This window comes from Orcinus orca, chromosome 10 (assembly GCF_937001465.1).
Source record: "Orcinus orca chromosome 10, mOrcOrc1.1, whole genome shotgun sequence".
In the NCBI taxonomy this organism is placed as follows: Eukaryota; Metazoa; Chordata; class Mammalia; order Artiodactyla; family Delphinidae; genus Orcinus; species Orcinus orca.
The window spans coordinates 68828280-68970714 of record NC_064568.1 but is presented as its reverse complement, the minus strand read 5'-3'; the positions used below and the strand labels follow the sequence as shown (position 1 = coordinate 68970714).

Below are 142435 nucleotides of genomic sequence, written 5' to 3'. Positions count from 1 at the left end.
CAGATTTCCTCCCAGCTTGCCCACTCACTTGCTTTGTGAGTTTGAACAAGTCACTTCTCCCTTTTGTAAAATGAGGCAATTGGAAGGATACCTGACTTTGGAGTAAGGGGAGCCTACGCTGTTCCACCTCCTCCCCCATACGCTTTCTCAGCTTGCTTCATTGACTGTGTTTTGTTAAGAAAAGCAACGTAGCCACATTATCAATAACTGAAAGTCAACTACTCTCTGTCTACCAAAATCCCTGGCCCAAAACCTTGATACAAGAATGATTGCCTTTTGGGTGGATTTCCCTGTGATCTTATTTCTAATATATACATATATATACACGCACACATACATCTCTGTAGTACCCCTGTAATTTTGCATCATGGTTTTTTTCCCCCAGTAAATTCGTGGTGCTGGATATCTTCTGTTTGCCCCTGCAGATTTTCTCACCAACTGCCTTCACCTTGCTCTGTGCCCCAGGAGGCTGCTGTGTGCTCCTTTGCCCTCCTTTGGCTTCTGGTTGGGTTTGAGGGATGTTTGCTCCCTGCCTCTCTCCCTTCCAGATCCCTGCAGACTAGCTGTGTCCCTCCATCAAAGGCAGAGCTCTTGTCTGGGGACCCTCTTTATGTTCCATTGGGCCCCACTTACCCCTTCACGCCTAGCCTGGAAGTAGAAACAGCTCCCCTCTGCTTTTCCAGTGCTGCCCACAACTTTGTAAATACCCCTTTATTCAACTCTCTTCAAATTTCCCAATTTTGGGTGTGTCATGTTTGCTTCTGGGGCTGACTGTCAGAGAATATATATCATTAGTATCTTCCAGATTCCTACACATAATCTATGCAGACTATAGCTGCATAGCATTGTGTTGAGTATATATATACATATACCAGAATTCACTTAACCATTCCCTTACTTAATTTGCTTCCCATTTCTTCAGTATCAAAACCTCAGTAAAATACTCCCCAGACGAGAAACCGTGGTTTCTTTTATCTTTTAATTTTTAAAATAAATTTATTTATTTTATTTATTTTTGACTGTGTTGGGTCTTCGTTGCGGTGCACGGGCTTCTCATTGCAGTGGCTTCTTTTGTTACGGAGCACAGGCTCTAGGCACGCGGGCTTCAGTAGTTGTGGCCCACGGGCTTAGCTGCTCCACGGCATGTGGTATCTTCCTGGACCAGGGATTGAACCTGTGTCCCCTGCATTGTCAGGCGGATTCTTAACCACTGCACCACCAGGGAAGCCTCGCCTCATAATTTTTTTTTTTAATTTTAATTTAATTTTATTTTATTTTTCGCCTCATAATTTTTAATGAAGAGTTGAATAGAATAGGATTGGGGAATTAATCTGAAGTATATTACTAACACTGCTTTACATTTTAAAAATACCTGACAGTTTCCAAATCATTTGAATATCCACAATCCGTTTGATCCTTTCAACCACCCTGGAAGGTAGAGCAGGCATTATTATCCCTTTTTTAACCTCCATTTTCTAGATAAAACAGCCTCAGAGAGGTCAAATGACATATCCAGGTTCACCCAGTTACTCAGTGGTAAAGCTTAGGTCCAAAGCTTTTTTTTTTTTGGCTGCACCTCTTGGCTTGCGGGATCTTAGTTCCCTGACCAATCCCTGGCCCAGGCAGTGAAAGCACTAAGTCCTAATCATTGGACTTCCAGGGAATTCCCCAAAGCTTTAATTTTATTTTTTAATTGAAGTATAATTGACTTACATTAGTTTCAGGTGTACAACATAGTGATTCAATATTTTTATACATTACAAAATGATCACCATGATAAGTCTAGTTACCATCTGTCACCGTTCAAAGTTATTACAGTACTATTGACTATATTTCCCATGCTGTACATTACATTCCTGTGACTTATTTATTTTATAACTGGAAGTTTGTACCTCTTAATCTCTCTCACCTATTTAACTCATCCCTCTGTCCACCTCCCCTCTGGCAACCATCAGTTGGTTTTCTGTATCTATGAGTCTGGATTCAAAGCTTTTAAATGCTCAGCAGGCATTCACAACTGTTACCTGGTATACTATCTGCCCCCATCCCTGACATGCATACCACGTTTGCCACAAAATGATTAAAAGTTACCCAAGGACCTGGAGCTGGGTGCAGACTTGGGACTCAGACCTGTATTGTCCTTCTTAGCCTAGGTCATTGTCTTCTTGACTTTTACCTAAAAAGAATTCCAACAGTTGCTGCTTCTCCCTCCAGGTGGCCTATGATTTGACTCTGCCCATCCTCACTGCCGCTATCCCCGCCTGGGCTTTCCTCACCATACACTTGAATTGGTGCCACAGCATCACTCTAGGTTATTCAGACTAGAACAAACACTGATGGAGCCCTACTATGTGCCAGGCCTTGTGTCAAGTTCTGAGGGTAGGAATGACTGCATCCTGGTCCCTGCCCTCAAAGACCTTCCGGGAGATGGGAGACCTGAAACGGGTCACTGCAACAGTGCAAGGAAAGCGCAGCGATGGGGAGATGTATGGGGACCTGAGGAGGGGCTGGGGGATGGCAGGCTGTTCCTTCCCGTTGGTCTTCTGGCCGTAGGGTTCTCTTGCCTCACAGGCACTCAGTGTTCTGTGTGTTCCCGGTCAAGATCCTTTACTAACGTCACAGTGCCAAGTGTAGATGAGAAAACCAAGGTTCAGAGAGGCTAAGTAACTTGCCCAAGTCGCACAGCTAGAGCATGGCTGAATGGAACTCACCCTACCACCCAGATCAAACCCAAAGTCATCCTACTCTTGCCATCTACTCTACTGAGATGAGGAACAGAACATGGTGTATGTAAGGGGTTAGTAATTCTGTCTCCTCACTCTTGCTGCTCCCGCACCTGAAATGCTGTCTCCTTCAGGGATCTCAGGGTTGCACTTCCCTCAGTATAGCCCAGAGACCTTCCCTCACCTTGAATTCCCGCAGTTGTTGCTTGCTTCCTTTATACCATGTGATCATAAATTACCTAATCTTCCATTGCCTTGGAACTGTACTCTAGTGATTTCACAGAGGTGCGTCTGAGCCTGACTACAAACTACTATTCCGACTTGATAGATGGCCAACATTCATAGTAACAACTAACAATTAATGTTGCTGAGAATGGAGAGAGTCATTCAGAACACCAGCAGAGGCATCAAGAAGGCCTCACAGGGCTTCCTTGGTGGCGCAGTGGTTAAGAGTCCGCCTGCCGATGCAGGGGACACGGGTTCGTGCCCCGGTCCAGGAAGATCCCACGTGCCGCGGAGCGGCTGGGCCCGTGAGTCATGTCTGCTGAGCCTGCACGTCCGGAGCCTGTGCTCCGCAACGGGAGAGGCCACAACAGTGAGAGGCCCGTGTACCACAAAAAAAAAGAAGGCCTCACGGTGTAATTAATTAGTACAGTCATAACTCTGGGCTACAGTTTCCTCATCTGAAAAGTGCCAGGGCTCGATCTAGACGCTCTTCAGTCAAAAAATATTCACTGTACTCCCCCCATGCACCAGGCATGCCTCTAGGCACCGGGGATAAAACAGACAAAAATTCTTGCTTTCATTCTAGTAGAAGGAGACAGCAGACAATGTAAATAACGTGAAGTGTATATTATGTCAGATGGTGATAAGTATGGTGGAGAAATAAAAAGCAGGGAAGGGGGAAAGGAAATGCCAAGGAGTGACATTATCTGACTTAACATTTTAAAAGCCTCACTAGCTGCTGGTGGAGAATAGACTGTAATAGGATAAGTGAGTGAGCAGGAGACCAATGAGGAGCTAATTGCAGGAATCCAGATGAGGGCGTTGGTGTGGCTTGGACAGGGAGTTGTGGTTAGAACTGTCACATTTTGGATATATTTTGAAGGTAAAACCAGCATAATTTACTGAAGGATTATATGTGTTGCCGATTCAAGGATGTCTCTAAGGGCTTTGTCTTGGGAGGAAGGAACACCTGAAGGATGGAGTGGCCATTAGCGATGAGAGGGAAGACTATGAGAGAAGCGGGTTTTGAGGAGACCGCCAAGAGGAAATAAGGAAATATGGAGTAAGGAGTGGCTATGTGAGTCTGGAGCTTAAGGGGGAGGCCCAGGCTGGAGATATGAATGTGAGAGAGTCATCAGGGATAGATGATGTATCAGACACCACTTAGGCATGCCTTTATTATTATTTTTTATTATTAAAAAAATTTTTTTTTGCGGTACGCGGGCCTCTCACTGTTGTGGTCTCTCCTGTTGTGGAGCACAGGCTCCGGACGCGCAGGCTCAGCAGCCATGGCTCACGGGCCCAGCCGCTCCGCGGCATGTGGGATCTTCCCGGACTGGGACATGAATCCGCGTCCCCTGCATCGGCAGGCGGACTCTTAACCACTGCGCCACCAGGGAAGCCCTATTATTATTTTTTAAAGTGAGGTTTTTTTAAAATATATATATTATTTATTTTTGGCTGCGTCAGGTCTTAGTTGCAGCACACGGGCTCTTCATTGCGGTGCGCAGACTTCTCTCTAGTTGCAGCGTGCGGGCCTTGTTGCAGCATGTGGGATCTTAGTTCCCCTATCAGGGCTCGAACCCGTGTCCCCTGCATTGGAAGGCAGATTCTCAACCACTGGGCCACCGGGGAAGTCCCAGGCATGCCTGTAAATACTCTTGGCCTCACCTCTTTCTCCAGCTGATGTCGGCCAGATTTGCAATGTGTAGGAACTGACAGTGCCTCACCCCTGCCTGCTTTGTGTACCTCTTGCTTCCTGCCCAAGGGTAGCTGTAGAACAGTGTGGGAACTCACTAAGCACTGCCACATGTACAACGCAGAATTATGGGAAAGGTGATGCTCCTGGGGCCACCCTTAACCAATGGTGCATGGGAGCTGGTGGATAAATGAAGAGCCCTCTTCATCCTTGATAGACAGTTCTGAATCTCCTTATATGGTTCTATGGAGTCAAACATTAGTCTCCCACAGTGCTGCTCAGCTCAGTAATGCAACCTTGAATTGGTTTCCCTTTCTTCTCTGTTTCTCTTACCCTGTCCCTCATTTCTGCTCTCTGGAATTTAATTCCCATATAAACTACCTGCATGCAAACCTTTTATTAAGGTTCTGCTTCTAGGACAATCTGGGCTAAGACAAGTGGCACCTAGCACCATGAGACTGAATGAGATCACCAATGGATTAATGAAGATCGGGAACAGATTTAGGGACTGAGCCCTAGGACCCTCCAACATTTCGAGGTGAAGGAGGTAAGAGGTCCTAGCAAAGGGGACCCTGAGGAATAATCAAGAGAATGTAGTGTCATGGAAGCCAAGGGAAAAAAGTGTTTCAAGGAAGAACGAAAGATCAGCTGATTCTTGCTAAGTGGTCAAGTAAGATGAAGACGGAGTGATGACCACTGGGTTTAACCACAATGGAGGGAGCTGGTGACTTTAACAAGGTACAGTTTGGGTGGAGTTGTGATCAAAACGGGTTTGAGACAGAAGCTGGAAGGGAAGTAAAGTCAAGAGAGACTTCCTTTTTCGATGGGAGAAATTATAGCATATTTATATATATTTATATACTGATGGCAAATGATTCAGCAAAGAGGGAAAAAACAGATGATGCAGGAGAGAGGAGGGAGCATTGCTCGAGGGAGGAGGGGATGGGATCAGTGGCCAGTGCAGGTGTTTGCCTTAGATAGGAGCAAACGACAGCTTATCCCCAAACTGCAGGAGGGAAAGCGGGGGCTGTGGGCAAATGCTCACAACCCATGACTCACCGAATGCTTGAATTGCAAGAGGTCATTAAGACTTTGGGTCTGTGCCTTCCACCATCCCCTTGTACAGAGGAGACCTAGAGAGTAGAGCCCAGACACACCATTGATTAGAGGCCAAGGCTCCTCTGCCGCACCCAGCACCATAGGGTTCTCCCCTTGGATAGAATCCTGGCCATACTCAGTCACTCACCCCACCTGTGCTCTGGGGGGTGGACATTAGTCCAGTGGACTCCAGGAAGGACATTAGTTAGGGAAATGGAGAAATGGCAAGCTTCAGAATAGGACCAACAAGCCACAGGGTGAATTAATCTGAAGGTCTATTGATGAGTTCATGGGATTTCTCTAGATGTATTTTGGAGTCAATGCAATCATTGCAAGGAAAGCTGTAAACTGGGAAACTGGGTTGAGAAAAATCTGCCAAAATGCAGGCGGATATTACCAATCCCAGTGCAAACAGAAGGACATACATCCTTCTGGAATAGAGATGACTAGTTTCAAATATTCTGTCCAGCCTTGTTTCCTAATTTGGGGTTTGGAAATATGGTCCCTCTCAACTTAGAGTTAAGTGCAGCCTGAGGAGGGGGCAGTGAGGTTACAGGAGGGGGAAGCAGAACAAAGAGGCACAAACATGCTGGTCTCCTGGAAGAGCCACACCAGCCTTTGCCTTGACTTCCGGGAAACCTGTAAAACCACTGCACTCTCTTTCCCCTAATTCCATTCATTTCACCAACATTCTCTGCACTTTTGTGCTAAGTGCTACAGGTATGTGGGGTAAGGGGGGAGGGGGGATATACAGAGCAGATGCATTGAAAGAAGTCCTACCTTCAAATGTTTACAGTCTTATAAGAATAAACTCTTCACACTTTTGGCTGTGATTTGAGTCTGGTCAGTCTCCTGTTTCCCAGTTATCTCAGTCCTGGGCAGAAGGGGTATACAGTATGGGGAGACTGTGTCTTTAGTCACTGAAAGATAGCTCCCTGACTGTGGACTCAAAAATATAAATTATGAACTACTCTTGGGTACAAATTACTCCCATGTAAGCTTGCTGAATGTGATCCACTTATCTCTAGGGCTGATCGCTAGTTAAATCCTGCCCAAGTAGCTGAAAGCCTGTTTGTTTAACAACCAACAGGAGAAAGGGGCCCTGCTGAAATTGGGGCCTAGGATAGAACCTTAAGCCAATGCTCGAATGTGTTTGTTCAGGGAATCCTTAAGCTGGCACAGTCTGATGCTTCTCTTCCCCCTTCCCACCAAAGCAATATCTGAGGACACCCACAGGCCCCGGTTCGGACTTCCATCACGCGGGTGTGGAGGGCAAGCCGAGGGGACGAGGAGCTGGAGGTCACCACGTAATAACCCGGGACTGCCTCTCCACAGAAACGATCAGGAGCTCTTCATTTCTGTCCCCCTTTGCAGCTGTTTCAAAGCACCTGCAGTATCGGTGATTTCATGGAATCCTCACGGGCTCCCCGTGAGGGGGGTGGGGCAGGTTTTTTTTTATCACCGTGGTGCAGCCGAAGAGACTGAGGCTCCAAGAGGCGACAGGACTCAGCCCAGGTCACACGGTTAATAAGCAGCTGAGCTGGGACTCGAGTCCAGGTCTTCTGATGGTGACTCGGACACCCTGGTGACAGGGAGCCTCCTCAGCTCCTCCCCCTGCCTTGGCGGGAGGGGTGGCCTTCCCTCCCAGGACAGGATGACCTCTTTGAGCACCAGCTCTGCCCTCAGCAGCTGTATGACCTTGGGCAAGTTGTTCAAGGGTCTCTGTGCCTCCTTCCCCATGTGTCAGATGAGCAGAACAATAATACCGGAGTCCCCATATGGTGTTTCGAAGGGGGAAATGAGATGGTACAGCGAGAGCAAAACACACCGCCTGGCCTAGTGCAAGCATCAAGGAGTGTTATAGCCCCACCCCCAAAAGTCTTTTTCTCTAAGGCACAATCTAAAGACCATATTTCAGAATCCTGCAGAAGGCTTCCTGCTTTCCTTCCCTCTCTCTCTCTCTCTCTCTCTCTCTCTCTGATAATGTTTCCTCCCATTTGTTCAGCTCTTTTTAACTTTTCAAAGTGCTTTTCCCTACCAGCACCTCTTAAGATCCTCCTGACAACCCCGTAAGATTATAGAACCCGAAATCTTCACTCGCTTCTTACAGATAAGGGGGAGCCAAGGTAAGAGAGGCGAATCGGCTGCCCTGAGGCAACGCCTCTGTTAGCTCCAGAGCTGGGACTTCCCCGCTGTAGTTATCACTCTGGGTTACTGGAAATCTTTAATTGTGTGGGTTTCCTTTTCTGCTTTTGGAAGTGGCGGGAGGGAACCTAACTGAATCTCTGTGAGCTCAGGATTACCTTTCAGAAGGAAAACAGTGGAGGGGAAAGTGGTTTGCAGCCTGGAACTCCCCACCCCCAAGCCACTCATCCTCTCTGAACTTCAACACCTGGGCCTGGGGGTTGGAAGGGCAACCCAGGCTAAAGAGCAAATTCCAGCTGACTCCCCACAAATGGGTGAGAGTTGAAAAGGTCAAAGGGCGCTGCTTCCTCCTGAGATTCCAGGGTCAGCTCTGCCATGGGGTTTCTGAGAACACCCTGCATGAGTCAAGGTGCGGCTCCATTTCCTCATCTATAACAGGAACACTGGGTTTAGATAATGTCTCAGCTGCCTTTCTAAGAACCTGAAAGGGACTTGCTTGAGGACGGCAGTGAGCAATTTTTTTTTTGAATTGTATTTTTTTTTTATACAGCAGATTCTTAATTAGTTATCTATTTTATGCGTATTAATGTATATATGTCAATCCCAATCTCCCAATTCATCCCACCACCACCACCCTCACCACCACTTTCCCCCCTTGGTGTCCATATGTTTATTCTCTACATCTGTGTCTCTATTTCTGCCCTGCAAACAGGTTCATCTGTACCATTTTTCTAGGTTCCACATATATGCGTTAATATACGGTATTTGTTTTTCTCTTTCTGACTTACTTCACTCTGTATGACAGTCTCTAGATCCGTCCACGTCTCTACAAATGACCCAATTTCGTTCCTTTTTATGGCTGAGTAATATTCCATTGTATATATGTACCCCATCTTCCTTATCCATTCATCTGTCGATGGGCATTTAGGTGGCTTCCATGACCTGGCTATTGTAAATATTCTGCAATAAACGTTGGGGTACATGTGTCTTTTTGAATTATGGGTATATGCCCAGTAGTGGGATTGCTGGATCATATGGTAATTCTATTTTTAGTTTTGTAAGGAACCTCCACCGTGGCTGTATCAATTTACATTCCCACCAACAGTGCAAGAGGGTTCCCTTCTCTCTACACCGTATCCAGCATTTGTTGTTTGTAGATTTTCTGATGATGCCCATTCTGATTGGTGTGAGGTGATACCTCATTGTAGTTTTGATTTGCATTTCTCTAATAATTAGTGATGTTGAGCAGCTTTTCATGTGCTTCTTGGCCATCTGTATGTCTTCTTTGGAGAAATGTCTATTTAGGTCTTCTGCCCATTTTTTGATTGGGTTGTTTGTTTTTGTAATATTGAGCTGCATGAGCTGTTTATATATTTTGGAGATGAATCCTTTGTCCGTTGATTCATTTGCAAATATTTTCTCCCATTCTGAGGGTTGTCTTTTCGTCTTGTTTGTAGTTTCCTTTGCTCTGCAAAAGCTTTTAAGTTTCATTAGGTTCCATTATTGAGCAATTTTTTTTAAACTTTTTTTATATATAAAAAAAATTTTTTAAAAAACTTTTTTATTAGGAAAGTTTTAAAACAAATTCAACATCATCAAAACCTTATTGTGAACCCCCAGGGATCCTCTGCCAAGCTTCCACAATCATCAGTGTTCTGTCTTTCTTGTTGCCTCTCTACCTTCCACTCTTGCCCACTTGATGGTTACTTTGTAGAGTTCTTTTTTTCAGGTGAAACTTACAAACATGGAAATGCAGAAATCTTAACTGTGTAACATTGACAAATAGATCTGCCCACGTAAGCTATACCTAGAAAGTTCTCTCATGTCCATGCTGGGCAAACATCACATAAACGTGAGTTTAGCACACAGCAAACGCTCTCTTTTCGGGGCTGGCTAGGTCAGAACCAGACCTGCTGTCTTAAACTGTTATTCTGCTTTCTGCTTCTGTCCACTCCTGTCAGCTTTGTGTCCCTGGAGGTCACGGGTTTCTTCTGCACGCACTCGGTATCCAGTTTTCCTGTTACGAGGACTTTACCACCCTGGCTACAAATTCTTAGAAGCTCTCTTTTCTTTTTCCTACGTACTTATTCTTCTCTGGGTTTTTTTCTTTTGTTCTCTTCCATTTTTCATTCCTATAACTGCTTTCTCATACCAGCTGCTGTTTCTCTCCTTTAAGACATTCTCACTTTTTTGTGTTCAGTCCATCTTCTCTGAGCTCACTGTCCTTTGTCCTTTTGGTCTGTTTGTACCCTGGACACTTGATACTCAGCCATAATTTCAGGGTCCAGCCCAAGGCACTTAGTCAACAGTGAGTGAGTCAGTGACTATGCAAAGGGCCACGTGCTCCAGAAACACCTGAGTCTGGTAACTGTAACGTGGTCCACTAAGCAACCCAACCTGTCAGCCTTACCATCTCTGGATCACATCTATCTCTCTGCATTGAGCACAACGCTATTTATCTGCCCTTTATCTGCCCCTTGGGAAGCCCCAGCATTTGAAAGGAAGGAGGCTGATTTCCTGGCAAAATGTGACCCAAAGGACCATCCTCCTCCCACCCCCCATCATTTAAAAAAAACCAACAACAACAACAAAAAAAAACAGAGCAAGCTGGGCTATCAGGGATACTTCCTGTTTTCCTCTGTTGAAAGCATCCTGGATAGATGAAACTGAGGGATCAAAGGGACTGTCTGCCTCTGGGGTTTGGGGACTGGCAGAATGGCTTTTAACCCTCTGCTGTCTCCTACTGTGAGTGGCATAGGCAGTTTATGTCTTCTATTTCCTGGGAAGATTCAATTTCTTGAGGGCAAGGACCTTGTTAGTCATTCATTCATCAAACATTACTCTACCCTACCAAATGTCAAGTTTTGTTTGAGGATCTGGAAATACAGGGATGAATATGACACAATCCCTGGCCTCTTTCATCGAACAGCAAGGACCACAAGTGCTAACATGATTAAGCACTTTCTCCATGTCAGGCACTCACTACATGCTTTCCATACATTAGTCCTCACAAGCTTATGGGCTATTATTATGACCATTTTACAGATAAGGAAAACAAGGCTTTCGGAGGTTAAATAACCTGTCATGGGCACACGACTAGCAGACGTCAGGGCTGGGGTGAGAGTCCAGTGGTCTGACAGTTGAACCTACTTTCTTAGCCGCTACACTATGTCTCCCCGTGGAGAACCTCCCTCCCTCTCTGAAACATGGTACTCATCGCTAGTAATTTCTGCTAATGCAGTTTATCTCTGGGCTTGGTCAGGTGGCTTCTGATGACCAGGTTTCTTTGCATCCCACTTACTGTACTGTACTAGAGCGAAGGTGAGTCGGCCTGCAGCCCCTGAAGCCTGGGAACAAGGCTGAGAAACCAGAGGCCACGTTTGACCCTGTTTGGGGGACAAAGAGCATGTCAGGCTCTTGTTTGCTCCCCCTCTCCCATTTCTGGAACAGATCAATTCCCCCAGGTCTTTTTTGGCAGGGGGCGGGGGGAGGGTGCATTTTCTCCAAAGCCTTGAAAGAAACCCGAGATGATTTTAACAGGTAATAATAGTGACCAAGTGAACGTTTACAGAGCAATTATTCTAGGTCTTTGCTTATATCATCTGTTGCATCCTTGCAACAATAGATAGTACTATTTTATTTATTTATTTTTTCTATTTCTGGGGAGGATCAGAGGCTCAGAGTGATTAGTTAACACATCCCAAACCACGCAGCTAGATAGAGCCAAGATTTGATTCTAGGTTTGACTAACTCCAAAACCTACACTTTAATCATTCTGTTTCCCTGATGCTGAAACTTGGCAGAGGGAGGAAGGAACTGCCTTCCTGCTGAGATCCCTGACAAACCATAAGAGGCAGGTGAGGATACCAAGTAACCTTGAGATCTATTGGTTTGGGATGCCTGGCACAAAAGGATCTTAAAGTGCTTCCGACTCTGCAATTCTATCTCTTTAAGACCCAGAGCTCCCCTGCCAAGCCTACACCATGATCCTCAGAGATTTCAGGGGTGGGGAAACTGGATTGAACGTGCTGACATACAACAAGCAAAGAAAGACCTCAGCATTTTTGCCTTGCCTGGGTGGCTCCGGCCTTTTTTTCTTTTTTTCCCTCTTGCTCTCATTTATTTATTACTGTGCTATTCCCTGGCCCTGCTGCTGTGTCAATACTGATAAAAGCAAATCGCCCCACAAACAGGTGCAGCCGGAGCTGCCCCTTGGACAGCTGCCAGGGAATGTGATCGCTCAGCTGGGGTGACCTACCCCTGCCCAACCCCCTTCTCGGGTTCCAGCCCAGGGCATGTGTCCTTGGGCAGTTAATGCCGGTTCAGAGCCTGGTATCTCAGCTGGCATCATGGACTCACGCTGGCAGGTGTGGTGGGGTGGGCGTGTGCGGGACAGAGGGAGTCTCCAAGAGTTATCAATCTATTTCCTCTTTCGGTTTCTTCTAACAAATTCATCCTATGTCACCAAGTCCCTCCTGCAACTATTTGAAAATATTTGCCTGAGAATATAACTGCCTGGTTTTTCTAGGTAAGATATTTTTTTCCCCAGACCTACCCGTTTCCAAATTCACACATCAACTTGCAAAAAGACATTTTCTCAGTACCTCCTAGGGCTGAGCTGAGAGTTCACCTAAATAAACATTTTGTGAGCCAACCGTGTTATCCAGAATACATTTTGATGCTACCCAGCCATGTGACTTTGACTCGTTTGAAAAAGATTATATTTCATTCCCCCCTCCCCCATTCCCGTGTTTTGTCCTTAAGCATCCTTTCCCCACTTCCCTAGGGCACCCGCCTTTTCCGGAAATGCCCTAGCCCGGCGGGCAGCCTCCACATCCCGGGGAGGTAGCACTGGGACAATAAGGCAGTGGCAGCGCAGGCGGGCCTGGGGCGGGGGTTGGCGCTGCTGGAGGGCAGGAGCTGGAGCCGCCAGGCCGCCGGGCCGCCGCAGAGCAGCGCAGCTCTGGGAAGGGAGGAGGTTGCCATGCAAATGAGGCGGCGGCGTGCGGGCACCGCCCCCTTACCCAGGGGCCCTCTGGTTGCCAAAACAGACCATTCCCCAGAACAGTCGCCTAGAAACGGGCGCTGTCCTAGCAGCCTCTCTAGCGGCGAGACGGCCTCGCTGCCAGGAGGAGCTGGGTCAGGGTGTTCAGATCTCCTCAGCACCCCCTCCCCACCGAATCTCTACCTCAGGGAAGGGAGCTGTGGCTTGGGCCTCTCCTTGGAGCAGGGGAGGGCGCTAATTGGATTGGAACCCTCCAGAAACACATCAGCTGCTCCTCCCTGGAGGAAGGGGGTGGGGTTGGGGGGGAGGCTGCAGACTGTCTTTGTGATGACGGGTCTCAGCCTCAGCCTCCCTGTAGCCATGCCCTGACCTGGTCCTCACCAGCCTCTGCCCACCCAGAGCCTTCCTAGGGCACAATGGCAAGCTCTTTGTGGAGTGGAGGAGGTAGATATGGATCAGATAATTGCCAAAATGAAATTCAGCCATGATAAGGAGGGGTACATGATGCTATAGGAATTCAAGATACGGGATCTGACCTGCTTTGGAGAAGTCAGCGAGAATGCAGGTTTGCTGCTGCTCCCAAGCTGGTACCTTAGCTACTTTTTTCCTCGACACACCCTTTCTCAGTGGGCTTCCCTCATCCGGCCCAGCCTATGCTGACCGGGCTGTTCTGAACCCTGGGAGCAGTGACTTTTTCCTACCTCATTTGGCACCAAGAGACTTACCTCCTTGTCATTTAAGTGTTTCTTGCCTCTTATCGATTAAACTACAGTATAAGCTTCTAAAACGCAGAACCCATGTAATTCTGTGATGCCACACCTTGACGGTGAAGAACAAGACAGATTTCAACAGATCTCTTTGAATTTAAGTGCCAGTGATCTTTATCACCCTGAGAGGCCTCTAAGGTTGCCTTTGCAGTAACTGTTTTAGATTGCTTTCAGACAATACTAAACCCTCACAAAACTCTGAGATTACAGAGGGGAGTAGATCCAGTGACAGCCTGAGTAACAGTAAGCCAACAGGTGGGCTGTACAGAAAGTGAGTGACTGCTTAGGACACAGCATTCCACATGGTCCAGATGCTTGCAAGCCATGGAGAGAGGTGTTATGTGAGCACATGTCTCTGATGGGGGTGGGAGGAAGTCCCCTCCCTTCATAATCCACAAGAGGCCTTGGGAGTCTTATGGACTAAACATCAAGTCTTCATTCAGCCTGGCTTAGGAAGGCAGCATGTAATTGTGTAATCTCTCCCTCCTTCTTTTTTCTCCCTTTCCTTCCTCATGTATTGAGTGCCTACTGTGTGCCAGGCACCAGAGATTCAGAGAATGATTAAATTGGTATCATTCTATATTTGTAAGGAGAAAAAAAATGCAGTGTCTGAGACATTTGCATGTCTTATGGTCACTAGTATCTTTTGATCCTCTTTCCTATGTTTGTGGGTTTTCCCCACATCATAAATCCCACTTCTCAACATAAAGGGCAGAAATGTGCTTTCTTAGACTTCTTTGCAGCTAAGATATAGGTGTGTGACCTAGGTTCCACCAATCAGATGCAACAACATGAGACTGATTTGGAAGACAGGCAACTGAGAAAGCGGGCATCCCAGAAAAGGGGGCTGGCGAGGTACCTGGCCTTTAGAGCAACAGAGGAGATGTTTGGGGATCCAGTTTTCACTACTGTTGAAGGAGATGAGGTGAGGCAAGTTGTAGAATTTGTGCTGATTGATAGCTGCCATGGTGGCTTTGCTGGAAAAGTATCAATACCTCTGGATGGTTTGGGTGTCGTCCCTGAATACTGGACCTTTGTAACGATCATCCCTTCTGGATTCTGTGAGCCTCTTAATATTTTTAAATAAGTTCTTTTTCTGTTAAAGTAGATTCTGTTGTTTGCAGCTAAGAACTCTGATACAGATGGATGGACGGATGGATGAGTAGGTGGGTAGGAGTGTGGGTGAAAGGTGGGTGGATGCGTGGGTAGGCACCAAAATATTGAGTGATTTTTTTGGGAGATGGGATTATAGGCTATTTTTTCTCTCTGGTTCTCTTATTTTCTTCTTTTTCTTTCTTTTTTCTTCTTATGCTTTTTTTTTTTAATGAAAGAATGTTACTTGTACAATAATAAAAAAGCTATCAGAAACCCAGATCTAGAATCACAGTCCAGAGGCAGATCAGCACAGGGAAGGGAGAAGCCAACTCTGAACACTGGGGGTTCCAAGCCAGTATCAGCTCTGGAGAGGCCATGACTCCAGACTCAGATCCCGCTGTCTCAGACAACCTGCCCTGGCCACCAGCAAAAAGCCTGTCTTCTCTTTCTCTCCTTCCTCTGAACCTACACCCAAGGCTGTGCCCACCATCCGAGGCATGCACTTGGCTCATCCTGCCTTGTGACATCGTTCCTATTGTTACCCAACGATACTATTTTACCGTGAGCGAGGATGACACGCACATTTGTGACTCATCCCATATTGTTCTGCCCTCTCCCAGCTTTGAAATTCCAGTGGCACTATATGTCCTTTGGCTGGCAAGTACCACAACCTTGCTCTGCAGCTCTTTTTCACCTGGGCATGTCCCATCACCCAGCGTAGACTCAGCTCCCTGGAGGCTGAGATTGCAATTTATGTGATTTTTGCAATCCCCATCCCCCATGGGTTTGCAGGATGTAGGATTTTATGATATGTCTATAGACGATGAGGATCATATGGTTTCTTTTCACTCTGATGACTTCACCATAGCAAAATTATAAGCTTTTGCGGACAGAGCCCTTTTCCTTCCTTCCTTCCTTCCTTCCTTTGTTCATTCATTCGGCACATAATGAATAACTATAATGTGCCAGGCACTGTGCTGAGTGCTGGAAATAAATAAGGCATAAAACCTCTTCTTAAGGTCTCACAGTTTAATAGCAAGAAACATATATTGGCAAATAAGCGGGAAAAAAGTGGTAGAAGAGCTCGGGCAGGCAAATGTACAAAGTAGAGAAGAGAGTGGCTGCTTGGGGGCAGAAAGGGCTTTTCCATAGGAATAATATCAAGTGCTCATTCTAGGACAGCTCCATCCTCAGTACTTGACATATGCTCATTCACTTAATCCTTGCAACAGCAACAAGGCAAGTGCTATTATTACCCCCATTTTACAGGTGAGGAAACTAAAACTCTGAGAGGTTTAACGTCATAGAAGTTTGCATGCTGGTAAGCTGTAGGGCTGGGACGTGCACCCAGGCCTTTCTAACATCAGTAAATGTAACTGTTGTGTCGTACTGCCCTGAGTGGATTCTGGAAAGGTGAGTAAGTGATTGCCAAGCATGGAGGCCTTCTACACAGGCCAGGGCACGGAGTGGCTCATGCCTCTTCTGCTCAGCTGGGACATACGTGCATAGGAGAACGGTGTGATGCGGGGGTGACCACTCAATGACAGGTGAGAAATTACTACCACAGCCTTGGACTTCAGTTGTTCCCTTTGTCCCTTGATGCGTAATTGCAGTGCTGAAGAGTGGTGACCTAAACAAAATGGTGAGATTGGCAGAATGGGCTTCTCCTCCCTGGAAGGGGGTCGGGGGGACCCCTGGCTTTGGAGTCACAGGGACTTGGGATCCAGTCCCAGCCCTGCTGCAGACTGGCTGAGTGACCTTGGGCAAGTCACTCAACATCTCTGAACCTCACTATTCTTAACTGTTAATTGAGGATAATAACTTCAGTGTTGACATAAGGTTAAATGAGATAACGCATGTAGATCAGTTTAGAACTACTGCCTGGCATGTAGCAAGCTGGCCAAAAATGGCATCTATTCAAGTTCCAGTCCCTAATCTACAGCTCCAAAACCTAAAAGCTCTGAAAAGAAAACACATTTGGCAGAAAAACCTGTCCTGAACGAATGCAAAGTCATTTAAGTCTTTCTTTAGTCGCACCTGGTATGACGATCCATGATCCATACACTTCATTGCAGAAATATCAACATATCTGAATATAGTATGCTGCCCACATCCTGCTAGAGGCATTACAAAATATACAGTACAGGGGACTTCCCTGGCGGTCCGGTGATTAAGACTCCATGCTTCCACTGCAGGGGGTGCGGGTTTGATCTCTGGTTGGGGAACTAAGATCCCGTGTGTCTTGTAGCGTGGCAAAAAAAAAAAAAGTACAAAATGTATTGTATAGGCACTGCGTTGCTTTTCTAAAATTAAAAAACAAACAAAAAAAACCAAACCCTGAATTACAAAGCACATCTGATGCCAAAGGCATCAGATAAGGCGTTTTGACTTGCATTAGTTCCCCTCTAGACCACTCTCTCTACTTCTGATCTACTTCTTAATCCCAACTGCTCAAATGGCCCTCAGCATCTAGAATCAACCTTTCCCTCCAACAGAAATACATACCCATCCACACACCCTTTGGGCTTCCCACAGACTTGCCTCCTGTGACCAAGTTCCTTTGCTCCCAACGATTCCTCCCTTCTACTTTCCGCCAATCCAATAGAATTTAGGTGCTCTTTTCTCCTGTAAGGGTACAGGAGAGAAGAGAAGATGGACTTTGGAAATGTGTCCTTCTCTGAACTGCTCTGGCAGTATGGTCTCAGCAGGTTGTTATCTGCCCATGAGCTGCAGTTATTGCAAGAAGTCCCTATTTGTACTCCAAATATCGTCTGCCGACTGTATAAGTGACGTCTGGGATATAACTGTGCTGATCCTTTTGAACTGTGCTGAAGCTTTGGTTGTTTTTCCACTATGAATTTCCCCAGTTGACTAAAGCCCAAAATAACAAGTCCCCTCATTTGCAGGATTGCAACAATTTCTGAAGGGAAAAAGGAGTCCTCGTGTTGGAGCAGGTTGGAAACCACTGAGCTGGGTTGTCAGGGCAGCGTGTCATTTCCCCTTTAGCAGAGTGGGAGTCATGAGACCTGAGGTCAGGTTCCAGCCCCTCCCTTGGGTGGCTGGATGATCTTGGGGGCAGCCCCGTGTGACTCGGAGAGCTTCAGTTTCCTCATCCTAAGCAGAGATCATGGAAATTATTTGGCAGGAGTGTCAAGAAGATTAAATGAGATAATGAAGGGGCTCTGAAAGCTGATGTGCTGCACAAATGTAAGGACTGTTGTTGTCATCTCACACATACTGTCAGCTTCTTAAGAGCAGGGACAGTGTCTTCTGTTTTTTATCTTCGGTTCCCTCAGTGACAACCCGCCCCCCCACCTCCTGCACTCAATGCAGGACTGTGGAGATGACCTCGTAAAAGCACTGTGAAGTGACTAACACGGTGGATTAACACCCAGAAGTTGCTTAACACACACAGTAGCTGATCCCTATGCATGTGCTGTTGTACAGACAGGCGGTATAGTGCAGAGGTTCAGAGCATGGACCCTGGTTTGAATCCTCTCTCTGACGTGTGCTAAGTTTGGGCAAGATTAGCACTAACCTGCCCTAGTGTCCTTGTCTATCACACAGGGCTGATGAGAATAGTAGCTAGCTCGTGAGGTGGTCGTGAGAGCTGAAGGAGTTTAGTCTAGGTAGAGCCAGGCACAAATCAAGCCCTCGGTAGGCATCAGCTGGTGTTACTGTCTTACTAATTATATCCTGAGGTGGTGTGAGAAGATCATGAGACAGGAAAGTAAGAAACTTAGCTCCTGGATTTTGTTCAGAGTCGAAAAGGCCTTCGAAGATGGTCAGGTGCTCAGGCCAGGCTCTCAGGGTCAGCACACATAACGGAGCCGTGAATATGGCTGAGCGTCATTTCCCCCAGGTGTGGGCTAGACCCCTAGACCAGACATCGTCGGGTAAAAAGTGTGTGTATTTAACATTTGGGCAAATATCACAACTGTCCAACATGCAGATGTTTTTGTTTGTGTTCTGTCCCGTCAGAACAAGTGAGCCTGTTTCCTCGTACCCCCAACCCACCCACAATTTTTTAATAAATTTATTTTATTTATTTTTGGCTGTGTTGGGTCTTCGTTACTGTGCGCGGGCTTTCTCTAGTGGCGGCGATCGGGGGCTACTCTTCGTTTTGGTGTGTGGCCTTCTCATTGCGGTGGCTTCTCTTGTTGTGGAGCTCAGGCTCTAGGCGCATGGGCTTCAGTAGTTGCAGCATGCAGGCTCAGTAGTTGTGGTTTGCGGGCTCAGTAGTTGTGGCTTGCAGGCTCTAGAGCGCAGGCTCAGTAGTTGTGGTGCACAGGTTTACTTGCTCCACGGCACATGGGATCCTCCCAGACCAGGGCTCGAACCCGTGTCCCCTGCATTGGCAGGTTGATTCTTAACCACTGTGCCACCAGGGAAGCCCCCACCCACATTTTTACGTGTAAATTTTATTAATTTTTGGCTAGATAATATTGCAGATGGCACAAAATTCAAAGAGGTACAAAGGAGCATACAGGGGAATTCCCTGGCAGTCCAGTGGTTAGGACTTGGTGCGTTCACTGCCGAAGGCATGGGTTTGATCCCTGGTCGGAGAACTAAGATCCCGCAAGCCATGGGGCAAGGCCAAAAAAAAGGCAGGGAGGGGCATACAGTGCAAAGCCTCTTTACCTCTGTCCCAACCACCTGAGTCCCCTCCCCAGAAACACAAACTTTGATCACAGCCTATCTGGTAAGTGGAAAATGGTGTCTCACTAAATAAATCTCACTATTGTTTTTATGTGAAAACAAACCAGAATATATTTTGGAGTAGAATGTAGCATTTGAATGAACTTTAAAACAGGAGACTTCGGGCTTCCCTGGTGAGGCAGTGGTTAAGAATCTGCCTGCCAATGCAGGGGACATGGGCTCGAGCCCTGATCCAGGAAGATCCCACATGCCTCAGAGCAACTAAGCCCGCAAGCCACAACTACTGAGCCCGCGGGCCACAACTACTGAGCCCGCGTGCCACAACTACTGAGCCCGCGTGTCGCAACTACTGAAGCCCACGTGCCTAGAGCCCGTGCTCCGCAGCAAGACAAGCCACCACAATGAGAAGCCTGTGCACCGCAAAGAAGAGTAGCCCCTGCTCACCGCAACTAGAGAAAGCCTGCGCGCAGCAACGAAGACCCAACGCAGCCAAAAATAAAATAAATAAATAAATTTAAAAATAAAACCAACCAAACAAACAATAAAACCAGGAGACTTAAAAGACATTTTATGCTCAAGGGTGGGGCGGGGTGGGGAGCTGCTTCTAGCTGTGCCTCCCACCTGTTCTTGAGGGAAAAACGGTACAACTCTGAGTTAGTCTATAAACTGCAAGCTTGAGGATGCCCCCTGCTCCCCTTGACTGTATTGGGGTTTTCTGCATCGCCCCAGTCACCTGTTTACAATCCATCCCTATGCCTCTTCCTGCCACTTGGCCACCACCTTGTTGCCTGACCTTGAGCCAGTTGCCTCTGCTCTGGGCTTCCATTTTCCTCACTTGTAAAAAGAAGGGTTGGACTAGGCCCATTCCAGGTGTAACATTCCAGGGCTCTTCAACTAATTCACATTAAAGTGTAGATGACTGATAACAGCTTAATGTATTGCCTCTCCTGTGGGTGGGAGCATTTTAAGAGATGCAATTTCTCAGGGCTTCCCTGGTGGCCCAGTGGTTGAGAGTCTGCCTGCCGATGCAGGGGACATGGGTTCGTGCCCTGGTCTGGGAAGATCCCACATGCCGTGGAGCGGCTGGGCCCGTGAGCCATGGCCGCTGAGCCTGTGCGTCCGGAGCCTGTGCTCCGCAACGGGAGAGGCCACAACAGTGAGAGGCCTGCTTACCGCAAAAAAAAAAAAAAGAGATGCAATTTCTCATCCCCGAAGAATGAAGGTGCCTGGTGCAGTTTCAGGCATGGTCACAGGTGAGCGGGGATACTGTGGGGGAGGGCGCCTTTCCTGGCACTCCTCCAGTGGTCACTGGTGGTGTTGGCCAGGGGGGCAGCTGCTCCAGCCAGGGCCGGTGTCAGCCTTGAGGGGATGTGCCCGTTGATCTCCTTCCAGAACTCACACCACACTTGTTTCTTTCTGACACTGGCCAAGAGCAGGGTTTTGTCAGGACAGAAAATGCTTCATCAGGGAAACCCACGTGTGTGGCCTGGAAAACTACTCTGTCCCCCGGGGCAAGGGGTGTGGTAAGGGCATTTAGCAGCTTGACTTCCAGGTTCACAGGTCAGTTCCCATCCCGGGTGAGTGAGGAGACCTCCACTGGGTGGCCGTCAGCATTCTGCCAGAGCAGGTGGTCCCACCACACCTGGATCCAAGACATCTGCTTTTCACCCAGGGAGGAAGATGGTGCCAAACGCTGTCTGGTTTCATTTTCTGTAGGAGGTTTGGTTTGGCTTCTGAATTTTCAGGGAGAGCGTGAGAGAGGGGGTGGCCCGTAGCCACCATAAGCCCATCAGAAATAAGAGAAGCGTTTCTCTGGCTGGTGGAGTCTAGGCCAGCTGGCCTCGTACAGTGCACAGTGCTGTAATCCAGCCTGTCTGCCTTCCAGCTCCCTCTGGGGTACCACTTTGTCCCACCCGCTGTCTGGGTCTCCATTCAGTGGAGGCAGCTGGGGTAGTCAGTCTGTGCTCCAGCCAAAGCTGTGGGAGGTGGGAATGGAAACCAGGGACACTGGTCAGTGGCCCCGCTCTGCTGGTGTTAGGGAACTCTTGACCACAACTGCACGCCTTAACCAGGCCCACTTGCCTGAGCTGTCTCACCACAGGAGATCCTGATAAGAAACATGGTACTGCCACCAAAACTAACCTGGAGAATTCGGGAGGGGCCGAAAGAGGGAGGGGACAACCAGACTCCCAGAGTCCTTCTAACTGGAATCCATCTTGGCTGAGGGATGCGTGCATCACCAAGCAAGATGATTGGCCAGAGACAACCCGGAAACTAACCCTATATCCATAAAACCTGAGACTGTGAGCTACGTGGCAGAGCAGTCCTCCTGGGTTCCTTTACCCTGCTGTTCTCCGCCCGGGCGCCCAGTCCCAATAAAGTCTTTTGCTTTGTCAGTACGTTTGTTTCCTTGGACAATTCATTTCCGAGTGTTAGACAAGAGCTCACTCTCGGGCCCTGAAAGGGGTCCCCCTTCCTGCAACATTGCAAGTGCTGAGAGGCTCAGACCAGGACCGGGTTGGACGTGCCTTGCTCTCTGTCAGAATCTCCACCATAGCATCCCCTCCTCTTCTCTGGAGCAGGGCAGTTTCTCAAGACCTGTAGATGCTTAACCCATGAGCCGCATCGTGGAAACAGGTCCAGACCCTCCCTACTCAACATGGGGTCTGTGACTAGCAGCACTGGCCTCATTCGGGAGCTGGTTGGAAATGCAGCATCTCAGGACTCACCCTAGGCTACTGAATCAGAATCTGAATTTTTACAAGATACCAAGTTGGCCAGTATGCATGTACATGTTTGGGAAGCATTGGTCTAGATGCTGCATGCCTTGAGGAGGTAGCAAGGAAAGAAGGAAGTAGAAGCTCCCTCGGGAGGCCTCCTCTGAGGGAAGACACCCCATAGACCTGTTCAATGGAGGCAGGTGGACACAGAAGAAAAGGCTAAGGAAGGCATTCTTGGAAATTATGCTGAAATAGGTAGGTGCCTTTAATGATTCTGGTTTTATGTTAACTTCATTTTTAATAGGCAGTTCACTTACACAGTTAAAATTCTAAGGTACAGAAGGGTATGTCAGACACAGTTTCTTTCCCACACCTATGTGCCAGCCACTTCCCCTCAAATGCAACCTCTGTTATGAGGCTAGAGATATGACATAACATGCGATAAAAGCGCATGAGCGCGTTTGTGCACTTGTGTGTGTTCTTAATAACCAGATCCTTTTTTTAAAAGTTCAAACAGTAGACCACCATACACAGTGCCTAGACCTTGCTTTTTCTTTTAATTTAATATATATTTTTAAATTAAAAACTTTTTTTTATTTTGGCCACGCCACGCAGCTTGCGCGATCTCAGATCCCTGACCAGGGATTGAATCCAAGCCACGGCAGTGAAAGAACTAAATCCTAACAACTAGACCACCAGGGAATTCCCATACTTAATATATCTTGGAGATCCTTCTATATCAATGTTTAAGAACATCCTAGATTATATTTCAGCTGAATATTTTTCTACTCTAAGGATGGACCTTGGACTTCCCTGGTGGTGCAGTGGTTGAGAATCTGCCTGCCAGTGCAGGGGACACGGGTTCAAGCGCTGGCCCCGGAAGATCCCACATGCCTCGGAGCAACTAAGCCCGGGCACCATAACTACTGAGCCTGCGCTCTAGAGCCCACGAGCCACAACTACTGAGCCTGCGTGCCACAACTACTGAAGCCCACGCACCTAGAGCCCATGCTCCTCAACAAGAAGCCAACACAATGAGAAGCCCGTGCACCGCAACAAAGAGTAGCCCCCACTCACCACAACTAGAGAAAGCCTGTGCGCAGCAATGAAGACCCAATGCAGCCAAAAATAAATAAATAAAATTTAACAACAACAACAAAAAAAGGATGGACTTTAATTTATATTGCCAGGCTCCACTGATGGACTTTGAGCGTTGTTTTTTTTTTTTTTTTTTTTTTTTTTTTTAATGTAGCTTAATCTTAGAATCTTAGAACCTGGAAGGTCATTTAGTCCTAGCTTAGAAATTCTTTCAGAGAATCCTACTGCACTTCTGAGACCCAGGTCAATGTCACCTCCTCTGGGAACCCTAATCACATGTTATTATTAAGGGAAAGGCATGATAACATTTGCTTTTGTATCCTCTCGCCTGGTGTTCCATCACAGTACAGAGTAAGTGATGTGAGTGAAATTGAACTGACCATCCCTGATAGGGAAATCCTCCATGTTCTGCTCCTTGGACACCTCTAATAACAGTGATCTCACTGCCTCGAAAGCCCATTCTGCCTTTGAGAGACTGTATCAGAAGCAAAGTCTGTTTCTCACTGGCTTTTCCCTCTGGCTCTAGTGCATTTTCTAATACAACACAGAAATTGAATTCCTCTCCGAGATATATTTAAGATCTTTCTCCAAACCAAATACCTCCCAGTTCTCTGTGGGTCCTGGTTCCACACACTTCCCCTACCAGCGATTTCTTCCATACGGTTTTTAGCTTATGACCCTTTAAAAAAGTAATGTGGGGGGACTTCCCTGGTGGTACAATGGTTAAGAATCCACCTGCCAATGCAGGGGACACGGGTTCGATCCCTGGTCCGGGAAGATCCCACATGCTGCAGAGCAACTAAGCCTGTGCGCCACAACTACTGAGCCTGCGCTCTAGAGCCCGTGAGCCACAACTACTGAGCCCACGTGCTACAGTTACTGAAGCCCGCACGCCTAGAGCCCATGGTCTGCAACAAGAGAAGCCACCACAATGAGAGAAGCCTGCACACCTCAACGAAGAGTAGCCCCGCTCACCACAACTAGAGAAAGCCTGCGCGCAGCAACAAAGACTCAACGCAGCCAAAAATAAATTTTATAAATAAATAAATTAGTAAAAAAAAAAAAAAAAGCCTAGGGAATTCCCTGGTGGTCCAGTGGTTGGGACTCCAAGCTTTCATTGCCATGGCCCGGGGTTCAATCCCTGGTCGGGAAACTAAGATCCCACAAGCCTCTTGGTGTGGCTAAAAAAAAAAAAAAAAAAAAGCCTAATGTCTGGAATTGGCCACATCCTCTCGTTGACATTGACTGGTGTGGTGTACAGTAGGAAGGCTAGCCCCTCTGATTTTGTCACTATATCCTACTGATGAAGCCTAAGTTTATGTGAGCTATTTTCGGAGCGATATCACTGTCCTTTAAGTTCAGCAAAACTTACAAGATGTTGATGTCATCAATGCTGACAAGCCAGCTCTCCTCCGATTTTAATGTGAATTATGTCATTTACCCCTTTGGTGTTCATTTCATTTTTTATAACAGAGCAAGTGATGGCGTGGCATGGTGGAAAGTATGAAATTTGGGGTCAGATTCCTTCAGCTAGAAGCTCAGGCTGGATAAGTTACTGAGCTTCTCTGAGACTCAGTGTCCTTATCTGTAAAGTGAAGTGATCTCATAGAGGTGTGACAATCAAATGATATCTAAAGGAAATGAATTTAGTGCTTGGTCCATCAAGGTACTCAGTGAAGAGAAGCTAGTTTTATAGCTTTGAGATAGGAGGGAAGGGGGCAGGGTACAACTTTTAAAAGAATGACATGGCCATTGAGGATAGGACAAAAACTGGTTAGAACCAACTAGGTCCAAGATGGTGGAAGATTTGACTTCCTTGAGCCTCATTATACGCTCATTGTAATACATTAGCTAAATGACACACCCACAGGTGCCATGACAGTTCCAAAGCCAATTATAAAAGGCCCCAAAGGGCTTCCCTGGTGGCGCAGTGGTTGAGATTCCGCCTGCCGATGCAGGGGACGCGGGTTCATGCCCTGGTCCGGGAAGATCCCACGTGCCGCGGAGCAGCTGGGCCCGTGAGCCATGGCCGCTGATCCTGCGCGTCCGGAGCCTGTGCTCCGTAGCAGGAGAGGCCGCAACAGTGAGAGGCCCGCGTACCGCAAAAAAAACCCAAAAAACTGAAAGGCTCCAAAGTGGGCAGTGGTGCAATTCCTGGAAATCCCTGCCCCTTCCCCGAAATATTTGGAATAATCCTCCCACTCATTAGCCTATGAAATTACCCAGCCCATAAAAACTAACCATCCCATATTTTGGGGCCTCTCACCTTCTGAGATGGCCCACACTCTGTCTGTGGACTGTGTATCTCCTAGGGCCACTCTCGCCTTTCGAGACAGACTGCGTTCTGCCTATGTAATGTGTATCTCTCTAAACAAATCTACTGAATTCCTTCTGCACTGAATTTTTTTTTTTTTTTTTGCCCACACCTCATGGCATGTGGGATCCTAATTCCCTGATTGGGAACTGGACCCGCGCCCCCTGCATTGGAAGCGTGGAGTCTTAACCACTGGACCTCTTTCTGCACTGAGACATAAAGAACCTGAGCTTCATTAAGCCCTGAGACCATGTGTGCAGTTTCAGCTGGGTTTGAGTCTCAAATGAGGTGTGAGGTTTCAGCTCCATCACGCTGCCTGTCACAATATTTTAAAATCTTCATTCTAGGGACTTCCCTGGTGGTCCAGTGGGTAAGACTCTGCACTCCCAATGCAGGGGGCCTGGGTTCGATCCCTGTTCGGGGAACTAGATCCCGCATGCATGCTGCAACTAGGAGTCTGCATGCCGCAACTAAAAAAAAGATCCCACAGGCCACAACAAAGACCTGGCGCAGCCTAAATAAATATTTTTTTAAAAGAACAAACTTCGTTCTATGTATGTCAGACTTCTCATCTTTTAACATCTGTATGTCAGTCAGACTTACACACCTTTACTGGAATTTCTAACATGAACCTTGAAATGGGTCAGATCAAAACCAGCTTCATGACATACCACCAATGAGTTTCTCCAGACTGATCTGCACTCTTTGGGTTGGAAGTGATGAGTGTAGCCCTACATTTTTAAACATGATGGATAATATGCTGGCTAATGTAGAAGATGTCAGAGGAGTATGGCATGAGAGTAAAAGTAGAGCAGTAGCTGTGGAAAATAGAATGGCAGCTCCTCAAAGATTAGAGGTAGAATTATCATAAGGTCTAATAATCCCACTTCTGCACATATACCTAAAAGAATTCAAAGTAGGGAATCAAACAGATGTGTGTACATACAAGTTCATAGCAATATTATTCACAGTAGCCAAAAGGTGGGAGCAACCCAAGTATCTATTGACAGATGAATGGATAAGGAAAATATTATATATATATATATATACACATATATATATATATACTGGAATATTATTCAGTCATGAAAAGAATGAAGTTCTGACACATGCTGCAACATGGATGAACCTTGAAGACATGCTAAGCCAGACACAAAAGGACAGATATGGTATGATTCTACTTATATGGAATAATAGAGCAGTCAAATTCATGGAGATAGAAAGTAAAATGGTTGGTTTTTAGGGGCTGGGAAGAGAGGAATAAGGAGTTAATTGTTTAATGGGTACAGTTTCAGTTGAGAAGATGAGAGAGTTCTGGAGATGGATGGTGGTAATAGTCGCACAACAATGTGAATGTACTTAATGCCGCAGAACTGTACACCTGGAAGTGGTTAAAATGGTAAATTTTATATTATGTATATTTTACCACAATTTTTTAAAAAAGTGGAGCAGCAGGCTGTTCAGCAGTGGGGAAGGACTGGCCCGTGGGCTGGATGGACAGCGGAGTCATGATGAGCTGGAGTGCAGGTTGGCCTTGTCAGAACTAGGACGAGCCTGGAGAGGAGGTCAGCATGCCCTAGCCAGCCCCGAAGTCCAGCTGAGAAACTGAGACTTGAGATCCTGAGTCACTCCTTGGAGTCAAGCCTGTGTCTCCTGGTTAAAATGAGCAATTTCCTGGGGGTGGGATAACCTAGGGACTCTACAGCTAGCATATTAAGTTAATGCAGATGGGTTTGCTAGTCAGCCACTAGTGGTGGGTTTATGGTCAGAGGAGGGACAGATGGTGCAGCCCTCTGGATGTGTAAGTCTTGAGCAGAAAGACCTCCTCATCATCTAGGACTCTCACAACTCTGGGTTGGTATTGCAATTCCTCCATTCAGGGTCAGTGTGCCCTTAACTGTTCTGTGCCTCACTTTCCACATCTGTAAACTCTGTAAACTGGGGACAATGTAACCTTGTGTATCAGGGATAAAAGAAAAAATGTCCATGGAATTCCCTGGCAGTCCAGTGGTTAGGACTCTGTGCTTCCACTGCAGGGGGCACGGGTTTGATCCCTGGTCAGGGAACTAAGATCCTGCATGCCACACACACACACAAAAAAAGTCCATGCGAAGTGTTTGCCACTTTTGTCTTCTCCTGCCAAGGAAGAAGCCTGGCCTGTTGGGATGCTGTTTCAGAGGAGTGAGACAGGGCAAAGCCCAGAGTGGGTCAAATTTCTTTAAATAAGTAAGAACGAAGGTGGAGGGAGGAAGAAGAGACCCGCAGAACCATTCTTTGTTTGGGGCTGTGGAGGAGACAGGCAGAGCTGCTGGGCAAAGGAGTGGGACTTGGGGAGATAAGAAGTCCCTGTGTTTTGTTGACATACATTCCCCCTGGTGCTTCCTCAGGAGGTTTTCAGAAAAGACCTATTGTGTTACTTTTCAAGCTGTCTTAGAATTCTGAGCTTCTTTTGCATGTTGTCCTAGGACTTGAGGTGACCCAGTATATCTGGTTTACATTTGTGAAACATCCAGCACAGTGTAGGGGTTCAACAAATGCTCCCAGTGATTCTGGAAGAAGACAGATCTGGGAGCTGGGGAGACAAGGGCTGGGTATCTTCAAAGAGCAGGCAGAGATTCCAGGCCAGATTCCAGGCCACTGGGCGAGGTTAAAGGAATGTTAGGCCCCCAACCCTCCCTCTCTCTAGAGATGCACTGACCAATATGGTAGCTACCAGCCACATAGAGTATTTAAATTTAAACTTTAAAAAAGTTAAAAACTTAGTTCCTAAGTCAAACTTACCACACATGAGGCATTCAATAGCCACATGCAGCTAGTGGCTACCACATTGGACAACACAGCAGAGAATACTTCCATCAGCATGGACTCTTCTATCGGACAGTGTGCTCTAGAAAGATGAGGAAAAAGCCCAAGTAGGTTGGTTTGTTTGTTTATACCCTGACTGGTTCCTAAAAGGATTTGAAGCAGCTGAGGACAGCCCGAGGCCATGAGTTCAGTGCCCTCTGGCTGAAGATGGGAAGGTTGGCATGTGGGCTGAACTGGGTCACAGAGTAGAGTGGCAGAGAAGCAGCAGCCCCACTGGGCTGAGCTCCCGGAGCCCAGATAGGAAGTGGGAGGGAAGGCGGAGGTGGGGATGCTGGGGGAGTGAGTGTCAAAGGACAAGGCCGTGAGCAGTCAGATGCTGAGCAGTGAGAGAGATATGGGAAAGAAGATCTCTGTTCCTCTTAGCAATATATGGTTATCTGACTTGTTTAATCAAGGAGTCCCCTATGCCCTTCTGTTCACAAATACAAGTTCCAAGTTCCAGCTAATCAGATGCAATTAAAGGATACTGTTGGCTGTGTGCAAGTTCTGACTCGCAGCCCCATGGGTAGGGACGCCTGGATCTGTGCTCACCGCCCAGGCTGGTGTGTTTTGAGCAGCAGTCCCGGGGGCAGCATCCTTCTCAGAGGTTGATGTGAGTGGAAGGCTTTTGCTGAAGGGAGCCAGGCCCCGAGTGCTTTCCTGCAGTACTTTCAAAGCGAAGATAGCCTTTAAGGGGATGGATTTTTTTTTTTTAATTTATTTTTGGCTGCATTGGGTCTTCGTTGCTGCGAGCAGGCTTTCTCTAGTTGCGGCGAGCGGGGGCTACTCTTCGTTGCAGTGCGAGGGCTTCTCATTGTGCGGGCTTCTCTTGTTGTGGAGCATGGGCTCTAGGCGTGTGGGCTTCAGTTGTAGCACGCAGGCTCAGTAGTTGTGGCTCGCGGGCTCTAGAGCGCAGGCTCAGTAGTTGTGGCACACGGGCTCAGCTGCTCCGCGGCACGTGGGATCTTCCCGGACCAGGCTTGAACCCACGTCCCCTGCATTGGCAGACGGATTCTTAACCACTGCATCACCAGGGAAGCCCGGGGATGGATTTTTTTTGAGGGCAAATCAGAGTTTAAAATAATGTTCACTCAATTTGACTTTTGTGTTAAACTCATTTCTTGGGATTAAGACAAGCCAAACATATATTAAGATGATTTTAATTTAAGCTTTGTTGGAAAGTTCAAAGACATCTCAGGGTGGGATGGGGTGCCAAGGCAAGCAGCTTCTTATGGCTTAATTTGAGAGAATATATTCCGTACATTTTATTTTTACTTTTATTTTGAGGTTTAACAGGCTTACAGCAAACTGCACTAATCTTTAATGTATAGCTTGGTGAATTTCTTTCTTTCTTTTTTTTTTTTTGGCCACGCTGCGCAGCAGGATCTTAGCTCCCCGACCAGGGATCGAACCCACGCTCCCTGCAGTGGAAGTGCGGAGTCTTAACCACTGGACCACCAGGGAAGTCCCAGCTTGGTGAATTTCTATGTATGTATGTACCCGTGTAACCTCCACCCAGATCAGGATTCAGAACATTTCCAGTGCCCTAGAAGGTTCCCTCATGCTCCCTCTTGGTCAATTCCCCTCCCCAGAGGTAACTGCTATTCTGATTTCTACGGCTGTCAGCTAGTTTAGCCTGTTCTTGAACTTCATATAAATGGGATCATACAGTACATGTGCTCTGTGTCTGGCTCCTTTCACTCATAAGTCCATGAACTTCTTTAGGAAAATTTTATAAATACAGGTCCACAATCCTTTGCCTAAGACCATTGGGGCCAGAGAGGTTTCAGAACCCAGGATTTTTCCTAGTTTAGAAAAAGGTGACATGATGAGTTCACTTACACTGTATATATTATAAAATACCCCCAGCAGGGTCCGGGACAGCACCTGGTAAACATATAAACATTTCTGAGCAAAGTCTATGAATATTCACACACTAAGTGGTGTAAATAAAGGCTGTAAATAGCCCCACTTAGTTGAGGTTGGTTTTGCAGCCAAATAGTTCACATCAGGTCAGGCTTTGCAGTCAAATGCCTAATGACAAAAAGTTTTCAGAAGTTTGGGGTTTTTGAAACAGAAAAAGGGATAGTGGACCTGTTAGTTGCCGACAAGCCATCGGCTCTGTGGGAGGCAAGCATACTGGGTAGCATCTGGTCCCAGGGCTGATAGAAGGTTACAGAAAGCAGCCCCCCCACCCCCCGCCCAGCCCATGGAAGTGTGCGCCAAGCTGGGTTCACCAGGAACAGGCTTTCTTGGCTAGGGCTGTCCGAGGGTCCATGCATGAGCTCCTGACACTGAAGGTGTATGTGCATTGGGCATTTTTCTGGGATCCCTGTCTTTGCTTAGATTTTCAAAAGAAGTCTACACAAATAAGGCTAAGAGCTCAGTTAGAAGGTGCCCTTGAGGATCAAAGCAGTGCTTAGTTAGAGCTCCTCAGGTGTGGACCTGGGTGTCTAAGGGACTGAGTCTCTGATGACAAACTCAGTGAGTATCAGGGGAGGGGGCGAGAGGGGGCAAACACACAGAGAGGTTAAGGCGCGGAGAAGGAGGGGGAAGGAGGAGAAGTTAAGGTTGGAATTAGGCTAAGTGTGAGGGGAACCAAGAAGACAATACACACAGGACCCCCTGACCCCCGTGTGTATTGTGTGGGGCTAAGCCCAGGAGAGTTTCTCCCCAGGGCTGGGGGCTGTCTTGAATTTAGGAACCTGTGTGCAACACTCACTTTGTGTCCAGCACTGAGGATGCAAAGATGAGTAAGACCTTCTCCCTGCTTGGGGGCCTGTGGGAGCCATACTGCACCTCTCTGAGCGGTTCCCCCCTCCCTCCCCACCATCAAAGGAAACACACACACACACCTGCCCCCAGGAGTGGCCTTGTAGCGCAGTCCTTAGGCTCTAGAAATTCTGGGCGTTTTCCCCCACCCTCCCATCAGAACGCCCAGGTCCTTGGCCCCATGTTGATAAAGCCCAGTGTAAAGGAAGGAAGGCTTCCTTTGCTGACAACTGCATGCAACTACTAAGGTGATGCGTTGCTCAGAGGCGTGGAGTGGTATTGCTGGGGTTTAGCTCCTCTCCACCACTTAGCTGTGCAACCTTGGGCCAGTGCCCTGCCCCGAGTCTCAGTTTCCTCATTTGTAGAATGACTTAGTAAGTCCACTACTCTCTATTTCACAGGGTGTTGTGAGGATCAAAGGAAATAATATGGAGGAAGACGTCAGTGGCAAGGCTTACACAGGTCTGGACTATGCTTACGATGTGCCTATTGTGTTCCCAATCTCACAGGCAGCCATCCCTCGGCACCTTAAGTAGCAGCACGTTAGGGGTTATACAGTGTCATTCTACCTGGTAGGCACCCAGGGGTGCTATGGGGCTGTATGGCTTCATAGGTGACCCTTCATAGTAAAGGGTTCTCTGCACCCCAGGTGTGGTTTTACTCTCTGGTTGCAACAGTTCTTTGGAAAATAGTTGTTAACAGATGTTTGTTACAGTGCTGCTGATAATAGCCCAAGAAAAGTTATTTTTCACTACAGTCCCCAAGGCTCAATGCCTAGGAGTGCTGGAGAAATGGTTAAGCTAAAGACTTGCAGACCCCACCTGCATCCTCAGGTGCCCGCTGTTGTGGGAGTGGGGTAAACCCCTTTTCCGCCGTATAAGGTCTGGATGAGGAGTTGGGGCAAGAGTCACCAGGTCCCCCGAACCTGAGAGTTAAAAGTGGTCTTTCACACGGACAACAGTCCTACTTCTGGGAACGTTTCTATACAACAAAGGGGGAAGTACGAGGATGGTCATCGCAGAGTTATTTGTAATAGCAATAAGTTGACAGCAACCATAATGTCCACCCAGTGATGGATACTAGAATAAATGATGGTGTCCACATGCAGTTGGTTTCTATGCAGCCATGACGAAGAATGTCACAGAACAGCATTTCGTACCCGATGCTCCACAGACCCAAGCCCCAAGAGGATCCCTCAAGGGATTTCATAGTGAAATATGTTTAGGAAATGCCAGTCTCCTCCTGATGATTCAGAACACACACTAGTAAATTGAAGACTCTGAGACGTTCTCTAGGACAGAAGCCCATTTAAGTTGGCGTGAGCCAGTGCTCACAGTGCTCAGTCCCAAACAGCTGGGGAAAGAGACCCCTATGAACAGCAAGCAAAATGGCCCTGGTGCTCTGTGGGATCATTTTGGGAAACACTGGTTATAGTAGACTCATAGGGGAAGAGCTGAGTGGAAAATGCAGGTTCTGGACTTCCCTGGTGGCACAGTGGTTAAGAATCCGTCTGCTAATGCAGGGGACACGGGTTCAAGCCCTGGTCCGGGACGATCCCACATGCCACGGAACAACTAAGCCCGTGCGCCACAACTACTGAGCCTGCACTCTAGAGCCTGCGAGCCACAACTACCGATCCCACGAGCCACAACTACTGAGCCCGCGCGCCTAGAGCCTGTGCTCCACAAGAGAAGCCACCGCAATGAGAAGCCCGTGCACCGCAATGAAGAGTATCCCTTGCTTGTCGCAACTAGAGAAAGCCCGCATGTAGCAACGAAGATCCAACGCAGACAAAAAAATTAATTAATTTTTAAAAAAATGCAGGTTCTGAGAGTCTCTGTGGGACGATTCAAACTCACAAACCAACCTATGCGTATACCTGTATTTGGAAAAATTCTAGCAAGATGCATCCCAGAACTTTAGCAGTGGCTGGGTGGTGAGATTATAGGTGATTTTTATTTTCTTTTCTTTGTTTTCATCTGTTAGCTTATTTGGGTTTTCTAAACTGCCTTTCATTGCTATGTATAGTTTTTATAACTGTAAAAAAGAAAAAATTGTTAAGACGACGGAGGGATGGCTGAAGGCGCATGCAGGCGCTGCTGCACCTGGAGGAGCTGGGTCTCTGGCTCGGCTCGCAGAGAGGCCAGGCCCTTATTTAGGCAGAGTCACCCCAGCTCGCATTCCTGCAGGAATCCTTCCTAGTGCATTCCTCCTCCAGCACCGGGCGTCCAGCTGCAGCCGGGCTCCTCCCTCCCAGGGCCTCCCTCTCCTTTGGTAGCCGCCGCCACCGGCCCAGGCCAGGCTGCACATCTGGACCTCGTTAGGGCCCGACAGCACCAAAGCCGGCACATCTGGCCGCCGCGCAGCGGAGTGCGCGGCAGGGCAGCGGAGGGGAAGGGGCACGTCAGGACAGGGGCGCCCGGCGCACAGCTGGACGTGGGAAGGTGGCGGGCGGCTGGCCGCAGACAGTGCACTGCCGGCTGGGCTGGCCCTGTCCGCTCCGGAGCGCAGCAGAGTAGCACCTTCGCTGGTAGGAGAGCCAGGGCCCCCTGTGGCCTCCCAGACTGAGGGGGGCAGGCCCGAAGGAGAAGCAGGAGCTCTGGACTCTAGGCATGGTGCTCTTTCCCTCGAGAGGCCTGAGGCTGGGTCTGGGGGGGCCTGCCAGGATGTGGAGCAGAGGGCAGCTTCAGGCCCCCTTGCAAGGCAGAAAGGACAGGAAAGGGGATTGCCTAGGCTCGCGGTGGCTGAGCCTTGGGCCTGCAGGTCAGGAGGCGGGGTCTTCTACATCAGAACAAGCATACTTCCGTTTGAGATGAGAAAGGAGGGAGGTGCAAAGAGACAAGATGGAAACAGCATCCCCACTGCATTTTCCTTACACCAGGACATGCCCAGGTACCCGGCTCTACCCCCGTGTGCCATGATTTGTCCCCTTTGGGGCCTGTTCATCCAAGTCATTAGCAGCCTTGCCAGTTTTCCTTGAGACAGCAGCAGATGCTCCTGACATCCTTTCCAAAGCAAGGCAGAGATCAAAGAAAACAGCCCGTCAGTAAAACGGAAAGCCTAGCAGCGCAGCCGTCGCTCCGCCCCTTTGTCCTAGGGTTTCAAGACCTTGCCTGGCTCTCACCTGGACAGTCCTCTCATCCCAGGAACCCCCACACTCCCCTACTTCTGCTCTTAATCTCCCCACCTCTTCCCACCCACCAGCCCCTGCCCACCACAGCAAGTGGCTTATCCGTGGGCCCACATGCCCACACTAGTACCCTCGGAGGAATTCTCACAAGGCTCCAGTGGGCGCCAGTTGTTGGAGGAGAAGCCAAGGAGTACAGCAGAAAGTTCAAGGGCTTCGAACCCAACACACAGCGTCCCAAATCCTGCTGATTAGCCCCTCTGAGCACCGTTTGTTTTCACCCATGAGATGACGATAATACCTCTTAGAGAACTGTTTTAAGCTCTGTGCTAGGAATATAATTCTATTATATGTTTCTCCAATAGAAATATAGTGTGATCACACATGTAATAGGAGGGGGTATTTTTACACTTTTCATTTTGGAAACATTTTAGATTTTTTTTAAAAATAAATTTATTTATATTTATTTTTGGCTCCATTGGGTCTTCATTGCTGTACACGGGCTTTCTCTAGCTGTGGCTCGCGGGGGCTACTCTTCCTTGTGGTGCGCAGGCTTCTCATTGCGGTGGCTTCTCTTGTTGCGGAGCACAGGCTCTAGGCGCGCAGGCTTCAGTAGTTGCAGCATGCAGGCTCAGTAGTTGTGGCTCGGGGGCTCTAGAGCGCAGGCTCAGTAGTTGTGGCGCACAGGCTTAGCTGCTCCGCGGCATGTGGGATCTTCCCAGACTAGGGCTCAAACCCGTGTCCCCTGCATTGGCAGGCAGATTCTTAACCACTGTGCCACCAGCGAAGTCCGGAAACATTTTAGATTTATAGGAGAGTTGCAAAGATTGTACAGAGAGTTCCAGTAAACTCTTCACCCAGCTTCCCCTAAGGTTAACATCTTACATAACTATGGTATATTTGCCCCCAAATAAGAAATTAACAATGGCACAACACTATCAACTTTATTCAGATTTCAGCAGTTTTCCCAAAACAAATGTTAACTTTAAACTTCCTACTAGCTACATTAAAAAAGAACAGGTAAGGGAATTCCCTGGTGGTCCAGTGGTTAGGGCTCGGCACCTCCACTGCTGAGGCAGGGCACATTTGGCCTACCCTTACTTCTCAAAATTCACCCAATGCTAATTTGTAAATAAGTAAATAGATAAGAGAGAGAAAGAGGACTTATTTTTTGATTCACAGTGGGGGTGGGGACCGACCATGTAGTTTGTAATATTTGTGTCCACAGGTTGGGACACCCTCTCCCAGTCTTAAGGTGCTTAGGAAACCTAATTAATTACGGAATTATGGAGCACCACTTGTGCTAATATAGAATCAGGGCCGAGGGAGTTAAGTGTCTCAAGATATTTATAACAAGCCGTGGTAGTCTGGTGAGTCACTGCTCTCCTCTACAAGAGGACACACCTGCCTCCCAGGAGGAGAAGCTGCTGCTTACCGGTCAGCCCCCCTTCTTCGCCCAGATTAGAGACACACACACTGTTGGGGAGCCCTCCTCCCTTCCCTGATTAGCCCCTCTGGGACACTGATCAATGCTACCCACCTCCCTCCCCCATTTTAGCAGAATTTCCCAACAGCCTCCCACTTCCCAGACTAAGGCTGTGCTGTCCACTGATGATGCTGCAGACTGGCTGCACCCTGGGAACATCTTATTCCAAAGGGATTCCTTCTGGGAAGGTTTTCTACGGTAAAGCCCTGCTATGCAACCAGGCTCTTGAGCAGCCTCCATCTGGGGCCAATTCTTGCAGGATGCAGAGAGGCAAAGACCAGAGAGGAGAGAGAAACATTGAGCCCTTTCTCTGTGCCAAGCCCTGGGCAGGGCACTCGGCACCCCTCAGCTCACTAAAGTAACCCAATAAGCTGGGTGATGAGTTCCATCAACCCGTCTTTTACAAACTGAGACTTAGAGGAAAGCAGCTGGAAAGGAGCACACAGCTAAAAAGTTCTAAAGCCAGGGTTCCAAGCCAGGCCTGTCGAACTCCAAAGCTCTTGTTTGTGTAAGATCATCTCAAGCTATTGGACTAGTGGTACAAAACATACATATATCACATAACCCTTGAAATATTGAGAGCAGGGCCAAACAGAGAAAGAGGAATAACCTCCAAATTAATAGAGGGAAGCATTCAATGGAAAAAAAAAAAAAAAGATTAAATCCAAAAGAGGAGAGAAAAAAGAATACAGGACAGATAGAACCAATAGAAAGCAGAGAGTAGATTTAATCCTAAATATATTCACAATTACATTAAATATAAATGGATGAAATGTTCCTGTTAAAAGATAAAGGTTGTCAGAGTGGATAGAGGACAAATCCTAACTCTGGGGTTTGTAAGAGATACATCCAAGACATAAGTAAGGATTCAGAAAGGTGGAGGGCAGAACCCAAGTCTGAATCAAAATTCTCCGAGGCTGCAGGCCTTGCTCTCTCTCCCAATCTCAGCCCCCCAGCTTGTCCCTTTCTTGCCTTGGCCTCAGTCATCCCCTGAGCATGTGGTTTATTGGAAGGCACTCAGGCACTGGCATTAGATGAACCAGTGTGACCCTGGACTTTCTTAGGCCACCTGGGCCTCAGTGTCCTCCTCTGTAAAAGGAAAAATAATACCTCAGAGCGGTGCTGTAAGAGCTGGAGACAACAGGTTCATGGCAAGCGGCACACGGTGGAACTCGTATTATGTTTATTTTTTGTTCATGTTGTGATCATTTTACTCGTGCCTATGTAATCGATAAGACCCCGTGGGCTGCCCTGACAGTGTGATAGAATATGAAAACCTTTCCTCTGCGTGTCTTTGGGTAGTTGGGGGAGCGGGGTGGGTGGGGAGTAGGGGTGAGCCTACTCTTGATTCTGTGCTGGGAAATTCGAGTGGGTCCAGGATGCCCTGTTCCTGTTTGTTTGCAAGACTGACCAACCTGTCGTTCTGTCTTTGATTAGGTCACACTCCTGCTCAGGCCCTAACCGTGGCAACTTCCTACAGTCCATGTGTCAGGGTCCCTCCTGTCTACAAGGCCTCCAAGTCTTGCTTTCTGCCCTCTCCTTCTGCCTGTGGACTCACCCCTGCAGGCAAGCTATCAGCCCTTCCCCAGCACACCCCTCCAAGCCTGGTCGGCTCTCCCCCCAGGGCTGCCCCTCCTCCTCTGTCATTCAGGCTCACACTCCCTTGTCTACAATTCTGAAAGCCAAAAGCTCTAAAGATCAGGCTTTTTAAAAAAATAGGTTTGATATAAACTGATTTGGCCACAAATCTGGTCGGCCGTGATGTGAGACTATTTAAAGTCTTTAATATGTCTCTTACCGTTCATACATTTCACTGCGAAAGCTTTGCTGTGTTTAATGAAGGGTGCTGCCCAGACCCTGCTGGGTGTTCTGTAGTGTCAGCACCGCATCATGTGAGCTTTCTGAAATCTGAAAGCCCTGAAAACCCACAGGCGTCTGACCCCAGGGCTTCGGGTGAGGGGTTGTGAGCCTGCAGTAATGACAGCCTGAGGGCCCGCCCCTTGCAGGCACGTTATGTATTTATCTCTCATCCTGGTTACAGCCCTGTAAGGTGGGCATTCCTCCATCTCACACATGAGGGTACTGAGGCCCAAGGTCATACAGCTGGGAAAGTGGCTGAACCAAGTCCCTCTGAGTTTCCAGCTGCCCACACTTTCTCCTTTGCACCCACTTCCTTAGTTTCCTCAGGAGCTAGCCCCCCTGCTCCCTGTTTCTGTCTTTCTGATGCTCCTGGGACTTCCATATACAATAATGCCTAATTTCATTCATCTGACAGTATTCATTGAGGGCTTCTACATTCTGATGTGCACACAAAATCTTAAGATGCTGAATCTGATTTAATAGGTTTGGATGTATTATTCTGCATTCTTAACCAGCTCTCAGTTGCTGGTGGATCCCACTTTGAGGAGTAAGGGGCTAAGGGAGAGGTGGGGACAGAGTTGAATAAGATTCAATCCCTGCTGTTATCACTCTCATGTATAAGAGCTCTCTATGTACCTGATCCAGATGTGGGTGCTATTATTATCCTCATTTGATAGATGAGGAAACAAGCACAGAGAGATTAGGTAACTTGCCTAAGGTCACACAGCTCAGAAGTGGCAGAGACAGGATTTGAACTTGGTGAGCCTGTCTCCAGAGTTCACGCAGTTAGCTACTACACAACACACAAGTTGGAGAGCTGGACACTGTCAGTGCAGTGTGATGAGACAATCATTGCAGGCAGGACTGGCAATGCCAGAGAGGAGGCCTGGGCTCCTTTTTAGCACATGGTCAGTTTTCAGGGTAACTGAAACCCTGCCCTTTAAACACCTAAACCAATTTTCTTTAGAAGATCTTTCTAAAATGGATTGTACATCTTCCTGCTGTATTTGACCTTTTCTTTTTTTTTTTTTTTTTTGCGGTATGCGGGCCTCTCACTGTTGTGGCCTCTCCCGTTGCGGAGCACAGGCTCCGGACGCGCAGGCTCAGTGGCCATGGCTCACGGGCCCAGCCGCTCCGCGGCATGTGGGATCTTCCCAGACCGGAGCACGAACCTGTGTCCCCTGCATCGGCAGGCGGACTCTCAACCACTGCGCCACCAGGGAAGCCCTTGACCTTTTCTTGATAACTCAAGACCACTGTTACGATTACCAATGTTTGTAACAGCTTTCAGTTTCTCATAGCTATTTCTATGCATGCTTCCAATAAACCGTGGGCTGAGAAACCAAGTGACCAACCTCATTAGAATAATGTGTAAAGTAAGGGTATGGAGGTGCAGAGTGAGGCTAGAGCAGTTTGTTGTTTTGTTGTATTTTTAATTTATTTTTTTATTATTTATTTATTTATTTTTGGCTGCATTGGGTCTTTGTTGCTGTGCGTGGGCTTTCTCTAGTTGTGGTGAACTGGGGGCTACTCCTTGTTGTGGTGCGCGGGCTCATTAGTTGTGGCTTGCGGGCTCTAGAGCGCAGGCTCAGTAGTTGTGGCACATGGGCTTAGTTGCTCCGCCGCATGTGGGATCTTCCCGGACCAGGGCTCGAACCTGTGTCCCCTGCACTGGCAGGCGGATTCTTAACCATTGTGCCACGAGGGAAGTCCGAGCAGTTTGTTTTAAGACAAGCATGTTTCATCTTTTGTGCATAAAATTTATGAGATTCAGTTTGGTTGCTCATTTACATATTTTTGGTTATTTCCTGGGTCATGGCTGTTTTTTCTGAGAGTTGAAGGGGCTGATTAAGCATTCTCTATATCTGATTTTCAACCTGGAATGTGATCAGACTCCTAGGGAAATTTTCAGAACTGCCTAGAGTCCTGTTTTGTACTCCGAGGTGGGATGTGGGCCTCTGCATTTTGAAAAACTGCATTTGGAACCATCAGAACTTATTGAACCCCAACTGCATCCTCACAAGTACTGAGCACTATGAACAAGAAAACCTGCAAACCCAGTCCTCAGGCATTACGCAAGTTGAGTAGACAAGTTGAAACACACAAAATCAACTAAGGCTAGTTCACCTTCAGAGAGGGCTAGTGACAGCAGTACTGCAGCGTAGTGATAACATCTGTGGGGACGGGACAGGAGGCCACTTGGTGTGGCGAGACCAGCTTGGATGTGGGGTCAGCAAACGTGGCTCTGAGTTTCTGCTCCCTGACCTGCCAGCAGACTCAGATCCTCTCTGAACATCAGTTTCCTCACCTGTAAAATGGGGATAAACTACTCTCCCTCCCACAGTTGTTATGACAAGAGAAGTCCTAGGAATGCATCACATAAGCTGTAGAGTACTGTCCACATGTGTGGGGTAAGACTCCTACAGGCTGCAGGGGACACAGACCAACTCTGGTTACTTCCAGGGCTAAGCCTTTATTGTAAGGCTGTTTAGGAAGACCAGGAGGGATCTCACCAGACAAAGAGCAGCCCTCTGGAACAACTGGGTCCTCATTCTGGAGTCACTGGATGCTTGCAACAAACCCAATTATGGACTCTCTTCACCTAATGTCTTCTGCTGCCTCCTGGTTTCTACATCCTGACTCCTGCCCACTACCTTCTCCCCATATAAACCTCACTTTTTTTTTTTTAATAAATTACTTCAGTGACTGTAAAAAGAACAATTAGAAAGTGGTTGTAGTGGCACCTGTGGTTGTATCTATATATATTTTTTAAATTAATTAATTAATTAATTTGGTTGCACTGGGTCTTAGTTGTGGCAGGCAGGCTCCTTAGTTGTGGCATGCAAACTCTTAGTTGCGGCATGAATATGGGATCTAGTTCCCTGACCAGGGATTGAACCTGGGCCCCCTGCATTGGGAACTCAGAGTCTTGTCCACTGTGTCACCAGGGAAGTCCCCAACCCTCACTTTCTGACCACTTAATGGTCCTCTGGTTTTCAAGCATCCTGGTGAGAGACAGCTGGCTTGGTGAGCCACTGTCCAATAGAGAAGGTCCCCACTGGGCAGAGTTTTTTTTTTTTTTTTTTTTTTTTTTTTTTTTTAGGGCAGAGTTTTAATGCTGGGCTGCCCCTCCTGCACATCTAGCCTATAAATGGCTGCCTTTGTGTCAGGCTGAACCTTGGCCCGGGCAGTTGTGGCCAGGGTGTGGGCTCCTATGCCCCAGCAGTGCCAGATTGTGCCTGTGGGTGCGGCCTGCCCTAAGAGAGAGTAGCGCGGACTGTCCATTGTAGAATGTGAGCTATTTTTATAGAGGGAGGACAGCACTAAGGCTGCTAATCTGGCCAGCAAGCAGCACCTTCCTGCCATGTCTCACGGGCCACTCAGGGTGGGCTAGCTGCAGGCCACGCCATGAGTCCGTGAAGGCTGTGGTGCCCTCAGTCTCCACGTTCCACAGGTTTTTGGTAGACAACACTCTTTTCAATGGCCTCCTGCCCCCAGACACTGGCATGTAAGTGTGTGCTCCCTAATCCCGTGATTAAAACTTGCTTGCAGCATTTCTACACAAGAATGTTCATTGCAGCATTGGATATCGTGGAGAAAAATTAGCACCAGCTTATTGTCCAGCAGTGGGGGGACTAGTTCCCTATTTGGGTATATTTATATGACAGTGTACATGTATGTGTTAAGAGTTATGATATCAAAGACTATTTAGTGACATGGTATAATAATAAAAGAAAGTGCCAATTTGGCATTATTTATACGTGTGTATGCGAATGCGTTTGTGTACGTTTATCTACACATATATAATTCACATAGAAAAAAGACCAGAAGGGAATTCCCTGGCGGTCCAGTGGTTGGGGCTCTATGCTTCCACTGCAGAGGGAACAGGTTCAATCCTTGGGTTGGGGAACTAAGATCCCACAAGCCGTGTGGTGCAGCCAAAAATAAAATAAAATTTAAAAGACCAGAAGATTTTTACATAAAAATGTTAGTTTTGTTATCTCTGGGCAATATTCTGTGAGCAAATTTGGTTTTATTTTCTCATTTATGCTTTTCTCTTTTTCTACATTTTTCACAACAAATGTGTTACTTTTATAATGAGGAGAAAAAAAAAGGAACATTAATATCTTTAAAAATAAAAAAAACAAACCTTGTCCTCAGGAAAGAAATTTAAAACTCATTTTGTATTCCATACTCTTAAAGGATTCACAGTTCCCTTGAGGGAGTTGTATTTTCAGGGAAAATGAAGTTTTCTGTTAAAGGTATGACATCTCAACAGTGGAATTTCAGGCATCAGTGACATAATAGAGAAGTGTTTGGACTTCCCTGGTGGCACAGTGGTTAAGAATCCGCCTGCCAATGCAGGGGACACGATCCCTGGTCCAGGAAGATCCCACATGCTGCAGAGCAACTAAGCCCGTGTGCCACAACTACTGAGCCTGTGTGCCACAACTACCGAAGCCCGTGCACTCTAGGGCCTGCGTGCTGCAACTAGTGAGACCGCATGCTGCAACTACTGAAGCCTGTGGGCCTAGAGCCCATGTTCCGCAACAAGAGAAGCCACCGCAATGAGAAGCCTGCGTGTTGCAACGAAGAGTAGCCTCCACTAGCCACAACTAGAGGAAGCCTGTGCGCAGCAACGAAGACCCAACGCAGCCAAAAATAAATAAATAAACAAAGTGTGTCTTGAAAAAAAGAGAAGTGTTTGGAAGCAGAAAGCCTCCTAATTGCCTTGAAATCAACCCCCAGAGGCCTCCTTCCCTGGTCTTCCTCACAGGGAGGTGATAAGGGCAGCCAGAGGTGGGGGAGGTACAAGTGTCCAAAGTAGATGGAGCCAGGACACTTCTCAAACAGAGCACTTTGTCACCAACGTAGTTAAAAGGAATTAAAACCAAATGTTTACATTGTCAGTCAAAACAGTGACTGAGTTTTTGTTTCACTTCTTGGGAAATCACTGCCCTCTTCCCTCCAACAGGAAGAGAGAAGAAGAGAGGAGCCGTAACAAACATTATCAAACTGCCATCGGTGATGACCCCTGGGTGTGTGGGGGAGGGGAGAGTGAGGAGTGGGGAGATGAGGGTGTTTACTTTTTACCTTTTGTCCTTTATACAGTTAAAAAAGAGAGAGCATTATGGGTGCTTTTTATCTTGTGCTTTTGTGGGTTTTTTGGTAGCCCTCAATTTTTTTTATTGTGAACACAAGATACTTTTGTAATCAGAGGAAAAAATGTCATAATGAAAGGACCAAACAGATGTGGTTGGCCACTGGGTGGCCATCCTGCTGCCCCCACCTGCAGGCCACGACCACCCTCACTCTAGGGCCAGCATCCTCGGGCTTGCAGCTGTCTGCACTTGGCAGGGGGTGGTGGGATGGGGGTGCGGGAGATAGGGCAGAGAGCAAGAAACCTCGGTCCTCTCCTCTGCCCCCTCTGGCCCCTCTGGGCAAAGCTCCAACCCCTGGGCAGCAGACCAGGTTGGCTCATATTGACACCACGGCCTTAGCTATGTCCCCAAGCTTGACCCCATCTGTGCCTCCCTGCCCTGTGCCAGTTGCCAGGCCTCCCTGCTTAGCTGGACTCCAGCCTGACCCCTTTTGACCAACCCTTTCCTGGGCCTGGGAATGCCCCAGCATTTCACTCACTGGCACATGGTAGTTGGCTGGGTATTCGATGCTAAAACTGCAATCTCAAGAAAAGCGTCTCCAGCCTTCATGCGGACTGTCCAGAATTTATTTGGCCTTGGAGATCAAGGCTCACCCTCTTGGTCAGCAGGTGAGCATAGCACAAGATCAACAGAGAAGGCTGAGTGAGAGAGAGAGCCTGGCCATAATTTATGAGGCCACCTGTGAAAGCATCACAGACTTCGGGGTCCTGAGACACCTGTCCAGTCATGCCTCCAGTGATTGTAATCCCAGCTGGGGGACCTTGAACATGTCCCTCTGGGCTGTGCTTCCCTCATCTGTAAAATGCAGATGATGATGATCTCTTTTATCCAAGGATACCATCAGGAGCAAACAGGTTAACGTATGTGAAAATGCTTTGTGAGCCGAAAGTACTTAAATGGTACTTTCCATGAAGATGTTACCTCACCACACTCCCTGCTGCAAGGACCACTGTGAGGTTGGCTGTTGATGGAGTGGGACTTCTAACCACCTTGCTGATGGTCGAGAACTATGGGTCTTGCACTAACGGTCCAATGTTAACAGCTGCACACCCACCCTGCCCCTATTTCAATTCCCCCCTTTTCTTTGATATTCCTCAATCTTGCGGAGAACACATGAGTATAATGGTTTGGATAGAGAGGTTAATCATAAACTCAGCAGAGGAACTCAGTTTTAGGGGGACTCAGTTTCAGCCTCCAACCCTGTTTTATCCTTCCCCAAGTCTTTCAAGGAATGGGGCAATGACCACTCTGGCTACTTCCTGCTAAAATGGGCTGTAGTCCTACCTTTATTTGGAGAATGGATACCAAGTTGGAAATAGTCCTGAGTTCCAAGTCCTGGATCCAAGTCTTGTATAATAGCTTTATTTAAGTAGGTTTTAACCTCTAATGTGGTATTAACATATATGTAGCTGGAGTTATTGGCCACTACATGTCTCCTTTTTCTGCTAATAGTTACCAGAGGAGACCTTGAGGTTATAAGGTTGAAGCTGCCATCTGCCAGCAGACACTGCTTTGAGAATGGCTGGGGGAATCCCGAGTATGACACAGCTCAGAAAATTCAAGTCCTCAACAATACAGGAATGTGTCTGAAATCACATCCACAATGGCCACCTAGTTTTACCTTGAATATCTGAAGCACAGCTATTCCATTTTTGACTTTCAAAGGTATCCCCCTCCTGAATGCCCAAGACTGATGTACAATGCATGTTCAAAAGACCACAAAACAGACTGCTCTGGTCAGTAAAGTTTAAGTTAAATCATGTATCAGCCAGAACTTCCCCATACCTCAAAATATGTGCATCATCTCCTTTTTTATTTATTTATTTTTTCTTTGGTGGCACCACATGGCTTGTGGGATCTTAGTTTCCCAACCAGGGACTGAACCTTTCCCGCAGTGAAAGCACCAAGTCCTAACCACTGGACCACCAGGGAATCCCTTGTCATCTCCCTTTTCAATTGCAAATCCTTCAACGAACCAAACCATGTCCCTTGATGCTGGAGTTATTTAGCTGCTTGCCCTGGGTCTAGATCGTGCCCCTCAGTGCTAGGCCTTCTTTATATTTGCCTAGATATTCACATTGGGGAAAAGTGATCAGATATTGTGAACAGGCTCTGAAGTATGTTAATGGAGAAACACTTTATAGGCCATAATTTTGTCACTTATACCCAGTTGTCACACAAGCATTGTACATGTGCTTTCAGCAACAGACTCAAAGCAAGCAGTGTTTTTCACAAACATGCCAAATCAAGACTAATTTGTTTGTAAAATAAATCCGGTCAATTGACTACTAGGCTCCTCCGAACTGGCTTTGGTGGAACTCCTCAGGAGTCTTAGAATGAATTCCCAAAAGGCCTCTCAAGGCCAGGAAATGCTAAAAGCCTGCCATCAGATTTTGCCTTAGTGGAATTCTCGGTCCCCAAAATATCAAGATTCCTGTACATGCTAGGAGATAGTTTTTCCCTTTCACCTGATAAGGCTGCCCAGAACCCAAGAATCTCCAGTTTCTGGAGGGACCAGCCAGAGAGAAAAGAAAAATATTTCAATTTTACTCAAAGAGGTAAAATTTACCAAATTGTTGTTAAGTCAGGAGTAACGTGAGGGGAAGGGCTTCCCTGTATCTGGAGAACACAGATCAAAATCAGTAATACTCCAGACAAAACCCATAAACATTGTAACCATATTCACCAGTTTACACGGTACCCAATCCTTTTGTTAACTTTTTATGAAGCCATCACGTTTTCCATTAGGATTTTAAATTTCTTACCCAGTTCAGCAGTATAATCTGAGATTTATTAGAGACCTGTACTTGTCAGAAAGCCCTTCCTATGAATCTTCTTGAAGATGAAGCACTTTTGCAAAGTATCAGATTAACTGTCTATTAAAGACTTAAAAAGGCAAGGTTAAAGATCTGATCACAATGTGTTGACAAAAAAGCTTAATCAAGTTGTTCTGATATAACCAGAATTATGGCTGATAGATTATTCCAGGACATATCTATATTTCAGAAACTTTATATAATTTCTAGAATATCTATAGTAGTAACATTTATCCATACCGTATAATCTGAGAAGATTTATCACTCATTTGACAATGCTTCCCATGTAATTCAATATACCAAATAATACTAGTTAAATATTCCTCTCTGAGATGCCTCAGGGGCCCTCTTAAGCATCCCGAAGTTAGCTGGAGGTCAAAAGAACTTTAATTAAAATTTGATATTTGGGAAGTTTTTCAAAAAGTTTCAAAACATTTCATTAAATAAGATCATAGGTCACTATAAGACATTACTTATTTCTTATCCAAAGTGAGAAGAGATCTCAAAAGCCAATACAGATCACTTAAAGGCAAGGAAGTTCATATAATCTGTTATCAAAATCAGCATTCTAAGTAAACTTGTTCTCTTAGCAGAGAGGAACCAAATCTAGTCTTGCACTACCCTACTTTTAATAACAAATTCCATTTACCTAACTAAGTTTAATCTAATCTTAGCCTGACCATGCATAAAACTCCTTTTTTGCTCAAAACATATAATAACTGTTTGTCATACCAGCATTTTTTTTAACATCTTTATTGGAGTATACTTGCTTTACCATGGTGTGTTAGTTTCTGCTTTATAACAAAGTGAATCAGCTATACATATACATATATCCCCACATCTCCTCCCTCTTGCATCTCCCCCCACCTCATCCCACCCCTCTAGGTGGACACAAAGCACCGAGCTGATCTCCCTGTGCTATGCGGCTGCTTCCCACTAGCTATCTATTTTACATTTGGTAGTATATATAAGTCCATGCCACTCTCTCACTTTGTCCCAGCTTACCCTTCCCCCTCTCCGTGTCCTCAAGTCCATTCTCTACGTCTGTGTCTTTATTCCTGTCCTGCCCCTAGGTTCTTCAGAACCTTTTTTTTTTTTTAGATTCTATATATATGTGTTAGCATACGGTATTTGCTTTTCTCTTTCTGACTTACTTCACTCTGTATGACAGACTCTAGGTCCACCTCACTACAAATAACTCGATTTCGTTTCTTTTTATGGCTGAGCAATATTCCATTGTATATATGCACCATATTTTCCTATCCATTCATCTGTCGATGGACACCCAGGTTGCTTCCATGTCCTGGCTATCGCAAATAGAGCTGCAATGAGCATTGTGGTACATGACTCTTTTTGAATTATGGTTTTCTCAGGGTATATGCACAGTAGTGGGATTGCTGGGTCATATGGTAGTTCTATTTTTAGTTTTTTAAGGAACCTCCATACTGTTCTCCATAGTGGCTGTATCAATTTACATTCCCACCAACAGAGCAAGAGGACTCCCCTTTCTCCACACCCTCTCCAGCATTTATTGTTTGTAGATTTTTTTTTTTTTTTTTTTTTGCAGTACGCGGGCCTCTCACTGTTGTGGCCTCTCCCGTTGTGCAGCACAGGCTCCGGACGCGCAGGCTCAGCGGCCATGGCTCACGGGCCCAGCCGCTCTGCGGCATGTGGGATCCTCCCGGACCGGGGCACGAACCCATGTCCCCTGCATCGGCAGGTGGACTCTCAACCACTGCGCGACCAGGGAAGCCCGTTTGTAGATTTTTTGATGATGGCCATTCTGACTGGTGTGAGGTGATACCTCACTGTAGTTTTGATCTGCATTTCTCTAATGATTAGTGATGTTGAGCATTCTTTCATGTGTTTGTTGGCAATCTCATACCAGCATTTTCTGATTGGAAACTTATGCTTTAGTTTTCCTCTCCTCAGAATGCAAAGGCAGGTAAACTTAGATTTGCCCAGCAACCAATGTTCCAATATTTTATCCTATTTGATTTTTGCTTTTTGGGTGTTTTTTTTTGGCCGCACTGCGCACCATGCAGGATCTTATTTCCCCGACCAAGGACTGACCCCGTGCTCCCTGCAGTGGAAGCTCGGAGTCCTAACCACTGGACTGCCAGGGAATTCCCTTATTCTATTTGAAATGACCCAGATAGTCAATAAATTCTTGCCATTTAACTTAGATCAGTTTCAAGATACCAAAATCTGGAACGGTTATTTTATTTTATTTTATTTTATTTATTTATTTATTTATTTGGAAAGGCTATTTTAGATAGACTTAAAGTTTCGTCATATCAAAGTTATTTTCCTTGCTGACAAATTTGCAACAGATATAAGGTCTTATTTGATCTCTAGTATACCTAGATACAACAGAAATATTACACTTAACAAACCAATAAGCTTAAGCTCGCTTCAGTACCGGATATCAATTCAGTACTGCATATTTCCAAAATTATGAGGACCTGAAATTCATTTTGGCCAATTTTCTTTCTTTCTTTTAAAATTAATTTTTATTGGCGTGTAGTTGCTTTACAATGTTGTGTTAGTTTCTGCTGTACAGCAAAGTAAATCAGCTACACGTATACATATATCCCCTCTTTTTTGGATTTCCTTCCCATTTAGGTCACCACAGAGCACTGAGTAGAGTTCCCTGTGCTATACAGTATGTTCTCATTAGTTACCTATTTTACACATAGATATAATCTGTGAATCTCAATCTCCCAATTCACCCCCACCCTTGGACAATTTTCTAAATATTAGGAAGTATTTAATTTGTAAGTGCTTACTTTTAAGTCTATGAAATATAGCTCATTTACAAGTTAATTCAGCAATATTATAACTGAAAGCGGTCCAGTTCTGGAGAATGCACCTCAAGGGGCTGCATTTGGGAAACAAATTTGAGTTTCCCATAGCCGGCACACTTAACGCACAAGAAAAATGCAAACATACACACAAAGAACAAAATCTAATTCCTGCAGGACAGAAACAAAAGGGTGAAGCCCAACAATTTCCTTAACTTTTTCAAACAAGGATCCCTCTTTTTAACAACAAACAACATGCAAATGGAAAGACAGGGAATCATGACTGTGTGTGTCATGGCAATTCACCTGGCAAATGCAAAACCAAAAATAACAGTTGAAATAAGTTAAATTTACTTAGTTAACTTCCAGATTTCTCCTAAAAATATTTTTATTTTCTCAGGGTCAGGATTCTGAAAAAAGTATTCCATCAAGCCAGCTTTCTCTAACTGCATATGCAAAAAGAACCAGTTTTGGAATTTCATAGGAGTTTCATCATAACCAATTTTCCTCTTAAGTCTAAAGAATATAGTGGCCACGCAGTGTTAAAACAAACAAACGAACTACTTTCTCTCTCTTTCTAGGAGCACACTAAAAATCTCCCAGTTTTGCAAAATACACTCTAGGGGGCCTATAAAATGGAAAGAGCTCTGATTATCACAGCAGGCATTATCAAATATCAACCAAACAAATGCAATGCCAAACGGTCTTGCAGGATCACAGTTCCCTAGCACCAAAAAGGGAGCTTCCCAATCACTGCAAAGGGAAAATCCCAAACAACGCTTCACCACAGGCGAATCCCAACACAATAGGGAAGGATACCTGGTGTCATCACACTCAGCTCCATTATTCACCAAAGACGTCTCAACTAGCCAGTGCAAGTACTGATTCACACACATACAACGTAACGAACACGGTCCCACAAACAAAAGTCCCACAAAAAAAAGCAAACCAGAGTGGCCCACCCCAAAATGATACACACAAAAACATAACAGATAAATTACCATCACACAGACAGAAAATCAGAGGAGTTGTAGTCTAAATTCCACTTCCGTAAGTCAGAAAGAGAAAGACAAATACTGTATGATATCATTTATATGTGGAATTTAAAATATGGCACAAATGAATCTACATAACAGAAACTGACTCATAGACATGGAGAACAGACTTGTGGTTGCCAAGGGAGAGGAGGGAAGGAGAGGGATGGACTGGGAGTTTGGGGTTGGTAGATGCAAACTATTACATTTAGAATGGATAGGGACTTCCCTGGTGGCGCAGTGGCTAAGAATCTGCCTGCCAATGCAGGGGACACGCATTTTATCCTTGGTCCAACTAGAGAAAGCCCGTGCACAGCAATGAAGACCCAACGCAGCCAAAAATAAATAAATAATTAAATAAATAAAATAAAAAATTATAAAAAAAAATAACGGATAAACAACAAGGTCCTAATGTATAGCACAGGGAACTATATTCAATACCTTGTGACAAACTATAATGGATGGAACAGAATATTGAAAAAGAATGTCTATATGTGTGTAACTCAGTCACTTTTCTGTACCACAGAGATTGACACAACATTGTAAATCAACTTTACTTCAATTAAAAAAAAAAAAAATTCCACTTCCACTCCCAAACAGAGGCCTCCAAACAGAGTTGACCAAGGGACTTCCCTCGTGGTCCAAGAGTCCGCCTTCCAATGCAGGGGACGCGGGTTCGATCCCTGGTCCAGGAACTAAGATCTCACATGCAGCAGAGCAACTAAGCCCACACTCCCTGGAGCCTGCGCACCACAACTAGAGAGAAGCCCACACAACGAAGAGCCCGCGGGCCGCAGCTAAGACCCGATGCAACCAAATAAGTACCTGAATATTGAAAACAAAACAAAAAAACCAGAGTGGCCCAGCTCTCAAAAGCGAATGGGCCCAAAGTGGCTCACTTCCCGCAAGGGAAGCAGCGCAAATGGGGTGGAGAGAATTCCCAGCCTGTGCAAGCTGGAGCGACTTACCCCCAAGTGACACTGAATGTGGACCACAGCTCTCTGGAACTGTTCCAAACAGCCTCGAGCGGGGAATGGGGGAAAGGTTCACTGCTGCCTCAAGGCCTGGGCCCCGGCCAGTGGGCGGCTGTGGCGAGGGCCCTGGAGCTCTGGAGAACACATCCCCCAGCCTGTCCCCGGCCTCGCAGCTCACCCATCAGCCAGGGGCCTGGAAGGCCCCGCGTAGAACGCCGCCATTCACCTCTCACCGCGCTCTCCGCCTCGAGGACCACCTTGAGGCTGACAGCGAAGCCGGACCTCTAACTGCCGCGATAACGGTCACGTGATAACGGTCTTGCGCTAATGGATCGCATGCGCGCACGCCCCAAGGACTGCGCATGCACCCTGCCCCTAGTACAAAAACGCTTCCTGGAGTTTTTGAGAACTTTAACAATATCAACTTGGAGAAGTTTAACAATGTCAACTGCTTCTCAAGTGTTTTTTACCCAGTAACTACGTGTGCCCAGTACTCGGCTTAATTCCCCCGGCAAGTCGAGGAATAGAAGATGCATTGGGCCTCACCCAGGACCTTGGGCTCCATTTGGGGAAATGGAGCACTCATATTAAAAGTTTGTTTTCTTTCCGTCAGTGATTGGGAGCTTGAATCAGGAGACACTCAGCCAGCAGGGGGATGAGGGCAGGGACAAGACTCCTAATTTGGAGGAAGACAAATCTGAGTACAAATTGGGGCTTTTCCCCTCACTGAGTTCCATGAAGCTGTGGGTGAGTCAGTTTCTGTCACCGGGGCTCAATTTCCCAGGCTGTAAACAAGGAATAGCAACGTCTACCACAGTAAGTCATGGTGGGAATGAAAGAAGATAACATGTATAAAGTGCCTAGCTTGGTCAGTATTATAAATCCCTCCAAAGTGAGGAAATCAACAGGTTCCCCCTCCCTTTTATTCATTTATTTATCTGACTGCACCACGCGGCTTGCAGGATCTCCGTTCCCGACCAGGGAATGAATCCAGCCCCAAAGCGATAAGTCCTAACCCCTGGACTGCCGGGGAATTCCTCCCTCCCTTTTAAAATGTTATTTTTTAATTTTTTTTAATTTAAATTTTTATAACTAAGAACACAAGCAGAATTATACATAAAAAAATACTGATTTTGATAACAATAACAACAACAAAAAAAGACAAGTTAAACAACAAAAAGATTTTCCTTTCTTACAGGTGGACATTGAAGTGGACCTAATTCGTTTTTCTTTTTAAAAGCCTCCAAAGACAAAAGCAGCTTAAAATCTAATTAAAATGAATAAATAATGTTTACTAAATTACTGGTCTCCGGCACCATTTTCTGTTGTTTCGATGCAGGTTCTTCTTTGTCTGTTTCTTCTCTTGCTCTTTTTACTGGTCTAGATGCACCATTTTCATCGTGTTCATCATCACTGTCAAATTTAGTTTTCTTGCCCTGAAACTACTTTTCCTTTAGCAGACGCAATCTGGGCAGCTTTATTTCCCTTTCCTTTTCCTTTAAATCTGAGACCTTTTGACTTCCATTTGTTTAGGGATTCTTGTTGATCTTCTATTATTTTTTCCAATGCTTCTTTTTCCACATCTCCTTCTAGTACTTCTCGGGTGACCTCTTTGTTCCTTAATTGTAGGTTACCATTATTTGCGTCTTTTGCTTTATCCCGTGCTTCCTTAGCTTTTTCTTTAAACAGAATTATTCCCTCTTTGGCTCCTCTGACAAAGTCTATCCATTTTATTTCACCATGATTTGAGAAAAGGATATGCAAATCTTCTCTACACGTCTGATCATCTAAGTCGCCCAAGAATTGCAGTAAGCAGCCAATCTTTTCTTCTAGAGATTTCATTTCAGCATTTTCTGCTAACTTTTGTTTTTCTTCTTGCTCTTGTTTAGCTCGTAATTTAGCTTCGATTTTATTTTGCTTTCTTTCTTCATTTTTTTTTTGCAAAGTAATCTTCCTTGAAAAGTATTAGCAGGTCTGTGTCTTTGTACTTCTGGCCAGGGGTCTCGACAAACTTCTTAGCAGATTCAATGGTATCAAATACAGCAAATATTGATCCCTTAAATGCTTTGTGCAATGTTCTTCTCATCTGAATATTTAGTACCTGACCTTTATCTTCCAACCATTATTTTATGTCATCAAAGGTTGCATCAATTGGGAAGCCTTTAAAATAAACAGACCTGTTTTTTACATCATTTTTATACTCATCAGTCACTTCAGGGAGGGGTTTGCTTGGAGATCTTCTAATTTTAGTTTTATCTTCACTTTTTTCCATAAGTTCCACCTTTGATTTGCTCAATGCTTCTACTATTACGTTAAAGTCTGTTGTTAGACGGTTTAACCTATTAAATTTTATCATTATCTCCAAAGATACCCAGACTTCATCCAGTTTGATCTATTCCTTTAAAAATTTGTCACGTGACAAATTGAAGTCACCAAAATAATATTCGATTTGATGACAGATTTTGGCCTCCAGGGCAGCCATTTTTTCATTATCACCATTTTCTGCCATCTTTAAGTTCCCGGTCCCACAGAGACACGCCACAGGGTCACTAACAGCAACAGCAACGTCTCCAATCCCTAGCCTAAAATGTTATTTTAATTATGGTAAAAAAACACATAAAATTTACCATCGGGCTTCTCTGGTGGCACAGTGGTTGAGAGTCCGCCTGCCGACGCAGGGGACATGGGTTCGTGCCCCGGTCCGGGAAGATCCCACATGCCGTGGAGCGGCTGGGCCCGTGAGCCATGGCCGCTGAGCCTGCGCGTCCGGAGCCTGTGCTCCGCAACGGGAGAGGCCACAACAGTGAGAGGCCCGCGTACAGCAAAAAAAAAAAATTTACCATCTTAATCATTTTAAATCATATAGTTCAGTAGTGATAAGTATATCCACATGTTGTGCAATCTCTAGAACATTTTAATCTTGCAAAATTGAAACTATACCCATTAAACAAAAATTCCCCATTTTCTCCTCCCCCTTGTGCCTGGTAACCACCATTCTACTTTCTGTTTCTATGAACTTGACCACTTTAAATACCTCCCATAAGTAGAATTATGCACTTTTTGTCCTTTTGTGTCTGGCTTATTTTACTTTGCAAAATGTACTCAAGGGTCATCCATGTTGTAGCGTGTGACAGGAGTTCCTTCTTTTTTAAAGTTGAGTAATATTCCATGGTATGAATATACCACATTTTGTTTATCCATTTTTCCTCAGTGGACATTGGATTGCTTCCACCTCTTTGTGGAATTGTGGATGACACTGCAATGAACAAAGGTGCGCAGATATCTCTTTGAGACCCTGCATTCAATTCTTTTGGTTGTGTCTACATCCAGAAGTAGGACTGCTGGATCATATGGCTAGTTCTATTTTATTTTTTGAGGAAGCTCCATACTGTTCTGCATAGCAGATGCATCATTTCAAAATCCCACTGATGGTGCACACTGCTTCCAATTTCTCCACATCCTTGTCAACACCTGTTATCTTCTTTTTTTGTTTTTTTAAGTAGCCATCTTAATGTGTGAAGTAAACAGGATCTCTTTTTGCAGAACTATTATCATTTCTTCTCACCACTCCAGAAATGCTGCAAATGAGTCCGATTGCAGGATTGACCCAGCATTTGGTCAAAGGAGTGTGTTTTGTCTGTGATCCTTGGAGAATCAAGCCAAGTTGGACAGGGATGCCAGGGCTTTCAACCTGCTGAGAGCTGTCCACTGTGGCCTGCAAATGGGGAGGCGCACACACGAGCTGCTAAGGTTGGCCAAGTCTGCTACTATATTTGCTTCGGCTCCAAAGATCCCACAAAGGAAACAAGGGACCTGCTGCGGGGGGGGGGGGGGGGGCGCGGGGGGTGCGGCGGCGGGGGGGGGCATATTCCCCCCTGCCCCCCGCCCCATGCAGCCCTTCTCATCGTTCTCAGTGACCTCTCCCCACTGTTATCTTGCTCCTGACATGTCTCCTGAGATTACCTTTGGTGAAGAAATTCTTGTTGAGAAGTTCAAAGCCAGGGCTTTGGGGCTCTGTTGAAGGACTCTGGGGGTGGGGCCTCGAGGCACTACGGAGACCAAGTAAAGAGGTGGCTTGCATGGGGTGCAGCACAGCTGGTAGAGGTCCCTGCAGTTGGGAAGCTGCTTCAAAAGCTCATGTGCTGCCCAGGAGAGAGAGATGAGCAAGAGAAAATTCCAGATATGGGGCCCTGCAGAGAGAGAATCTCAATCTATGAGGGGTGCAGCTGAGCAGGGCCAGTGGTGCTTCCCCAAAGAGACAGTGAGTTAGACCATGGCTTGTGAAGTCAGAAGAGACTGGGGTTCAAATCTGACCCGGCTCCACCACTTACTAACTGTGTGGTCTTGGGCAAGTTATGAAGCCTCTCTGAGCCTCAGCTGCATCTTTTTTTTTTTTTTGTGGTACGTGGGCTTCTCACCGTTGTGGCCTCTCTCGTTGCGGAGCACAGGCTCCGAACGCGCAGGCTCAGCAGCCATGACTCACGGGCCCAGCTGCTCTGCGGCATGTGGGATCTTCCCGGACCGGGGCACGAACCTGTGCCCCCTACATCGGCAGGCGGACTCTCAACCACTGCGCCACCAGGGAAGCCCTGCATCTTTAAAATGCGAACAAAAATGCAACCTCTGTGAGTTATTATGAGATCAGTATCAGTATTGTTTATCACAGTAGCTACAGTTTTTTGTTTGTTTGTTTTCTGTTTTTTTGGCTGCACCACGAGGCATGCGGGATCTTAGTTTTCCGATCAGGGATCAAACCCGTGCCCCCTGCATTGGGAGCACAGAGTCTTAACCACTGGACCTCCAGGGAAGTCCTAGCTACTGTTTATTAAGCACTGCTCCCCCCACCACCCGGTGTGCCAGGGGCTTTGTCAAGTACCTGCTAAGCATGCAGTGTGATAACAGAGGTCAAGTGTGAAGGCTCTTGGTGACTGACCTTGGTGAAAAGCCCAAACCTGCTACTTGTTAACTGTAGGACCCCAGACAAGGCTGTTAACCTCCCAGCGCCTCAGCCTGCTCGTCTTTAAAATGGGGATGATAAATGGGAATGATAATACCTGTCTCCCCAGGTATCACGCAGTGCTTTCCTTCAAGGGTTCATAACACACCTTTGTCACTTCCATCTTCCCCGTGCAAATGGGAGGGGTGGGATGGGGTGTCCCGAGGCTTTGAAACCGTTCTGGTGTTTACCGCAGCCCAGAGAAGAGACTCAGTGGAACTCGTGATTGGAAAGATCTGCAGGAGATTGCATGTTCTGGAATGAAGATGCCGTCAGACTGGGGCACTGGAAGAATGCTGGCCTGACGTCTGGGGGCCAGGAGAGAGGGCAGTTGTCCTGTTCAAAGGGTGGGTCTCCCAAGAGACCCAGTGCTGACTGCTCAGTCCCTCATTCTCCCCAGGAGAGTGTCCAGGGCACACTTGTTCTGCCTCCGTCCTTGCTGAGAGCTGGCCCCGGCTGCCGGCTACAGAGCTCCCTCCATCCACCCCCTTGCCATCCAGCATGTGCATGCTGCCTGTGCGTGGTCGGATTCCTGAGTTTTCAGCCTCACTGCCCTCCAATCCCAGGCGCAAACCGGTCCCTGTCACCAGAGACTTTTCTGTGAGGCTGACACAGCAAAGGGAGCGGAGATGGTCTCTCGTCAACACAGACAGAGCAGGAGAGAATAAGAGCTGGGGTGGGTGGGGGCCCTGGCTGAGCCTGAAGGGACTCAGGACCGGCCCCGGGAACGGCACTGACCTGAGCAGCTGGGCCTAAGAGCGCCTGCCTGGGCCAGCTCTTCTCCCCCTCATCCAGGGGAAGGTTCCGAGAACCAGCCGACTAGTTCCTCCTCCTCCAGGCCTGTCACCATTTCCACACACAGCAGGGTCTGGGGGTGGAGGCTTTTTCCAGACATGTATTTAAGTAAGGAGAGAAAACAAGGCGAGTCGCCCAGGATTTGCCAAGTCAGTAGGCAGCAACACAACCCGAGAGGCCAAAAATAAGACAGCGGCGAGGGTCACCCTGCTCTCCTGAGCTGGAGACAGTTTACAACCCGTGCTGAACACTCCATAATCACACTTTTGTTTGAGGATGCCCCTTGATCCCAGGGCATCGGTCTCCTGGTTGGAAGGTAGCTGAGCCCTGATTGTGGGCAGTGAGTAATGGTGACTCAGGGAAATTCGAAAGGACACAGGGAACACCATCGAAGTCATCTGGGGACATGCCCTGGTTCCCCCTGCCGGTCAGGGAGCCAGGAGTTCTGGTCTCCATTGTAAAGGAGGAATGTCTGAAGTTTTCTCTGGAACTTCGGCAGAATTCTATGGGCTGTTTCACAGGAAGCATTATGCTATGGGTGTTTTTCTTGGGGGGGGGGAAATTACTAAGATTTCTTTCACCTTTATAGCTATTTATGAATTAGCTCCTTTTCTCTTTTAGCTCCAGATTATACTCGTCTCTTTATTCTGATGGGGCATCTGTTACCTTGTATGACAAACAGCACTCCAGAAAGCAAATAATGACAGTAATAATGGCTAACATTTATTCAGCCCTTATGGCATGCCAGGTACTGGTCTCTCCATATATCTTTGTGTTTTGTCAAATCTGAGACTCCATCAGTCTTCAGATATTCCACAAACGATGTATCACTAAAGAATGCTGCCAATTAACCCATGACATGCCATTGATTTTAAGACTCACTCAGATTTCAGAAATGTTAAAACAGGAATGTTAGAATCAATGAAATCCAGTAACCGATTCTCAGTTGTCATCCTTGCCTTACAGATGGATAAACTGAAGAACAGAGAGGCTGAGTAAAGCTGCCTGAAGTCACACAGCGAATATGTGGTGGAAATGGAACTCGAACCTAGAGTCAGGTTTCAAAGCCTGGGCTTGTAACCACTGTGCTGTATTGTGTCTGAGAAGTGGTTTCTGTCTATCCATGGGGAGGACAGAGGGAAGGACGCAAAACACAAGAGGGAAAGTTGGACTCCACCCTCTGCTCCCTCTTCCTCATCGTCCCCAGGGCCAGTGTGGATGTCCCTTCTAAAAACTGCTCCCAGATCTTGCTGCTCCTCTCACTCCCAGCAGCTGGCACCCTGGTTCTGTTCTTCCTTGACACTCTCTTGCCCCTGCTTGGATTATTGCAGTAGCCTCTTAGCTGTCACCCTCCTCCAATTCCCCCCACCCCATCTCCATGCATACTGACCCAGAGTCATCTTCTTAAAATGTGAATCTGGTCTTGTTACTATTCTGAAACCTCTGAGGGATCCAAATCCTAGCAAGCAACTCCTCATTCATTCAGCTGTTTCAGCACTTACTCTGCGTCAGGCCCAGAGAATGGAAAGGTGAGCAAACCCCCATGTGGTCCACAGCCACCATCCCACGGAGAAGCGAGACCCCTCAGGGGGCAGATATGACCCAGTGTGAAAATGCTTCAAAGGTGGGGTGCGGTAGAGTGCTGAGCTGGTGGGAGAAGCACCTGCTCTGGGGACTCAGGGACCCCTTTGTGGAGGTTGAATGGAGTTCACCAGGCAAAGAACAGCAAGAATTCCCAGGCAGAGGGAACAGCATGTGCAAGGGCCCAGAGTTGAGAGAGAGGCTGGAGCAGAGTGTGGGTGTGTCCCCACTGAGTCTAGAAGGACAGGCTTGGGGTGGCTGGGCTCTTTCCTTTTCAACCTCTGCTCCCTTCTCTTCCTCTCCCCACAACATCCCTCTGCAGTAGGTACTTGTTTCTCAAACTGGCATCTTCCTCTGCACCCATCCTCCACAGGTAGCAACCCCTCTGCTCATCAAACTCATCCTTCCAGACCCTCCTCTGTGAAACCATCCCTGACCCTTGACTTCGCTCTCTGGCTTCTGAGCCAGGCAGAAGCCTGGGAAACTTGTCTTGGGTTCAGTGTGGGGGATTTTGGAGAATTTTGACAGAATTCAGCTGAGTAAAAGCCAAAGTCCTTACAAAGGCTTATAGGACCCTGCACAGTCTGGACAACCCGCCCCCAGCCTTGGACCCTGTTTTCCACTGCTCTCCTCTTCGCCTGCTCTGCTTCAGCTACACTGGTCTCCTTGACGGTCCTTAAATATGGCCCCCACCCTGCATTCTTACCCCAGGTCCTTTGCACCTGCTGTTTCTAGTACACCTTTTCCCTCCCTTATTTTACACCTTCATCTTCATCAGATTTTCCTCAAATATCACCTCTCAGAGAGGTACACCCTAATACTCTACTTAAAACTGCAACCCCTATCTCACGCCCTTCCCTGCTTTTTCCCCACAGCACTCACCATCTTCAAGAGCTCGTATGATTCACATACTTATTTGTTTACTGTCTGTCTTTCCCTGTGAAAAGTGAGTTCCAGGAGGGCAGGGATTTGGGTCTGCCTGGTTCACTCTGTATCCTTAGCACCTAGCAACACTGCCTGGCGTACAGTAGGTGTGCAATAAATATTTGTTGGGTTGAATGAATGAATTCTGAGTTCTGACTGTGTGCCACGCAGGCTCTGCCCTGGATGCCACGGAAGCTGGAAAGCAGGAGGAACAGGGTCTCTGCCTCTCCAAGGGTGCCAGCCAAGCTGGTTCCGGCGGGCAGTGGGACAGGTCCCTGACAGCCAGGTGAGTCCTGGGTGAATCACCGCTAATGAGATGGTGAGGGCCACGCCAAGCTGCTTGCCACAAGGGCGGCCGACAGGTAACTGCCTGTCGCCAGGAAACTCCTCAGTAAGGATTGAGCAGGACCCTGGGCGGGGGCGGGAGGAAGTGCCCACCTCCCCTCGAGACCCCACCCATTCCTGAGGACTGAGTCGGCTCACCTGGGCTCCCCCACCCCCAGGCCTTGGCGAGACACTTGTTTCTCAACCTTGGCTTTGAGATGATTTCCTTCCTAAAAGGAGTTTCGCTCGCTGCATCCCACAACCCTCCTGGGCAGGGCCTGTTTGTCAGCTAGCCCTGTCTGTGTCACCGAGTCTGCAGAGGGAAGGCAGCTGGGCCTGGAAAACCCCAGGACCCCTCTGGGAAGCCCTAGGGAGAGTCAGTCGACCAGTTGACCAGAGTTTATTAAGTGGGAGTATAGGATCAATGGGGTTTCTAAAGCCCGACTGAACAGTGTGAAGGGGTCTCCCTGACCACATTCCACCTGCCCATTGGAGCCTTGGGCCCACCAGGGTGCCTGCCCAAGCCCAGGCAAGATGACCACCCAAGTCGGGGCATTGATTTCTGTGAGCCTCCATTTCCTCATCTGCAGAGTGGGGCAAAGCCTCCTGTCCCGTGGGCGGCCGCAGGGCCAGCATGAGATCATGGGTACACAGAGCGAGGAATGCAGGTGGGCAGCCAGGCCTCCGCCCCACAGCCCAGAAGATGTGGCCAATGTGGCAGATGTCTGGGGAGGAAGCTGGCCAGGCCCTGTCCCAGAGTCAACGAGACCGGTCCATCAGTACCTCTCTCCCTTCCTCTCAGTCGGGGCACTTGGAGTCCCAGCAGGCCCTCCTACCCAGAACCCAAAAAGCCCCCAGCTGGGTTGCCTCACTGCAGCCCTCTGTCTGGGTCTGAAATCCCCATCCTTATTTATTTGTATCACAGTAACACGTCTATCGCTTTCAGTGAATGTATTTTTTGGCCAGTTATCAGATGTCCAAGGGGCACTGCCCAGCTGCCAGGCACAGTGCCTGGTGATGGATGCAGAGATGGTGAGGCCTGGCCCCGTCTCAAGGGTGCACAGTCTTGTAAATACACCGCATGTGAAAACACCAGCAGGGCTCCTTGGGTACTCAGAGCAGGAGTGGTCGGTGGGGTGAGGCGGGTGTCGGGCAGAGCCTCATAGAGGAGCTGCAGCTTGGACAGGGCTGTCCTTGTGCTTTGCTGACCTACCTTTGCCGTTTAATCCTCACCACAGCCTTGTGATGCTGCCAGCACAGGTATCATCATACCCATTTTATGGATGACAAAACCAAGGTTCAGAGAGGTGAGGGGACTTGCCCAAGGCTTCCGTGATAGTGAGTGGCAGGGGCTCATCTGGAATCCCAGTTTCCCAATCTCCATGCAGCAGTCTCCCATGCCCTGCCTCAAGTTCCTTCTTCCCCTCACGTGTTTGTTTTTACGGCAAACACTACACGGGTGCTTGGCATGTACTGGGCGCTGGCCGTAAGCTGGCGACTTAGAGGTGGCAAGGTAGGGTCTAGAGGAGAAACCACACATATACCCAGATGCTGAAATCTTTCATTCAGTTTTCCATTCAACAGGTTCACTGAACACCTACTGTGCATCAGGTGCTGGGGATACAGCAGTGAACAAAATAGGCAAAGAGGACAGCCCTCGTGGAGGTTTTCTTCCAGTAGGAAAACAGACAATCAAGTAAGTGGGCAGTGCCCTGAAGGAGCATCACACAGGGTAAAGGAAAGAACACAGTGGTCAGGGAGGGCCTTTCCAGAATAAGTCATATTAGCTTGTGGTTGTTTCTGAGAAGACATTTGAGTGGAGGACGCCTGTGGATAGCCGAGGAAGTGTGCCAGGCAGAGGAAACAGCAGTGCAAAGGCCTTGAGGCAGGAGTGTGCTTGGGTGTTTTGAGGAGCATCAGGGAGCTGAGTAGGTAAGTGGGGGAGTGGTAGGAAGTGAGGTCAGGGAGGTAATGGGAGTGGGGGAGGTACAGATCCTAAAGGCTTGTAGGTCATACTGAGGTCTCTGCTTTTAACCCTGAGTGAGGTGGGAGCCATTGGAGGGTTTTGAGCTGAAGAGTGACCTGGTTAGACTTAGGTTTCAAAAGGATCTTTCTGGATGCTGTGGAGACAGACTCTAATGGGGCAAGGGATGGAAGAGGACAGGGAGATAATGGGGGGCTGCTGAGACCATCCAGGTAGAGATGGGCTAGGTTGGTGATGGTGGAGTGGGAAGAAGTGGTCACCTCGGGATGTTCTGAAACTAGTCCCAACAGCATTTGCAGACTGGACAGGAGGTATGCAAGAAAGTGACAAGGTCAAGAGCGACCCTGGCTCCAGGAGCAGGAGGGCAGCTCTGCCCAGGCCAGGTCCACCCAAAGATGGCGCATCCTTCGCCTGGAGCATGGCATGGGGCATGGCACTGCCCGGGAGGATGTTGAGTCTGGACAGTGCTGGGCCCTTCTTCCCTCCCACCTTGTGGCTGCATGGCCTCCTCATTTCATTTCAAACGCTGTGAACTGGGCCCAGCAGCTGCCACTCCCCTCCTACCCTGGGTGGGACCATCAACCTGCACAATGTTTCTGGAAAGCATTTTGTCCATATGTATCAAGAGTCTTAAAACTTGTCATGGGGCTTCCCTGGTGGCGCAGTGGTTGGGAGTCCGCCTGCCGATGCAGGGGACCCGGGTTCGTGCCCCGGTCCGGGAGGATCCCACATGCCGCGAAGCGGCTGGGCCCGTGAGCCATGGCCGCTGAGCCTGTGCGTCCGGAGCCTGTGCTCTGCAACGGGAGAGGCCACAACAGTGAGAGGCCCGTGTACCGCATAAAAAAAAAAAAAAAAAACCAACTTGTTATGCCCTTGGACCCAGTGAGTCCCTTTCTAGGAGGTTCCCCTGGAGAAGTCACCTGAAACGCGGGCAGCAGTTAGTGCATCAAGAGCTCCACTTAGGCTCTCGTGCTGCCCTTAAATTCATGTTTCCTAAGGGTTTTAATGTCAAAGGATAACATTTATGCTACAATGTCAAGTGGATACAATATTGTGCATGAGACACATATACAAGGAAGGAAATAGACAGTGATTACCACTGAGCGGAACTTCGATCGCTATTTTCATTTTCTTCTTTACACTTTTCTGCTTTGTACTGATGTTCTAAAATGGACATGCTTTGCCTTCATGATAATTTGATTAAAAAGCACTATTCAAAATAGAAAGAGAAAGGAAATGTGAGTTCCCAGAAGCTGAGGAAGCACAGCAGAGGCCAAGCCAGGAGCAGAAAACCAACTGACCCATCCCTTTCAGGGAAAGGCAGCAGCCACGTGGAGAAAGGCAGGCCTGGTGCCCCGCCAGCCGGACAGCCGGCCCCTGGGCTCACTTCCTCCAGCATAACTGCCCAGAGGCTGAGCTGAGAATAGTGGCGGGAGAGAGCAGAGCCAGGTCCAGAGGCCACTCTTCCTCCCCTTCCTACTGCTCAGGCCACAGGGTTACGTCCCTTTTCCTTGGGCCCCTATAGCCTTGGAGTTTGCCCCTCCATCTCCTCTGCTTCCATTATATCTCACCAGAAACCTGCTGCTTTTGTGCTGTGTTTATAACCTTGTGTCTCGACTGACTATGAGTATCCTGTATCCAGGGGTTCTCAAAATGTGGTCCTCAGACTAGCAGCGTCAGCACCACCCAGGAACTCGTTAGACGTGCAAATTCACAGGTCCCACCCCAGACCCACTGAATCTGAAACTCTGGTGGTAGAGCCCAGCAATCTGTGTTTTAACAAGCCCTTTAAGGCTACAGTTTGAGAGCCACTGCCTTATGATACAGCCCCACTGTGGTCCTTGTTTTACATCGATTATTTGATTTTACATATTGCCATGATTTCCACTTAACAAAAAAAACAAGCTCAGAGAGGTTAAGGGACTTGGCCAAGGTCACACAGCCAGTCAGAGGCAGAGCTGGGACTCTGAGCCCATACTTTTATTTTAACCTTTGTGCTCTGCGGCTGCCTGGACTTCAGGCTCCCTTGTGGGGCTTGGCTCTGGGCATACACAGTGCCACGGACATGGGTTGAACGGGAGTTTGCACACTGTGGCATCAGAGCCCTGGCTGCTCAGTCGGAAGACCAAAGTGATTCCGCATGAGACCCAGTCAGCCTGGCCTCCTGTGCGCTGAGGGAGGCAGGCTCTGTGTGCCTGCTGAGGCCCCTCCAGTGAGGACAGCCAGTGGCAGTCAGGATGGACAAACACCTCAGTAGAGGGGCGCAGTGCCACCTGCTGGCCCACAGCACATCATCAGCGATGCTGGCTGATAAACACAGGGACCCACACACACTCAGGGACACCGTGACAAGCAAGCACGTGTCTCCTCCCACTGCACTTGGATGGACACATCCACACATGGATGTCTGGACCTGTGGGCACGTGGGGCTCTCAGCCACACTGCCTGGCAGATAGCATTAAATCCACTCATTTATTCATTTCTTCCCTCACCAAATGTTTGTTGAGATATGCCAAGCCCACAGCTCTGGCTGGTTGATGATCAAGAGACTGGGCAATCACTAGGCGATGTGGATAAAAGTCTTGGGAGGAATGTGTCCAGTGAGGTCACAGAGGCAGCCCCTAACCCATCTAGACTGGAGTTAGGGGCAGGGACAACTTCCCCAGGAAATCCATGCCCTGCTAGGTCTGAGCACGTGAGCAGGAGATGGCTGGGTGGGGGAAGAAAACAGGGGCTAAACAGAGCAAAGCCCAGGGGAGGAGCTGGAGAGGAGAGTTGGGAGCCCCAGCAAAGGGCCTTACACACGGGCCACAGAGTCTGGACTCTGTCCCCACAGGCAGTGGGGAGCCATGGAAAGTTTTCAGCAGGGGAATGCCATGGCCAGATTCTGGTGCCAAACCTACTGACACATTTGGACTAACACTTAGGCCCTGAGGGTCTCTTAGCCCCTTTTGTGGCTGGGCCTTGCATGTGATTTGTCCCTGTGTACTGTCTCCTCCTGCTGCAGCAGCTGGCCTTGGATGAGTCTGGGAAGGGGAGAGGCACCCCCCAGCCCCCAGAGGGAAGCTTGTGTCCAGTCTAGAAATGAACGAAGCAAACAGCAGCCACCGTTAAGGCAGGCATCCCTGTGTGCCCAGTATATGCCCTTTTTTCAACTCACCAGGCCATCCGAGACAGCTCAGAGGGTGTGACCTATTCCAAAACGTAGCTCCCTGTGCCCACTAGGTCCCCCAGTTCCCCCTACTAGAGGGTTGGTGCCTGTCTGCGGGATGGATGAGTCATGATGGGTGGTGAATACAGTAGGGGAGGCTGGAGCACTGACACGAGCACAGTCTGGGTTAGAGCCCTGCAGGATGGCGGGGAGGGGACCCTGGGTGGCTGAGAGACAGGGGAGCAGCATGAGGACCCCCCAAAGAGGAGGTGGCAGGTGGAGCTGAAGAGAAAACCTTGGCAGCTTCCCAATTCAACTTGGCCGTGCCTTTGTCAATGGCCAGCTCTCCACCAGCCTGGCCCCTGGCCTGGCCCGCGGCCTGCGGTTTTCCTCAGTAGAGCAGCGGTGGCAGCTTCCGAGAAGCCCCACCAAGACTTTCCTGTCAGAGCAACTCCAAGTTCCTCTTAAGGAAGGGGAAGTGGTGGAGTTTCTCCTAAGGGCTTTCAGTTTCTTTCTAAGAAGCCGGAGTGTCCCAACCCCAGGGCCCTGTGCAGAGCCAGGTGTTAAAAGGAGAGAGGTTCCACGTCGGGGGCTTTCCCACCTCAGTTCCAAACGAAGCTCATTTGTTGGGGCCCCGGGGTGGACATTGCAGAAGAGGAAACAAGACCTGTGTTTTGCAGGTCCTTTCCCATGCCCCCTCCTCTCTTCCTCCTCCAGGGACACACCCCCTGCACTCCCTCCCAGCCCCCACCAACAGGGCACATGCACAAAATGCTGCCTGCCCTCCCTCAGGGACATCCCGGGTGGAAACTTATTTCCTTAACCCTCAAAGCCAACTTCTTCTGAGTCCTGCTTCCTCCGGGCTCTGCTGGGCAACTGAACATCTAACCTAAACCAAGAGCCAACAGGTGACATCAGCTTCTCGCTGACTCTGGGCCAGGAAATGTGCCCATTTTGGAGACCCAAAGCTTCTTGAGGACATAGTGTGGGAACCCCAAGAACCGAGAGTCCACCTTTTTAAGAAGACCTGGCTTGGCGGTAAAGCAAAAGTCCTGATGTGATTATAACAATAGCCGTCATTGAGGTTAAGCACTTACCGTGTGCCAGCATTTTACATTAATTTCCTCCTATAACCCAGTCCCCCCGGCGATCGCATGACGAGGACACAATCATTATCCCTGAAGTCAAGCAACCTGTCCAACTCACACAGCCCACAAGCCCATTCTTCCCAGTAGACCTCTTCTCAGAAAGGCGGGGAAGAACGACTATCAGGCCTTCAAAGTAGCTGGCTGGGAAGGTGTGATCTCCAGTATCACCAGGAGTCTCAAAGTAAGCTCTGAGAGGTGAAGAGCAAGCGATCTAGTTAAAGCCTGCTTGCAGCACTGCCACGGCTGGGGTTCTCCCCAGTGCCTTACACACTCCTGTTGACTCTTCTATTTTCCTCCCACGGGCACTGTTTTAGGGTTTCTGCATTATGTCCACATGCGTTATGGGACAATGGGGGGATTCCCCCCAAACCATGATGCTGTTCCGTTCAAAAACATTTGCCTAGAGGTCCACAGCTGTGTGACTCATGCTGCTGAGGTGGCAAGAAAACTCACAGCTGCAGGGTGGAGGGTGGGCAGTTTAGTAAATAAAAATACAGGACACCCAGTTAAATCTGAATTTCAGATCAACAGCAACATTTGGGATGCCCTGATACTAAAAAAAAAAAAACCAAAAAACAGTGTTGTTTATCTGAAATTCAAATTTAACTGGGCATCCTGTTTTGTACTTGGCAACCCAAGACACTCAGCACCTGGGGCAAAGCTCCAGCCTTCCCCAAGTTTCGGCAGGGAGCTGTCAAGAGTAAGAGGCAAGCAAAACTGGGAGAAAACCACTCACCTGGGATGAAAACAAACCTAGGAGTTTGGTCAGAGAAGGATGGAAACACTGCTTCAAGGGTTCCTCCTGAGCAAACTCAAAATCTCACTCTCAACCCAGGGCAGAGTTCCGAGTGCAAATTCTGAAAAAATGCATGGTGTTCCTGAAGAAGACCTTCCTGCTCCTGGGTCTCAGTTTTCTCATCTCTGTCATGGGTAGGAGGTTTGGACTCTATGATGGCTAAGGACCTCCTAGCCCTTGGCTTTTCTGGCCTCATTGAAAATCTGCTAGAAGTAAGAGAAGGTGGGAGGTAGCCAAGGAGGAGAGAAGGAAGAGACAGCTCTGCTTGAAAAAGTGCCACCCCTCCTACCCTACAGCACCCAAAGGGGACTGGGGCATTGCGACTGGACCCTGGTTACTTGGAGGGCTCCTCTGGGGTCAGGCCATCCAGCTTTTCAAACACCCATGGAAACACCTGAGCCACAGCTGGGATCATTGCTAGCTCCAAAATTAGAAAAGTATAGTGTAAGGATGAAATGGCTAAATGGCTTCAAAATGTTAACTAGACGATTGTAACTCAGCTCCCATAGTTTATGTAACTTATATGTGCTGTGGCATGTGGGTCCATCTGAGTACATTTGAGGGATGTGGCCTCTGAGAGTAAGATGCCCAGGGCTTTGAAGCCCCACAAAGAGCGGTCCCGTAGATGTGCAGACAGTGAATTCCTCCAGACCACCAACCGTATTCCGCGGTCTGATGGCGGTGTGGAGGTGACTCTCTGGAGATAGAGATGAGGGAAGGGCGGGTCTGGGAGTCAGGGAAGGCCCCTCTAAGAGGATCCCAGGTGGTCCCTTGAGGGGGACTGGTGAGACCCGGCAGGGGCCTCAGGGCCAGTCTCCACGTAGGGCTGCAGTCTTGACAGGGAACTAGAGCCCACATCACAAGGCAAGCCCTGGGTGCTTCTCAGGCTGATGGGTGCTGGGATTACTTCCCAACCTTCGCCTGCTATAAAGGCCAGGGATGTTCACATGTGGGCTGCAGTGGTGGCACCTAAAGCACTGGGGGTGCCCAGGGCCCCCATGGTCACCATCAGCTCCATACCTCAGAGTCACCACCAGAAGGTAACAGTCTTTGCTGTGGACAATGCACATTTTCTCAATCTTGCATAAAAGTGTATCTTTAGGAAACTTGGTGAATTAGTTTGCTCAGGGGTGTTGGCAGAGTTAATTTCTTCTGAGGCCCCTCTTCTCCTCTTTGTCTTCATGTGGCCTTCCCCTGTGCCTAGGTTCTAATCTCCTCTTTTTTTTTTTTTTTTTGCTGTACTTGGGCCTCTCACTGTTTTGGCCTCTCCTGTTGTGGGGCACAGGCTCCGGACGCGCAGGCTCAGCGGCCATGGCTCACGGGCCCAGCCGCTCCGCGGCATGTGGAATCTTCCCGGACTGGGGCACGAACCCGTGTCCCCTGCATCGGCAGGCGGACGCTCAACCACTGTACCACCAGGGAAGCCCCCTAATCTCCTCTTTTTATAAGGACACCAGTCATATCAGATTAAGGCTCACCTGTCGACCTCATTTTACCTTAATTACCTCTTTAAAGACCCTATCTCCAAATACAGTCATATTCTGAGGTACTGGGGGATTAGAACTTCAACATATAAAATTAGGGGAGGACACAATTCAGCCAATAACACTTGGTGATTTTTAACCTAAAATTGGAGATGAAAACAGCATGCTGGTTTTGGAAATGCAGGTTGAAGACTGGTCTCAAGACCACTCCTCAGAGATGACCACCTTTCTCTAGACATTCTGGAACCTCCCCTGCCTACCAGTTTTGATCAGGGGTAGTTTGGGGATGCAGCCTCTGTACGTGGCCCCCACTGGCCAGTGGGCTGGGAGGGGGTCAATATTGTGACCAAAATGCTGGGACGTAGAATAGGGTGGGCAGCTCTCTCTACCCAGTGATAAAGGTCTGGTAATCTTTGTGCTTGAAAAAATGTGGTCTTTAAAAACAAAGTTTCAGATTATCTACTGGGAGCTGCTATTTATAGGATCATTTATGAGTCTCTAAAAAAAGAGAGACAAACTTTCAGCATTTGTGTTTTTACAAAAGTTGTACATGTTTATCGTTGAAAACACAGATGAAAAAGAAGAAAAAATTAACGATAATCAGTAATTGGACCTCCCAGAGATAATCACCATTAACATTTGGGTTTCTATATCTATCTGTATCTATCTGTGTGTTTTAATCTCCATCTTCATCTACATTTATAGAGTTGAATTTAATTTAAAGACAAGATTAACCTTACCATTTCATAACTTCTTATCCATTACTATATCATGATCACGTCACTGGGCATTGAATTGTTTTCTATGATGCCACTTCCGATGGTGGCAGATACGCACCATAAGCTACTCAACAAATTTCCTACTGTTGAATAATTGGGTTGTTTTACCATTTTTATGATATTAAATGGAGCTGTGACAGCATCTTCATAGTTACATCTTTGCCATGATTATTTACTAAGGGTAAATTACTAGAGGTGAAATTTCTGAGCTAAAGAGAAAGCACTATTTAAAAATTTTAAACTTTATTTTTGAATAGATAGTATATTCACGAGGTTCAAAATTTAAAAGGCATCTCCCCACCTCTGTTGTGAAGTCAGCTAGTTCCCCTCCCCAGAGGCAACTGCTGTTACCAATGTCTTATTTTCTTCCCAGAGATATTTTATGTACGTATATAATATATACATGTACATAGTATGTGTGTATGTATATATACACACATATGAAATATATGCATATGTACATATATATCTCTCTATATATACTATATGTATATACATAATTTTTTCACAAATGATAGTATCCTCTATATACTATTTTCTTTTTAAAAATAAATTTATTTATTTATTTATTTTTGGCTGTGTTGGGTCTTCATTGCTGTGTGCGGGCTTTCTCTAGTTGAAATGAGCGGGGGCTACTCTTCGTTGAGGTGCGTGGGCTTCTCATTGTCGTGGCTTCTCTTGTTGCGGAGCAGGGGCTCTAGGCACACAGGCTTCAGTAGTTGTGGCTTGCGGACTCTAGAGCTCAGGCTCAGCAGTTGTGGCGCACGAGCTTAGTTGCTCCATGGCATGCGGGATCTTCCCGGGCCAGAGCTCGAACCCGTGTCCCTTGCATTGGCAGGCAGATTCTTAACCACTGCGCCACCAGAGAAGCCCAAATTGTTTTATTTTTAATTTATTTTTAGACCGCATCATGCAGCTTGTGGGATCTTAGTTCCCTGACCAGGGATCGAACCTGTGCCCCCTGCAGTGTAAGCACGGAGTCCTATCCACTGCACCGCCAGGGAATTCCCCTCTATATACTATTTTTACACTTTGCATTTATCACTTAAATCATCTTGGAGGGCTGTTCATGTCAGTACATAAAGAACTTCCTCATTTTTCTTTAAGCAGCTGCATGGTACTTCACTGTATGTATGTACTGTAATATACTTAAATAGTTCTCTGTTGATGGACATAGAGGTTGTTTACTAATTATATATGACTATATAACAAATTACCCCAAAATATAATGACAAAACCCACCATAATTTATTTTCTCTTATGGTTTCTGTTGGTCAAAAATTTGAGAAGGGGACTTCCCTCTTGGTGCAGTGATTAAGAATCTGCCTGCCAATGCAGGGGACACGGGTTCGAGCCCTGGTCCTGGAAGATCCCACATGCCGCGGAGCAACTAAGCCCGTGCACCACTGCTGAGCCTGCGCTCTAGAGCCCACAAGCCACAACTACTGAGCCCGCGCACCTAGAGCCTGTGCTCCGCAACAAGAGAAGCCACCGCAATGAGAAGCCCACGCATCGCAGCGAAGAGTAGCCCCTGTTGGCCACAACTAGAGAAAGCCTGTGCACAGCAACAAAGACCCAACACAACCAAAAAAGAAAAAAAAAAGAAATTTGAGAAGGACCCAGCTGGGCAGTTCTCACTTGGGTCTGTCATGAGGCTACAGTCAGATGTTGGCTGAGGCCACAGTCATCTGAAGACTCAACTGGGGCTGGAGGATCATTTCTAAGGTTACTCACTCACATAGCTGGCGAGTTGGTGCTGTCTGTAGGCTGAGTGCCCCAGTCCTTTCCACGTGGAGCTCTCCACAGAGCTGCCGGAACATCACTTCTGCCACATCTTATGGGTCGAAGCAAGTCACCAGGTCAACCCAGATTCAAGAGGAGGTGAAATTGGGAATTCCCTGGTGGGCCAGTGGTTAAGACTCGAGCTTCCAATGCAGGGGGCATGGGTTCAATCCCTGGTTGGGGAACTAAGATCCTGCAAGCCAAAAAAAAAAGAGGAGGTGAAATAATTCCACCTTGTGGTAGTAGAAACAGCAAAATCATGTTGCAAAGAGGCATGAACACAGGGGTGGGGGTAATTCTCTCCAGGGCCATTATTGTAACAATACTCCATAGGGATGGTGCACAAAGTTCCTACACTGGGTCAGCATGCCCCACACATGCACCCAGAGACCGATGAACTTTAGCCTCACTCTTGACAACAACCTGGCGCCTCCCAGCTTGTTCCTAACTCCCTTCTCAGCTAGTCCAGCTCAGAAGCTCTGCCCATTGGCTCTGCCTCCGGTTTGGGGCCCTGTTTATGCCCTTTGGCCTTGCTGATGCATGTGAGGACTTTGATTCAGATTACCTGCCAGTCTTCCCGCTCTTGGGTGGCCCCTACTCTGCTTCCTGGAACTCACAGCCCCACCCCCTCAGCTGCCCTCTGGCAGGGCCTGGTCTGCCCTCCCCCTGGGAAAGTTCATACAACACCAGTGGGTTCTTCTTGACCAATTTCTCAGGAAAACTTCCTAATACATCTGAAAGTACGATATATGTCTTTCCCCTTTTATTCACCCCAACCTAATAAGCTCCAGTAATTCAGACCTTTGAGAAATTCTACAATTTAAGCTCCAAATTTTAGTCCCCCCCTGCTTTTTTCTTGGTCTGTCATACATGTCCTTTAGAACTCATGAGTTACTGAGAATATAAACCAATGACACTGTTATTTGATAAGAGCTATAAAAGGAAAAGATAATACCAATAAGATAGAATCTCATACAACGGTTTATTGGGTGGGCTGAAAAGTTAACATGAATCACATTTTCCTAATTGAATCGTATTTTTTTTTTTTTTTTTTGCGGCACGCGGGTCTCTCACTGCTGTGGCCTCTCCCGCCGCGGAGCACAGGCCCCGGACGCGCAGGCCCAGTGGCCATGGCTCACGGGCCCAGCCGCTCCGCGGCACGTGGGATCCTCCCACACCGGGGCACAAACCCGCGCCCCCCGCATCGGCAGGCGGACTGCGCCACCAGGGAAGCCCTGAATCGTATTTTTTGATGTAGTAGCTTGCTGCCTAAGCACCCTCAGAAGGCCATAAGGCAGAGCACAGAATTATTTAGTAATAAAATTTTAGATTTTTTTATAAACCAAATTTTTTGTAAGGAGAAGTCTTTTGGTAAAGATATTAATTTGCTAATTATTAAAATAATTCTAGTGTTTTAAGATGTATTGTTAAGTAAAAAACAACAACAAAAAACAAGGTGTACAACAATTGCACAGTCAAGTACCTTTAGGGTGAAAATGGGAGAATCTATACAACATAACAAAACATAAAACATAATATGATATAATATGTGTGTGTGTCTATGTATCTCCTTTCTTTGGAAATATCTATAAGAAACCAGTAATATTGAGACTTCCCTGGCAGTCCAGTGGTTAAGGCTCCACGCTTCCACTGCAGGGGTTACGTGTTCGATCCCTGGTTGGGGAACTAAGATCCCACATGCCGCTAGGCCAAAAAAAAAAAAAAAAAGAAACCAGTAATATTGACTCTTAGGAGAAAAAAATCGGTGTCTGACAGCAGGGTGGGAGGAAGATTTGTCAGTTTATCCTTTGCTCCTTTTGAATTTTTGTACCAAAATAAATCAAAATTGTGGGAACAGGTATCACCTGGGAGGGGCATGAGGGAGTTCTCCAGGGTGTTGGAAATGTTCTGGGCCTTGGTCTGAGTGATGGTTAAATGGGTGAATACATGTGAAAAGTTATCATTCCATATACTTAAAATCTATGCACTTTATTATAAGTTATACTTCCAAGAAAGTGGTGACTTTCAATGAAAAAATTAAATATATTAAAATAATTTTTTATTTTGTTGGTTTTTGTTGTTTTTTGGGGGGAGGGGGGGCGCTGTATGGCATGTGTGATCTTAGTTCCCCGACCGGGGATCAAACCTGTGCCCCCTACAGTAGAAACATGGAGTCTTAACCACTGGACCGCCAGGGAAGTCCCAAAAATAATTTTTCAAGAAGAAAAATAAAGTCAGACTAGGCGGGCTGCCAAAAAATAAAGTCAGACCTTGCCTTGCTCCACAAAAGTAGATGTGTTTCTGAAAAGTTTACTTAAAGTTTACTTAAGCCAGTTTCTATAAAGCGAAGCATAATTTCCAGTTGGCTTCCATGATAATGTCTAAGAAGTAGTTGTGGACTTCATCCAGTGCTGGTCTTGATCTGAGCATTGGAACCCTGCTGGGGTGAACCCTCCTGCCCTCTGAGTCTGGGCTTGATGATAGTGAGAGAGGGGAAAGGTGATGAGTCTCCCTGAAAGGCCTGAGAAAGGGGAGCCCAGCAGAGAACAGAGGAAAAAAAGTTATTTACGGAGCGCCTCTGTGTCTGGGCCCTGCACACACTGGCATAACCAAGGCAGACAAAGAACCCTTCTGAAAGGCAAGAGAGAAAATAAAAATTTGAAAACAGAACCATATACATTAATCCACTCATATGCTCAGCATTTTAACATTTTCAAAGCCCTTTTACACCCATTTGTTCATTTGACCCCAAAACAATCCCATGAATGGACAGGGCACGTGTTGTTCATCCCGTTTTATGAATGAGGAAGGAAGCTGAGGCACAGACAGCGAAGTCACATGGAGGTAACAGAGTCAGAACTCAAACCGTGTTTTAAAATTCTAAGTCCGATGTGATTATTGCCGCTTCCCAGAAAGGTCACAGAGCATCCGGGGTCAGTTCTGGCTTCCCTACTTACCAGAAGTGTGATTTGCGGTGAGTTGCTGAATCTCTCTCTGCCTCCCTATTCGCATCTGTACAATGGAGCTGGTTTGTAGATTAAATGCACCGATACACTGAAAGCACACAGTAAGTGTTCATTAAAAGTTAGCTCTTGAGGGCTTCCCTGGTGGCGCAGTGGTTGAGAGTCCGCCTGCCGATGTGGGACGTGGGTTCGTGCCCCGGTCCGGGAAGGTCCCACATGCCGCAGAGCGGCTGGGCCCATGAGTCATGGCCGCTGGGCCTGCGCGTCAGCCTGTGCTCCGCAACGGGAGAGGCCACAACACTGAGAGGCCCGTGTACCACAAAAAAAAAAAAAAAAAAAAAAAGTTAGCTCTTGGGACTTCCCTGGCAGTCCAGTGGTTAAGACTCTGCACTTCCAATGCAGGGGCCACGGGTTTGATCCCCGGTCAGGGAACTAAGATCCCACATGCTGTGGTGCGCTGCCAGAAAAAAAAAATTTATCTCTTGTTTTTATTAGCAGAGGTAAAGAGAGACACAGTTAAAATGCCAAAGATGAGAAATGAGAGAATCATGGAGAGAAGAGGGTAAGGAGAAGAAATCAGAGGCAGAAATGGCTCCAGCATATCAGTGGCTCAGGGAGTTGGAACAAGAAGGATGTGACCAGGTAGAGGCCAGGGTCAGGCCAGAAGCACCAGTAGGAAGGTGCCCTCACCTCCACCTTGGCCTTTGACTTGCAGAAGCTCACTGTGTATAGGCCGAAGGCCAGCTAGCAACTGGCCCAGAATAGAGCCTGAGGCCAGGCAGAGGAGAGAAGAGATGGAAAAGGCACCTGGGTCACCTTGAGGGTTGCAAGCTCAAGACGTGGACAGGTGAGCAAGGTGGCTTCACTCAGTTACTTCAGGATGCCAGACTTCGTGGACAGTGTCGTGCTGGCAAGAAGTAACAATCAGACCTCTGTTGGGGGATGAGGGATAAGAGGGGGGCTGATTTGCTAATTTCCATGGCAGGAACACTCCCACCATGGCCAATTTCAGGAAGAAGCAGGGCCCTGGGGTCCAGTCATGGGGCAGAGACAGGCAGCCGGAAGGAAAAGGCAAAGGTATGAGGCCACAGCCATTGTTAGGAGACCCTTGTCCTGGTCCCTGAGAGAGTCCACAGAAGTGCCGTATGACCTTGCACACGTCATTCGCACCTCTCTGACTTCCAGTCACCTCAATGGAAGAGAAATACTGCCTGCCATGTTGGTGGCCTGACAGCGCTAGTGTGAATCCAGGCCAGAAGGTGTTTTTCGAGCACTTACTATGTGCTAAGTTCTGGGATACAGAGATGAATAAACGAGCTCTGAGAGGCAGCCAGGGGCCAGATCACAGAAAGCCTGGTGGATTGTAGGAGGGAGGCATCAGAGGGACTTCTTACCGTGATGCCTCGGGAGGGTTGGGACCAGGACCCTGGATGGGAGTTTCAGATGGAAAAGAACTCCTGTGTCTGCTGTTTGGAGTACGACCACCAGGGGGTGGGTGTATGAGTGCAGGGGCCGGAGAGAAGCTCTTGCAATCAGTCACCTGAGAGAGGACATGGTGGCCTGGACCAGAGAGGTGGCTGTGTGAGAGGTGTGGGGTGCGAGGAGGCTCCATCTGGAATATATCCTGAAGGCAGAAGCAACTAGACTTGCTGCTGGAACAAATTATCCCAGGAATGTTGCTACATAAAGAGCGTAGCTAATAACAACTCCCAGCTGTTGAGCCTCTCCTGTGGGCCAGGAGCTTTCCCTGCATTATCTCCTTTGGTTTTCACACCAAGCATGCAAGGGGGCATTGCTCAATCTATTTACAATAAATAAATGGAGGCTCAGAGACACTGAGTGATGTGCCCAACGTCCCACAGCAAGCCCACCACAGAGTTGGGATTTGAGCCTTTTAGACTGTCATGGGTGCCCTCCCCATGATACCAGCTGCCCCTAGGATTTTGGAAGGATTAGGATACTGTCTGGCACATAATAGGGCCTTAAATGATTATGTTTGCAAAATATTTACTATTACAGGCCCTTATTTCATTACATCCATAAACTCCCGCCAGCTTTATTGAGGTATAATTGACAAATAAAAATTGTATAGATTAAAGATGTACAACATGATATTTTTGATACATTCATAAGCTTAAAAAGTTGTAAGCACTACACACCCACCAGAATGGCTAAAATTTAAAACAAACAGGGACTTCCCTGTTGGTCCAGTGGCTGAGACTCCATGCTCCCAATGCAGGGGGCCCGGGTTTGATCCCTGGACAGGGAACTAGATCCTACACGCCACAACTAAGAGTGCACATGACTCAACTAAAGATCCCGCATGCCGCAACTAAGACCTGGGGCAGCCAATTAAATAAATAAATGTTTTAACAAACAAACAAAAACCCTGCCTGTGCCAAATGCTGCCAAAGATGTGCACAATGGGAAACTCTGATCGCTGATGATGGGAATACAAAATGGTACAGTCACCCTGGAAGACAGCTTGGCGGTTTCTGAGAGAGGTAATCATACACTTATCATATGACCCAGTGATCCAATTTTAGGTATTTACCTTAGAGAAATGAAAATGTATGACCACAAAAAAAACCTGAACATGAATGTTTATAGTTCATAGCAGCACTATTCATAATTGTCCCAAACCACAAATAACCCAAAGGTCCTTCAGCTGGTAAAGGGTAAGCAAACCACGGTATACCCACTTAAGGGATACTACTCAGCAATGGAAAGGAACAAAGTACTGGTCCATGAACAACGTGGACGAGTCTCAAATACATGAGGCTGAGTAAAAGGAGCCAGACCCAAAAGTCTCCGTACTGTATGATTCCAAATACATGACATTCTGGAAGAGACAAAACGACAGGTCAGAGAACAGAGCAGTGAGTGCCAGGGACCAGAGGGTGAGGGGAGAGGATGACTACAAAGGGGCAGCACAGGGAAACTTCTTGGGGTGATAGAGCTGTTCTATGTCTTGATTGTGGTAGTGGTTGCGTGACTGTACCTTTGGCCAAAACTCATAGAACTGTTTTATAAATGGTGGATTCTACTGTATGTAAATTATGCGTCAATAAATCCTAACTCATTTAGTGCCATAGTAAGGCCACTTCCCCCATTCCCCACTCAGACTAACCATTGCTAGGGAACCCCTGGGGACCTGAGCCAGGGTTCCCAAGCTCAAGAACTGGTCCTGCCCTTTCTGAAGGGACTGTTCATCAGAACTACTGGTGAGCTTTAAAATGCTGATGTTACAGCCCAGCCAAATGAGGGGTTCTGATTTAATGGCCTTGGGGTGCAGCCCGAGCATTGGGAGTCTTTCAAAAGCTTCCCAGGTGATTTAAATGACCTAGACACTGACTCCCTAAGAGCAGGGCCTATGATTTACTCCACTTTGTATTCCCAGATACTCCATAAATATGTGCATTGCAGTGCATAGAGGCAGACAGTACAGAGTGAAACGGTGAATGCCTGTAATAATCACATGTGGCCACCACTGCTCTGAGTGCTGGACCCCCTCCCCCGCAGTCCCCAGGAAGGTAGGACCATGGTTAACCCCCTTTGCCAGGTGAGGAAACCCCAGCCCAGAGTAAGGAAGTCTCACCCAAGACAATATAGCCAGTAAGTGGCAGAGCTGTGTGGAGGCCTGGACCCACTAACCACTGGGGATACTGTCCCCCAGTGCTGGCTATGGGCGGACTTTGGAATAAGACGAGCCAGGATTTGAGTCTGGGTTCATTACCTACAGCCTGGTTGACCATGGACAAGTTATTTAGCCTTGACTGGTTTTACCTTCCTCATCTGTATGTAAAATGTGGACAGTCGAACCGATGCCAAAAGGCTGTTACTGAATGAATGAGATGACGTGTGCCCAGTGCTGACTGCATAGTAAATACTCAATAATTCTAGCAATAATGAATGTAGGAAGAAATGAGTGAATGAATGAGTGAATGCCATTCCTGGAGCCCCAGCACCAGGAGGGAAGGCAGGGAGGGGCAAGGTCTTCCGCTGACTCGGGGTCCACGAGGCCCTCCAGAGATGCCCCCACCCTGGCATCTGCCAGCCTTCCCTCCCCCCACCCCCAGCTCCCCTTCCAGGGTCAGGGCACGTGGGCACCAGAGCCACCAGACTGCTAGGGGAGCCTCCAGCCTTTTAGATGTAAGGAGCTTCAGGAGTGAAAATTTGAACCCCTTAGAGTCTTCCCTTCCTGACGTAGACCATGAGCCTGGGACAAACAGGGTCACTGTGTGAGCAAAGCCAGGGTGAGATGCAGCCAGGGAAGGGCAGAGACTCCCCCAGGCCACATGGGCCTCTTTGAACTCCCAGGAGAGAAGCCTTGAGGATGGCACCCTCTTGGTGTCCATGGCTTTCTGGTGGGACCCTGAGTTCTGCCAGGTCCAGGCTCTGCTCTACCCTCTGGTCACTGCACGTTTCCACATCGTCACACTAATTCACGGAATAAGCACTCCATTCCGGCCAGTGCTTCCAGGTTGCGTTTCCCAGTGGCCGCTGGGGTACCCAGCCTCTCGGCTCTGGCACTGATGCCTAGTGATCCCACGTGGTGGCAGCTCAGGATCCCGGGAAGGAGGGCAGGCTGGGTGAGTTTTCCTTTGGTCCTTTTTTTTTTGCGGTACGCGGGCCTCTCACTGTTGTGGCCTCTCGTTGCGGAGCAGCACAGGCTCCGGATGCGCAAGCTCAGCGGCCATGGCTCACGGGCCCAGCCGCCCCACGGCATGTGGGATCCTCCCGGACTGGGGCACGAACCCGTGTCCCCTGCATCGGCAGGCGGACTCTCAACCACTGAGCCACCAGGGAAGCCCCTGGTCCTTCTTTTATTGTTCCCTTAACACAGGAAAGGCACTTTTGTTCTTGTGATTATAGAATAATACCTCATATTGAAAAAACATTCAAATACCACAAGCATGTAAAGAAGAAAGCAAAACAGCCACTTGTAAAATGCGTCGTGTACCCCTTTAGTTGGTGCAGATGTAAAGTGTCTTCATCCACAGCCCAGTGGGCTGGAATGCTACCTCTTCTACCCCATGTTATGTGACCACAAGCAAGTTTTACTCAACCATCGTTGCTTTGGTTTCCTCATCTGTAAAATGAGGATTTGGTATAGTGTCTACTTCTAATGCGATTATGAATTAAGCGCAATCATCTCCGCCAAGGCCTTAATTCAGTGCTTGACACAGAGTGAGTGTTTTAAAATGTTAGCTCCTTCTGTAGTTATCGCCCACTTAACACCTCACAGGCGTCTTCCTAGGTGAGTTCATTAAGATTGAAGCCTTCTCATTGAACAGCGGCACGGTTCTCCACTGTGTGTACGCAGCAGTTTGCCACAGGTTCCCTCCCCGTGGGCGTGAGTTTATTTGCTGAGTCTCCTTTGGATGGAGATTTACATAGTTTCCAGTTTGGGGGACTATTGTAAAGAATGTGCGTGAGTCTTGTCACACTGATTTGTCTCCTTGGGGTAAATTCTCAGAATTGTAACTGCAGGTCGAAGGGTTAGAATGTTGGGGTGTGTGCAGCCAGAATGTCAGGGTGCTAATGCCTAGAATTTGGGCATGTGCACAGTTCAAATGTTGGGGTGCACGGGGCTCGGTCCTTGGACCCCTTCCTTCTGTTTCACACACACGCTTTAAACCCCGTCTCTGGATGACAGCTCTCATGTTTACAGCCCCAGCCTAGACCTGGTGCCTGAGCTCAGATACCTGACTACTGGCCGAGGCCGTTGAGTGGGCACCTCAGCTGTAACTCGTCCATGTGAGAGCTCCTGGTGTGTCGCTATCCCCCAAACTGCCCCTTCCATGGTCTCCTCATCTCAGTTAGTGGCAGCTGCACCCCACCACCTTGTTCTCAGGTCAGAGGCCTTAGAGTCACCTTTGGCTCCCTCTTTCTCTCCCACCACATTCATTGTATAGGGGAGTCTCCTCCACTCTACCTTCAAAATATACCCAGAATCCTAGCCCTTCTCACCACCTTCACTGCTCCAACCCTGATATAAGCCTCCTTCTCTCTCACTTGATGGTAGTGGCAGCCTCTCAACTGCTTCTACCTTCATTCCTTTCAGTCCATTTCAACAAGCGGCAGGAGGGAGTCTGTTAAAACAAATCAGATTCCCCCCAAGACTCCCCATCTCATTCAGCCCTGCCTCTACTGACCCCCCACCCTTAGTTTAGTGATGATTTGATGTCTTCTCCTCTGATCTCCTTCCTGCCCACTCCACTTCAGCCACACTGACCTCCTCACTGTTCTTTGCATGTACCAGGCAGGCTCCCACCTCAGGACCTTTGCACTTGCTGTTCCCTCCACCTGGAATTCTCTTCTCCCAGATATCTGTGTGTTTCCCTCCCTTTCTTCTTTCCTTGATGTTGTTTTTCAAACATGTGTGTTTTTCACACACACATCCTATTCCCCCTCTGCTCCCTTTCTTGCTTTTTTTTCTTCCACTAGAGTGATGAACCATCCTGGTTTGCCTGGAACTGAGGGGATTCTTGAGACTTAAGACTTTTACTTATAAAACTAGGAAAGTCTGGATGGTTTGTCACTCTATTTGAGCACTCATCACATCTGATATGTTCTACCTTTTATGCATTTATTTTGTTGAATAAGAATATAAACTCCATGAAGGCAGAAATGTTGTCTGTCTCCTTCACTGCTGTACCCCCGGTATAGGTACTGCATTTGGCTCAAAGAAGATGCTCAACAAATATTTGTTGAATTAAGGAATGAACTTATGGCCAGGTCAGCCTGGTCCCCAGAGAGATCATGCCAATTAGGTTTTCTTGGGCTTTAAAAAATACCCTACGGGGCTTCCCTGGTGGCGCAGTGGTTGAGAGTCCGCCTGCCGATGCAGGGGACGCGGGTTCGTGCCCCGGTCCGGGAAGATCCCACATGCCGCGGAGCGGCTGGGCCCGTGAGCCATGGCCGCTGAGCCTGCGCGTCCGGAGCCTGTGCTCCACAACGGGAGAGGCCACAACAGTGAGAGGCCCGCGTACTGCAAAAAAAAAAAAAAACCCTACGGAAGGGAGGTGGCCTCAGGTTGGGGGGTGGGGGTAGGCAAACTGCTGGGCCTAGAAGGGGACAAAGATCTATGACTGGTCTGTCTCACCTTCATCAGGGGCAGAGCAGCCTAGCAGCAGCTGGGCCTGATGGAAGTGGCTTCGGGTGTCAGGGCCCCGGCTGGGGTCCCTGGATGTGGCCTGCTGGTCATTGCCACCCCCTGGTGGTCTCTTATGAAAAAGCAGCCTCACCCACCAGCCAGAAATGCTCCTGCCCTCTCCTCCTGCTCCTACCTTTCCTCTCCTGTCTTTCCCCATTTCCTTCCCCCTTTCCTCTCCTTTTCTGCTCAGCCAATTGCTCTGCTACCCGATGGACAGAGCCTTCACCTTAGTGCACTACGTTAAAACCTGGCTCTGGCATCCACCAGCTGTGTGACCTTGAGCCAATGACTAAACCTCTCTAAGACTCAGTGTCCTCATCTGGAAAATGGGGATTATAAGTCCTGAAGGTAAAACAAGATAATCCATGTAGAACATTTAGAACAGTGCCTGCCTCAGTAGATGTCTGGTATTTGTTATTATTATTAATCTCATGCCTAGCACTTGGTAGGTTGCTTGCTTTGTTCTTCATCCGGATGACCTAGGCTGCGCATCAGACTCCTATGGGTACTCCTGAAACATACCCATGCCTCCCCGTCCCAGACCAGTCAAATCAGAAATCTTTGGTGATGGATCCAGGCCTTGTAGTGTTTGAATTTTTAGTTTATATTTATTTGTTGGTATCTTTTAAAGCTTCCCAGGTGATACATATGTGCAGCCAGCCTGTGAACCACATTGGTGACCAACAGTCCTGGGTTACCTGGGACTTTCTTAGTTTTAGCACTGAAAGTCCCATGTTCCAGGAATCCCCTCGGCCCTGGGCAAACTGGGATGCTTCGTCATCTCCTCCCCAAAGGAATGAACCCATGTGTTCTGAATCTCAAATCAGGACACATGCTCTGAACACAGACGACTGGAAATCAATTCTTTGAAAGCTCAGCTTGGGGTGGTGGGTCAGCTGAAGTGTCAGCCCGTGCGTGGCAGGAGCAGGGCTCTGAGGGGGAGAGGGCCCCGCTGTAGCTTAGTCAGACAGGTCCCTGTCGTTGGGCCCCCCGGGGCTCAAGCCGCTGGCCGCCCGCTCCATGGCCTTCACCCAGCGATCCTTCAGCTCCTCGGTTTCGGCCTTGAAGGTGTAGAGCTGGCCTGACTGTTGCAGCTGGAAGACCCGGGGGTCAGCCTGGGGCCCAGCGGTCACCTGGTAGCCCAGCAGGGGGATGGAGGTGTGGGCCCGCATGTCCTGGGAGGGGAGGGCAGAACTGTGGGCTGCTGTCCTCCCATTCAGCGCCACTGCCTCAGACGGCTGTTTGGAAGGTACCAGGCACACACCTGCCTCTTGCCCCCCCAAAACCCATGAAGTGGGGTGGGGTGGCAGGAGGGCATTGAGGAAGAGGACTGGTCACCCCCTGAGGGCAAAGCAGTCATGACCTGGAGTCTGGGCCCAGCTCTGAAAGCCACTAACCCTGTGACTTGAGGGAACCAGGTCCTCATTGAGCCTCATCTGACTTATGGGGCCAACAGTACTCACCCCCACCGCCACCCCTGACACACACACATACTGTGAGGAGGGGTGGGGCGTGGCATTACCTGGGGGGCAGCGTAGACATAGAGCACGAGGGGGTCATCCCGGGGGATCACGCACCAGCCCCGGGACCCGCTCTTGCCCCACTTGTCCCCGAAGAGCTGTAGGAAGCTGCACATTAGGCTCTGCTCGGACCCCGCTGCAGCTCCTTTCTGAAACCAGAGAGAGGGACTGTCAGGGAACAGAGCACCCACTACCTAACAGATGTCGGTCATTAGAAATCACTCTTTCTAAACCTTTCGGCAACCGTGCAAGGAGGTGTTATTTGTCCCTGAGGCTCAGAGAGGTCCCATCAGGGACCTGCAGTCACAGAGCTGGCCAGTGGCAGAGCTGCAGTCAAACCTCAGCCAGCCTGACCTCTGCGCAGGTGCTCGGAGGGCTTATCCCCTGAGAGCTGCCCCAGGGAACAGAACTGGAGCCTGAAAAGGGGCAGACCATCCCCTCTCTCCAGGAGCAAAAGCTGTGTGGTATGGTCTAGTGATTGGGGAGGGCATGGGCAGGGCCGGGGCCTAGAAGAATGAGGGAGGATTGGAAAGTGGGCAGATGTCAGTGGAAAGGAACCAACTTGAACCTGGGAGCTGAGTTCAGCTGGAATAGGCTGGGGTCTTCTCCCACCTCCCAAGGACAGTGGGATGTCAACCTGGCTTTAATGAGGGAGTGGCAGAGGGGCGGGGGTAACCAGTGTCTAGGCTGGGTGCCAGTGCCCCAGAGGTGCTGACCAGCAGTGAGAGTGCCTGGGGCTGGGGGTGGGGAGTGGCTCAGCCCCAAGGACAGCAGAGAACATCTGTGGTAGAGATCAGAGAGCTGGTTCCTAACTCGCTGTGTGACCTTGGTCACTTCTCTGGGCCTGGGTCTCCAACCAGCTGGTCCCTGAAGTCCCTTCCAATTACAATGGAGTCTCCAGGCTGCCTCTTCCCTGCAGTGGGACTCTGACCTGCAGCCTCAGTATCCCCATCTGTAAAATGGAATCAGCCGCACCAGCTCTTTTCACCTCCTGGGACTGCTAGGGCAGGGCATGGGGATATGAACAGGAGTGGTCCAGAGGGGCTGTGCGATTATCGGATGAGGATGCAGAGGAAAGGTGGAGAGCCTGGGCCACAGCCTGGAGCCAAAAGTTGCTTCTATTTGGTGACAGGCGCAGCTCTGTTTTATTTGGCCAGGGCCGGGCCGGGGTGGGGGGGTGTTCCGTCGGGGGTGCTGTCTGTGGGCAGAGAGAGAAGGACGGGGAGTGTGACCACGGCAGGCTTGTTCCTCAGCACCGAGGACAGTGCCAGCACTTGGTGAGGCCGTGCACACATTTGCCTAGTAGAGGAAACCGGCCCTCACCTCCAGGATGCCACGCCTCTTGTCCTCCTTGTCCTCGGGGAGCACATTTCCGGTGAGGAACGTGTAGCAGTCTAAACAGACTCGGCTGGGCCTGTTGTCATCGTATTTGAGCTCAGCCCGGTAGTCGGAGCACCTGGCACACACCACCTGGGGGAGGACAGGCAGGAGGGGCTTGGGGGCTGAAGTGAGGCACGGAGGTCCCCGTTCGTGCCTTGGCTCAGGAGGTGGGGACGTGAGAGCAACCCGAGACCAGAGGAAGAAAAAGAAAGCTTCAGGAGAGGGATGGAGGCAGAGCTGGGCATCCCCTGCGCTGGCAGAGGCCCAGCCGCCTGGAGGTTGCAGTGCAGGGGGAGAGGGCCCGCAGCTGGGGGCTTGAGGCCTGGCCCCCACTGCAGGAGCTCAACCTCTCTCCCTTCACGTTCCCCGTTGTGAGGGCAGCTACTGATCCCGGGGGCTTGACCTGTGCACACCCCTTGCATCTGATCACTTCTCTGAGCGCTCTCTCTCCCCTCTGTCATCTCACATGACTCCCAGCAACCCCACCAGGTGACCAGCCCTGGGACTTTTACTCTCACCTACAACGAGGGGACAGTGACTTGATGAAGGCCACAGAGCTCTCTGGCAGCACTGGCCCTCCTCAAACAGAAGGTGTCTTTACGGTTCTACAGTTTAGCATTAAGAGTCATGCAGATTTTGCAGTCCACCCAATCCTAGAGTCAAACGTGTTCTGATACAAAAATGATGGGCTGGCTGTTTCTGCCAGGAAGACCCGCCATGTGGAGTCTGTGGAGTGGCGCCCGGCCCCCAGCCCACCACGGAGACGTCCCCAAGAAGGCCATCACAGATCAGGCTGGGGAGATCGGGTGAAAGAGGCATGAGAAAACCTGGGGGGAAACACAGGCACTGCAGGATGTGACTTCCAGGAAGACTGGAGTGTCACAGTGAGTCCAGGATGTGGGATTGGAAATGGGGGCAAGAGATAGAGACTTGGACGAAGGGTTATTCATCAGGTAGCCGGTCTGTGTGCCCAGCACAGCACGTGGCCTGGGAGGGAGCCACAGGGGAAGGCCTGGGCTTGCCCCACCATCACCAGGATTCCTGTCTGGCAGGCGGGGAGGCAGAAACTGGGCACCCAACCACGAAAGGATGACTCACAGAGTACAAACGTTCACACGGGCAGGAGAAACCCCAGAATCGGGTGCCTCACACAGCCCCACACACAGGGCTTCAGCTACCTTGAGAATATTTTATTTTGTTTTTTATTGAGATTTAAAATTTTTAAATACAATTAGCAAGTATTTATTTTCTCCTCTCCTCTACCAACTTTTTATTTTGAAAAATTTCAAACCTGAAGACAAGTTGAAATAATACAGTGATACCCCCACCACCAAATTCACGAATTGTGAACATTTTTGCCACTTTTGATTTATCCCTCTCTCCCTTTCTCTCTCTTTCTCTTTCTCTCTCTATACACACACACACACACACACACACACACACACACACACACATACATACATATATATATTTTTTCTGAACCATTTGAGTTTAAATTACAGTCATCATGTCACATCACCCTTAAATATGTAGCTGGTGTCTCCTAAGAACAAGGGCATTCTCCTCCCTATCTACGATGTCATGATCACACACAGGAAATTTAACATCGATACAATATTGTTACCTATATATGCTTCATAATCAAATTTCCCCCAATGGTCCCAGTAATGACTTCTGTTTCTGGTTCTGTTTTTCCCATCCAGGATTCAATCAAGGATCATATATTTCATTTAGTTCTTAGAATATTTTATTTCTTTTTTGTACCTGGAAGGCAGGTACATGAGTGTTGTTATATTGTTCTTTGTGCCTCTTTGTATTTCTTAACTATTTAAAATAATTTTTTAGAAACTACTTACAAAGTTACAAGCGTGAGTAGACTCAACTCTTGTTTACTGATGTGACTCACCGAAAATGGAAGCTAATCCCCAGATCCTTTCTATTTGGCTCTGATATGAAACTCACTTACACGAACATAGGTGTGTCCCAGTCCTAGAAATTTACTTTGTGTCCTGATTGCAGTTTAACACATTTGGGGACGCCTCGCTGACTGGCCCCAACCTGCCCAGCTGGTCTCCTCCTGTCCCCAGAGGTCATTAAAGACGGAGGTCATTAAAGGGCTTCTCTGTTTGCAGAGTAAATGGAGAGGGTTGTAATGTCAACAGAGAACAGCTCAAGTACAGCAAGTGCTTAAAAAGCAAAGCAAGATCTGCCTCTGATAACTGGGCCTGAGCTGACAAGAGGGAGGAGTGGTTCCTTCCTCAATCAGCTGGTGGCTGTTCCTCTGAGTGAGGCTGCCCAAGTGATTAAGGAGGGGGAAGGAAAGGGGGACAAGGAGAGGGAAGGGGGTGAACCTTCTTTTGTTGAGTCCTCACTACCACCCTGGAGGTAGGTGTTACTAATCCCCATTGTACAGGTGAGGAAGCTGAGGCTTGAACCTGGCGGGCAGAGTTAGCAGCAGAACCGAGCAGGTGCTGGAGTGCTGAGGGTTTGCCAAGAAGAGGAGGGGACAGTTAGCTGAGGTCGGTCAAGAAAAGAGGACGGTGAGGGGTGGATGAGTAACAGGTGTGGGGCTGATGAGGTGGTGGATGAAAGGCCCGACAGGGGCTGAAGGATTTGGGTGCCCCCACCCAGGAACTGGAGACCATTTCCTGGTGCTGGGCCTTGGGGGTCTTGGGAAATGGTGGTGAGGAAGCAGATGAATGAACAGGGTCAGCTTTGGGGAGTGTCTTGAACAGGTCGCTTAACCTGTCTGAGCCTTGCGTCCTACCTGCAGAATGGGGCAAACAGCTGACCTGCTTCACACGTGGGCACCATGAGGCCCCAAAAACAGGTAACTCACACGCCTGGCACAGTTAGCGCCCAGCACTTCTGGCTGTACTGGTTGAAGCGGGCAGGGTTGGCAGGGATGGGAGGGCAGGGCCTGAGCTGGGAAGGCAGAGGCCGAGGTGGGTACTCACGTAGCCGCAGGCCCGGCAGTGGTGGCGGCGGCGCATCAGGGCGTTGAAGGGCTCCTGGCAGCGCATACACATGGTCACCATCTTGTCACGGACCCACTGCGGCGCCCGGAGGCCCAGCTCCTCGGACTGCAGCTGTGGGGTGGCAGGGTGGGTACTTCAGGACCCCCTGTACCCACCTGCTTGTGGCAGAGATCATGTGTGCTATGTTTCCCGGTGGCTTCCATGTGAAGCGGACTGGACGAATACAGACCACGTAAAGGGGAGGTCAGTTACTGTGAGCCTATTTTACAGGTGAGGAAGCTGAGCCCCAGAGAGGTCAAGGGACTCAGCAAAGACACCCAGCAGGCCAGAGTTCAGAGCTCAGATGTGAAATCAAGTCACAGACGCTCTCCATAACTACCACCCCACCTGCCTTCCACCTTCCCTTGGTCTCACATTTTTCAGGCACTTTCAAAACCCAAACCTGGGCATGCGCTCACTCCCTCTTGCGAGAACAACGGAATCACGACTAACTGCTGAACAATCATCCACAGGAAGACAACAGAACTCGCCAGAAAAGATGCCCCACATCCACAGACAAAGGAGAAGCCGCAATGAGACAGCAGGAGGGGCACAACCACAGTAAAAGCAAATCCCATAACTGCTGGGGGGTGACCCACAAACTGGAGAACACTTATACCACAGAAGCCCACCCACTGGAGTGAAGGTTCTGAGCCCCATGTCAGGCTTCCCAACCTGGGGGTCCGGCCACAGGAGGAGGAATTCCTAGAGAATCAGACTTTGAAGGCTAGCGGGATTTGATTGCAGGACTTCGACAGGACAGGGGGAAACAGAGACTCCACTCTTGGAGGGCACACACCAAGTAGTGTGTGCATCGGGACCAAGGGGAAGGAGCAGTGACCCCATAGGAGACTGAACCAGACCTACCTGCTAGTGTTGGAGGGTCTCCTGCAGAGGTGGGGGGTGGCTATAGCTCACTGTGAGGACAAGGACACTGGCAGCAGAAGTTCTGGGAAGAACTCCTTGGCATGAGCCCTCCCAGGGTCTGCCATTAGCCCCACCAAAGAGCTGGGTAGGCTCCAGTGTTGGGTCGCCTCAGGCCAAACAACCAACAGGGAGGGAACCCAGCCCCACCCATCAGTAGACAAGTGAATTAAAGTTTTACTGAGCTCTGCCCACCAGAGCAATACCTAGCTCTACCCACCACCAGTCCCTCCCATCAGGAAGCTTGCACAAGCCTCTTAGATAGCTTTGTCCACCAGAGGGCAGATAGCAGAAGCAAGAAGAACTACAATCCTGCAGCCTGTGGAACGAAAACCACATTCACAGAAAGATAGACAAAATGAAAAGGCAGAGCGCTATGTACCAGATGAAGGAACAAGATAAAACCCAAGAAAAACAACTAAATGAAGTGCAGATAGGCAACCTTCCAGAAAAAGAATTCAGAATAATGATAGTGAAGATGATCCAGGACCTCAGAAAAAGAATGGAGGCAAAGATCGAGAAGGTGCAAGAAATGTTTAACAAAGACCTAGAAGAAAAAAAAAAAAAAAAAAAAGACCTAGAAGAATTAACAAACACCTAGAAGAATTAAAGAACAAACAAACAGAGATGAACAATACAATAACTGAAATGAAAAATACACTAGAAGGAATCAATAGCAGAATAACTGAGGCAGAAGAACGGATGAGTGACCTGGAAGACAGAATGGTGGAATTCACTGCTGCAGAACAAATTAAAGAGAAAAGAATGGAAAGAAATGAAGACAGCCTAAGAGACCACTGGGACAACATTAAACTCAACAACATTTGCATTATAGGGGTCCCAGAAGGAGAAGAGAGAGAGAAAGGACCAGGGAAAATATATGAAGAGATTATAGTCGAAAACTTCCCTAACATGGGAAAGGAAATAGCCACCCAAGTCCAGGAAGCACAGAGAGTCCCAGGCAGGAAAAACACAAGCAGAAACACGCCAAGATACATAGTAATCAAACTAACAAAAATTAAAGACAAAGAAAAATTACTGAAAGCAACAAGGGAAAAATGACAACATACAAGGGAACTCCCATAATGTTAATAGCTGATTTCTCAGCAGAAACTCTGCAAGCCAGAAGGGAGTGGCATGATATATTTAAAGTGATGAAAGGGAAGAACCTACAACCAAGATTACTCTACCTGGCAAGGATCTCATTCAGATTGAATGCAGAAATCAAAAGCTTTACAGACAAGCAAAAGCTAAGAGAATTCAGCATCACCAAACCAGTTCTACAACAAATGCTAAAGGAACTTCTCTAAGTGGGAAACACAAGAGAAGAAAAGGGCCTACAAAAACAAACCCAAAACAATTAAGAAAATGGTAATAGGAACATACATATCGATAATTACCTTAAACGTGAATGGATTAAATGCTCCAGCCAAAAGACACAGGCTTGCTGAATGGATACAAAAACAATACCCATATATATCTTGTCTACAAGAGACCCACTTCAGACCTAGGGACACGTACAGACTGAAAGTGAGGGGATGGAAAAAGATACTCCATGCAAATGGAAATCAAAAGAAAACTGGAGTAGCAATACTCATATCAGATAAAATAGACTTTAAAATAAAGAATGTTGGGCTTCCCTGGTGGCGCAGTGGTTGAGAGTCCGTCTGTCGATGCAGGGGACACGGGTTCGTGCCCTGGTGTGGGAAGATCCCATGTGCCGCGGAGCGGCTGGGCCCGTGAGCCATGGCCGCTGAGCCTGCGCGTCCGGAGCCTGTGCTCCGCAATGGGAGAGGCCACAGCAGTGAGAGGCCTGCGTACCGCAAAATAAATAAATAAATAAAATAAAATAAAATAAAGAATGTTACAAGAGACAAGGAAGGATACTACATAATGATCAAGGGATCAATCCAAGAAGAAGCTAAAGCAATTATAAATATATATGCACCCAACATAGGAGCACCTCAATACATAAGGCAACTGCTAACAGCTATAAAAGAGGAAATCAACAGTAACACAATAATAGTGGGGGACTTTAACACCTCACTTACACCAGTGGACAGATCATCCAAACAGAAAATTAATAAGGAAACACAAGCTTTAAATGACACAATAGACCAGATAGATTTAATTGATATTTATAGGACATTCCATTCAAAAACAGCAGATTACACTTTCTTCTCAAGTACACACAGAACATTCTCCAGGATAGATCACATCTTGGGTCACAAATCAAGCCTCGGTAAATTTAAGAAAATTGAAATCATATCAAGCATCTTTTCTGTCCACAACACTATGAGATTAGAAAACAGTTACAGGGAAAAAACACAAACACATGGAGGCTAAACAATACGTATTAAATAACCAAGAGATCACTGAAGAAATCAAAGAGGAAATAAAAAAATACCTAGAGACATATTACAATGAAAACATGACAATCCAAAACCTATGCGATGCAGCAAAAGCAGTTCTAAGAGGGAAGTTTATAGCAATACAAGCCTACCTCAAGAAACAAGAAACATCTCAAATAAACAATCTAACCTTACACCTAAAGGAACTAGAGAAAGAACAAACAAAACCCAAAATTAGTAGAAGGAAAGAAATCATAATGATCAGAGCAGAAATAAATGAAATAGAAACAAAGAAAATAATAGCAAAGATCAATAAAACTAAAAGCTGGTTCTTTGAGAAGATGAACAAAATTGATAAACCTTTAGCCAGACTCATCAAGAAAAAGAGGGAGAGGACTCAAATCAATAAAATTAGAAATGAAAAAGGGGAAGTTACAACGGACAGCGCAGAAATACAAAAGCATCATAAGAGACTACTACAGGCAACTCTATGGCAATAAAATGGACAACCTGGAAGAAATGGACAAATTCTTAGAAAGGTATAACCTTCCAAGACCAAACCAGGAAGAAATAGAAAATATGAACAGACCAATCACAAGTAATGAAATTGAAACTGTGATTAAAAGTCTTCCAACAAACAAAAGTCCAGGACCAGATGGCTTCACAGGTGAATTCTATCAAACATTTACAGAAGAGCTAACACCCATCCTTCTCAAACTCTTCCAAAATATTGCAGAGGAAGGAACACTCCCAAACTCATTCTGAGGCCACCATCATGCTGATACCAAAACCAGACAAAGATACTACAAAAAAAGAAAATTACAGACCAATATCACTGATGAATATAGATGCAAAACTCCTCAACAAAATACTAGCAAACAGAATGCAACAACACATTAAAAGGATCATACACCATGATCAAGTGGGATTTATCCCAGGGATGCAAGGATTCTTCAATATATGCAAATCAGTCAATGTGATACACCACTGAAGAAGAAAAACCATCCATATGATCATCTCAATAGATGCAGAAAAAGCTTTTGACAAAATTCAACACCCATTTATGATAAAACTTCTCCAGAAAGTGGGCACAGAGGGAAACTACCTCAACATAATAAAGGCCATATATGACAAACCCAGAGCAAACATCATTCTCAATGGTGAAAAACTGAAAGCATTTCCTCTGAGATTAGGAACAAGACAAGGATGTCTACTCTCGCCACTATTATTCAACATAGTTTTGGAAGTCCTAGCCATGGCAATCAGAGAAGAAAAAGAAATAAAAGGAATACAAGGGCTTCTCTGGTGGCGCAGTGGTTGAGAGTCTGCCTGCCGATGCAGGCGACATGGGTTCGTGCCCTGGTCCAGGAAGATCCCACATGCCGCGGAGCGGCTGGGCCCGTGAGCCATGGCCACTGAGCCTGCGTGTCCAGAGCCTGTGCTCCGCAACGGGAGAGGCCACAACAGTGAGAGGCCCGCGTACAAAAAAAAAAAGAAAAAGGAATAAAAATTGGAAAAGAAGTAAATCTGTCACTGTTTGCAGATGACATGATACTATACATAGAGAATCCTAAAGATGCCACCAGAAAACTACTAGAGCTAATCAATGAATCTAGTAAAGTTGCAGGATACAAAGTTAATGCACAGAAATCTCTTGCATTCCTATATACTAACAACGAAAGATCAGAAAGAGAAATTAAGGAAACAATCCCATTCACCATTGCAACAAAAGTAATAAAATACCTAGGAATAAACCTACTTAAGGAGGTCAAAGACCTGTACTCAGAAAACTATAAGACACTGATGAAAGAAATCAAAGATGACACAAACAGATGGAGAGATATACCATGTTCTTGGATTGCAAGAATCAATATTGTGAAAGTGACTATACTACCCAAAGCAATCTACAGATTCAATGCAATTCCTATCAAATTACCAGTGGCATTTTTTACAGAACTAGAACAAAAAAATCTTAAAATTTGTATGGAGACATAGAAGACCCCGAATAGCCAAAGCACTTTTGAGGGAAAAAAACAGAGCTGGAGGAATCAGACTCCCTGACTTCAGACTATACTACAAAGCTACAGTAATCAAGGCAATATGGTACTGGCACAAAAACAGAAATACAGATAAATGGAACAGGATAGAAAGCCCAGAGATAAACCCACACACCTATGGTCAACTAATCTATGACAAAGGAGGCAAGGATATACAATGGAGAAAAGACAGTCTGTTCAATAAGTGGTGCTGGGAAAACTGGACAGCTACATGTAAAAGAATGAAATTAGAACACTCCCTAACACCATACACAAAAATAGACTCAAAATGGATTAGAGACCTAAATGTAAGACTGGACACTATAAAACTCTTAGAGGAAAACATAGGAAGAACACTGTTTGACACAAATCACAGCAAGATCTTCTTTGATCCACCTCCTAGAGTAATGGAAATAAAAACAAAAATAAACAAATGGGACCTAATGAAACTTAAAAGCTTTTGCAAAGCAAAGGAAACTACAAACAAGACGAAAAGACAACCCTCAGAATGGGAGGAAATATTTGCAAATGAATCAATGGACAAAGGATTAATCTCCAAAATATATAAACAGCTCATGCCATTCAATATTACAAAAACAAACAACCCAATCAAAAAATGGGCAGAAGACCTAAATAGACATTTCTCCAAAGAAGACATACAGATGGCCAAGAAGCACATGAAAAGCTGCTCAACATCACTAATTGTTAGAAAAATGCAAATCAAGACTACAATGAGGTATCACCTCACATCAGTTAGAGTGGGTATCATCAGAAAATCTGCAAACAGCAAATGTTGGAGAGGGTGTGGAGAAAATGGAACCCTCTTGCACTGTTGGTGGGAATGTAAATTGATACAGCCACTATGGAGAACAGTATGAAGGCTACTTAGAAAACTAAAAATAGAACTATCTTATGACCCAGCAATCCCACTACTGGGCATATATCCAGAGAAAACCATAATTCAAAAAGACACATGCACCCCAATGTTCACTGCAGCACTATTTACAATATAGCCAGGTCATGGAAGCAACCTAAATGCCCACTGACAGACGAATGGATAAAGAAGATGTGGTACATATATACAATGGAATAGTGCTCAGCCGTTAAAAAGGAACGAAATGGGGTCATTTGTAGAGACGTGGATGGATCTAGAGACTGTCATACAGAGTGAAGTAAATCAGAAAGAGAAAAACAAGTATCGTATATTAATGCATATATGTGGAACTTAGAAAAATGGTACAGATGAACTGGTTTTCAGGGCAGAAATAGAGACACAGATGTAGAGAACAAACGTATGGACACCAAGGGGGGAAAGTGGCGGGGGTGGGGGAGTGGTGGTGGGATGAATTAGGAGATTGGGATTGACGTGTATACACTAATCTGTATAAAATAGATTAATAAGAACCTGCTGTATAAAAAATGAATAAAATTAAATTTTAAAATTCCAAAAAAAAAAAAAAGATAAATGTTGGGAGACAGTTCTCCTAGGGTCTCTTGTGTTTCCTTTTTTCTGGACTGTCTTTTCTAGAATCTTCCTATAGCTATCAGCCTTGAAAATAGATGTTGTCTCTCTAGAGCATAGGGCAGACATACTCACTGCACATTATAAAAGATTCAGAGACTGATTTGCTTTTGTTTGCTGACATAGTCAATTCTGATTCTTTCAAACTGAGGACCAGTCCCTGCCCTTGGAGCATGAACTAATAGAGATAAATAAAGAACTCTTGAAAGATAGCAAAAAAAAAGAAAAAAGAAAAACCCAAACCTGCACACACACCACCCCCACAGCCCGAGTTATACATATAGATGTAAAATCCTTCCTAGCGGTAGTTGCACATAAAGCCTCCCAAAGGAATTTTTTGCTAATGGGGGAATCTTTGGCATTGAGTTTCTGAGTAGGGTGATGTTGGCGTGTGTAAGCTTCCCCTGATCCCTTCAAATCATTCATGGTGGATGACACTCTCCAGCCCTCCAAGCTGGCCTAGGTAGAACAAAGAGAGGGAATCATTCCTGTGTAAGGCTGGCGGCTCCAGGAGGGATACAGAGCCTTCATTTACCTCCTGCTCCTGGGTGTCTCCCTCAGGGCTCTGGACCGCAGCTTTGAAGGTTTCACTCCGCTTCTCTATTTGGTCAATGGCCGCTTGGCAGGCCTGGGGCAAGGGGCAGAGCACAGGGAGGTGGTTGGGGGGCGGCAGGAAGGGCTTGCTCATCCGTGAATCCATCTACACATTCCACAAACATTGCTAAAAGCCTACTGGGTGCTAGGGGTTAGATTCTAAGTGTACATTGCCTGATTTAAGGGAGGAGAAAATATTAGCCCCAGATTACAGATGTGAAAACTGAGGCTCAGAGACATTAAGTGACTCGCCCCAGGCCACCCAGCTAGGCAGTGAGAGGCAGCAAGATTTGAACCCAGGTCTGACTCCAACTACTATAGAGCAACTTTGAGGAAGAACAGGGAGCAAGCAGGCGGGTGTGCACTCACACACACACACACACACACACACACACACACACACACACACAGCATCCCTCTCTCCCCCGCAGCCTGGGTAGGGAGATCAGAATCCTAGGGGCCCTGGAGCATTCTGATACCTGCAACCAGGAGATCATTTCCTCCTGGGACCTGCTTGGAAAGTGAACACAGGTGTTGAGGAGAGCAGCCCCTCCCAGTTTTCCCATCTCACCCGGCCCTCAGCCTGCCTGCCTACCGGGCCCGCAGCTCCAGGGTGCGCTGCTTCCCGGACACCAGGAAGGAGTGGGGGAACTCGGCGTCAGTCAGCTCCCGCACCTGCTCGGAATGGGAGGGAGAGACTGCTCAGACTCGCCCACCCGCCCCCCAGGTACTGTGGCAGGGAGGTAGGTGAACTGTGCCCCAAGGACAATTCAAATTAGAGACAAGGGTAGGGAGCTTGTTCAACTGCTCCCTAATCCCATCAAGCCAGGCAAATGCGCCTGCAATCTGGCCTCACCCTGTACAGCAAAGGGGACTTAGGGCTCCTGGAACCTTAGTAGATAAGTTGGCCCAGTGTGAGGTAGGGGTGACGGCTCCTGACAAAGGAGTCACCCAAAATGGAAACTGGGTCACAAACTGGGTTTGGGGACACAGCTTTTTCAAGACCAGATGTACGGCCTAGAACAAGACCCTTTTACCCCATAGAGTGAATGAAGGAATTGATCACCCAATTCACAGATCCAACAGGCCCCCGCCCCACTTCCTGTCTTTTACCATCCTTGTCCCAGAACTCCACAGGTCCCGAGTCCGTTATGAAAGCCACCCGTCACAGAGCATTTACTATGCGACAGCCACTGAGCACCCCACACATGTTCTCATTTAATCAGCACAACTGCTGAACCCACTAATCAATTCTAATGCTTAATGGCCATCATGTGCCCCTGAAGGCAGTACCTGTCAACAGCTACAGTCCCCTGGCACAGCTGAATCTATGGTTACCTACCAGTTTACAAGAATTATGTGGGACCGAGGGACATGCTGAATGACACCACAGGGGTGCGGTCAGCAAAATCCAGACTGTGAGAAACTCTACCAGAGAAATGATCTGATTTCTTCAACTAATAAATGAGAGAAAAACTAGGAGAGGGAGGTATAATGGATAAAAGGGGATGTAAGAAGCATATTACAAATGATTCAAACAGATCAGCTGTGAGAAGACAATTATGAGACAGTCAAGGAAAACCAAGGGATCTTAATGTTATTAACTAATTATCATTAATTTGTTAGATGTACTAATGGTACTGTTGGCAACTTTTAGGGCAAAAAAAAAGAGTTCTTATTTCTTAAAGAGACATACTTAAGTATTTATAGGTGAAATGACTATGTGTCTGAGATTTGCTCTTATATAATCCATTGGAAAAGGGGATTAAGAAGGGGATTGCTGAGTAAACCAGTTTTAGCCAGGTGATGAGTATATGGGGGTTCATTGTACCATTTTCTCAGCTTAAAAGTGTCCAGAATAAAAAGTTAAAGAAAATCTTCACAGCAGTCTGGACAGGTAGATATTATCACCCTCATTTGGGAGATGAGAACATGAAGATCAGAGAGGGCAAGAGACCTGCTTGAGGAAACACAGCATCTAAAGAGCATAATGAAGATTCAAATTACGGTTTTTGGTCCCCAAGGGTAAAGCAGAAGCACATCTATTTCCACCCCACTCCCAGAGCCCAGTAAGCACAGACTTCTCCCAGGCAATGTGGAGACAGCGTCACAAAGGGAAGCTAAGATACAGACCTAGAGCCCAAGGGCCTAGCATGGAGGAACTTTGTTGTCACTGAATCCACCTGACATGTGGGCCCCTCTGCGGGCTCCCTGCCACGAGGTGACCAGGCCTTGGCACACTTTCAGGCAGCCCACCACACCTCAGAGAGCATGACTCTGGGAACATCCTTCCTCATGTTAGGCCTAGTCTACCTCTTGGGCCCACAGAACCAGTCCGTTCCCTCTAGAAGGGGCCTGATGTGATTTGCACTTGATACCCTTGACAATGGGGAGGCTCTAAGGGTTTATAAATGGAGAAGCTCCTGTGGAGACAGGTGTTTGGGAAAGCCACTCCAGCAGCTATTTATAAGGGTCGAAGGGCTGGGAAAATAGGACACACCAGCAGCCCAGAGGCCAGTTAGGGAGGGATACCCTGAGTGGTCCATGCCTGCCTGGAGAGAGAAAAGGTTTCTACCTGGGGAACAGTATCTGGAATCTGGCAAGACTCCATGCCTGACTGGGTGAAGGAGAGGGGAGCGAGAAAAGAAGGGAGAAATCTAAGGTCTGGAGTCCACGGCCAGGAAGAAACATGATGCTTTTGACAGAAAAAGGGGAAGTGGGAAGAGTCCTTGACCTGAGGGACCACCTCTGCAGAGGGGCAGGATGAAGGTTTCTAGAGGACAATTCCCCGAGCTCCGCAATACCCAGGCTCAACCACCAGACTTGGCCGGTTCAGGCTCCTGCCAGCCCACACAGTGCCTTTGTGCTAATTAGAGAAAGACACCCCTTCCTCAAAACACTTTACTGACATCTGTTGGCAAACTGGCGTAACATTCAGTCAAGTATCTGGTTTGTTGAACCAGACACTTGACTGCCATCTGCCGGACAGTGAGAACTGTAAATATGCAATCTATGCTGTTGTCTGTGGTTGAGGTGTGCTCATCTTAGTTGAGGTGTGCTTGCACAGTGCACAACCTGCACAGTTGTCCATGGAGACGCTGAGTACATATGTACGCTTACCCCTTCCTTCTTCCCAGGCTGGCCCTGTACAGGATGGCACAACGATAGGACCAAGTCAGACCCTGGGGGGCAAATCAGCTGCTGAGAACTAGGCCTCCTTGACACTCAGGAAGGAGGAGGCCAGGGGGTCACGGCCAGTGGGAGCCATCATGGTGGTCAAAGGTCAGACCCGCCTCCAAACCTTAGACTCAGGAAATGATTCCTGCACAAATGCGGGTAGGTGGACAGCTCTGCTCCTGCCAGGCCCATGCCATCCAGGAGTGGGCGCTGTACGGCCACCAGAGCACCAGACACGCCCTGTAGGGACTATGTTCACTGGGACTGGAGACGCCAGGAACCCAGCACACACTGGGCCTGGGAGCCCTCGGCACATACCCTGAGCACCTGACACTGTCAGGCCCATTTCTATGTATTTTCTCTTTACGATAGTCTGTTGTGGTCTCCATATTTCTTGGCTTTTCTATCTGTCAATCTCTGCCTCTCTTTTTCTATGCCTGGGTCTCTGCCAGTCCTAAGACAGGGCTGCCTGTCTCCATTTCTCTGTCTTTAACTCTCCATAACCTGCCTTTCTCAGTCTCACTCACCAAGACTCCCAGACGTACAAGCTTGCACGCACCCTAGCCTCTGGGACATTCTGGCCACTTCAGTTAGGAAAGCTGGATGACGCAGGGTGCGGGGGCTGCATTCCTAGAGGAACTCAGTCAGCTGAGATATGGGGGACGGGCTGTGAAGCCCCAGAAGGTGCCCAAGTCCCTCCATCAGCCCTCATCACCCGCAAGCTACACCCCACCCCCAAGCCCTTGATTCAGCCCCAAACGCCAGGCAAGCCCAGTCAGCAGCAGGGGCAAGGCCCTCCTGCTGGGGGCTCTCAGAGGCTCAGGGGTTCTCCAGAGGCGGAAGTATCCTGGTTCGAGTTCTGCCTGCAGCTCTCTCCTGCTGCAGATCCTGGGAGATGGGTGGGGGGAGGGGGAGTCAATAGGGATAGGGAAGGGGGAGATGGAAGGGTACCAAGATAGGCCAGATCTGACCTCTGCTTCTTCCAGCCCCAGCCACCAGGACTCAGGAGCGATTAGAGGGGCTGTCAAGAAGTTTCCCCTCCCATTTCCTCCACTATGCCTTCAATTCCGCCCTATGCTTTATCTTTCCAGGTTGAAGCCTTAGTAGGAGATTGTATAGTATGCTGGTTAGGTACAGAGGCTCTGGACTCTGTTGTACCTGAGTTTGATCATGCAAACCAGGATTTGCTGTGTGACCCCCAAGCAAGTTACTTAATCTTTCTGGGCCTTGGGTTTTTTTTATTTTTAAAAAAGACTTTTTTTTTTAAGATCAGTTTTAGGTTCACAGCATAATTAAGAGGAAGGTACAGAGATTTCCCATATACTCCCTGAGCCCACATATGCACAGCCTCCTCCATTAATACGATTCCCCCACCAGAATGGTACATTTATTAGAATCAATGAATCTACACTGACACATCATTATTACCCAAGGTTCATAGTTTACATCAGGGTTCACTCTTGGTGTTGTAAATTCTGTGGGTTTGGATAAATGTGTAATGACTGTTATCTACCATTATAGTACCATACAAAATAGTTTTACTGCCCTTAAAATCCTCCACGTTCATCCCTCTCTTCCCCCAACTACTGGTAACCACTGATCCTCTTGCTGTCTCCATAGTTTTGCCTTTTCCAGAATGTCATATCATTGGAATCACATAGTATTATACATGGTATGTATGTATATATGTAGCCTTTTCAGATAGGCGTCTTTCACTTAGTGATATGCATTTAAGTTTCCTCCATGTTTCTTCATGGCTTAATAGCTCATCTCTTTTTATCACGGAATAATATTCCATTGTCTGGACGTACCACTTTATTTCCTTTTAAAAGTGGGATTAACTACAGATATACTTACACACAGGCATACTGTACACAGTTATTCACTGCAGTCTCATTTGCAGACACTGACAACTGAGAACAATCTAAATGTCTGTCAGTAGAGGATTGGCTGAACAAATTACGGTACATCCACATGCTGGGATGCTACGCAGCTATGCAAAAGGATGAGGAAGCTCCTAATGAACTGACTTCCAAGCACCTCTAGAATTAGTAGTTAGTTAAAAAAGTCAAGTGCAGAATAGTGTATGTGAAAAATAGTCTCACTGTTTATGTGAAACAAAAGTAAGGAAGCCATAATGAATATATTATTAGTTTGTGTATGCAAAGACTACCTCTGGAAGGCCTCACAAGAAGCAAAGGCTGCCTCCAGGAAGGGGAACTAGGGGATGGGGTGTATATATATGCAATATATATTGCATATATTTTTGATATAGTTTGATTTGGGAATGTGTATTATCTATATTTTTAGGTAATAAAGTTATTATTTTTTAAAGATTTTTAAAAACCAAAAAAATGCAGGGGATAATAACAGCCCCTACATCACAGGGCTGTTAAGAGGATCCAGTGGGATGATTTAGGGCCCAACCCAACCCACAGTGACCGCCCAGTCGTTGGGCACTACTATGGACTGCTGTGCTGTCTCCGCCCATTTGTGGCCATCTCTGGATGGGGACACACCCAAGTCAGCAGCTGAGCTGAAAGTGGAGACCCTTCCTACTCAAAGTATGGCCTGGGGAGCTGCAGTACTGGCATCACCCAGGAGCTGGTTAGAAATGCAGAATCTCCGGCCCCTCTCCAGACCTCCTGAATCAGAACCGACATTTTAACAAGACTCCCAGGGGATTCATGCATGTATTAAAGTTTTCAAAATACTGGGGTAGATGGTAGGGAAAGCAGAGCAAAGCTGGGAGCTGGGAAGGGCCCTGGACAGGAAGGCTGGTAGGCCAGGTGGGAGAGATCTAACCCCAAAGCTTTTCCACCTTCATGTTGCCCCGGACCTGAGACCCAGGTTGGCCCCTCCTGCTACTCCGCATACTCGGTCCCACCCTTGGCGTAAAGCCCGAAGGTGGTTGGGGTGCCTCTTACCTTCATGCTGGCCACGTCGATACGGGTCCTGACCTGGAATTGGGCGCCCACCTGGATGACCCTGGGTACACAGTAGAGCAGCATGTTGTTGAACTGCAAGAGACACAAGCATGAGTGTGTGCACAGTGGCAAAGGCAGGAAGGACAATCAGGCAGGCTTCCCTGGGCGTGGGCTGAGCCCCACTGGGTCTCCCTCCCCTCTCGCCACCTGCTGGGCCAGCTCACAGGACCTCACAGGTGTGATAAGGAAGTGGTTGTCTAGCCCCAATCCAACAGGTAGGTCACTGAAGGACTGCCCTACCTGTGGGCATCAAGGGACCACATCAGACCTCAGAAACCTACGAGGCCTTTCTCACAGGGGCCAAGGGTGGCAGGGGCTTATGAGAGATTGTAGCTCCCTCCCCAAAACCTTCAGGTGGGACCAGTTTCCAGGAGACACCCTGGCTTCTTCAGTGCAAACCAGGGCAGTTCTTCCTAGCAGCCAACCTAATTCCCTCCTGCTGTACACTCTCTAGAGCATAGATTGATACCACAGGCTTTGGAGCCAAACAGACTGGGTTCAAATTCTGACTCTGTTGCTTCCCAGGGCATGTCTGGGAACCCCCTCAGTTAGAAATTCCTGAGGCCTGGAGGTAGCACGTGACTTGTCCCAAGTCACCTGGGTGCCAAAGTAGAGAAGGATAGAGAAGCAGGCTCGTCCCTGTTCATCCTGCAGTGCCAGCTGGGTAGATGCCAGGCAGGCAGAACCTGGGGCAGAGGGCCCGTGGACTTCCCTCCCCAGTGTGGGGCAGGCCCCCCAGCATCCCCCTACCAAGAAAAGGTAGCGCTCCATGGGGCCGACGCGGCGGAAGGAGATCTTGAGGACGGGGCCCTCGCGCAGCAGGGTGTTGGAGGGGTCTACTAGGTCGTCCTCCAGGCCCAGGCGCTGGTACACTTCCCACAGTTCCTGCAGCCGCTCCTGGGGACAGGAGGTGTACCTTCAGCCGAGGCCAGGCAGGGCCTGCCTGCTTCTGGAAGGTTTGCCTTGTGTGGACAGGGACAGGGTGTGAGGGGGAGGTGGGCCAGGTGTCGTGAGGAAGGATCAGGGGATGAGGAGATACAGAGACCTGGGTGGGTTGGGGGAGGCTGAGAGCTGCAGAGAGGAGGTGACAGGGCCCCTGGGGATGCCTGCTGCTTCTATTCTGAGGGCTGGGATGCTCACCATCTCAGTGATGGCTGCGTTGGAGTGCTGAGCGGCTGAGAAGATCATGTCAAGGGCTTCTGAAATGGGGGCAGGGCCAGAGTTACCCCCTGAAAATACGGGGCTTGTGGCTGAGGCAGGAGGTCCTTGAGGCTTAATCAAGTGGCCTCAGGGCCTGCCATGAGCACCCCCAGGAGCAGCCTTCCCCTGTAGCCTGGCACATGAGGTATTTGGATGATGGGGGCCATTTCCCACCCAGAGCGGAGAGACTAGAAGCCACCAAAAGACAGGGCTTAGGCCATTGGCTTCTGTGACTTTCATTGCCCCCCAGATCCAGAGGGTGAAGGCATGGTTTCAAATCCCAGCTCTGTTCCTTTTTGGCTGTGTGATCTTCAGCAAGTCACTTAACCTCTCTGGGCCTTAATGTCTATAAAAAAGTGGCTGATACTATAGACAATGTCTACAAAGTATCAGCGGTCAATGTTGATGGCTGATGGTCATCATAACCATTTTAGCAGGTGCTCCATAAATTATGGAAGTGGCTCGAACCTCCCCAACCCCCTGGATTCCCTGGGGGTGTCCTCACTCTGGGCATCAGCCAGGTCTGGGGCCTGGGCTGGCAGCTTCTGGACATACTCCTTGAGCAGCAGCTCGTAGCGTGGGATTCTCTGCACAGGTTCCAGCATGTGGTGCTGCAGAGTCAGGCTGCCCGAGGCCTCGCTGCTCTTGGGGAGGGAGGGGGGAGGGAGAGCGTGGGGGTGAGGGGGGAAGGGGTAGGTCAGGCTGCCCCTGAGGGTCGGGGGAGTGCGCAGCAACTGAGCCAGGGAGGTGGCCCAAATCACTGGGGAACCTGAGCCACTGCACACTGGGGTGGCAGTGCAGGCTCTGCCCCGCCCCCACCCCAACCTCACCTGAATGCGGGTGATAACCTCCTGGAAGGGTGGAGACTTGTCACTCCAGGTGGCCAGCAGCTCAACTGCTCACTCAAAGTTCTTGACATACTCACTGTACATCTTCAGGAAGGGGGCCAGCTTCTGGATCACGTCGCCAATGCGGGGGGTGGTCGTCCTGCAGGAGGGGCACCAGGTACTGCCCTCAGTCTGGGGACCTCTTCTCTTAACTCCAGACAGGGTCAGGTTAGGTAAGGCTCCCCTCACCCCCCAACACAGCCTTTCTGCAGCACTTCTGGGTGCAGGTATAGGGGGGCGTGTCATCCTCACACATGTGTGTGGTTCACTCCCCCTTAGACTGTGAGCCCCTGAGGGCAGATGCTGCTCTCTCCCACGGATTGGATTTCCCCAAAGGCCCAGTACAGTGTCAGGCCCACAACAGGCGTTCAATAACCACCTGATGCTTGTTCATGTAACAATAACAAGGGCCACATGCCAAGCACTGCCCAAGATTCCGTGCATGTCTCATCTCATTTAATTCTCACAACCCTGCGTGGGGGAGGAGGGACAGTCAATGGCCCATCTTAGAGAGGAGGAAATCCAGGCTCAGAGAGGTAAGAAAAGGTCATTCGACCCAGGAACTGTTACAGCAGAGCGGTAAGGACTGACCATCTGGAGCTGGCCCGCCTGAGTCTGATTTCCAACCGCACCACTTACTCTAGCTGTGTGTTCTTGGACCAGTCACCTAGCCTCTCTATACCTTAATTTTCCCATCTGAAAAAACTGGGCATGATGGTAGGCAACCTCACAGGGTTGTTTTTTTAAAAAAAAATTATTGCAAAAAATTTTAAGCAATCATAAAATAAAAAGAATATAATAACGAACCCCTATATATCTGTCCCTGCACTTAACAATTACTAAGATTCTTTTTTAACAAAGAATTTTAAAGGACATCCCAGACATCATGGCATTTCTTTGGCAAGATACTAATTTCAGCACTAAATACTTTAGTAGTCATCTCTGAAAACAGAGAGGGGTTCCTGCATAACCACGATGCCATCATCACACAGCAGGCTGATGTGAAGATTAAGCGAGTTAATAGGTGTAAAGCCCAAGGCAGGGCAAGTAGGAAACACTCAGTTAGTGCTGGTTATTTCCGATGTTGCGAGTTGGAATGACAGATGAGGATGCTGTGTGGGGCCTGGAAGGATTGGCTGGTGTGTTCTCCACTCCTGTGAGACCAGCCCAGGCACTAACGGTGGAACCAGGAGTGGCGCTAATGAGCTAAATCCCGATTTCTGCCTGAACTCCAGCCAATGGAGTTAAAAAGACTAAGGCTTCCTAGAATCAAACCCCGAGGTCCTAACTCTCAGCTCTTGTGAGGTGGGTCAGAAGGGAGAGCAGGGGTGAGGTGAGGACACCCAGGTGCTGGGGCTCAGGAGCGGGCGTCCTGGCCACTGGCCTGGTCTAGCAGGTGGAGGCGTGCCACATAGGCCTGCTCTGTCTCCAGCAGCTCCTGGACGATCCTCTTCTCCTCAGGCTCCTGCAGGGGAGTTGGGAGGAGAAGGAGAAGGAGAGCTTTGGTCTCCTCTGATGGGAGCAGTATCCAAAGATGCCCCAGTGAAACATGCCTCCCAGGATTCATGCCCTCCTGCAGCTCATCTGGGCTGGCGCTGGGATCGATTTAACTGAGAGGATGGGGCAGAGTGAGGCTGTGCCAGTTCTGGGCCTAAGCCTTAAGAGGCCTGGAAGCTTCCACTTGTGCTCTGTTGGGAGCCACGAACTACCACATCTGGAGGTCTAGCTGCCCTGATGGAGAGGCCACATGGAGAGGAGAGGCCCTGGGACTACAATGAGAGGGAGCCAGGGGTCCAGCTGTGCCAGCATCCCAGCTCAGGACAGCTTTCCAGCTGTCCCTGCCCAGGCACCAGGCTTGGGAGATGAGCTATCTTGGGCATTCCCACCCCAGCCAACATCTGACTACAGCCACTTGAGAGACCCTGTTATGGACTGAATTGTGTCCCCAGATCAATACATTGAAGCCCTAACCTCCAATGTGACTATATTTTGGAAATAGGGCCTTTAGTAATTAAGTTAATTGAGATAGAAGGGTAGAGCCTAATCCACTAAGACTGGTGTCCTTATAAGAAGAGGGAGGGACACCAAGAGAGCATGTGAATGGAGGAAAGGTTGTGTGAGGACATAGTGAGAAGATGGCCATCTACAAGCCAGGAAGGGAGCCTCACCAGAAACCAACCCTGCCAGCACCTTGATCTTGGATGTCCAGTCTGCAGAGCTGTGCGAAAATGCACTTCTGCTGTTTAAGTCACCTAGTCTGTGGTATTTTGCTATGGCATCCTGAGCTGACTAAGACAAACTCCAAGTGAGACCAACAGAAAAACCATCCAATAGCATTCCAATCAACCCACAAAACTGTCAGAAATAATAAACTAGTTGGTCTCCACATTTTGGCGTAGTTTGTTATGCAGCAACTGATAACCAGTATACATAGTATGTACTACTATGATCACCATCCCCATTTTATAAATGAGGAAACGAGCACAAAGGGGTTAAAGAGATTTGCCCCAGGTCACATAGTAAGCAGAAGAACTGGGACGTGTACCCTGGTAGTCCGGCTCCAGGGTGCACAGCCTCGTGCAGCCGAGCTCTTAAATTCCACAGACAAGAAAACTGAAACCCAGAGAAGGGAGGTGACCTGCCCAGGATGAGTCTAAGGGCAGGAATTAGCGCTGACCTCTATTTCTAGTTGGCACTGTTGCCTCCTTCAGTGGGTAAATGGAGGCCGCCCCTGGCAAAGGTACTAGGTTCCAAGTTGTGTGGCCTTGGACAAGTTCCTTAAGCTGTCTGAGTTTCAATTTCCATGCCTAAAAGACTCCTATAGTGAGGGGTATGAGAAATAATGCCAGCAGCGGGGCGCATAGTAGACACTTAATCAAAGGCCGTTAAGGGTGGGGTGGGTGTGAATCTAGCTTTCAGCTGATCTCTGGTCACACAAGACCCCACCTGGGGAAGTGCTGGTTCTGGCTGGGAGAGAATGTGTGGGAAGGAGGTCAGTGGAGGGGCCCCCACCCAGCTCCCCACTTCTACCCCTCAGGCACCTGTGTCCCGGGGCCAGGGCAGGTCCTAGCCTGGCAAGATTTCCTCCAGTCCCTGCTGGACAGCTTGTTCTTCAGGGAGCTCAGATACCTCCTGCTGATCGTCCTGGGCCCGGAGTCCACGGCCTCCTCCACGGTGGGCTTATCCCATGGCCCTGTGGGCGAAGGAGGCCTGCACCCAGGGTGGTGATGCCCGCCTCCAGGCCGTGGACTCCGGGTGCTGCTCCCGGGGTCCTGAGGAGAAGACAGCAGACCTGAGGGTTTCCAGCCTGTAGAGTAGGGAGAAGAATAGCACCTCTCTGGTGGGGATTTGGGGGCAATTAATGCAAATCACAGATGTTTACTGGCCTCTGAGTACCTGGTGCACAGGAAGAACTCACTGAGACTTCTACTTCCCTCCCCAACACCTCTCTTGGAGGGAACTCCAGTCTTCAAAATGAGTCAGTGTAGACTGTGTCTTGTTTTCCGGGGAACAACACACTTCCTTGTTTAAAATGCAGCTAGGAACCCTTCTTTTTGCACATAGAGGGTTTTAAGTGCCCTCCCAGATCACCTCGCCTGTGGACCTCACCCCTGGTTTTAAGTCTCTGTAAGCAGGAAATCCCCTAAAATCCTAGTAACTGATATATCGAGGGAAGGTGGGAGCCATGGAACACTCTAAAGGGAGGGCAGAGCTGATAAGGCTGGGGCTTTTCAGTGTGAGCTACGCCCTGCACACCTCTAGTGGTGGGAAAAGCCAGCCTGGGATCAGTTTCCCTCTCCCTCCAGGGATGAGCTTTTGTAGTGTGGCTTTGTTATCCTACCTATTGGATTTGTAGGCCAGTTAAGTTCTTTAGATAACAGAGGCCACCATCAAGGGATATATCCAACGACTTGGGCTGGGACCCATTCCCTTTGGTGTGGAAGGGCTTGTGGTGACAGCACAGGGTGGGCACCCTTATAAGAAAGGCAGGCTGGGGAATGGAGGACCAGACAGGTACAAAATCTTCAAAACTCTGTGAGAAAGTTTCTCATTACCCCTATTCTGCAGCTAGGAAAAGAGAGGATCTTGCAGCAAGAGGGGGGCAGAGGTGGGATTCAGATCAGGCAGGCTGGCTCCCGAGCCTGAGCCTTAAACTGCCCCTCCACATGTGAGTCAAGGAGAAACGGGTGCAGAGAGTCAACGTGACCTGCCCCACATCACACCCTGGTTGGTGGCAGAGAGAGGATTGGGACCCAGTCCCCCATGGCTCCTCTCTGGCACTCCAGTGCACTACGGTTCCTCAGCGCACTGGTCTGGTCTGCAGCTCACGGAATTAGCTGAGTCTCAGGCTTTCTGTTCTACATTTGGTTTCAGCTTCTGCATTTCTCCCCAAGTGCCCAGGCCAGCTTCTGTTTCCTCTTCACCCCTCAGTTTCAGATCAGTTAAGGCACTGAAAGGAAGTGCCTCACAAGAAAGCTCAGGCCAAGGCAGCTGGCATGGGTCCCCTCACACAGTAAGAGGTGACTCTCATCCTCCCGACAAGACCTCCTCTGACCCCATCTGGTCTGAGGGCTGCCTCCTCCTGCTAGAAGTGCTGCCTAGGCAGAGCACACATGCTGAGGGTCTCCACCGGGCACGCCTGGCGTGTTGAGTGGGGTGGTGGTCCAGGAAGGTGCTGCCTAGAGCTGTCCTCGGTGCTGAACAGAACGTGCCTGGCAAAGCCCTCTGGGAGAGGCAGGGTCAGGTCACCCGCTCAGGAAGCTGAACTGCCCTTCTAGGTCCACGTCTATGCTGCCTCCACCATGAAGCCCACAGGAGGCTTTGCCTGCTCTGAGTACACTCAGCAGAGCGTCAAGGCCCCTCCCAGGATATCTATTGTCCATGACCTGGCATCATGGTCATTCCATGAGCTTAGCACCAAAGACAGAAGTCCTCCGGGCAGGGATCATTCTTTAGGCTCCTGCATCTGATACAGTTCCTGTGCGATGCTGTGCTGTGCCACCCACACCCCCTCAGCACTGAGGCACTCTTCCCCTAGCTTCTGGTGGTATGGTGGCTGACAGGTTATTGACTGGGTCCCTCCCTGGGAATTGCCCTCTCCGGAAGAGAGCTACCTCATCTAAGGTCAAGTCCACATCCAATGACTAGTCCATGTGAGGGTACAAAGACCTAGCCCTTTGCCTCACCTGGAACAGCCTGAAAGGCCTCCAGCTCCAGAGCTCTCTGGGACGGGCTGCAGCCTCTGTGGCAAGTGCTCGGCAGTTCAACCTCTCCCTGTGCCCAAAGCTGCCTCCCTCACCCACACAGGTATTGTTCCCAAAAGCCTCCCCAGCAAATTTCCTGAAGCAAATCTCTACCCCAGAGACTGTTTCCAGAGAACCCTACTTACAACAGTCACAATCCCTAACACAGTCCTGGGCTTAAGAAACGCCTGCAGAATGGATTAATGTCACATACAGACACACAGTGACCTCTACACATCCGGCTCAGGCTTTTCCCTTCAGATGGAAGCCCCTGCATTGCTCCTTGCCCATGAACTTAAAGCACTTAAAGCCTCCCCACCTCTCTGTGCCTCCCCTTTCTCATCTGTAAGATGGGTATAGAGATGGAACCTACCCCTAATAGGCTGTTAGATGATTAAATGAAATAAGTAGCAAACGCACTTAGAACAGTACCCTATAGGTAGGCTGACCACATATCCCAGTTTGCCTGTGACAGTCTCAACCTTTCCTATTGTCCCCTCCCTCCCACCAAAAAAATTTAATGGCATTCAGTTTCCATTGTGTCCTGGTCTGAATGATAAATTGTATGGTTATCCTACTCATAGGGAGTAAGCACTTGATAAGTATTAGCTATTATTTCTGCTGGAGGGACAACGGGTGGAGTTCTGCAGCCCAAACACGGCATCTGGTCCACCCACGCTCACTCATAATTACACACAGGTCTGGACTCTCCCCAACACATCAACACACATGCTCTCACCCCTGCGCAGGCCTGGTGCCCCAACAACACTCTCCCATGCTCCAAGGAACCCACGGCCGAGGGACGTGGGCACTGCCCAGACAGGAGGAGGTGTGCAGGACAGGGCCCAGAGAGAGAACTGCTCACTGTGAGGGTCCAAGGTGGCCCCAGCCCTGCTCCTTAGCCTGGAGACTGGGAGGGTCTGGGCTGCCCAAGGGCCCAGGGGCGGGCAGAGGAGCTCGAGGGAGACTGCCAGTTGGCCAAGGTGACCCTTCCCACCTCCACTACCCCGTACCTGCTATTCTCAAATGCAGTCACCAGACTGGACACAGATGACAGCTTCTCCTTACTCGCCCCCTCCATCCTGCAGGCCTCCAAGGTGGTCCTCAGCTACCCCTGAAGCAAGGAGAGAGGTCTCCAACCAGCACACTCAGCCACCCCCACCTGGGTCACAGGTGTGCTAAGGCATCCTGGAGTCCCGTTTTTCCTGAGGCCTCAGCAGGCCTGCTCCCTGCTTCAGAGTGAGGAAAGAGGAAGTGGTCCCAGAGCCACAGCCTTGAAGGGGAAAGGCGGGTGCTCCCTACAGAGGGAGGAGCCTGCTTGGGCCCCACCCCACCCCCACGGGGCCTGACCTTTCACTCCTGTAGACCCCCTGTTCCAGAAGCCACCCCAAGAGGGCAATGGGAGCCTAGAGGGAGTTTCTGGAACTGGGCTCTTGGCCTGAGACACTCACCACTCTGGCCAACCACACCTTCTCACAAGGTCCAGTGGATTTTATTTGGTCCTTTCTCTACAACTTCTTTTCTGCATCTGACCCTGCTCACCACTGTAAGAAAACAGCTTTTTAAATTAAAAATAAATCACAAACCTATTAGGGGCTGGCAGAGAAGAGTAATATGGTGTTCCCACCTCCCCACTGGGGTTCTCTCATTTTAATAACTGATGTCTCCACCTTCTTGCCCCAAGGGAAGGCAACTTCCTCCCTGAAACTCTGATGATAATAATAACTAACACAAACTCTTTTCAGTGGTTTAGAAATATTTTCTCATTTAATACCACAGCAACCTTATGGGGTGGGCCCTATTACGATCCCCATTTTACAGAAGAAAACACTGAGGATCAGAGGGTTTAAGTAACTTGCCCAAAGTCACCTAGTAAGAACGCAAAAAGAAGTCAGATTTCTAAAGCGAAGGTCAGTTTCCTACAATTCCAGCAAAGATTTGGTTGGGAGCCTGGATGATCACATTCTTGATGCTCCATCCTCAGGCTTCCCTGTTCCTAGCACACTGGGTGGTCTCTGCCTGATGCCTCCTTTTACCACTTGGTCTCCCAGCACTTCCAGAACAATGATAACTGCTTCTGTTCCCCTTATTCAAGCTTCACAGGCCCTTCAGGGCTCTCCCACTGGGTTCTGGTCTCGCTTGCCCTGAGCCGGGGCCCTCCATTGAGACTGGTCTTTGTCCTGGAGGGTAGGGACTGAGCCTCAGTCATCTTGGTACCCGAAGCACCTGGCACAGCTTCACGCTCCAGTGCCTGTGAAATACTGGGGCCTCACACACCCAAAAGCCTCACTCCCTCAGAGCTCTGCCTGAGCAATTTCTTCTAGCAGATGCCTGGCTTCTCCCCCCAACCCTCAATCACAATAATCCTCCTCACTTTTTGTTTATACTTTTTGTTATGGAGAATTTAGAACATATACAAAAGTAGAATAATACGATGCACCCCCATGAACTCATAACCCAGACCCAACAAACAACCATCAGCTCATGGTCAGCCCGGCTCCATCTATAGTCACATTCACTTCCCCTTCCCAGACCATTCTGAAGCAAATCAGATGATTTCACCCACAAATATTTTGGTGCATATCTAAAAAATAAGGAGGCTTCCCTCGTGGCACAGTGGTTAAGAATCCGCCTGCCAATGCAGGGGACATGGGTTCGAGCCCTGGTCCAGGAAGATCCCACATGCCGCGGAGCAACTAAGTCCGTGCGCCACAACTACTGAGCCTGCGCTCTAGAGCCCACGAGCCACAACTTCTGAAGCCTGCGTGCCTAGAGCCCGTGCTCTGCAACAAGAGAAGCCACCGCAATGAGAAGCCCGCACACCACAACGAAGAGTAGCTCCCGCTTACCGCGACTAAAGAAAGCCCGCGCACGGCAACAAAGACCCAACGCAGCCAAAAATAAAATAATTAATCAATTAAAAAAATTTTAAATGCACATGCAATTTGATCCAGCGTTCTCATTTCTTCCTGTTGCCTATACAAATATATTTCTTCCTGTGTGCAAAAATGTTAGGTCTACAAAGTATTCAGTGTAGCCTTGGTTATGATAGCACATAAATTGGCAGCAACTTAAACGTTACATGAATTTACGGTACGTTTATACAGTAGAGCCATTACACAGTATGAAATTTTTTTTTTTTTCTGGCGGTACGTGGGCCTCTCACTGTTGTGGCCTCTCCCGTTGCGGAGCACAGGCTCCGGACGCGCAGGCTCAGCGGCCACGGCTCACGGGCTCAGCCGCTCCGTGGCACGTGGGATCTTCCCGGACCAGGGCACGAACGCGTGTCCCCTGCATCGGCAGGCAGACTCTCAACCACTGCGCCACCAGGGAAGCCCCACAGTATGAAATTTTATGCACTAATCTGACATGATTTTAAAGATAAAGTAGAAAAAAGAGAAATAAGATGCAGAACAACATTATACGCTACCATTTATATTTTACAGAAAAAAAAAGGAAGGTAGTTTTGTACATACATTTGTGTATTGTCTGTAGAATTATCTCCAAAAAGATATGATAGGAGCTAGGAAAAAGGATTGCCCTCCTGAGTGTAAACTGGAGGCTGGGATGGAAAGGAGACCCAATGCAGCCAAAAATAAATAAATGAAATAAATAAATAAATAAATAAAAAATAAGGAAATATATATACTCCTGTGTGCAAAAATGTACACATAATGTACATATAATGTACTGTGTACATATCACAGTACATATAATGCCAATATTATTCTATACATGCATACATATATATTATACATGTTATATACATGTATGTGTATATATGTGAAACACTTTACCATTATCATACCCCAAGAGATATTTAGCAGTAATTCCTCAATATAATCAAATACCCAGTCAGCAAAGTGCCAATGCTTCATAAATGTCATCTGCTATGAACTGAACTGTGTCCCTCCGAATTCACATATTGAAGCCCTAATCTCCATTGTGGCTGAATTTGGAAAGAGGGCATTTTGGAGGTAATTAAGGCTAAATGAGGTCATAAGAGTGAGGCCCTATTCTGATAGGGTTGGTGGCCTTATAAGACGGGCAAGAGATCTCTCTCTCCACACCACCCCCCAACATACACCCCTGCACACTCCAAGGAAAGGGCACCTGAGACTAAGTGGCCGTCTACAAGCTAGGAAGAGAGTCCTCACCAGAAACAGAACCCTGCCACACCTTGATCAGGGACTTCAAGCCTCCAGAACTGTGTGAAATAAATTTCTGTTGTTTTTAAGCTTCCCAGTCTATGGTATTTTGTTATGGCAGCCTGAGCAGACTAACTGATCACCATTTTTTAAAAAAATCAGGATCCAAATAAGGTCCACATGTTACAATGGGCTGTTCTGTCTATTAACTCACTTTTCATCCACAGGTTCAACTTGTTCTTTCTGTTTTCCCACACAACATGGCTATGAGGACACTGGGTTCCTGGCCCTACAGGTCCCACAGTCTGCTGACTGCAGAGCTGGCCCCTGGATTTCCTGTCAATGTGATTAGATCTAGGGGCTTGATTGGATTCGTCTTTAAATGCCACTTCTTCCTGGATTCTTCCCAAGTCTGGGGAGACCACCCTCCTTCGTGCTCCTCTCTCCTCCACTGCAGGGCCCAGTTTCCTCCTCTGCCTCCCACCAGACTGTACGCTAGCTCCCGGCTTGCAGGGCCCAGGTGCCCATGCTTCCTGGCTGGTCCCCAGCCAAGCCCAGTGTCCTGCACCCAGTGGGGCCTCAGAAGGCATGCAGGATGGACAAACATCACACCCTGAGCCCAGAGGCTTATCTCACCCCTCAGCTGCCAGCGCCTTGAGCTTCCAGAGCAGCATCTGGACCTGCCCCTCACAGAGGTGGGGAGAGTGGGTAGGGGCACCAGCAGGAGGCCACACTAAATGCCCAACTCCAAACATGGCACAGGCACCATCAGAGCTACATCTGCCCAAGAAGGAGGGCCAAGATGCCCACACCCAAAAAATGTCTTCCAGGGCTCTGCTTCCCTGGTCCTCCCACCTCCCTGACCTCGGCCCTCACAGTTCTGCCAGCCTTTCTGCCTGACTTGCTTCTCGCCTGTGGGCACCACCCAAGGCTCAGCTTCTGGTTCCCTCATTTACACACAGCCTCTTCCACTCAATTCAGAATCTATCTCAGGGTTCCACAGGCATCTCTTCCTGTCTCCCATCCCAACCTGAATATGCCCAACACCTTCAGGACATCACCAGGGGCATGTCCCACCTTCGCTTCCAACTCAACACACAGTCTCGAAAATCAGCACTGTTATCCCACAGAAGGAATCCCAAATTCCTTGGAGTGCTGCCAAGACCCCCTGGTTTGGCTCTGATCAACTTCCCAGCCATTTCTTCCTTATACACATGTAGGTCTGGGTTGGGACCTTGAGTGGTAGCTCTGGGCTGTGTCAGCTGAGCTAAGCTGAACCACAGTTCCAGAATTCCCTTTCCTGCAAGCTGACCATGGTGGCAGGGGCGGACGCAGCAGCCGTGCTTGCTCCTGTGGTTGGTGCAGGGCTCCTGCGGTGTTGCAGTTCACGCGTGTTGATGCAGATCTGTGGGTTCTCTGCTGACCTCCTTCAGCTTGTCTAGTCCTAGGCCGGGTATGTGTTTAGCTCCAGGACAAAGGGTGCCAACTTCTTCTGCAGGTCACTTGTGTCACCGAAGTTGTCTCAGCGTGGCTGCCTGTTCATCCTCCAGAGTCCCAGCCTTTCCTCAATGGTTCAGTTCCTTCTTGTTCTCCCCAATTTCACATCCATCTTCCCTTCCTCACTGCCTGCCATGAGGATTTTAGACTCAGAAGCATCAATTCTTTAAGTAGCTGCCCCATTGCATAAGGTCAAATCCCATATTCTGTATCACTTCTGGTTGTTCTGCTTCTCTCATCAAATCTGACCTAAACTCCTTGGGCCAGTAACTGAACTTCACTTTCTTCATCTGTGAAATGGGGATAATTACAGTGCCAATCTCCTATGGTTGTTGTGAAGATTAAATAATACCATGTGTAAGGGTTTAGAGGAAGGCCTGGTACAGAGAAGGTGCTCAGTGAATGTTATTCCTGACAGAAGACCTTTCTATGGCTCCCCTGCACCACCCCCCCCCGACCAATCAGTTCCTTTTGCCTGGAATGTCTCCACCCTGTCAACAGCTTATTTACTTCCTCCAGGAAGCCTTCCTTGATATCTACCGTTGGCATTCCTTTCCCTCCTCAGAGACCTGGTGTTCTTCTCTGTTTACTTGGATCTCTTCTGCCCCATTCATTAAGTCATGCATTCAGTTGGCAAGTATTTCTTGAGCATCTACTATGTGTCAGCCCTATGGTAGAGGTTATGGATTAAACACTGTCCCCTGCCCCTTAGCTAATAGTCTAAGGAGGAAGATGGGCCTGTTAACAACTGAAATACAATGTGGGAAATGCTTTGAACAGGGAAGCTGTGAACACCCAAAGAAGGGGCACTGAAGTCTGCAGAGAGCAGAGGGTGCTATCAAGGAAGTCTTCCTAGCAGAGGCAGCCTGAAGGATGAAGGATGAGTAAACTCTCCAGGTTGAGAAGGTGGGAAAAGGCATTCAAAGCAGAAGGAAGTGGTGTGGGCTTGAGAGACCAGGGAGAGACTAGGAATAAGGGCAGGGAGTCCAGCACATTAGAGTGTCTAGGGACTGGGGAATGGCAGGACATGGGCTGAGGGGCCCCAGGAGCCTGTCCCTGGCAGGCTTTGTCTGCTGAGCTGAGGTGCTTTCACATGAACTGAATTTTATTTATGCAGAGTAGGCCATGATTCAATGGTCGTGAACACATCTCTGAGTGGTGGCGTCCATTTCAGGGCTTTTGGGGTCCTTGGCATAGATAAGCCTCATGCTTTCTCTTCTCTTAGTTCTGCTTTCAAGCCTTAAGGAGGATGGAAGAGCTCAGTTCCTGCAGCCCAGACAGAGGGAAAGAGGGAGGGATGCCCAAGCAGGAACTGTAGGGCTGGGCAGTCACATGGCAGACAAGCTGGCTGGCTGGCAAGAAAGCTCTGCCCTGGGATGCAAATGGGGCTCTGTGTGCAGACTAGGGGCACCCAAAGGGCCTCTCACTGGCAGCCCTGGGGCAGCAGAGGGCATTTAGGGGCTGCCAGGGAGGAAATGTCAACATTTGGGACCTGGATGTTGTGTGTGTGTGTGTGTGTGTGAGAGAGAGAGAGAGAGAGAGACATATGTGTGATCTCCAGGGGTGTGTGAGGGTGTGGCTTTTTCAGGGGAGAGTGAGGACTCCCCAGAGGAGCATGTATCCCCAGTGAGCCAAGGCCCAGAGAGGACAGGCTGGCTTGTTCCCTGGGACCCCCTTACCCCCAGCCTGGCCTGCAGCCTTAGCCTAACATAGCACCTGACAAGAACTTAATGGCCTGTGACAGACAGGCCTGTGAGTGAGGGATGACGCGGATCCAGGGGAGATGCCGGCAGCTGGCTGAAACCTGCTCCAGTGTCTGGTGCAGCCCTTGCCACTCCTCCCCTCACAGCCTCCCCCTCCCCCTCAGTCTTCTAGCCCCTAGGAGGCTCGAGGCTTGGGGAGGCCCTGACCGGGTTGGGGGTGTGGGCTGTCTGGGTAGGCACGCGATGAGCAGAGGCCACACCACCAGTGCCAGTGGAGGGGTGGGCTTTCCTCAGCAGTCCCTGGCTTGGAGGAGGAGAGATGAAAAAAGCTCGCCTCCCTCATAGACTAGTCTCCTCTGTCCCCTCCTCCAAACAGCCAGCATTTTCCCGTTCAGTCCCTCTGGCATTTATCTTCCTATCTTGGGAGAGCTTGGTGCTGCCGGCTGCCCATCAGCAGGCCTGGGTGCCAGGCTCAGGCAGCCCAGCTTCCTGCTGTTCACCTTCCCAGGAAGCTTCCCGTATTTCCCCTTCTGTGTGCCCCCCGCCCCTTTGTGCTCTGGGTGTTCCTAATTTGTACTGTCAGTCCGTGGGGTGTGATTATTCAGAGCCCATTAGCGCCTTGAGGAACACAGGGTGGCAAAATCAACCTCCCTCCACGTGAGCCAGGGGAAGGTCCGTTCTAGGGGTGCAGAGGCCTGAAAGACAAGACAGCAAACGTATCAGTCCTGACGTGGGTGGCCAGGAGGACGTCAGTGAGGAACATAAACAACTCTTTCTTCTTCTTCGGCGTGTGAATGATCTAGTTTCAGACTTGGTACTCTCAGGGATTGGGCCAGCCTTGCGGCAGGCCCTGGCCCCGTCCTGCTATTCAAGAAGGCCTCAAGGTCACCAGAAGCTGGCCTCAGGTGGGACCTAGGGTGGTGTCCTGGGAAAGCCGGAATGAGGAGCCAGCCAGGTGGGTGAAGCAGCAGCAGGGCTGGCCTAACAGGGAACACGCAGGAGGCCGAGCTACGCCCACACCCCCGGAACGGGGACCGGGCAGGGAGGCGCCAGATGGGAGCCAGCAAGGGAAGGCCCAAGCCCAGGAATGGTGCTAGGCGGCGGCTTCTCAGAGCACACGGCCAGCAGGTGGGGCCTCACACCCTAGGTCAGGCTCCTTTTATCTTCAAACAGCTGTGGGCCTTTCTTGAGGCCTGCTGGAGAAACATGAGCGGCTTGGAGAGAATCGACAGGTTTCGAGTGGAGAAAGAACAGATTGTTTCCGCACAGCCAGCTGCCCTGCCCACCGGTGACCTTTCTCCCATGAGCACTTCCCCGCCTGAGCTACTGCTGCCCATCTCCCCACACGCCAGCAGGAGTTATTCTCCACTCGCCGGAGATCCACCATCAGCGCATCTTCTCTGTCGCAGAGCTCCTCTTTTGCATACTTCTGGGAGAACTGTTACATAACGAACCACTAAAATCCATTGCTCCCATCAAAGAGCTGCATGATTCCTTCTTTCTTCCCACCAGGATTCTCTCTTCATTCTTTCCTTTCAGCAAACAGCCCCAGTGCTAGGAACGTGAGGGAATGTGACAAATGACACTCTTAAAATCGTGCCAGAGGCTGTAGACTTTACAAGACCCTGAGGGGACAGGACCTTGGCTTATGTGTCTCTGTGTCCCAGAAGTTAGCACAGTGCCTGCCACATAGCAGGCCCTCCACAAATCTTTCCTGAATAGGGAGTAGGACACTCTGAGCATGTAGGAAGGCGTCGTGGAAGAGTGTAGGGTTCTCTTTCCTCCATCGTCTGCCCTCCACCTTGACCAGGTTCCAACAAGCCCCAGCCCTGTCCCGCCTCCTCCCCCAAGCCCCAGCCCCTCAGGGTGACACATACATACACCCTGCAGTTTTCCACCCATCTCAGAGTTCAGTGACCCCCCCATCACAGTCCCAGTCCCCCATAGGGCAAATCAGAAAGAAAGCTGACTGAATGTCCGTGACTCTAGCCTCAGTTTCCCCACACTTTTCAAGGGCCACCTTTGTCTGGTCTACATTAGGGATCTCTCCAATTTATGTGTCATTGGGTGTCATAGCCAAGTCCACAGACAATGGCCTACAAGGCCCAACTCCCTGACCTCAATTCCACCACTATCCCCCCCTCACTCTGCTCTAGGGACTTGACCTCCTCTCTGCCCTCCAACCTACCAGACAAACTCTCACCTCAGGGTCTTTGCATGTGCCATTCCTTCGATCTAGAACTCTCTTCTGCCATATACCCGCCTGGCTCACCCTCTCGCCTCCTTTAAATCTTTGCTTAAGTGTTAGCGTCTCACCAAGGGCTTTCCTCACCCCTATATACTCCCCAAATTGTAATACCACTACATATTTCCAGTCCCCCTCCTCTGCTTTATTTTTCTCACTTGTCTCTTTCTCATATACTGATTTCTTTATTATGTTTATTGTCTCCCCCATTAGAATGCCAGCTCCATGAAGCAGGCATTTTTGTCTATTTTGCTTACTGCTATATCCCCAGTAACTGCAACAATGCTTGGCACATAGTAGGTGCTCAATAAATATTGGTTGAAGGACTCAAGGGGCATTTTTACTTTCTGTCCCTTCTGAACTCTCACAGGGCACCCAGCTTCACTGCGAGCCAAAGTTCATTCTGCCTCTAGTCCCTGCTGGAACCCTGGCCCTAGTCTTCTGAACGAGATGCAACTTCTACCTGGTCCCCAGAAGCGGTGGGGGTGAGCAAGCCACACCTCTCTCACTGTCCTGCCCCTTTCTTATAGGAAGGACTGGGAACTACAACCTGAGGAGGAAAGAGAACTTAAGCTGGATGCTACATCTGACTCTTCCTTTGGTCCAAGGAAGAAGCACCTTTAACTGGTGCCTTCATTAAACAAAACAAAAACAAAAACAAAAAATCCAAAAAACATATTGGGATCATCTGTAGAGCTTCCCTAAAACATTTTGATTTCCAGACTCTATCCCCAGAGATTCTTAGTCAACTGTCTAGGCTGAGTTTTTTTTTTTTTTAAACTCCTATAGTGATTCTAATGTTCAGCGAGAATTGGGAATCAGGGGTCCAGGCAATGCCCTGGCCAGGTTCTGTTGTCCGTTGGTGTCTCAAGAGCACCCAGAGTGAACGTGAGTACCCTAAGATGCCAAGTCTGGTTCCTCCAACTGGGAGGATTGTAGCTGTGCATGGATATTCTTCAGCTCACCCAGCAGGTAACAGTCTACACACACACACACACACACACACACACACACACACACACACACACTGTTCTACCAGAAACCAAACTAATTCTTAGAGACTACACAATCTAAACCAGGATTTAGAAACTCAAATTCCAACTAGAGCCGTGTAGGCAAACCCATGGTTGCAGCAGGTGTGTTGTTGAGATGCAGAGACGGGTGGAGAATCCATGCCCTTCTCACGGGGGCAGCTTTTATCCTGTTACAACCTGTTCTTGTCAGGAGGGAGTGCAGGCCCTCTGGTACTGGATTTTTTTTTTTTTTTAACATCTTTATTGGGGTATAATTGCTTTACAATGGTGTGTTAGTTTCTGCTTTATAACAAAGTGAATCAGTTATACATATACATATGTTCCCATATCTCTTCCCTCTTGTGTCTCCCTGGTACAGGATTTTGCTTTTTGTTCTCCCCAAGAGAATTCAGGAATTTTAAATGAAATAACCCATATTTTCACTTGAAAATCCAAATGCTGCCAGCAGATTGCTAACCCCAGTTATACAGCTGCTGAACTGCCATATCTTGCAAGGCTGACCCCTCTTACAACGGCATTGTATTTACACGACCACTTGAGAGCAGTGTCCCTTCCTTCCTGCCATCCTTCACGTTCAAGCTAACAGGAAATGGCTGCTCACCTCAGAGCCTCACACCGCTTAACAGCTGCTCCCTCAGCTCCGCCAAGACTCCCCGGAAGCTTTGCAATAAAGGCTTGCCGCAGGGGTGTGCTGGAGCTGGCTCCTACTGGCTTGCGAAAGTCAACTGTACCCATTTCTTCCCAAGTCTGTGCTCAGTGACATCTCACTAGCAGCATGAAATCAGCCATGGTGAGAATATTTACATTACGTGAATCAGCAAGTGCTACGAATCAGGGCTTTTCTTTTCCTAGAAAGCCAGTTATTAAACACTTAGCAGCACACCACTGCACATAAGGATACAGACTCTGCCACAGGCTGATAGGGAAGCAGTGGAGAAGGGAATAGTTTTGTTTTTCTAGTTATGTAAGAATTCACATGAATGTGTGCAATAGACATTTTGACCCTTTAAAACCCTTAGATACCCACTAAAAGGAAACAAGAATCTTAGTCCTGAAATATTTCTTCCTTAATTAAGGAATAACGGTCTTACAAGAAAATGCCCAGATTTTAAGAGTACAGTTTGGTGAGCTTTTACTAGTATACCTACTCACATAACTACCACCCTAGTCAAGATGAAGAATGCTTTTATTCCTCCCAGAAAGTTCCTCATGCCTCTTTCCAGTCATTCTTCCATAGGTAACCACTGTTCTGATTTTTATCCCCACAGATTAATTTTGCCTGTTTTACAACTTCATATAAATGGAATCATACAACATGTGCTCTTTTTTGCCTGGACTATTTCACTTAGAATAATGTTTTTGAGACTCACCCATGTCATTGCCCATATCAATAGCTCATGTCTTTTCAGTGCTAAATATTCTTCCACTGAATGAAAAGTCTTGATATCGTCTTAATCCCCAAACTCACCCAGACTTGGGGCAATGGCCCATTAATGTTTGATTTTCACTGCAGGAGAAGAAAACTTCTTCCCACCTCTCAGGATAAACAGACATTGGGCACAAGAGATTTAAATGGACTCACCTTTCTCCACCAAGAGGAGGACGATAGAGCAGAACACCAACCAGGCATTTCATCCTTTCTGACGCTGGGGTGAGTACTGTGCTCACCGTGACACACCATGTCTCCCCAGAGTGTAGAGGCCCCATTTCCCCGTCTTCACTCTTGTAGGCTTCATCCCAAGGCCTTGGGACCTATTGGTCCCTTAGCTGTCTTCCATGTTTCTCCCAGAAGGCTTAGTGATCTCGCATGCCAATACATCTGGTGACCTGCACGATATGCCAGAATTCCTGAGATGATGACAGTTATAATGTACCTTCTTTTAGCCTAATTAGGACAAGAGGTGATTCCTGAGTTAAGGTGAGTATGGGACCCCAGGAATTCAGTACAGACGGAAGGCCAGTGCTCCCCACCCCTACCCCAGGCAAGCAGGTGAACAGAGGCAGCAGCCAGAACGTTCTTGCTCAGAACTAGTCAACAGGGAGCCTGCATCCAGACAAACCCATCTTCTTTATACCAGGATAAATTCTGACACCTGCGCTTCCCCAGGTGAGGCCTGAACTCTCATGCTGGCCTTGGCATCACCTCAAGTTCCTTCCTGACCTGGTTTGTGTGATGTCAACTTAGTTGCAACAATGGGTACTTACTATTTTGTATTCTCTCTTTTCATTGTAACAGTAGTTCCCCACAGGATCCCGGGGACTGGTGATCTATATACCTGGCAATTCTCAACAGTATTCTTTATTTCTTTTTTCCTGGCTGCACCGCGAGGCTTGCAGGATCTTAGTTCCCCAAGCAGGGACTGAACCTGGGCCACGACAGTGAAAGCACCAAGTCCTAACCACTGGACCGCCAGGGAATTCCCAAGAGTAATATTTCTTGTTAATTCTCTACTGTTTGTTTGATCCTACTTTGGGGCATATGGGTCTTCCTAAAGTTCCCATTCTTTTTTTTCTTTCTTTATTTTTTTGGCTGCGTTGGGTCTTTGTTGCTGTGCGCGGGGTTTATCTAGTTGTGGCGAGTGGGGGCTACTCTTTGTTGCAGTGCACGGGCTTCTCATTGCGGTGGCTTCTCTTGTTGCAGAGCATGGACTCTAGGCACACGGGCTTCAGTAACTGCGGTACATGGGCTCAGTAGTTGTGGCTCGTGGGCTCTAGAGCACAGGCTCAGTAGCTGTGGCGCGTGGGCTTAGTTGCTCCATGGCATTTGGGATCTTCCCGGACCGGGGCTCAAACCCATGTCCCCTGAATTGGCAGGCGGATTCTTAACTGCTGCGCCACCAGGGAAGCCCCCTAAAGTTTTCATTCTTTTTTTTTTTAATTTATTTTTGGCTGCATTGGATCTTCATTGCTGCGTGCAGGCTTTCTCTAGTTGTGGTGACCGGGGGCTACTCTTCGTTGTGGTGTGTGGTCTTCTCCTTGCAGTGGCTTCTCCTGTTACGGAGCACGGGCTCTAGGTGCGTGGGCTTCAGTAGTTGCAGCAAGTGGGCTCAGTAGTTGCGGCTCGCAGGCTCTAGAGCGCAGGCTTAGTAGTTGTGGCGCACGGGCACAGTTGCTCCGCAGCATGTGGGTTCTTCCCGGACCAGGGATCAAACACGTGTCCCCTGCATTGGCAGGCAGATTCTTAACCACTGTGCCACCAGGGAAGTCCAAGTTTTCATTCTTTAAGTGGTGCTACCATAAATAACTTTGTACAACTGTTAAAAGTATATTTGCTCATTCATTTTCTAGCAAATATTTAGTGGGCTTCTACCACGTGCCAGGCACTGTGCCAACCATGAATAGGATAGTCCCTGGACTCCAAGAACTTACAGTCTAATGAGGAGACTGACAGGAAAGCAGGCAGCCACAGTGCTGCACGGTAAGCCCTGTGAGGAGGCAGTCACAGGGAGGCACTAACCAGCCCAGAGCTAACTGCTTCATAGCTCTGAGTACATACTGCCAGGTTGCTCAGTAGAGGGAATACTGAGCAAGATTTTCTTTCAATCATTTCAGTGAGTATACTTTTCATTTCTAGATGAGCTATTTGATTCCTTTCCAAATATACCTCTTCTTTTTTCACAATGTCCTTTTCTATTTTTTTCAGCACTTTCTATTCTTTATCTTTGCCTTCATTTGAAAACTACCGTTTTCCCCTTAAAGTTTCTTTCAGATTGCTTATTACATCAAGTTCCCACGAGTATTAATCCTCCTGTTTTGCGCACTTACTCTTGTAATGGAATGTGTTTTTGAGTGGTTTGTAATATTTTTATCGTGAGGATTTTTTTTTTCTTCCGCTTTTTGTCCCTATGAGCCCTGAGTTGTGGAAACATAGCTACAGGGCAGTTTTGCATTTGCTTCCACTTCATTCCCTAGAGATCTAACAGCTTTAATTGACCTATTTTTAGTTTAATTTCTTGGGCTAAACTGTTCAATTACTTAAAAACAATTCACTGAACATTTACTATATGTATATCACCATAGTTGGTGCAAAGATACAAAACAATGCAACACAATGTAGCTGCTTTACAGGGAACCATTTTGAAAGGACCAAATACACACAAAAAGTAAGATAACTACGGAAGGCAGAGTAAAAAGCCTAATGGTGGACACACTATGGGGTTCAGAAGGAAAAATAGAGAGCCGCAGAAACATGGGGAGGAAAAGCCCAGAGGAGGAGAAGGTTTGTGTGAGGAAGTTTCAGAAGGAAGGTAACCCCACTCTTCCGGGTGGAGTTAGTAAGGCGCTGTAACGTTAGATGAGGCTGTGGATGAAGCTGACTTTAAGGTCCCTGTTAAGGAAGCTAAATCAGAATCCAGGCAAAAGGAAGTCAATTAAAGTGCTCCTGGGGGTGGGAGGTAGGTTTGATGAAAGCTGTGTTTGAAGAGGCAAACACTGTAACATGAAAGGGCTAGGAGGCTTTCCAGTGACTCAGACCAGAACAAACCTGGGTTAGAGAGGCCAGCGTGAGGGAGAGAGCAAGTGAGGAAGGCGGACTGACAGGATTGAGATGTGGAAAGTGTACAGAGTATTTGTTGTCAGGAGTAGCCAGCCAGGAGGTGGCTTTTCAGGGGGCGAGGCAGGAAGGGAGGCAGGAAGGGCAGACTTCAAACCCGGATTAAGGGGTCAGAAGGCAGATGTCTGTTCTAAAGAACTTTCTCACAACGAACACAGGATAAATACAGACAAAGGGATCAGGTCACCCATTGCTGTGTCCCTGCCGACTCTTGGGATACTTGCTTTCTTTCCGTTGAAACAGAAACTTTTATTGAGCACCTCCACAACTAGCAGGCTTTAGGTGTTCTTGCAGGGGATGGGCACAGTGACAAACATGAACAGGGCACGTGCTGGAATAAACACCTTGCTCACAGGGCTGCTGAGAGGAACATACTTTAGTTATCTTGCTGCAAAGCACTTCAAAAGGTGGCACAAATAAGTGCGATTTAAGAGCCAGTTATTACTCGTTTTTATTACCTAACGACTAGACTATCGGCGCCTAGCAGAACGCTTGCGTGTGCTCACACTGAAGGACTAAATAAAACCTTCAGACCCAGTGAAGTAAATAGGGCAAAACACATTTTCTAACCATGAGCTCTAAGGCAGGTTAGCGAATGGTCAACTGCAAAGGAGGAGGACCACAACCTTCGAGGTGCAAATGGATTTGGTGTGGTGGGGAGGGCAAAGGGGTGAGACAAGGCTGGCGAGCGCGAAGGGACTCGGCCTGCAGTGGGAAGCCTCGCAGGCAGCGGGGCCGCAAAAAGGCGGGCCCAGAACTGCGGAGAAAACTCCCGAAGCCTGGGTGGGGGATTGGAAGCGCCTCAGACCATATTGGGGGCATCTGGCTTCCAGAACCTACGAGCCCCGCCCCTGCCGCTCTCCGGGGATCCCGGGGGAGCGCCCGGGCCTGCGGCCGCCTTCACAACCTCCGAACCCACGGCCCGGTCGCCCGCGACCACTGACCCCCGGCTCACACCCCAGCGCTGAGCCAGGACCCGACCCCGCCCGGGGACCGCATCCATCGCTTACCGACCGCCTCGCCTACACTCCTGCACTCCCCCGCGGCCGCGAGTGGTGCGGCCCGGCCCCGCCCCCTGACGCCGCGAGGGGCAGGCGCCCGTCCCGTCACGTGACGGGGGAGTGACCTCGCCGCCCCTTGCCATGGGGGCTTCCGACCCGGAAGTGGCGCCCTGGGCTCGCGGCGGTGCCGCGGGGATGGCGGGAGCCGGAGCAGGAGCTGGAGCTCGCGGCGGAGCGGCGGCGGGGGTCGAGGCCCGGGCTCGCGATCCGCCGCCTGCACACCGCGCACATCCACGCCACCCTCGGCCTGCGGCGCAACCCTCGGCGCGCAGGATGGACGGCGCATCCGGGGGCCTGGGCTCCGGGGACAACGCCCCGACCACCGAGGCTCTTTTCGTGGCGCTGGGCGCCGGAGTGACGGCGCTCAGTCACCCGTTGCTCTACGTGAAGCTGCTCATCCAGGTGTGGGACCAGGGGCGCCATAGGGAGGTGGGGGCTGATAAGAAGGTGACAGGCCAGGATCTGGAGGAAGATGGGGGTGGGGGAGTCGATGGCGACGGATTTGAGGAGAGGGGCGGGGACGGCGGGTTGGTGCGCAGAAGGAGCGGGAGAGGAAGAAAACGGTGAGGGATTTGGGGATGCAGGAGGCATGGGTTTGGGGATGCAGGAGAAGGGGGCAAAGGGGTCAGCGACAGATTTGGGAGAGGGTGGAAGGAACAAGGGATTTGGGGGTGCAGGGGAGGGGGCGATGGAACGGAGAGGTAGCTTTGGGAGACGAAAGAATGGAGGCGATAGACTTGGACTAGGAGGGAAGTGGCAGCATTTTGGGGTGAAAGAAAAAACAACAGAATTGGGGGAGGGGTGGGAAGTTTGGGCGATTGGGTGGGTAGGAAGATTGGGGGCCAAGGCAGAATATTCAGAAGATGAGCACATATTTAGGGTGAAGGGGAGCAAGAGCTCTGGATTTGATAGAGCTGGATTTAAAGCGGTTTGGGGTGGGGGAACAAAGGACTGGGAGTCATGGCCAAAATTTTAGGAAAGAAAAAGGGGCATCAGACTCCGGGGAGGAGGGGACCGGGGCACTGGATTTAACGGTGACGGAATTTGGTGGGAGAGGCGGAGGCGAGTCGGTTTACAGGAGATGGGGGCTCTGGATTTGATGGCGACGACAGATTTGATGGGAGGAGGGGACAGGATGACGTGCTTTGTGGGAGGGGAACAGATAGGGCGACGCAGTGGGGGAGGGGTAGTGGTGATTTCTTTGGAATGGGGAGCCAGGAGGCTTGTAGGGGGAAAGGGATGACGCATTTGGAGGAGAACATTGAATTCACGGTTGGGGGTGGGAGCTGTATGGGGGGATGGGCTGAGGGTGGGCGTAGTGGAATTGGGCAGAAGGACCAGTTGGAACACAGGGTAGCAGGATGTGTAGGGGCTGGCAGAAAATGAGGCCATGGTAGGAAGTCTCTGGAATCGAGGCATGCAGGGGCACTTGGCATATTTGGTGGGACCAGCAGTGCCTTACAGATGAATTGGGCTGCTTGAGAAAGGGAGAGATGGAACTGGAAGGGGGTGCCCGAGCTGAGGTGGAGGGAGTGCATTTGGCAGAATTAGGTGGGCATGACTGAGATGAGCACAATGTAGATGTGGATGGTTTGGGCTTGGACTAATATCTGAAGATTTAGCCTAGAATTTTCAGTTAAGTTGCGGGGGGGGGGGTGTTTGAGATGGAGACCTAACCAAAACGAGATTTGATTTGAGTTGAGGCAAATGGGTATCAGATTTACTGTCCTGATAATGGACTGAGAATGGGAGATACAGTTGGAATGAGAGGGACTTGAGAATAGGAGTAATTGAAATCTGAGGAATGGGGGCAGTGGATTTTGGAGTGTGACAAGGAACGTGACAAAGAACGAGATTCCTTCAGGGACATTACGGTGCCTGACTAGAATCTAATCGTGACTGAGATTTGGAAATGGCTGATGGGGGAAGGTCGAGACTGGCGTTTGGTTGTGATTTGGGAGTGAGGGCTCCTTTACTTATAAAAATTCAGGTTGTATTTGCAGCAATAGAGATGCCAGCTTTGGGAGAGAAATTGAGGCTTTGGAACTGGTGGTACTTGAGATGAGAAGCAAGGATGATGGAGTGAGATTGGGTGAGGGCTGGGACTTCAGGGTGGCTGATAGGAGTGTCTGTGGAATGGAGGATGTTGGAGTACAAGGAATGGGGGGGTGCTCCATGTGAAGGAACCTGGAAGTGGCTCCATCATTTGGACCTTGGTAGGTTTGGTTTACAGGAGAAGAAAATTGAAATAAGGGTCACTTGGAAAGGCAGTTGAGGAATGAGAGAGAATGGAGAATGAAGGAGGATAGGGAATTGGGGAATGAGGAAGTCCAGAGGGTGAGAAGAACTGTATGGGGGGTGGATACTGATGGGTGAGCCCAGTTGGGGTGACAGGTGGTCTACCCGATGTGAACGCAGCTGGTGCTGAGTGTAACATATTTGAGGGTGAAGTCTTTTTTTCTTAATTAATTAATTTTTTTTTTGGCTGTGTTGGGTCTTCATCGCTGCACGCGGGCTTTCTCTAGTTGTGGTGAGCGGGGGCTATTCTTCGTTGCGGTGCACGGGCTTCTCACTGCGGTGGCTTCTCTTGCTGCGGAGCGCGGGCTCAGTAGTTGTGGCGCATGGGCTTGGTTGCTCCACAGCATGTGGGATCTTCCTGGACCAGGGATTGAACCCGTGTCCCCTGCATTGGCAGGCGGATTCTTAACCACTGTGCCACCAGGGAGGTCCTTGAGGGTGAAATGTTAATGTGTATAGCTTGGGAATCAGAGATAACATCTTGCAAAAAGGAAGATCTCAGTTTGGGGGTACATGGCAGGATTGGATTGGCAGATCTGGGGGCTGTCCCGATTAGGTGAGTAAGAATGCAGTGCCTGAGATCAGGACTCATGGGTGTTAGAGATTTGAGGGACTGGCTCTGCCGGTATATGGTATAGAACCACAGCTTTGGCTGTGGTTAGGACTGGGTTAACAGATTTGGGGATGAAATTGGGTGAGTAGACTTGGGAACAAATAATTAGAACTTGAGAGTGAAGGGAATAGGAGTGAGATAGGGTCAGTGTGCCTTTGATAACACAGGTGGAAGTTAAGAAAATAGACTCAACAGATTTGGGAGCCATGGGGATACAGGATGAAGGGAACAAGCAGGTTTACGGGTGAAATTGGAATCGATGGGCCTCCCCAGTTGTTGTGACTGGAATGGATAAGGCAGCAAAAGAACATTGGCTCAGACTTGGAGTTGAGGGTGTAAATGGAATGCTGCCTGTGTGAGAGAACAAAATCAAAGCAAAACTAACCTCAGAACCTTCGAGCTTTTAACCCAGAAGGGGAAAGGTCTGGAAGGGGAGGGCTAACTGCTTGGTTCACCTGGCCATCCCTTTCCTTCAACTTCCCTGGGCTAGATGTTTTTCTTTTAAGAAGTTCTCCATCGTGGAGGGAGTTTCTTAATTTATGATCAGTAATCTGTCATGTAGCTCAGAATCCCATCCATAAGGGACAGCCTGAACTTCAAAACACTTGACTAAGGTGAGGAAGAAAGGAAATTGAGCCCAGAAAACGCTGGAAGCATACCTAGTTCTATTTAAGGCAGAGCTTCCCAACCCTGCTGTTTCTACCCTCTTCCACATCCAAGAGGAGCTCCTCTGGTCCATGGATTTGTCTGGCCTGCTCTGAGGGACAGGGCTACGGCCCTGGTCCCCTGCCAGGGAAGGGCCTTCTCACACCCCACTAAGGCGCTGGTCTCCTAGACACCTTGCCCCTTGCCTGGCAGCAGAGAATCTTCTCATTAATCGGCAGCATAACAAATGGCCTCACCCCTCAGGAGAAACCTCTCCTCCTCACAGAGGCTTGGGTGGCTTGGTCCTTCACCCACCCATGAGTTTAACACATACCTTAATTATAACCAGCATCTATACAGCAAGAACTATGATAACCCTGCAGAAATGAGGGGGTCATTCTGTCACAGGGATATGGGGTGATCAAGATTAGATCACAGTTGAGGAATTGTTTGAGGAGCAGCTGGGATTCGAGGTGGCTGGGAGTGAGAGGGACAGATTTGTCAACATCTGCAGTGGGTACAGTAAGAAATTTGAGTGTGGGGTGAATGAGCTATCTGAAGTTTGGGGCTGAGATTTGGGTGTGATGTGTTTTGGTGTTGCCACATTTGAGATTGAGACTGGACTGATGTTTTAACCTGGCGATGAGAATTAACTGAGAGTTTTTTCTGACATGAGCATGGGGTTTGAAGTACATAAACATGGGGGAGGGGTTCTGCACTGGAAATATCTGGAATTGGAAGGTAAGAATGTTGAGGGATGGGGTGACTTGGATTATGGTAAGGGTGGTATCTGGGACTGGACATTTCTGTGCATTGGGAGATTACACGATGTTGATAGTAATAGACACTGATGAAATTTTGGGTATGTTTTGATGGGGAAAACATCAACAGAAATAGCATTAGACTCTGTGGGAGAAGAGTTAGAGGCCTGGGAAAGGTGAGAAGTAGTGAGACTGAATCAACAGTAGAATCTGACTTTCCCTTTGTATTTGTTGATTCTGAAGGTAGGTCATGAGCCGATGCCCCCCACCATTGGGACCAATGTGCTGGGGAGGAAGGTCCTCTACCTGCCGAGCTTCTTCACCTACGGTGAGTGTGCTTCCCAGGCAGGAAAGCCCACACCGAGAGAGACAAAAAAGAGAGAGACAAAAAAGAAACGTCAAACAGGGAACAGGCCCAGGTGGCCCTGGGGAGCACACCGGGCAGCATGGGGCACCCAGAGTCAGAGCTGGCATGGAAGAGGGGTCAGAGGCAGCAGGGTGTCAGGATGGGAGCAGCTGACCAACACAGCTTTGGTCCAGCTCCTCTGTGTGAGCTGCCAGCTGTCAGCCCAGGCAGCAGGATAGGGAGACAGGTCCAGGCTGTGCCTGGAAGCAGGGGTAGGGGGCGGATTTCCGTTTTGTTTTTTTTTTTTTTTGCCTTCTGAGCAGTCTGGCTGCCCTTTTAGCAGTTCTTTTGCTTTTCTGCTCCTCCAGCAGGAGGCCCATTGGGGCCTCCTGGGTTCTTTTCCTTTGTCCTGTTCCCCTGCATTCCTCAGGCAGTGGTGCCTACTCACTCAGGCATCTCCATCCCCTGGGTGTAGAACAGTACATGGTGGGTCTTGGCTTCATCCCTGGTGTGCCCTCTTGAGCTGCTCGAGCTCAGGAAGGCTGCTAACTGCTCTGGCCCCATACTCCTTATCAGCTTCTTCATGCCCAGGCCCTCCATACAAGCACCCGCCCCCTCCGCCCCCTGCAGCCTTGCCTGCCAGAGGGTCTCTCCATCAGGAAGCCCACCACGGTGGAGCTTCCCTGATGCCAGCAAAGCCCACCAGCTGCCTGTGCTGCTCATTCCCTGACCCCCAGCTGGCCAAGGCCGTTTCAGATCCACCATCCCTGTCCCTCTCCCAGTCCCCACCCTTCCCAGACTTCTTTATTTTTTTTATTTTTTATTTTTTTGGTCACACCACATGGCTTGCAGGATCTCAGTTCCCCGACCAGGGATTGAACCCGAGTCATGTCAGTGAAAGCCTGGAATCCTAACCACTAGCCACCAGGGAACTCCCCAGACTTCTTTAAATGTGCCTTTGCTCTCTGTGTTCACAGCCAGGCTGACCCTCTCATGCTCCCTCCACCTCTGCTCATCTTATCTGTTTAGTCAGTCTAGCATCTTCTCTGAAAATCTTTCTTTCTGCCAAATAACTTGGGGCCTCACCTCCTGTCACCTTTTTTTCACTTCACACCCTGCTGGCAGAATCTGATGTCATGTTTCCCTTCTAGTTTTGCCACCTCATTGTTGAGTACAGTATAGAGCCAGGTGGAACATGTCATTTTGCGGGGAAATCTGTTCGTATTTGTTTCACTTAAAAGTTGTCAGCGTGGGGAAGGAGGACGTCACAGAATCAGGGAGGCACCCCCCACTGTAGTGCAACGAAGCCGGTATGCAGAGCGACGCTGGATTTGCGGGAGGCCAGGATGGCAGGCTGCTGACCCCTACGTGTGATTCCTCCATACACCACTATGCAGGCTCTAGCCGTAGAGAGGTTGGGACCCAGATCATCTCTGTTCATGTCACACAGTCATTCCCGAAAGGACTCAGGGCAGAGGGGTCTTGACAATCACCTTACTGCCTCTTGCAAAGATGAGCAGAGTTCTGAGGTGCTCCCCCCGCCCCCCACCATTTATATAAATGTTGTTTCAGCGCAGATGGTGTAAGCAGACTCCTGGTGTTGGGGAGGGGCTCAGCTGTCTGGCTGTCTAGCGACTGTCTGGACGGGGTCTACTACTCCCCCTCAGCTATGAACAGCGCCACAGCTGCCATGACATTCTTTGGTGTTCTCCCAGAAGGAACTTCCTGGAGAGTTTTCAGGGACCACAGAGAAACCATGGAATGATGGAGCCCCTTGCCAGCCAGGGGGCCCTTTGGGCCCACAAAGGCCTCTGTAGACGTTTCTGCATACCTTTGTCTGTTCTCACTTGTTCGTAATTCAGCTCTGAGATGGGGAGAAATAGGGGTCCTTACTCCCTTTTTTTCTGGCTAGGAAATTGGATGGAAAGAGGTTAAGTGTCCTGCTGGAGACCACACTCAGGCTTTATCCCGCCAGCTCTCCCTTCTGCTGACTGGCGCTCCCCTCCCCCAAAATAAACCTTCTTTCTGCCTGTTCACTCCGTGAAGCAGGGCGTCCTGGCCACGTCGCCCAGTGTCCTCTCTCCTCCTACTCCTGTCTTTCCAGCACCACCCCAATCTCAGGAAGCCAAACAAGCAGGTACCAGGTGCTCTCGGGACCAGGGGAAGCCCATACAGCTGCCACATGGAATTGCTGTTGGCAGACATGTGGCAGAGGAGAGAACGGCACCCTCCCTTGCTGGTTCCCGCCACTGTGCGGTGCTGGAGAGCTAAAGTCTTGGCTCGAGGGGAGCACATTGTCTGAGGGAATGTTCTGCCAGCTTCCAGGTATGCAGGTTTATAAAAATACGTTTCCTTTTTGAACATCATTTAAAAGTTGATATTGAATAAAACAGCAAAACATTAAGAAAGTATCCTTTTAAAGACCCAAACAAAAAAACACTGACTCAAACAGGGTCAGGGTCCAGCTTCCCTGACCACTTAAGTTTTTTTCTGTAGAATAGTTCATTGGTGTCTCTGTTTTAGTTACTTCTCCACTGGCTTTCCCCCCTGTAATTAATAAATGCCAGTAAGTGCCAGGTGGGATCCTGGATGCAGCACAGTGACAAGGTGGGGATGGCCCTCTCCGTGGCATGCTCAAAGGACACTCTAGAGCCTTTCCCCTGGCAGCCCTTCCTTTTCCTTTTTCCCCTGCCTTAGGTTGCAAACTTCATCATCGCTTGTGGTTGCCTTTTTCCATTTTTTCTTTTCCCAGAGAAAAACATTTTTTATAAGCAACAGAATTGGTTCCTAGGTTGCATAACTTAAGTTGCTGAGTTGAGAAACTGTAGCTAAGTTTGCCAAGTAGATTTTCCAAACTACAAAAAGAAAAACGTATGAACTTCTTTGTCAGAAAAATATGTTTTGAAGGTTTTACAAAAAGAAATGGGCTAGAAAAGGTGTTTGGGGGTGGGGCCCGATTGCTTCCGGGGTCCTGGACGGTGCTTCCCTTCCGTGACTGAAGTCAGCAGGTACTGAAGAAGGACAAGCTGCGTCTGGTCTGGGTGTGAATGTGACCCAGGAGTGGGTGCGTCTGGGCTGAACGTGACGCTGCCACCTCTGCTTTCTTGTAGCCAAGTACATTGTGCAAGTGGATGGGAAGATAGGGCTATTCCGAGGCCTGAGCCCCCGGCTGATGTCCAACGCCCTCTCCACCGTGACCCGGGGCAGCATGAAGAAGGTGAGCCCGGGGTGAAGCCAGGACCGGTTGCCCGAGGTTCCCCTGAGCCCCCTGCCACCCCTGGAGGCAGCCATGTGCACCGGTCCTGCTTCTCGGTTCCCAGACTGGTCAGGGCTCCACCCCAGCACCAAAGCCAGACTCCAAGCCCTGGTGGTCCAACGCCGAGTCTCCTCAATTGGAAAGGCCCCTGCCTCACCATCTGCCTGCTTTCTTACAAATGTGACACTAGGCAGGGACTTTCTCCCCCCTAGCTCCAGCCCCAGGGGGTTACCCAAGGTGGGCCCAGCTAATGGACATGGCCAAGAAAATAGTAGGAGCTGTTTCCTGCCCTCTCCATCCCTTCAAAGTTACATCGAAGAGGCACACCTGTATTTTGCTTTTGATCCACCTTTGTTCTTTGCATCTCAGGTTTTCCCTCCAGATGAGATTGAGCAGGTTGCCAACAAAGATGACATGAAGACTTCTCTGAAGAAAGTGGTGAAGGAGGTGGGTACCTGGAATTGGAGAGGAGAGCCTGATTATCTCTCACTGCCCAGTTGGGCAGGTCACTGAACAGTCACAGTTGGGGCCTGCTGTGTGCACAGTGGAGTGGGATGTGGAAGGAGCCCCAGCAGGGCCACTGCAGGGAATCACAGAAAGCCTCTCAGCCGCCACGGGACCTGGCCTGGGACCTGGCAGCAGTCCTGGGCAGAGGGAATTTTGTGTGGGTGACAAGGGGGGCCATCTGAGGTAGACCGACCCCACATGGGTGCTGCAGATCCCAGTTTTTCCCATGTAAGTGCTTATAGCTCCCAGTGAGCACCACTTCCAGAGACAGGCCAGACCAAGTCCCCGCCCTCTGCTCTCTTGCAGACCTCCTATGAGATGATGATGCAGTGCGTGTCCCGCATGCTGGCCCACCCCCTGCATGGTGAGCCGCCCCATTGGAGACTGCATCTCAGCCGTGGGGTGACCCCTCATGGGCTGTAGACGGGCAGCGGTAGAATTACTGGGAAGTAGTATCACTGGAATTGGCCGGGAGTTCAGTCCAAAGGGAGCTGGGGCTCTTCCCAGCCAGAAGAAATGGGATACCGTGGTCATGGGGTGTGATGGGGAATCCCAGGGGCCCTCCTCCCCTCCCGCGCTCTGACACGGGCCGTGTTGTGCAGTGGCCACTGTGCCGGGCACCCCACCCATAGCTGGGGAGTCTTGGGCTTTGGCCACCATGTTACCTGTTTGTGTTTTCTCTTTCCTCAGTCATCTCAATGCGCTGCATGGTCCAGTTTGTGGGACGGGAGGCCAAGTACAGGTGGGTAATTCTTAGGGTTGGCAGGAGTGGCCCTGTCACTATTCAGAGTCTGCCAGGACAGGCCATACTGTGGTCAGCTGCTGCCCCTTTTCTGCCCTATTTCTTGTGTGCCAGCTTCAGAGGAATGGGGTAGTGGCTTCCATAGTCTGGGTCCAGGGGTATTTTCTCCCTCTCTTGTCTGGGGCAGCCCTGGATGAGCCTAGATGCCCTGCAGAGGGGTGAGTGGGACAGGAGTCCAGTTGGATTAGGAGTCCTGGTGGGGTTCCCTCCTAGACCCCCTAGGTTATGCCCTAGCCCTTTTTCCAGCTGTCACAGAAGCCAGCTTAGAGTTTGTTTCATCCTCTCCTAAGCGGCCGTCTACCCCATGGCCTTGGGGCTTGGCCCTTCCATTGTTTGCCAAATATTTACCCAGCACCTGCCATGCCTGACACTGAGCTGGATCTGTAGGGGCATAGGTGTGTTGACACAGTCCTTCCCTGTGGCACTTGTGCCCTCCCTGCCCCTCTGAGGCTCAGTGCAGGACAGGAGGTGGGTCCTGGAGGCTCGTGGCAGGAGTACATGCATCTGTTATCCTTCCTCGCTCAGATTCTTATTTCCTGGGTTCATTTGTTTTCTGCTGCTGTCCTTGGGGCCACTGCCCCAGGAAGCTTGGCTGCCATGGTGCCTCATTTTGAGTTCACTAATGGGAAATTGGCCCATTCCCCCAGTGGGCTTAGAACCCAGTGGGCTGAGCCACTGTCCTGAGAGGAAGGGTAGCGGGGCCTGGCAGGGCTCTGGCTCCCACCGTCTTTCTCCTAGGCTACCCTGGCCCTCTGGGCTTCGCAGAGCCTCTATGCAGAACAGGTCACTTGGCATTGTCACAGGTCACAGAGGTTGCACTTGAGCCTCCTTTGCATTTCACACCTAAGACATCCCAGCCTGTCCTGTGATCTCTAACAGGCTGCAGTGGGCAGGGTGCGCATCCCCGAGTTCCCTGCTGGGGAGGGCCAGATGCCTTTTCCCAAGCTGCGTCTGTGCAGTCTGATCACGGGGCCTCCTGCTGCAGGGCCCTGTATTCCTTCTCTGCCCTCTGGGAAGGTGCTTCTCTCCACTCACCACCTCTCCTCCTCTCTCTGTGGGACATGCAGGCTTCTTTGCCAGAAGGTTGTTCAGCCAGAAGTAAGCACTAGAGCCAGGCAGGAGAAGGTCCTGTCGCCTCTGCAGCAGCCCAGGCTAGAAGGTTCATTCCTACATTCCAGATCCATAGAAAAAAGCAGTAGAGAACTGGGGTTCTGCCCCTGTGGGTGGTTGGGTTTCCCCAGTCTCCATAAACTGCGTAGACGCCCTCTCACTCCCCAACAGAGCTGTAATCATCTACACTTGGGTTCTGCCTGGTGACAGAGAATGCCCCCTCCCCATCCCGGCCAGGACTGGATGGCTCTGAGCAAGGGTGGCAGGCTCTGCTCCACACCAGGGCATGGGCTTCTCCAAGGTGCCCGGGTGACGTTGTATCCCTGTGTTCTCCACAGCGGCGTGTTGAGCTCCATTGGGAAGATTTTCAAAGAAGAGGGGCTGCTGGGATTCTTCGTGTACGTGAGTTTATACACCCCGTAACTGGCCACGGAGCATGGCTCTACTAACAGGCGCATTCTCAGCCCTCAGGCCACAGCTGTTGGCCTCAGACTAACCACGGGGCTCTGTCCCTGCCTGAGCAGCTGCTCATTGGCCCGTAGAGCTCCATGGCCTATGCGCGCTATGGATCATCGGGAACAAAGCTGCCCAGCTCTGTCCACATTGCGGCTTACACAGAAATGGTACTGTTTGTCCAGCACGCTGGGGGTGGGGGTGGCCAAAACCGCACCCCCGACCCCACTGTCCCCGTCCATGTGCTCCAGGGCTGGGGGTGGGCACGAGGCTGGTCTTCAGGTCTTCCCTCATCCTTGGTTTCACTGCTGAAAAGTCACTGAAAATCTGTGACACGGGCTGAAGGTCAAGCCCTGGCAGCTCACAGGCTGACTCCAGCTGATGGATCCTGTTTGACATAGCACTTCTGAGAAATTAGTTCTTCATATTCAACATTTAGGTTGTTTCACAAAACAATCCCTATTTCTGGTTTCTCTTAAAAAGTCAAGACCTGGCTGTGCTGGGCCTGTGTTTCTGCAGAGCAGATGTCTTCAGGGCACACAGTCTCCTGAGGGCCCCGGACCCCCTGCCCTCCTTGGTGTCTCACACCCATCTTACTCCACCTGTAAAGAAAGCTCACACCGAAAAGACTGTAAACTACAAACAGAACCGAAAGTCCAGGCCTGACAAATATTTTTTGTTTTGCTTTTTTAAGGTCTAGGCAGAGACACATGCTGTTAAATACACAGTACACTAGACATGGGGCTCTGTTAACTCATCTTGCGGTTTCATCATCGGCCAGGTGTTCTGTGTGTAGGCGTGTGTGTATATGTGCTTCTCACTAGGAGGTGATTTTGCTCCAGGGGACATCTGTAATGTCTGGAGACATCTTTTGATGGTCACAGCTGGGATCTAGTGGGTGGAGACCAGGGATGCTGCTAAACATCCTGCAGTGCAGAGGTCAGCCCCCATGACAAAGAATCATCCAGACCTGAAGGGCAATAGTGTCAAGGTCGATAAACCTTGATTTATATACGCACATATTCATATGTATATTCATGTCTATGTATATGTACACATATGTATGGGTGTGCATATATATGTGTGTGAATAAATATTTGCTTGTGTGACTGGTGCTTCAGACCCTAAAACACTACATATCACCACCTCTGGTGTTTTTCACACATTGTATACATTCTTTTCTGGTGTGTGAGTAGGATTCCCACACAACAGATACCTTACCCATTGGGTTCTTTTTTTTTCTTCACGTGTTTGTAGAACAGGTGATGTACATACTCAGAAAGCACTGAGTGTACCTGTGAAAAGTCAGTCTGAGCACAGGTGGAAGCAACAGGATTGGAAATTGCATTCATGAAGGTTCACTTTATTTATATCTCTCATATCATAGATGTGTTACAGGTATTTTGAACTTTCAAATATTTTGAAATAAGATTTTTGAAAGTTCAAATATCATAATTCTGTGTCCTCTCTCCAAGAGATAGCTGTTTTCCTGGAGATCTTTTCATGTCCTTCTATATCTAAACAAGCAAATAAACACATTCAAAAAAAAAACCCACAAGGGCTTCCCTGGTGGTGCAGTGGTTAAGAATCCGCCTGCCAATGCAGGGGACATGGGTTCGAGCCCTGCTCCGGGAAGATCCCACATGCCGCGGAGCAACTACGCCTGTGCACCACAACTACTGAAGCCCGCGCGCCTAGAGCCCGTGCTCCACAACAAGACAAGCCACCACAATGAGAAGCCCATGCACTGCAACGAAGAGTAGCCCCCCGCTCGCCGCAACTAGAGAAAAGCTCGCACAAAGCAACAAAGACCCAATGCAGCCAAAAATAAATAAATAAAAAGAAAAAAAAAACCCAAACCCACAAGTATCACACAGGACCCACTGGTCTCAATCTGGCTTTTTGCCCTCAGCACTGTGTTTTAGGGAAACTTCACATTAGTGTGTAGAGATGCGCATTCTAAAGGCCATCACTTTAAAAGTCAGCCCTCCTTGTAAAAGCTTGTATGGAATGTTTTTAGTGGAACATTCCAGGGGTGAATACAGGTGCACTGAGCAGAGTGTTTTGTGAGAGTGGATTGGGTAAAAAGGCCAGGAGAAGACGGCTAACGTGTAGGTACTCTTTCATCATCTGCATTGGAAAATCCCGGATTTTGCACCATTCACATCTTAAGGCCCAGCTTCTGTGGTTTGAACACCGCTTGTGAGACCATTAACTTGTGCTGTCAGATGTAGCATATAACGCACATACCGCCCCCCACTCCCTGTGGAGAAAGGAACACTGCTTTCCTGCTGTGGATAGCTGCTGGCCCATGTGGCCCCTGCGGGCTTCCTTCCCGAGGTGGTGCTGGTGGATATGCTGAAGTTTTGAGCTTGGAACATCCTTGTCTGCTTCCTGGGTGTGGAGCCCCCAGGAAATGTTCTCTTCCCTCCCCTGCTCATCTTTGCTCACCTTGTTTTTTAGCGGCTTAATCCCTCACCTCCTGGGAGATGTGGTTTTCTTGTGGGGCTGTAACCTGCTGGCCCACTTCATCAATGCCTACCTGGTGGATGACAGCGTGAGTGACACCCCAGGGGGGCTGGGGAACGACCAGAATCCAGGTTCCCAGGTTGGTTGGAACAAGGACTTGTCCATCTTTCCATGTACTGCTGATGCCCAGGGTCTGGGCAGACTTGAGGACTCTGGGATTCTGAGTACTGGGCCCCTAGGGCTGGAGAGGGCCTCTGGGGAGGGGTCTGAGGAGAAGACTCTGGTTGTCCCTGGGTCAGCTTTGCCTCCGAGGAGAACGGCCTCGAGAGAGGAGATCGCTAACAAGACATAGAGGGGTTTTTGGAATGCCCGTCCCTGGGCAGCTTTAGGTCAAACAGACCCTAGCTTATCCATGGCTAGTTTGAGGCAGTGACCCAAACCAAACTAGGGATCCCTGGTAAATCAGGATGTAGACCAGCTAATAATAACCCTTGAACTTCCGCTCAGTGTTTTAGGCTTTTTCAAGCCCTTTAGTGAACATTATGACATTTGATCCTGACAGCACCTCAGTTGTGAAAGGAACAGAGCAGGTATAACATCCTGTTTTACAGACAGATGAGACCCAGAGATTGAAGGGCTCTCCTGGGGCCCTTGCCTGCGAATTGACAGGGCTGGGACTAGGTCTTTCCCTGGGCCAGGCTGAGGGTGCTTCAGTCAGCTAGGAAGTGTCCCATGCAGGTGCACCCCACTCTTGTTAGCAGTGGTCTACACAGCCTGGTATGCACAGACCTCGGCAGATTGGGTCAGGCACGGGGAGGTCTTGGTCCTTCTAAAAGGCACTTGTTGAGGAAAGGTTTCTGGGGATCTCATAGGTCAGCTGGTTCGGCCTGACCCAAGATAAGAGTTGGGGAGCAGTGATAGGCAGGGGTTCCTGGGAGCCAGACATTCTAACAGCGGGAATCACCCACCATCGGAGGCTGGGTGAGGGATTGGGGACCTGTCTGCCAGAATCACTTCGTTGGGGTGGGTGGGGTTCATAGTCTTCGTGTGTCTGTGTCTGGGCCCCAGAATGGCAGTTCCGGGGTGGGGGCGGTCTGGGAAAGAGTCTGTGGTGAGGGGTGCCTCTGAGAGCTCGCAGCTGGGGCAGAGGGAAACTGGCCATTTGAATTGGGTAGGTGAGTCTTACTGGCCTTTTAATGTGAGCAGATAACAGTTGCTCCATAGAGAGCAGCTCCCACCTGCAGTTACAGTAGCACAATGCCCCTTTCTCAAGGGCGTTATGGGTGGGTCAGCTACTGCCTTCACATACAGAACAAGCCTGGGACAGCTGGGGTGCCTTGAGGGGGAGGGGTGTCCCACAGCTGATTGGTTCCTCCAGTCCAGGTGGGCAGGTGTTTGACCAGGGGCTACTGCACTTACCTCACTGAGAACAGCAGTCGACACTTCACTGAGAGTATTTTTCACGTGCTTTTCTGTGTGTGGCTTAAAGGCTAAGATGAGGCTGCCACTCACGCAGAGGGCTGAGCAAATCTCCGCCCAGGGTTGCAGGGCATCCATCGGGTGGGATGGCCATGTCACAGGAAGCTGAGGGATAGGTAGTCACCCTTTGTAGTTCGGTGCTGTTTCATGGGCAAAGTTGAATTCAGGAGTTGGGGCCTGAAGGGGGCGAGAGTTTGGTGAGAGGTAGGGTGGCAGTAAGCCCAGGGTTGCCCTTCACCTTATGCTACAGGACCCAGGATTCTGTGTGCAGTTCAGATGGGTGCCTGACTTTCCATTCAGTAAGCACTTACTGTGCGCTGAGCCCTGGGCAGGCACTGATCAAGGCAAACAAAAGCCCAGCCCTCGCAGCTTACAGCTCGGAGGAGGTTACGTAGGCCACAGCCCATGATCCCACCTACCTCGTCTCTTCCACTCACCATCCCTGGCTGGGTCACAGAAGGCCCTCCAGTCCAGATATCCCACTTCTGCCTCCCAGATCTTCTCTTGGCTCTGACTGCCAGGCCACTGAAGCTGCTGGCAGGCCCTGAAAGGGAGCGCAGCATGTGCCGCGGGCATGTGAGGAGCTGAGTGCAGAGGGGGTGTGAGGCCAGTGCGGAGGGCGAGGTGAAGGGGCTGCAGACCAGGCAGCGTAGGCGGGGCGGGGGCCTGCATGTTTGAAGTCTGCATCCCGAGGTACCTGGGGCAAACCAGTCTCCCTTTTTGTCTTTGCAGTTCAGCCAGGCCCTGGCCATCCGGAGCTACACTAAATTTGTGATGGGGGTAAGTCTGGCCAGCTGCTCTTCCCACTGAGCTGGGGGCCTGGGCGGGGCTTCAGAGGCCAGCTCTGGAGATGGCTGGAGGCAGGCCTCAGTCTAGGGTGTGCCTGCTCCTGGAGCCCGGGTCGGGGGCTGGTGGTAGGTGGGCTCACTGACCCTCAGGTCTCCCTGCAGATCGCAGTGAGCATGCTGACCTACCCCTTCCTGCTGGTCGGTGATCTCATGGCCGTGAATAACTGCGGGTAGGTGTGTGCCCCTCTGCAGGCACCCTGCCAAGGCTGCTGGGGGGACCTGGCTGAGCCCGTCCAGTGCCCTGCCCCCTCCCACCTGCTCTATGTGTGGGCTTGGCCCACCAGGCCCCTGGCTTCCTCTGGGATTCATCACACCCCTTTGGGAGGAACCTGTGGTTTGGTATGGGGGTGGTGGCAGCCCCAAGCCATTTCTTCACGAGGGCTCCTTTTCCTTAGCTGATCTGTCTCCCGCTGTTCTCTGGATCTAACATGCTCTCCTTCCCCGCAGGCTGCAGGCCGGGCTACCCCCTTATTCCCCAGTGTTCAAATCCTGGATCCACTGCTGGAAGTACCTGAGTGTGCAGGTAAGCCTGCTCTCCAGGGAGGCTTTTCTCACTTTTCCACATCAGTCAGATGGAAAGGTTTTGTGGACTCTTCATTACATGGAAAGTTAAGGGGTTGTCATGGAATCCGATGTTGTAAGGAGGATAAAGAGGATGTAGACTTTTGGTTTGAGGCATTTAAATTAAATTTTCACTTTATTTTATTGGATTGGCCAAAAAGTTCATTCTGTTTTTTTCTGTAACCTGTAGAAGGGGTTTGAGGTTGTCAGATCTGAATTTACTTAAGAATTACACATCAGACAAGGTCTTCTTTTCTTCAACTCTCCAAGACTCTTAGAACAAGTATGAGGGAGCCCACAGGGTAGGTGGTGAAGCCCAAGAACTTCTTATACCTCAAGTAACCTGGGATGAAAACACACCTGGCATGTTGGAGGCCGGCCCCTCCCTCTACCCGCGCAGGATGCCCCAGGTGCCCAGGAGAGCCTGAGGGTGGAGCTGGGCCATGTGGTGAGCTTGGCAAGCTTTGTGGGGAGTCTCTTATTTTTATGAGCTTAACTGTCTGCAGGGTCTTTCTCAGTCCTTTGTGGTTGTGTGAGAAGGGTTGTGTGTAAAGTGACAGGACTAGGGGCAGCCTGGCTGGGCATGAGAAGTGCCCGGGCTTGGTGTAGATCAGCCAGGCGGCAAGCCGGCGGGGGGGGGTGTTGGGGCGGGGCAGGGCGAAGGCTCGGGTCATTGGGTGGTTTTCTGAATTAGACAAGCCGAGACTCCAGTTCACAGAGCAACAGCTAGTGCCTAGGCAGCACCTTCTGAGAGGTGAGGCTGCGTCCAGTGGATTGGTCACTGTTAGACTTGGGGAAGGTGGGGTGGGGCTGGGGAATTGGGGCAGAATCCCCTTACTTTGCAGATTTCCTGAGTCTGCCAGTCTTGAAGTCTTTGTGTTCTATGCCCAAGCACCCTCCTGCTGGCTGGAGCTCTGGGTTAAGGATCCAGGTGGCTGGCCCAGGACAGATCCCTGACTTTTCCTGACCTTGGTTGACTTCAGAGTAAAATGGGGCAGTGGCCTGGGCAGGAGGAGCTAGCACACTGACTGGCCTCAAGGTTGAGAAAAGGACGGATAGGAGGAAAGCAGGGAGGCCAGAGACAGACGCAGGCCTTCCAGCGAATCCAGTTGGTCCTACATGCATCACATCCTCTAATATTGGAGGAGCCCCAGTCCACTTGGGCTCTGAAGCCAGAGGGCAGTGAGTCTCCTCTGGGGGTTTCCTACTCAGTAGCCCGGTGAATACTGGACACCCGGGACTTCCCTGGTGGCGCAGTGGTTGAGAATCCGCCTGCCAATGCAGGGGACACGGGTTTGAGCCCTGGTCCAGGAAGATCCCACATGCCGCGGAGCAACTAAGCCCGTGCGCCACAACTACTGAGCCCGTGCGCCACAACTACTGAAGCCCGTGCGCCTAGAGCCTGTGCTCCGCAACAAGAGGAGCCACCGCAGTGACAAGCCCGCACACCGCAACGAAGAGTAGCCCCCACTCGCTGCAACCAGAGAAAAGGCCGTGCACAGCAACGAAGACACAACACAGCCAAAAATAAATAAATTAAAAAATATATATATTGGGCACCCTGTGGCATGAAGTAAACTGCTCCCTTGTGCTTCAGCACAGAGCAGATTCTGACCTTGCCCTCAGGAATGCAAACCTAGGCCCTCTATCTCCGACTCTGGGGTCTCTGAGCTACTGGACCCTTCTTTGTCTTTCGCTGGCCTGGCTCTGGGGTGGGATGAGAAGCATGGCCTCCCTTTCACTGACCCTACTGCTCCTTCCAATCCAGGGCCAGCTCTTTCGAGGCTCCAGCCTGCTTTTCCGCCGGGTGTCATCAGGATCGTGCTTTGCCCTGGAGTAACCTGAATCACCTAAAAAAAAAACACGCTCTCTCAGCCTGGCCACCGTGGGTGAGGCCTGATCATCTCGGGGCACCTGTAAGACAGCCAACCCAGCAGCACCTAGATGTGCTCCAGCACAGCTGGGCTTCGGTTTCCATATATGCCATGTGTCTGTCCAGAAGTAGGGGTTGGGTGGGGGTGAGGCTGCGTCCAGTGGATTGGTCACTGTTAGACCTGGGGGAGGTGGGGTGGGGCTGGGAAATTGGGGCAGAATCCCCCTACTTTGCAGATTTCCTGAGTCTGTCTTGTGCAGGGGGCCAAAGAATGGCTTGTGGAGGCCCACGTTGGATGAGCAAAGGCTCATGAAGTCAGGTCCCAACCCCCATTCACACCCCTGGAGTCAGCCCCAGCTCTCATCCTGCAGCTCAGCTGGGAGTGTCGCTCTCTTGCTTTGTAAATAAGGTGTGATCCCCTTTCACGAGGCTGCTGTCATGTCCAGGCCTTTGCTAGGAGACTGTCTTCGTTTTTCTCAACACTACTTTTCTGATGAGGCAGCACCTTCTGAAAGGGAAATCATGTGACTGCTCAGAACGTGTCCTTCTCGTCAAATGTTCATTGGTTTAATGGTGATGCCTTACGTGCAGGATATGGTTACCTGTGCACTTGTGAACACCCAGATGTTAGGCAGATCAGTGTCTTTTCCTATCCAGTTTAAAGTTGCTAATAAGATTTGACCCTTTCTCCCTCAAATAAATTCATTGGTGGTGGTTTGGAGCTTTGTGGGGAGTCTCTTATTTTTATGAGCTTAACTGTCTGCAGGGTCTTTCTCAGTCCTTTGTGGTTGTGTGAGAAGGGTTGTGTGTAAAGTGACAGGACTAGGGGCAGCCTGGCCTGGGCATGAGAAGTGCCCGGGCTTGGTGTAGATCAGCCGGAAGGCAGGCCGGGGGGGTGTTGGGGGGGGCAGGGCGAAGGCTCAGGTCATTGGGTGGTTTTCTGAATTAGACAAGCCGAGACTCCAGTTCACAGAGCAACAGCTAGTGCCTAGACCTCTTCCCAGGGAGACAGGAGCTCTAAAGGTCCTCCCAGCTTCAGAAAA

The 142435-nt window shown here is 49.0% G+C and overlaps 2 protein-coding genes and 2 pseudogenes across 9 annotated transcripts; 1 reads left to right on the top strand and 3 right to left on the bottom strand.

The window, feature by feature from the left end:
• Positions 1-51683: 51683 nt before the first annotated feature.
• On the bottom strand, positions 51684-52936 carry LOC101286690 (lupus La protein homolog; annotated as a pseudogene).
• Positions 52937-69615: 16679 nt separating this feature from the next.
• LOC101282806 (FYVE, RhoGEF and PH domain-containing protein 2) lies at positions 69616-123430 on the bottom strand. 5 transcript variants are annotated; one of them, XM_033424107.2, is made up of 15 exons: positions 123321-123430; positions 119341-119585; positions 101832-101988; positions 101507-101640; positions 100942-101000; positions 100552-100698; positions 99742-99834; positions 94233-94312; positions 94117-94150; positions 93579-93671; positions 86151-86282; positions 83137-83283; positions 81816-81962; positions 73129-73225; positions 69616-70364 (listed from the first exon to the last, which is right to left on the bottom strand). In XM_033424107.2, exons 3-15 carry the CDS (start codon positions 101918-101920, stop codon positions 70357-70359), a joined length of 1260 nt encoding a protein of 419 aa, XP_033279998.1. In that variant the 5' UTR covers positions 101921-101988; positions 119341-119585; positions 123321-123430; the 3' UTR covers positions 69616-70356. The 5 variants fall into 5 exon arrangements, with proteins under 5 accessions (XP_033279998.1, XP_049571738.1, XP_049571739.1 ...); XM_033424108.2 differs by lacking the exons at positions 69616-70364; positions 73129-73225 and adding an exon at positions 73458-75976; XM_033424106.2 differs by lacking the exons at positions 69616-70364; positions 119341-119585; positions 123321-123430 and adding an exon at positions 71897-72802 and having other exon boundaries at positions 101507-101645; positions 101832-101972.
• Positions 102950-108575, bottom strand: LOC117200616 (FYVE, RhoGEF and PH domain-containing protein 2-like; annotated as a pseudogene).
• MTCH1 (mitochondrial carrier 1) lies at positions 123069-142113 on the top strand. 4 transcript variants are annotated; one of them, XM_049715785.1, is made up of 12 exons: positions 123069-123773; positions 127932-128016; positions 131145-131251; positions 131660-131737; positions 132104-132161; positions 132488-132539; positions 134048-134107; positions 136626-136719; positions 138843-138890; positions 139061-139128; positions 139406-139481; positions 141288-142113. In XM_049715785.1, the coding sequence occupies exons 1-12, from the start codon at positions 123453-123455 to the stop codon at positions 141357-141359; spliced, it is 1119 nt and encodes a 372-aa protein (XP_049571742.1). In that variant the 5' UTR covers positions 123069-123452; the 3' UTR covers positions 141360-142113. The 4 variants fall into 4 exon arrangements, with proteins under 4 accessions (XP_049571742.1, XP_049571741.1, XP_033280000.1 ...); XM_049715784.1 differs by having other exon boundaries at positions 123409-123773; positions 136626-136770; XM_033424109.2 differs by lacking the exon at positions 141288-142113 and adding an exon at positions 139790-140163 and having other exon boundaries at positions 123424-123773; positions 136626-136770.
• Positions 142114-142435: the final 322 nt, after the last annotated feature.

Bases quoted from the DNA above. Each gene is read 5' to 3' on its own strand.
- LOC101282806 (XM_033424106.2), bottom strand. From the start codon at position 101,606: ATGCTGGAACCTGTGCAGAGAATCCCACGCTACGAGCTGCTGCTCAAG. The intron at 83,284-86,150 runs GTGAGTACCCAC...GTCCTCCCCCAG, and splicing joins ACTGCCGGGCCTGCGGCTAC to GTGGTGTGTGCCAGGTGCTC. The intron at 72,803-73,128 runs GTAAGTAGGGAA...CTTGCCTTTCAG, and splicing joins CACCGCAAATCACACTTCTG to AAGGGTTCTTTGTCTGCCTT.
- MTCH1 (XM_049715784.1), top strand. From the start codon at position 123,453: ATGGGGGCTTCCGACCCGGAAGTGGCGCCCTGGGCTCGCGGCGGTGCC. The intron at 123,774-127,931 runs GTGTGGGACCAG...TTGATTCTGAAG, and splicing joins ACGTGAAGCTGCTCATCCAG to GTAGGTCATGAGCCGATGCC. The intron at 139,129-139,405 runs GTAGGTGTGTGC...CCTTCCCCGCAG, and splicing joins ATGGCCGTGAATAACTGCGG to GCTGCAGGCCGGGCTACCCC.